This window comes from Sesamum indicum, linkage group LG1, assembly GCF_026168435.1.
Source record: "Sesamum indicum cultivar Baizhima isolate 11 linkage group LG1, ASM2616843v1, whole genome shotgun sequence".
NCBI classification, from domain to species: domain Eukaryota; kingdom Viridiplantae; phylum Streptophyta; class Magnoliopsida; order Lamiales; family Pedaliaceae; genus Sesamum; species Sesamum indicum.
Window position 1 is genome coordinate 2,197,902 of NC_142657.1, and position 141,346 is coordinate 2,339,247.

General features: G+C 35.6%; 14 protein-coding genes, 2 long non-coding RNA genes, 2 other non-coding genes and 1 pseudogene across 27 annotated transcripts in view; 11 read left to right on the forward strand and 8 right to left on the reverse strand.

Moving 5' to 3' along the window:
* Window positions 1–1,573: 1,573 nt before the first annotated feature.
* LOC105180262 (F-box/LRR-repeat protein 15) lies at window positions 1,574–9,933 on the forward strand. 2 transcript variants are annotated; one of them, XM_011103965.3, is made up of 17 exons: window positions 1,574–2,604; window positions 3,242–3,425; window positions 3,511–3,643; window positions 3,735–3,834; window positions 3,919–4,116; window positions 4,193–4,463; window positions 4,538–4,636; window positions 4,733–4,821; window positions 4,895–4,994; window positions 5,109–5,279; window positions 6,627–6,779; window positions 7,022–7,182; window positions 7,311–7,509; window positions 7,700–8,166; window positions 8,258–8,321; window positions 9,325–9,411; window positions 9,515–9,933. In XM_011103965.3, exons 1-17 carry the CDS (start codon window positions 2,099–2,101, stop codon window positions 9,593–9,595), a joined length of 3,063 nt encoding a protein of 1,020 aa, XP_011102267.2. In that variant the 5' UTR covers window positions 1,574–2,098; the 3' UTR covers window positions 9,596–9,933. The 2 variants fall into 2 exon arrangements, with proteins under 2 accessions (XP_011102267.2, XP_020549941.2); XM_020694282.2 differs by having other exon boundaries at window positions 6,732–6,779.
* Window positions 9,934–10,405: 472 nt separating this feature from the next.
* LOC105180349 (uncharacterized) lies at window positions 10,406–12,203 on the forward strand. Its single transcript, XM_011071026.3, has 2 exons — window positions 10,406–10,636; window positions 11,492–12,203. The coding sequence occupies exons 1-2, from the start codon at window positions 10,567–10,569 to the stop codon at window positions 12,097–12,099; spliced, it is 678 nt and encodes a 225-aa protein (XP_011069328.1). The 5' UTR covers window positions 10,406–10,566; the 3' UTR covers window positions 12,100–12,203.
* A 3,111-nt stretch (window positions 12,204–15,314) lies between these two features.
* On the forward strand, window positions 15,315–22,181 carry LOC105155317 (uncharacterized). Its single transcript, XM_011071217.3, has 27 exons — window positions 15,315–15,835; window positions 16,157–16,295; window positions 16,480–16,551; window positions 16,649–16,720; window positions 16,798–16,869; window positions 17,006–17,077; window positions 17,165–17,236; window positions 17,336–17,407; window positions 17,495–17,566; window positions 17,645–17,713; window positions 17,809–17,880; window positions 17,994–18,065; window positions 18,393–18,464; window positions 18,660–18,731; window positions 18,815–18,886; window positions 18,974–19,045; window positions 19,186–19,257; window positions 19,354–19,425; window positions 19,497–19,568; window positions 19,649–19,720; window positions 19,893–19,961; window positions 20,056–20,127; window positions 20,226–20,299; window positions 20,387–20,515; window positions 20,655–21,002; window positions 21,103–21,473; window positions 21,569–22,181. Exons 1-27 carry the CDS (start codon window positions 15,712–15,714, stop codon window positions 21,938–21,940), a joined length of 2,991 nt encoding a protein of 996 aa, XP_011069519.2. The 5' UTR covers window positions 15,315–15,711; the 3' UTR covers window positions 21,941–22,181.
* A 301-nt stretch (window positions 22,182–22,482) lies between these two features.
* On the reverse strand, window positions 22,483–24,569 carry LOC105155228 (protein OXIDATIVE STRESS 3 LIKE 1-like). The gene is made up of 2 exons (XM_011071128.3): window positions 23,852–24,569; window positions 22,483–23,254 (listed from the first exon to the last, which is right to left on the reverse strand). Exons 1-2 carry the CDS (start codon window positions 24,172–24,174, stop codon window positions 22,822–22,824), a joined length of 756 nt encoding a protein of 251 aa, XP_011069430.1. The 5' UTR covers window positions 24,175–24,569; the 3' UTR covers window positions 22,483–22,821.
* A 1,090-nt stretch (window positions 24,570–25,659) lies between these two features.
* Window positions 25,660–27,630, reverse strand: LOC105156163 (uncharacterized). 4 transcript variants are annotated; one of them, XM_088878592.1, is made up of 5 exons: window positions 27,206–27,630; window positions 26,816–27,086; window positions 26,161–26,259; window positions 26,022–26,098; window positions 25,660–25,942 (listed from the first exon to the last, which is right to left on the reverse strand). In XM_088878592.1, exons 1-5 carry the CDS (start codon window positions 27,553–27,555, stop codon window positions 25,816–25,818), a joined length of 924 nt encoding a protein of 307 aa, XP_088734718.1. In that variant the 5' UTR covers window positions 27,556–27,630; the 3' UTR covers window positions 25,660–25,815. The 4 variants fall into 4 exon arrangements, with proteins under 4 accessions (XP_088734718.1, XP_088734720.1, XP_088734725.1 ...); XM_088878594.1 differs by having other exon boundaries at window positions 26,022–26,089; window positions 27,206–27,626; XM_088878599.1 differs by having other exon boundaries at window positions 25,741–25,942; window positions 26,018–26,098; window positions 27,206–27,629.
* A 962-nt stretch (window positions 27,631–28,592) lies between these two features.
* On the reverse strand, window positions 28,593–28,674 carry TRNAS-GCU (transfer RNA serine (anticodon GCU)). The gene has a single exon. It is a non-coding gene; the product is annotated as a tRNA-Ser (tRNA).
* An 87-nt stretch (window positions 28,675–28,761) lies between these two features.
* GCR1 (G-protein-coupled receptor 1) lies at window positions 28,762–33,077 on the forward strand. Of its 3 annotated transcripts, none has more exons than XM_011071231.3 (9): window positions 28,762–29,067; window positions 29,864–29,895; window positions 29,996–30,165; window positions 30,289–30,392; window positions 31,117–31,218; window positions 31,350–31,406; window positions 31,985–32,128; window positions 32,213–32,283; window positions 32,606–33,077. In XM_011071231.3, the coding sequence occupies exons 1-9, from the start codon at window positions 28,885–28,887 to the stop codon at window positions 32,703–32,705; spliced, it is 963 nt and encodes a 320-aa protein (XP_011069533.1). In that variant the 5' UTR covers window positions 28,762–28,884; the 3' UTR covers window positions 32,706–33,077. The 3 variants fall into 3 exon arrangements, with proteins under 3 accessions (XP_011069533.1, XP_020553214.1, XP_088737713.1); XM_020697555.2 differs by having other exon boundaries at window positions 28,927–29,067; window positions 29,751–29,895; XM_088881587.1 differs by having other exon boundaries at window positions 28,931–29,067; window positions 29,832–29,895.
* Window positions 33,078–34,881: 1,804 nt separating this feature from the next.
* On the reverse strand, window positions 34,882–36,201 carry LOC105155373 (uncharacterized). 2 transcript variants are annotated; one of them, XM_011071252.3, is made up of 2 exons: window positions 35,739–36,201; window positions 34,882–35,578 (listed from the first exon to the last, which is right to left on the reverse strand). In XM_011071252.3, the coding sequence occupies exon 2, from the start codon at window positions 35,571–35,573 to the stop codon at window positions 35,160–35,162; it is 414 nt and encodes a 137-aa protein (XP_011069554.1). In that variant the 5' UTR covers window positions 35,574–35,578; window positions 35,739–36,201; the 3' UTR covers window positions 34,882–35,159. The 2 variants fall into 2 exon arrangements, with proteins under 2 accessions (XP_011069554.1, XP_011069546.1); XM_011071244.3 differs by having other exon boundaries at window positions 34,882–35,581.
* Window positions 36,202–40,040: 3,839 nt separating this feature from the next.
* Window positions 40,041–43,336, forward strand: LOC105155396 (polyadenylate-binding protein-interacting protein 7). Its single transcript, XM_011071273.3, has 5 exons — window positions 40,041–40,846; window positions 41,318–41,762; window positions 41,863–41,933; window positions 42,341–42,465; window positions 42,657–43,336. Exons 1-5 carry the CDS (start codon window positions 40,070–40,072, stop codon window positions 42,943–42,945), a joined length of 1,707 nt encoding a protein of 568 aa, XP_011069575.1. The 5' UTR covers window positions 40,041–40,069; the 3' UTR covers window positions 42,946–43,336.
* A 200-nt stretch (window positions 43,337–43,536) lies between these two features.
* LOC105155386 (uncharacterized) lies at window positions 43,537–45,789 on the reverse strand. Its single transcript, XM_011071263.3, has 3 exons — window positions 45,528–45,789; window positions 44,470–44,701; window positions 43,537–44,002 (listed from the first exon to the last, which is right to left on the reverse strand). The coding sequence occupies exons 1-3, from the start codon at window positions 45,644–45,646 to the stop codon at window positions 43,706–43,708; spliced, it is 648 nt and encodes a 215-aa protein (XP_011069565.1). The 5' UTR covers window positions 45,647–45,789; the 3' UTR covers window positions 43,537–43,705.
* Window positions 45,790–45,930: 141 nt separating this feature from the next.
* Window positions 45,931–49,346, forward strand: OCP3 (overexpressor of cationic peroxidase 3). Its single transcript, XM_020695467.2, has 5 exons — window positions 45,931–46,193; window positions 46,580–46,957; window positions 47,417–47,725; window positions 48,409–48,559; window positions 48,664–49,346. The coding sequence occupies exons 1-4, from the start codon at window positions 45,984–45,986 to the stop codon at window positions 48,556–48,558; spliced, it is 1,047 nt and encodes a 348-aa protein (XP_020551126.1). The 5' UTR covers window positions 45,931–45,983; the 3' UTR covers window position 48,559; window positions 48,664–49,346.
* A 1,294-nt stretch (window positions 49,347–50,640) lies between these two features.
* Window positions 50,641–53,459, forward strand: LOC105155417 (transcription factor HY5). Of its 2 annotated transcripts, none has more exons than XM_088880825.1 (4): window positions 50,641–50,892; window positions 51,533–51,704; window positions 51,920–52,076; window positions 52,601–52,929. In XM_088880825.1, exons 1-4 carry the CDS (start codon window positions 50,796–50,798, stop codon window positions 52,619–52,621), a joined length of 447 nt encoding a protein of 148 aa, XP_088736951.1. In that variant the 5' UTR covers window positions 50,641–50,795; the 3' UTR covers window positions 52,622–52,929. The 2 variants fall into 2 exon arrangements, with proteins under 2 accessions (XP_088736951.1, XP_011069597.1); XM_011071295.3 differs by lacking the exon at window positions 52,601–52,929 and adding an exon at window positions 52,940–53,459 and having other exon boundaries at window positions 50,644–50,892.
* Window positions 53,460–54,079: 620 nt separating this feature from the next.
* On the forward strand, window positions 54,080–56,238 carry LOC148789313 (uncharacterized). The gene is made up of 2 exons (XR_016067412.1): window positions 54,080–55,112; window positions 55,221–56,238. It is a non-coding gene; the product is annotated as an uncharacterized LOC148789313 (long non-coding RNA).
* Window positions 56,239–68,227: 11,989 nt separating this feature from the next.
* On the forward strand, window positions 68,228–69,160 carry LOC105155428 (auxin-responsive protein SAUR36). The gene has a single exon (XR_016064452.1). It is a non-coding gene; the product is annotated as an auxin-responsive protein SAUR36 (transcript).
* A 4,741-nt stretch (window positions 69,161–73,901) lies between these two features.
* Window positions 73,902–80,936, forward strand: LOC105155437 (uncharacterized). Of its 2 annotated transcripts, XR_847310.3 has the most exons (3): window positions 73,902–74,090; window positions 75,774–75,849; window positions 80,430–80,936. It is a non-coding gene; the product is annotated as an uncharacterized LOC105155437 (long non-coding RNA). The 2 variants fall into 2 exon arrangements; XR_016064028.1 differs by lacking the exon at window positions 80,430–80,936 and having other exon boundaries at window positions 75,774–75,899.
* Window positions 76,106–78,667, reverse strand: LOC110011731 (flavonoid 3'-monooxygenase CYP75B137 pseudogene; annotated as a pseudogene).
* A 6,480-nt stretch (window positions 80,937–87,416) lies between the features above and the next one.
* LOC105156170 (double-stranded RNA-binding protein 5-like) lies at window positions 87,417–89,300 on the forward strand. Its single transcript, XM_020692938.2, has 5 exons — window positions 87,417–87,652; window positions 87,749–87,964; window positions 88,680–88,766; window positions 88,854–88,916; window positions 89,013–89,300. The coding sequence occupies exons 1-5, from the start codon at window positions 87,428–87,430 to the stop codon at window positions 89,298–89,300; spliced, it is 879 nt and encodes a 292-aa protein (XP_020548597.2). The 5' UTR covers window positions 87,417–87,427.
* Window positions 89,301–103,095: 13,795 nt separating this feature from the next.
* Window positions 103,096–107,717, reverse strand: LOC105155445 (flavonoid 3'-monooxygenase CYP75B137). Its single transcript, XM_011071322.3, has 2 exons — window positions 106,706–107,717; window positions 103,096–103,827 (listed from the first exon to the last, which is right to left on the reverse strand). Exons 1-2 carry the CDS (start codon window positions 107,621–107,623, stop codon window positions 103,201–103,203), a joined length of 1,545 nt encoding a protein of 514 aa, XP_011069624.1. The 5' UTR covers window positions 107,624–107,717; the 3' UTR covers window positions 103,096–103,200.
* Window positions 107,718–140,250: 32,533 nt separating this feature from the next.
* The window catches only part of BETA-VPE (beta vacuolar processing enzyme), a 4,111-nt gene continuing 3,015 nt past the window's right edge, over window positions 140,251–141,346 (reverse strand). Inside the window, 4 exon segments of the mRNA NM_001304404.1 lie at window positions 140,251–140,583; window positions 140,673–140,879; window positions 141,041–141,250; window positions 141,344–141,346. The exon segment at window positions 141,344–141,346 is cut by the window's right edge and continues 46 nt beyond it. Of these exon segments, the coding sequence (NP_001291333.1) occupies window positions 140,401–140,583; window positions 140,673–140,879; window positions 141,041–141,250; window positions 141,344–141,346 (603 nt within the window). The 3' untranslated portion in view covers window positions 140,251–140,400.

Consider the following 141,346-nt stretch of genomic DNA (forward strand, 5'->3'; position numbering starts at 1 on the left):
ATTCCTCTATATTTGTCATTTATCATATTTTTAAATTTTTTTCTATTTGTAAAATTTAACTTTATAATCTTTTAGTAAGATATTTATTTGATCGTGTTCGATGATTTAAGCATATTTTTAGGATGAGCCTTGTTAAATCGGTTGATGCCTGAACCACATATTTTATCTCTCTTTTTGGCTTTATATTCTTCATATAATTTAATTCTAACATCTTTATTAAGATACGTGTGTAGTTCATACTGTGATCTGTAGAGCTCAAACTACAAAAAAATTATTTTTCATATTGTTACGAGATTTACAATGGGATCTAAAATATCATACTTAGGTTTTTTCTATCTTAAGATCATTTAGGTTTGATCCTTGTGTGCCTTCATTCACAAAATATCTGTTAAAACAATATTAGATTGATTCCAATTACGATACTCGAATACTTAGTGACTTCCATAGTCAGTTTTATGCTTATATATCATTCTAATTTTTTTCCTCTTCTTTTCAATTTATTATTCCCTTATCTTACTTGGATCATCCCAACCCCTTTTGTCAAATTCACACTACTAAGCCCAATAACATATCATTAGCCCAACCCATATAACTCGGCCCATTTCCCATGCAATAGAGTCCGGTGAGCTTTGGATCGGGCCAATTCTACCCCCAAGATCCAAATAAAAAAAACTTGTCATTTAAATTCAGATTATAAAATTGGGTGTACAAACAAAGACAAAACCCCGCTTTTAGACTCCACCTAATACTCATAATATCCTCTAAGAAAATCATATTAAAGTCGTGGGAGGCTTAGGTGGTTCTCAATAAATAAAAAATAAAAATATTATTGGCCACCTCAACCTCAAGTTCATAACGATCTTATTTCTACCATGTTTTTATAGCAGTTGATGGGCCCACATAAATGACATAAACTGGGAGCTTCTTGCAAGTTTACTAATTTAATTTCTTTAATTACCTGCTAATCATTCTTAATATTAAAATTGTTGGTTGATTAAGGAACAGATCCAGTCAGTAAAGCAGCACATCTCACTCTCACTCCCTTTTCCTCAATTGTGTGCGCGCGTGTGCAATATGCATCAAACATAGTACAATTACACTTGTGTGGCCCACCAAGCCAATTATACTTTATTTTTTTGTCAAAATTAATATTTAAATACTTAATCTAATTAAATTTGGACAAAATTGTTTTTTATGTTTACGTTAATTAGTAGAATAAGTAAGACACTAATAACCAAAATAAATATTAATTCTTTTTTAAAAATATTATATATTTTGTTTTAATTCCACTAATAAAATATGTTTGTTATTTAATTTAATTTTTTTATAATCTAGAAAAAATTAATTATAGTGTATGATTGTAAATTTGCAATTTTACTTAGTGGGTCCGGCCCAAAGCTAGTTAAACTACCATTCTTATAATTTGTTGGGCTAGAGGAGATTTTGGGCTTCCGACTAGTTCAAGCCCAATTGACTGGTCAAGGCTAGACGACGACGCCGTTGGATTTGCTCCTCAACCACAATGCACAGACAGAATAAAAAAGAAATCCGTTGTGAAAAATTCCATATAAAATTTCCAATTCTGAGGACAAACAAAAGATAAAAGCCTTTCTGCGCAGAGAGAGAGAGAGAGAGGCTTCTGAAGTAAGGAGGAGACAGAAAAAAAAAAAAAAGGATAAATAGAAAAGACGAGAAGAACAAAAATCACCATTGGCGCTGATCTTTCTGAAGAAGAAATCCTCACGTGAAGAGCTTCTCTACTGCAGTCATTCATCCGATCGATCTATTTAGCATGAGAATGCAGTTTCTATTTGTATACATTTTTGTTTTTTGTTATTCTTTTACCTTTTTCTCAATTTTTCGACAATTGTGAAATCGGACAAGGAGAAATAAACACCTAGTGTTCTTCGTAGGCTGAATCTTTTGCTTTTAAATTTCTTTTTTAGGGTTTTGTGGATTTTGTGGTAATATTTAGGGGTTTTCTGGTGAAGTATGTGAGATCATTAGTTCCGGGGGTTAGCGAAAAAAGTTGGTACTTCTTTTCTTTTTTGCTTTTTTCTTTTTTTTCTTTGTGTGTGTGTGTGTGTGTTTTGTGTGTATGAAGATTTGTTGTTTTCCTTTTCTTTGCTTTGGAGAAGGAGAAGAAGATAATAATATTAAGACTGGTAAAGACGCATATTATATATATTGTTGTATTAGGGGGGAAGAGCGTATGAAAGAGGGCATTTTTGGAAATGAGGGTGAGGAGATGGAGAATGATGATTCTAAGTTAGGGTTTTGGGAAGCTTTTGACAATGTTGGTGGTGAAGGGAAGGAGTTTGGGTCGCAAGTGAATGATGAGAGAGCAAACAGGAGGGAGAATAACAAGAGGTTTGACTTTGATGGCGAGAAAAGCCATGATCTTTTGCAGCGGATAACTGACGTGGAGTCAAGATGTCCCACTACTGGTGGTAGTGAAATTCAGGGCCTGAAAGTGGATGTTAATTTGAATTTGGGGTTGGGTGATGAGCCTTCATCTTCAACATCGACAGCCATTGCTATGGGAAGAGAGAATTGCTTGGGTGATACTCAGAATAAACGACCAAAAGTTCATTCTTTTTCTCTGTGAGATTTCTTTCTTTCTATAACTATGAGTATCTCTGTGTTGTTGCATGGATGTGCCTGTATTACCATTGCACAGTCTCGTACAAGATCTGTTGTTGTGAATTCCATTCCTTGCCTATCATTGTCTGATTGAGCTTGTGACTCTCATTGGGCTACTGGTAATAGGTGGAACTTATTCTATTGCAAAATTAGTATGAGGCATGAGAAAGATATACACGGAAGAAGCTAGTTATTTTGTCCATCACCAAGTTGAACTGAAATCTAATCTTTTTAGGTTTGTTTGGCTTTTCCAGGGGTTCTGAGCTTGTCAGTTAATTGTCTTTCTAACCTCTTCCAGTGGTTAGAAAGTCTTTTTCTGCTCCTCGCAAGCCACTTACTCTACTTTCTTCGTCTCATAAGAATCACACTGTTCGATCCACCTATGGATAGTGATCTAAATTGAGTGTTCCAAGATGGCATAATTTCTTAGCTTTGTGTAAATATTCTGGACCGCCTGGCGGTATGTCCTGGATGCCCTACCAGGTGGACAGGCCAGGAATTCTTGTGTTGCCGTCAGTTTTCTCCTCAGAGATATGGCCCTTGGCCCTTGCCTATTACAGAAAGCCACTAGCCTAGTTGTAATTCTTCTCTTGTGCAGGGATTGGAGCACTAGTTTCGAAAATGAAATTCATTACTTTGCTCCTGTGCATGAGGAGATTGGTGATGAGGTTGTGCCTGATTCTACTATTGCTGGGGATGATGCTGGAAAAAATAGTGACTCCTTAAAAATGGGAGACTCGTTAGAAGTTCGCATGGATCTTACTGATGACTTGTTGCATATGGTACATAAATGTTGCAATCAGAAGAAATTGCTAGTTCTTATTTGTTTGAAGTTCAGTTGGATCTTACTATTGTTTTGTGCTGTAGGTCTTCTCTTTCTTGGATCACGTTGATCTTTGTCATGCAGCAAGAGTTTGTAAACAGTGGAGGGATGCAAGTTCTCATGAAGATTTCTGGCGTTATTTGAATTTTGAGAATCGACCCATCTCTGTGCAACAATGTGAGTACAGTACCGATTTCCAGTGCTATAATTTAATGCACAGATATAGATTTCTGCTACATAGCATTGATCAGTTGTTTGGTTTTTTCAGTTGAGGACATGTGTCAACGATATCCAAATGCTACTGCAGTAAATGTTTATGGTACTCCTGCTATACATCAACTCGGAATGAAAGCAGTCTCTTCATTAAGGTAATTTAAATATTGATACTTTTAAATAAATTTTTTAGCTTCGCAACCTCTAGGATGTTTCTGATTTTTATTATTTTGCCCCAGAAATCTTGAGGTTTTGACTTTGGGCAAAGGCCAGTTAGGCGAAACTTTTTTCCAAGCCCTAACTGATTGCCATATGTTGAGGACTTTAACAGTGAATGACACTACATTGGGTAATGGCATTCAGGAAATACCCATTTATCATGATAGATTGCATGAGCTTCAGATAGTGAAATGCCGTGTGCTCCGTGTTTCCATCAGGTGATAATTGTTTCGAGTCATATTTTAAAATTCTATTGATGCATCCATGATATTATAAATCATGGTTCTTTCTCAGGTGCCCACAGCTTGAAACCTTGTCTCTAAAGCGGAGTAGTATGCCACACGTTGTTCTCAATTGTCCGCTTTTGCATGAACTTGATATAGCTTCTTGCCATAAGCTTTCGGATGCCGCAATTCGTTCAGCAGCAACATCATGCCCACTCTTGGAATCCTTGGATATGTCAAATTGTTCATGCGTTAGTGACGAGACACTACGAGAAATAGCTATGTCTTGTGGAAATCTCCGTTTTCTTGATGCTTCATACTGCCAAAACATCTCTCTTGAAGTAAGATCTCTTTTTAATTCATTTTCACTGATAGCATATGTATGTTTTATCTAACTTGTGTTTCTCCTCGGGAGTCCGTGAGACTGCCAATGTTGACAGTTCTGAAGCTTCACAGTTGTGAGGGTATTACATCGGCTTCTATGGCTGCTATAGCTCATAGTTATATGCTAGAGGTTTGAATTAATGCTTACATGAGCTTTTCAGCAATTTGCAAGTTAGATAAATATTTACATTGGAAGTTGCTGATATTTATTGTATATGTATTTTAGGTTCTTGAGCTTGATAATTGCAGTTTATTGACATCAGTGTCTTTGGATCTTCAGCGCCTGAAGAACATAAGGCTTGTACACTGCCGCAAGTATGTCCTAATCTTGCCTCTAAGCCTTAACATGTTTTTTTCAGGGAGTAATTCTTTACTCGCATATTTGCAGATTTGTTGATTTAAATTTAAGAAGCAGTGTGCTGTCATCAATTACTGTTTCCAATTGTCCTTCTCTCCAGAGAATCAGTATTACATCAAATGCCCTTAAAGTATGCAATCTCTTCAATATTTTGATCAATCTCCTGCTCCGATCTGTTTATATTTTCCTTCAATTTATATTGTTAAACCTGGGAATAAGTATTTTCCCAAAAATGTTCTTGCAGAAATTATTTTTGCAAAAGCAAGAAAGTTTGACCATGTTAGAGTTGCAATGCCATTGCTTGGAGGAAGTAGACCTTACTGAATGTGAATCTTTGACAAATTCCATTTGTGAAGTTTTCAGTAGCACCGGAGGCTGTCCTGTACTGAGATCATTGGTGCTTGATAATTGCGAGGTTCATCTCTGTAATTCTTGTCTCTATTACTTCTGTAATGTCCTCTCTAATATTTGCAATTTCTATCAATTTGCCAAACTTGATCATGAGGAGCAATAATTTTGTGTACTAATAATATACAACCCACCCTCTTATAACTATGAAGAAGCTGAATGAGGTCATTTAAAAAAAAAAAAATTGGCCCCTCAGTATTTTAAAGTATTTATTGTTATCCATGTGGAGCACTGGTTATCTACAGCTGATTTACATATTTTAGTCTCATGGGATAGTAATATGCATTCTTCAGTTTTACTTTCATTCTTAGTCATCAGATATCAGAAAAGGGGACGACAGGTATGCTTGGGCTATTAAAAAATTTAGACACAAAAAGTGTAAATTGACAACTGAAAGAATATTATGCTTCTGGAAAAGTCAAACCTGCAAGAGAAATGATACTGTTTCCGACCTACTCTTCAAGTGATATTGGTGCCCAGGGCATTCATAGAATCATATCTTAACCTGTTTTGTAAGTTCAAGGGAACTCTTTATTTCTAAATTGGAATGCGTTATGGGGATTCTTTCTTGAAGTGGAGGCCAATCTGACACAGAGAAGTTTATACTGAATGAACAGATCCTATTTCAGGTCTATTTGTCATCTATGGCCCCTACTGTAGTGGCAGGTTCTCTGTGGAATGATGTTAGCTGTAGCATTATCTCTTTCGGTTGCTAAAGTTATGGTACTGCTGTACTGTTATTCACAGGTTATCTGTTATGCTGGGTACTTTCATGCTCAAAGGTCTCCCTTTTTCCTGCAAAAAAGAAAAAAAGACAAATAATTCTCTTATCCTCGCGGTCTAACTTTTTTGTGGAAGAGTAGCCATCACTATAACTTTCCCACGTTAATCATTTCCACTGGAAGTATAGGATTATTGTGGTGCTCATATGCCAACATCCATTGACATTATACATAGATTTGATGCCCAATGGAGTAGCTTTACTCTCTTATGGACTGCCTTTCCAGACACTCAAACTGCCAGTTTTGTGCCAAATTACTGGCTTGCAGCCTCCCCCCTGGATTGTATTGCATAGGGTGTCATTGTTTAGCTGTTTCTCTTTCTGTTGTCCGCATATGCTAAAGTCCGATATTACTTTATTTCTGCTTCACTCTTTGTTTGCTTTTGGGTCGTCCACCTTGCAATAGTTGTGCGATTCCTTTCTGATAATACTTAGCTATCTTCTTTTGGTTGCATTTGTGATACGCACATTCGGCATTTTCTTGTAAAAAGATATATTTTCCTATTCTTGGTCTTTCCATGGGATGTTGTATATCATGGTTATTATATCTAATAGTAGCTATTGCACTTACAGAACTTGACAGCAGTGAGCTTCTGCAGTACTTCTCTTGTTAATCTTTCACTTGCTGGTTGTCGTGCAATAACTTCCGTTGATGTCACTTGCCCTTATCTTGAGCAGATATCATTAGATGGTTGTGATCATCTTGAGAGAGCAACATTTTCACCTGTAAGTGACCATCATATTATCTTCCTTATCTCGTCTATGGGGTTTGGAATCATTTATATCTTATTGCTGCCTTTAATAAAAAAAATGTTTTTTCGATTTTTTATCAGAAATTGTTTCCATATCCTGTTTGCATCTGTTCATTTATAATTTTCCTGTAAACTTAAACATCTACCATTTGAGATGAATAGTACTTGGTTACTTTTACTTATCATGCTTGTGGATCGATTATATTTCAATTGCAGGTTGGTCTTAGGTCCTTGAATTTGGGAATATGTCCCAAATTAAATGTACTCCATATTGAAGCGCCACGCATGGTTTCTCTTGAATTGAAGGGATGTGGTGTATTATCTGAGGCATTCATTGAATGCCCGCTTCTGGCATCTCTGGATGCATCTTTTTGCAGGTGATTCTCGGTTGTACTGATTCTTTAACACATGTCACTAGCAATATCTCCTGTGAGATTTTAGTCGATGCTTGATTGTCTATTCTTCATTGTGTCTAACTGGTTAATTCCAATTGGTGCTTGTGCAGCCAACTCAAGGATGATTGTTTATCAGCTACAACATCATCATGCCCGCTTATTGAATCCTTGGTATTAATGTCATGCCCCTCCATTGGCGCTGATGGACTTGCATCTTTGAACTGCCTTCGAAGCTTGACCTACCTCGATCTATCCTACACCTTTTTGGTTAATTTGCAGCCTGTTTATGACTCCTGTTTTCATTTGAAGGTGTGTTATCTGTTTCCATTAGATATTTGGGACTTGAAGTATTCACTCCAAGTGCTTTTGCTGTTTCTTTCATGCCTTTGGTTTTGTATGTATAAATCCAGGACAATCTAGGTTCACTGGTGGTAAATTGAGAGAAGTTGGTTGTTGTTGACTGCATGAAGACTACTTGTGTTTTTTTCTGATTTTGTAGGTTCTAAAATTGCAAGCATGCAAGTATCTTTGTGATACATCCTTGGAGCCTCTCTACAAAGGCAATGCTCTCCCAGTGCTCTGCGAACTGGACTTGTCCTACGGGACACTCTGCCAGTCAGCAATAGAGGAGTTGCTTGCTTGCTGTCAACATTTAACTCATGTCAGCTTGAATGGTTGTGTCAACATGCATGACTTGGATTGGGGTTCTCGAATTGAGAGGCTGTCTGCCACGAGCACTTTTCATGGGTCGCATGAATCACCTTCTCTTGGAAATGTCGTCATGCCTCAATTCCAAGCCAACCGGTTGTTGCAGAACCTGAACTGTGTTGGGTGTCCGAATATCAAGAAGGTGGTTATTCCTCCTACAGCGAGATGTTTCCATTTATCATCATTAAACCTTTCTCTGTCTTCGAACTTGAAGGAAGTTGACATATCATGTTGCAATTTGTTTATTCTGAATTTAAGGTATGTTTTATCCCACTATATAATCATGTTACGCGTGATAGTGACGCACTTATTGTCCTTCCCTCATGGTGGTTTATCTTACTTTGTCAAGCAATTGCAACTCCTTGGAAATATTGACGCTCGACTGTCCAAGGTTGACCAGTCTTTTTCTTCAGGTATCTTTTCTCCTTATTTTAGAGTATTGTAACATTTGATATGGTAAGTGTTTGTGTGCAAGGACTGCTGTTCATGTAAACCAACTGCCCAGGCACCACAAAAATTCCTTAATCTCTATGAGTGGCTGTGGTTGATCGTTCTATTTGAGATTTTTATTGAATATGCTTGCAGCTTTTTTCTGTTTGATATTTTTTTGAGTTGTAAATATTGCGATACTACAGAAGTTTGGATATGTGGTCTATTCTGCTCTGTTTCTGAAAGTCAAGGCAGTGCACAGGCTTTCTTAGACCAGGCTAAACCAGCTGTGAGAATTAAATCCTTGCATCATGATTCCTATTTTTTTGAGAATTTGCTGATTGAGTTATTAACATGCTTCAGTAAAGACTGTGGAGACTCTAGTCTCAGTACGCCCAAGTACATTTCATTTTATCCATTCTGGAGCTTCATAGTTTTTATGTGACTCCAGTCAATTTACTTGATCTTTTGGTGTGTTATTCTGTATAGGTGGGCATGTGAAACATCGGGAATGGTCATATGTCCAACTCATTTTAGAACCTTTTGATCCGAATATTGTGGTGTAATGTTCACTTCAAAATGTATGATTTATGGTTCGGAAGTCGAGCACCTACCCCTTGGGCAGCATCAAATCCGTCCTCCGCCCCCCCCCCCCCTTCAGAATAACATACACGCAATATAGGAGTAATATAGAGGAAGTCGCCCTTTATGGTTAAAAACCAATAATAGGAGTTCAGATTTGAAAGGCATTTAGAGCTGCTACAAATATCTTTAGCTAGTGGGTGAATGGACATTTTTATGAGTAATCATTAATTATATATACATCGGAGTCCACGATTTAAGTACTCTTTCCAATTCTGTGATGTTGCATAGAGCCTTTAATGTAACTATTCTTTGAACCTTGTCACTTACCAGTCGAACTTGCCGCCTGTTTTTGTAGCCCTCTAACCCTATTTATCCTTTGTTTTGCACATATGGGATTACCAGTCCTGTAATATCAATGAGGAAGCTATGGAGGCAGCCATAATGGGATGTAACATGCTTGAGACGCTTGACATTCGGTTCTGTCCAAAGGTAGGACTTCATTATTTTGTGATCATTATATTGCATCGAACCTCAATGTTCTAGGTAAAAGTGGACATGTTCTCTATTTATGATCTTTCTTTCCGCTTAACAGATATCGCCATTGAGCATGGGAATGATTCGCGCAGTATGCCCGAGTTTGAAGCGCATCTTCAGCAGCTTAGCACCAACATGATGCTCATCAAGTTGAAGCATTGGCTGAACAAGTTGTTTGGATTTATAGAGAACTAGCAGCATGTGAACCATTTGCACCATTCTCTTGTATATGGTGAATGTGTACCGACTCTTGTTTCAATTATTAGTGCTTGAAATAGGTTGTCTGATGTAAGAAATATGGAAAAATTGTTTTCACAGCATATCTCTTATGCATGTCATTTTTAGGAAGGCCTGCTCACTACTGCCTATAAGCTACCTGTAGGGGGTTCCGTGAGATGGTAGGGAACGTTGGCTCTGTTGTACCAAAGCAGAATTTATGTGAAATTGACCTATTGATAAATTTTCTTGATCTTGGTATGTAGTAAGTGTAACCTTTTGATATGCTTTGACTGCGGCTTTTAACTTGGTAGCCCAGAGCTGGAGCAAATAATGCAAGTCAAATTCGAGATACTAGCCACCCTTCATATGATGCTAATGCTTCAAAAGATTTCAAGTTTGTTACTTGCACTAGATAACATGACAAGGGTTCGTGAAGAACAGAACATGATCGCTCAAAACAGAGCCAGTCCCCTTTTTGTTATTGTCTTAGGGCGTTAAAATTCCAATGAAATATATAAAGTTGGGCAGAGGCATTTTTCATGAATTGACATCAAATGCCCAAAGTAATATCTGAATTCTGAAGTATAAGTTAGTCAAAAGATCAAACATTTTCCAGCCTGTGCTGAATACCTTACATAATTATATTGTTATTATTAAAATGAAATTATTGCGTCATACAGTTGAGGAACGCCTTGCAAATTGTCACTTTTTTCTGATGCAAACCTAAATTTTCATGAACTTGAGGGAGCAAACTGTTAAGCGGCTGCGTCTCCGCTGCCTATTTTAGTTAATAACTACGACCATGAGATTGAAGCAGACAGAAACTGCGACAACTACTGTTCCTTGCTTTTACAGCAACTTCTCTCTCTTTCTCGTCTCTTATTTCCACCTATGGCAACAAACACGACCCGCTTCTATCTTCTCTGCATTTTCTTCATCTCGGTTTCCGCGAGTGTTCAAAGTAAGATCCCTTCTTATCTACTTTTATATTCTCTTTCAAGAAACTCTTAAACCTGATTTTCATATACGAACTGCTTAATTGCAAGTGCAATGTCCTAAAAAGGGACATGAAAATTGGAGGAACATGATGGATATGATTTGTTTCAGTTAATGAACTTGGGTTTTCATTGTGCTCATTTATTGCCACTCAGTTTTTGTGAAGTTCAAGTTTAATTGTATTGTGGTGGTCCTTGTCGGTGTTTCCTTTTGTAAGTAGAGCATTATTTCGATTCTTTCCACATTTGCAAGTAGAATAGCATAAGAGATTGTGGCTTGGGTAAACTTATGTCTGAATTCTTTTATTGTTTTCTAGATAGATCTCCAGATGGGTATTGGATTTTCTATGCTTTCTGCAGATTTTTCTCATTTGGGATCTCGTTTTGTCGTTAACCATCTCAAATATCTATGCCCAGATCAGTTTTTTTTATTACCAAAATCTGGGATAAGTTCTACTTAGCAAAGGAAAATCTTTTGGGATTTTGTTGGCTCCGATTCTTGCTTTAAAACTTTTCACTAGTCTTGTGTATAGCTTCTGGGCTCCAATTATTGCAACTTCGTAATTGGTGTTCGAGATCTTAATACCACAAAACACTCCCTGTGGACTAGAAACGGTAGGTGTGATTACACATATAATGGTATAGTCTTTGTTAGGTGATGCTGTCAGAATCAATACAAACACATTATTGTGCAAGGACATGCTTTAGTCTTTATTAGTTCATGTACTAGTTCCATTTTGTTCCTTTGCGTGTTGGTGGTGGCATTTATGTAGTGAACATGGAGTTTGATAGAACCACATTAATTTGCTGTTGGAATGTAGATAAAGTTACGGACAACCCTGCTGACGAGCTTGTTGCCGCAATTAATGCTAATCGGACTGCAAGTAAATCGTCAGGCTTGTACAGCAACCCAGGCCTGGCATGTATTGCTCTCCAGTACATAAAGGCGTTCCAGGGCGATTGCAGCGTTGTGGGTGGGCCGAAAGCCAAGAGACCTGCTGATTCCGAGTTTGCTGAAACATTTGCGCCCAACTGTGGTGTAGAGGTCTCCACCCTTGCTCCAATCACGGGCCGTCTACTTGGATGCCAGTCCAAGTACGTGAAGCCATCAGAAGCATTTTCAGAGATTCTGATGAAAAACGAAAAGAGCCTAGAAATAGTCCATAGCAAGAATCATTCGGAGATGGGTGCTGCTGTGAGTGGCTCGGATGGTGGTGCTCCGTATTTCTGGTGTGTGCTGTTTAGTAGTGGGAAATCAAACAGCAGCTTCGTCCCGGAAGGAGGCGCTGCCAAGATAACCCGGCCTGGATGCTTCAGCGGTGCTAATGATGCTTGTAGTGGTGCTGTTGCTTTGTCCAGAAACCTTAGTCTTAGGCCTATTGCAGTGGCTGGTTTGATTGCATTGGCTTATTATGCATTCAGAGTTTGATTTTGGTTTGTAATGGACTGTGCATTGGCTTGTTAAGTAAGCCGCTTTTGGTATACTATACTTGTGGGAACAGCTTGCTTGATTTCAAAATCTTGGATTGGATACATGACCTTTTCTTGATTTCGTAGTAGGCTACGGTAGAAGAATTGGGCCTTCTTTTGGGCTATGTTCATGGGTACAGAAGAATTGACGCTTATTATTTTTTATATACGTAGATATTTTTAAACATATAAAAAGAAAATGTGAAATTGAGACATTAAATGGGCACGTGAGTGGGAGCATATGTTGTTGGAGCCATTTTCGTGCAAAAATGATTTGCATGTGATACTGGGCCCTAGTCTATCCCCCAACCAGCATGATTCTTTTTTCAGATATAGTAAAAAAAAAATAGAGCCAATTAATTCCCTAAAATAAATAATATTAAGAGAATTGGTTGATCTATATAGATATTATATACAACTTAAACACGTGGTGGGTCACTTGTTTTGATGGGCTCTACATATGATTAGGCCCAATGTCACACAATTTATTAACATATTTGCACCTCTATCCAAGAATTGAATCAGTAGTGCGGTGGTTGATTCTTATAGTAAGAAAAGCTTAGTCCAGGTGTTGGTAGAATGTAGATACTAAGATCACATAACAATATCATACAGCAGAATCTTTGTCGATCCAGTAATTATAAATGTAGAAGCAATGCAACCAAATTCATAATATCATTTGTGACATCTATATTCTTAGTTATTTAGAAGAACAAAAGCTTCTGAGAAATATTTGTAAACAGTGATTGAGAGTTATAACGTAATTGGGGACATTCTTTAAAGTCGTGGGACAGGCAATGGGGCACTGAAAGGAACTGCAGGGACAGGGGCACTAACGGCGTTAAGGTGTCCGTCAAAAGTGTCAGGCTTTTGGAGAAATGTAAGCCCCACACTACTGTTTCAGTATTATTAATGTCAGAGTGAATGAATGGACAAGTGGCCTTCCCGAGGTATGCAAAGTTGCTAAGGTAACTTTCGTCTGACGGTAGGATTGAAAAGTTTCGGGGTCGTATTGCAATTTCATCCTTTTTGTGGGGCCTTCTCCCTTTTTATTTCGAAAGCCACATATATCACCTCTATCTCATCCGATATTGACTGCTGTAAATGAGTCTCTCTCTCTCTCTTTCTATATATATATATATTTTTTTTTTAATTTCATATATATATCCCAAAAATTTGATTATTTTCATCCGTCTATTATAATTCTTAACATATTATTTTCTTATTTTTGGGTAGTTTTTTGCATTTGTATTGGAGAATAAAATGTGATTTTAATGAATGAAGGGTCAATGTTCAATAGTCAATAGTCCATAGCCCCAAGGTTGAAAATTGCGACATTTATTAATATCTGTCGAAATTTATTTCATTACCTAAGTAAGTATCAATTATGAAGCTACAAACATATTGGTGGAATTAGATAGCACATTAATACAATAATTGAATACTCAACATCATTTGTGATCTTTTGAATTTTGTATGAAATTTCAACAATAGTAAATTAAGTTTCTTGTAACTTAGTAGTAAAAGTATATAGATGTTAAGATGATTGACAAAATTAAATGTAAAAAATTTGCAAATTCTACAATGCCCATATGCGAATTTGGGTATATATACAATTGGAGTCCAAATATTCAATTACATCTGGCATAAAGGTATACTAAATATTCTGTGATTACTACCTTTTACTAAATTTATCATTACAAAAAGATTACATTTATATATTGTTGCCTGAATCCGGCAAGCATTGTTTGAGACCACATATCCAATGCATGTGTAAAACGAAATTAATTTTATATATATGCACGACCACAAATGATGCATGTTGTTATTTATGGATGTTTTTCTTTTCCAATGCTCTATTATTTATTTTCCCAATCCACATTCATATCCCTTTTATTCTTCCAAATTTCATTTTTCTCAATCAAATAAAAATTCCTCTTTTTCCATATAAATCATTTGTTATTACCTAGAAAGTTCAAAGTTATTTAGTACGTTTGTAATTTTCAATCTTCTTTTGTTATGATTATCAAATTTTCTTTTCCTCGTTTCTCTATCTTTTAATTAAGCCGGGCATATACAAAACAATGCACTTGATATGTCATTATTGTATACCAATATTTTTTTATAATAAAATTTATATTTTTGGTCCTACAAGTTATAAGCTTAATACATTTGATTTCATAAGTTAAAAAATTGTCGTATTTGGGACAAGAAATCTACAGAATTTATCTTATAAGATCAAATATGCTACAATTTTATCCTGTGAGACAAAAAATATTACAATTTTTTATTCTATAGGACATATGCTAAGCCCGTAAACAAACTATGGGATAAAAAATATAATACCATCTATTGTGTAGAATCAAAAGTACAATTTTCTTAAAATCTAATTTGAATCAGAATTTTGACAGCTGATTCTGTATACCAACATTTTCTTATAATATTACATAGGACTAAAACAAATTATGCAAGAATCCATTAGTACATTTCAAAGGTACTGTATATAGAGAGAGTAAAGCATCATTGAAAATTCAGTCCAAGTAAAACAGAAACTGCAGCAATATATGGGAAATGCAGAAGAATTTTAAGGAATGCAAATTGGCAGCTATATTTAATTTATAGGATATATGAAAGTAACATGATGCACCAAGAATATTGGTAATTTGGTTAAAGAGAAGAAAAAGTGTTTTGTTGTCAACTAAAGAAAGGGTTGCTTTCTTGAGCTCTCCTCTCCATGCAAAGACAGCGACTTGGTATGGGTTGCAGGATCACCAAATTAAGAGAAGATGCAATTTTTATGACATTTTGAGGCACCCTTTATGTTTAGATACAATTATGGATATGCATGTAACTATATGTATATATGTATGTATGGAGAGGAAGCAGTGTACTGTGTGATTCAGTAAAGCACAGAAAACTGGAAAAAGATTTAATTTGGATAAAATTTGGATGCGCCCTTTAGATTTATATGTGTGGAGATTCTTTTTTTCTTTTTGGTGGGGGAATTGCACATTTAGAGATACTCATCTGTATATATGTATGGAGAGAGAAAGTGTGGTAATACTAATGAGAGAGAAAGCTGTCAAGTGAGAGCTGTAATGTAATGTTGCAGCGGGCTGGTATCAGAACTTGGCAGATGGTCTTTTAACTTTTTCCCTCTTCAAATAATTCTCCATTCTCTCTCCAATTCCACATATGCGTTTCTCTCTCTACATTTACTTACATGCAGTATTTATACCATTTATTTCTTCTCTCTCTCTCTCACAGCACTGCAAGGCTCTCTGGTGAACGATGTGATTGAACATTACAAAGCCAGAGCCTGCTCTCTTCCCTGGTCACATTTTCCCACAATCTTAAGAGTATTTGTATTTATATTCCTTATCTTCTTTTTCTTTCTTTCACTTTCATCCATGTCGGTGAATCCAAGACTTCTTCATCCTCTGATGCTAGTCTAGCAGCTTTCGCCTTTTCAAACCCTTCCCATCACCATTTCCAACTTCTCTTTTTAAATGTACTTCAGTTTGTCCTTTCCAGCAGGCTGAGGCTTAATGTATTAAGTTCTCTCTCGTTTATGGTTGAGATGTACTGCAAGCTGGTATATGAGAAGTGGGCTATGGCTAATTGTTTGAAACAATATGTTCTTGTTGGATTTCTGGTAGTGTTCTTGAACTCTGCTTCTGTGGATAGTGATGATGGTGAGTGTTGTGGTTTCGTTTTGGCCTTCTAGAACATGGGTCATCATTCTTGGTTTATTTAGAGCGTAGACTTGGAGTTTCGTATTTTAATCATTTAATTACTGTTTAACTTTTTAAAGCTTTCTTTTTGTTTGTCCTTATTACATAATCACGTCATTCTCTGTGCTAAACCTTTTGTTTTGTCTTATTAGCAACCAATTTCTGTTCAAGCATTGAACTTTCAGATTTTTTTTTTAGTCAAACTACAGAAACACTAGATTCTTGGTACTGATGTATCTATCTTTTTTCCTCTTTGATTTTTGCTATTTATTTGGAGAAAAGGGGCGATTTTGCTAGAGGTGAAGAAGTCGTTTAGAGATGTGGATAATGTGTTGTATGACTGGACTGACACTCCATCTTCAGATTATTGTGTGTGGAGAGGGATCACTTGTGATAACGTCACCTTCAATGTGGTTGCACTGTAAGGTTCTAACTATCCCCCCCCTCCAAAGATTTCCATCGGTTTAGCTGTTCATAAACGGTACTTCTACCGATTATGCAACTACATAATGTAGTCTTTGCTGCTCAATTGACTTTCTTGATGTTCGGTTGTTCATTGTCTGATATTTCCCTCAATATGTGTACTTATGCACCAACTTTTACAGTAATCTTTCAGGTTTGAATCTTGATGGGGAAATTTCACCTGCATTCGGACATCTTAAAGGCCTTGTCTCTATGTAAATTCACATTTTGTTTTCAAGTTCAGTTATATATTTTATACTTAGTGTTCGGTCTCTAATATGATATGATTCTTGTGTGTATGTACCCAACCAGTGACTTGAGGGGGAATAGGCTCTCCGGACAGATTCCAGATGAGATTGGGGACTGCTCAGCTCTGGAAAGCTTGTACGTTATTATTTGTGTCAGCAATACTGAATAACGAGTATATCATCAGAGTAGTTGAGATTATCTTTATTGCACAGGGATTTATCATTCAATGAGCTCTATGGAGATATTCCCTTCTCAGTGTCAAAGTTGAAGCAACTTGAGAATTTGTAAGTTAAAAGCAAAGTGCACTTATCTTGCTATTATTTGTTGATTATTAATTTATTACACTCTTTTGGTGATAAATAATCCTTGCCATTGCCATTCTTGTTTATGTACTAGTTATGTATTTACTGCTCTTGACAGGATTTTGAAAAATAACAAGTTAATTGGTCCAATCCCCTCAACACTCTCTCAGATTCCTAACTTGAAAATTCTGTGAGTACTGTCGGTATTGCACTTAATTGGATTATATTGTGAGAATGAACAATTTGAGATAAAGTACTTCCAAATTCATTGCTCTAGGGACTTGGCTCAGAACAAGCTGAGTGGAGAAATACCAAGGCTATTATACTGGAATGAAGTTCTGCAATACCTGTGAGTTAGACTAATTTTCTTAAATTTAGCTCTGTCATTCCAACATGGAATCGGGAACTGATTGAGCGTGATCCTCATAACATTTTGCTCTTTGCTTAGGGGGTTGAGGGGGAACAACCTACAAGGTACACTCTCTCCTGATATGTGTCAACTAACTGGCTTGTGGTACTTGTAAGTTTCCAATCACCACACTTAAAACTCCTAAGGTCATGCATTCAAAGCATTTCCTGATTCCAACTTCCGGATGCCCTGTTGCAGTGACGTTAGAAATAATAGCTTGAGTGGTTCGATTCCTGATAATATTGGCAACTGCACTGCCTTCCAGGTTCTGTACGTATCTAACCAACAGCAAATATTGTATTAAGAAATAATCGGCATGGTGAAGTTAATAATATTCTGTGTTGATAGGGATTTGTCATATAACAATTTTACTGGTGAGATTCCCTTCAATATTGGATTTCTCCAAGTTGCAACATTGTAAGTGTTTCTTCTATCTTTTCCACCTAAGCGCCATGACGTACTTGAAGCTGAATTCTGTAATTGATTCCAAATATACCGTGGTGCAACTTTAGGTCCCTACAGAACAACCGCTTTTCTGGGCAAATCCCATCAGTTATTGGCTTGATGCAAGCACTTGCAGTGTTGTAAGTGCTCTTATGTGTATTTTACATTGTGGCATTGAATTCCCGAAAATTAAGTTTGAAATTTAATATTGTCTCTAACCGCCGTTGTCCTTGAAAATTTTTGTTCTTTTCAGAGATCTAAGCTATAACTTGTTGAGTGGAACAATCCCACCAATTCTTGGAAATTTAACATACACGGAGAAATTGTAAGTAGCATGATCAGACAAGTGCTCATATAAATGTTATCGAACTTCCATTACCATCTTGCACTATGTTTGGGTTATGGAACTCTGTCTAGTAAGATGATTTACGTGTTAATTCTAGAACTTGTGTTTTGGGAACTGAGGAAGGTATTGTTTTTTTTGTAGACTTGTTTTTTTTCTCTGAGATGATTTCTGAGTTATACGATGTTTGAGTTTGTTACCTGCACATTAGAATTTGATGATCTTTCTGCACAAATTTTGAGCTATGGAACACTTATCTATTAAGAATTAGCACTTGTGTTGTTTATTTACCTCTGACCATCTCTGCAGGTATCTTCATGGTAACAAGCTAACTGGGCCCATTCCTGCTGAGCTTGGAAATATGACAAAGCTCCATTATCTGTATAAATCTTTGCCCTCCCCCTCCAATTTAATCCATGATGAATTCCACAAGTTATTTTTTCGAAGAAAATACTTCTCTGCTTTATATTTTGAGTTAATTTAAGGCTGATTTTGTCCATCATTTTGACGAGTTGTGGGATAGAGTAAGTTGTTTGCCAATCATGAATTCTGATGTCCTCTTCTTTCTTTTTCTAGGGAATTGAATGATAATCAGCTCACTGGGCATATTCCGCCAGAACTCGGGAAGCTCACAGATCTGTTTGACCTGTAATTTTTTGAGTTCACAAAGTTATGTCTCTAATTAACATTTATGGATCTGCAAAGTCAAGTTGCTTTGCTCGTACTTGCAGAAATGTTGCAAACAACCACTTAGAGGGACCTATACCAGATAATCTTAGCTCTTGTACAAATCTGAATAGCCTGTGAGAATCTAATGTCCTCCTGTATTTTTTATATTAAAAAAAAATTATATTTTGGGATCTATTATTTATGTAATGTTTCCGAAGCAGCAATGTGCATGGAAACAAGTTGAATGGAACTGTTCCCCTGGCATTTCAGAAGCTGGAAAGCATGACTTATCTGTAAGTGCCTCCCTGTTTTCTAGTTAATTCAGAGTATGCTCTATGCTCCATGCCTTTGGGTTAAAACTAGTTTCTTGGCTCCAAATGCACGAATCTAAATGCAGATAATTTTATATTGTTCTTTTAATAAAAACCTGTAGGAACCTATCCTCGAACAATCTCCAGGGCCCCATTCCTATCGAGCTATCACGTATTGGTAATTTGGATACTTTGTAAGTGCTTAAGATTTGCTTGCTAATAGTTAATCCTGTTGTAATATATTCCTAGACCATAATAGTAATGCTCGTTTCCTTGTTTCGTTGGATCAGAGACCTCTCAAATAATAGGATCAGTGGTTATATCCCTTCCCCTCTTGGTGACTTGGAACATCTCCTGAAACTGTGAGTTCTTTGTATCTTGATTTCATTGATGCCACATTGGTTGTATCTCACTGTATTCAGCCATTCAACAGTAATTTAAGCAATAATGATTTGTCTGGAGTCATACCTGCTGAGTTTGGCAACTTGAGAAGCGTTATGGAGATGTAAGGAAACCAACGACATGCTTGATCTTTTCTTTACAAAGCAAGTTGCAACCATTTTGAATGGTATATTTTCTGTGCAGAGATCTTTCAAATAACCGCCTCTCGGGTCCCATTCCTCAGGAACTTGGCCAGCTTCAAAATGTCTTTTTGCTGTATGAGCTCTCTCTCTCTCTCTCTCTCTATCTCCCTGTTTATATGTGCATGTGTCTATGGTAATTTGATGGAGGCTTTCATAATTTCAAGTAACAACAATATAATTGAGAATTTTGCAGAATGAATTGGATCATCAACAATATAATTGAGAATTTTGCAAATCATTGGCAGGAAGCTGGAAAACAACAATATATCGGGTGATGTGATGTCACTTGCCAATTGCCTCAGTCTTACAGTGCTGTAGGTTCCCCGTTTCAAAACTATGTTTAAGTTGTGAAATATGAAGCCGCACTATAACTATTGTTTCTGCTAGTCTAATCTTATGTTATTATAGGAATGTATCGTACAACAATCTTGTTGGATATATTCCTACAGGAAATAACTTCTCAAGGTTTTCACCAGACAGGTTAGATTTTCTTGAATTCCCTCTGTTATTGGTTATCCTGTTTATTTATTTGCTGTATCATTTAGTCCATTTTGCTCAAGTCTTTCTTTCCATTTCAGTTTCATAGGCAATCCAGGTCTTTGTGGCTATTGGCTGGGCTCTTCATGCCATCAGCCTCGCCCAGCTGAGAGAGGTAAGTCTGTGTAAAATCTGATCAAAGTGCTTGCACAAACTGATAGATGCTAATCTTTGTGTTCACCATTTACTTGTATGCACGCAGTTTCGATTTCTAAAGCAGCAATACTCGGAATAGCTCTGGGTGCATTGGCTATTCTGCTTATGATCTTAATTGCAGCTTGCCGGCCGCACAATCCAAAATCAATTATGGATGGGGCACTTAAAAAACCGGGTCTGTTATCTCCTTAAGAGTTTTCAACTTTACTTTGTTTTAATGCTCTTATGTCTAGGTCTGTTAGACAATTTGTTAAATACATGGAACAAAAATTAAGCTAAAATATCTTCTTATGGTTTCATGTTTCATCTGACAGTTACTTATTCGTCTCCGAAGCTTGTCATCCTTCACATGAATATGGCACTTCATGTGTATGAAGACATTATGAGAATGACTGAAAATCTGAGTGAAAAATACATAATCGGTTATGGGGCATCAAGCACGGTTTATAAATGTATTCTCAAGAACTGCAGGCCTGTGGCTATCAAGAAACTGTACTCTCACTACCCACAGTGCCTGAAAGAATTCGAGACAGAACTGGAGACAGTTGGGAGTATTAAACATCGCAACCTAGTCAGTCTTCAAGGATACTCCCTTTCACAATCTGGAAATCTTCTGTTTTATGATTACATGGAAAACGGCAGCCTCTGGGATCTCCTTCATGGTAAATCCATTTTGCATGTAGTCTCTATTTGTTGATCAAAAGCTAGAACATGCTTCTTTTCCCATGACACTAATTGAACAAAATTTTGGTTGATTTCCAGGAACTACAAAAAAGAAAAAGCTCGACTGGGAAACTCGTCTGCATATAGCACTGGGTGCCGCACAGGGGCTGGCATATCTGCACCATGATTGTAGCCCACGCATAATCCATAGGGATGTGAAGTCATCCAACATTTTACTGGACAAAGATTACGAGGCGCATCTTACTGATTTTGGCATTGCCAAGAGCTTATGCACATCCAAAACTCATACTTCTACTTATTTGATGGGAACAATTGGCTACATTGATCCTGAATACGCTCGTACTTCTCGTCTGACAGAGAAGTCTGATGTCTACAGCTATGGAATTGTTCTTTTGGAGTTGCTTACTGGAAGGAAGCCTGTGGATAATGAATCTAATCTCCATCATCTGGTCAGTTTTATAATTGTGCTTTACATTAATTGTCAGTGATGTTTTCATTTTTTATACTCTGTTACCTGAGATATGTGTTTGTCTTTTCGTTGCAGATCTTAACCAAGGCGGCAAACAATTCAGTGATGGACACAGTTGATCCTGAGATCTCGGAAACATGTAAAGATCTTGGAGAAGTCAAGAAGGTGTTTCAGCTGGCTCTTCTGTGCACGAAGAAGCAGCCACTGGATAGGCCAACGATGCACGAAGTTGTCCGAGTTCTCGGAACTCTCAAGCCACCTCCAGAATCTAAAACACTCGCCCCTATACTACCCGCTCCACTTCCGTCATCCAAAATCCAGTGTTATGTCGATGAGTATGCAAATCTAAAGACTCCTCACCTGGTCAATTGCTCATCCATGAGCACCTCAGATGCTCAACTCTTCCTCAAATTTGGAGAAGTGATCTCTCAAAATAGTGTCTCATGATGTAAGAAACTAGACAAGAACCCTAAGAATGTTCAAGAAAATAAGAACAAGAGTGGTGTGCTTTGTAGGAAAGAAAGTGGCACAAATCGATGTACTAGGTAAGCTGCAAGACTGAACAGGATTTGGCCCTTTTGGGCATAGCATTGATTGCAATCCAAATTTATATGGTATTTTTGTACTGTTTGTAATTATTGGAACGGTGCTAAGGGTTAAAGGGACCACAAATGAGCTGCCTTCGAGATTTTTGGCTCGTACTCTTAGGTTAGCTGGGGGGCTACATTTTGCACATATCAATAATTCCTTGTGGACCTTAGTTTCTCAGTTTCTGTAGTCTTGTTTGAAGACTGTCTTCTTTATCTCCTTGGTATCTCCTTTTCTCAGTGTCCTTTTTACCATGGGAGATAATACTCTGAAATGTGATGGATCTTAGAATGCAATGTTCTATGTTGCAAACTTGGCTATGGTCTGTTATGTTCTGGCCCAGTGGCCCCATGTCCAATTTACATCAATCTCATCTTGCAGCCCAGAATAAAATTCAGTCATTGAGTTTTTGGCTGAATTCAATTCAATTTCAGCCTCTGGAATTCAACATTTTCATTCTGACCAGACCAAAAAACTTCAACTGCACATGTCAGTTGCATTGTAGTTCAAACATTCAGCCAATAATCCAATAATATTGACTAGTACTTATCTAGATTTGATGTCAGTGACTCTTGCTAGAAATATCCAACTAGACCTATTATTCTTGAATTTACATGTACCGTCACAACATCTAATAATATCATGATGATAATCACGATACTCTCCATTGCCATCACATATGTGGATGTCAAATAGAGATGATCTTCATAACCAAACTCAAATACCTCAATGAACATCCCTCAAGATGTCTCTGTAGTTGACTGATTTGAGTCTGTACAAGTGCTGGCAACTGAAGCACACGGCTGCAGATGAGCATAAGACAATGATCTCCAGACAGGAAAGTTCCTCCTTCGAGAAGACACCCACAATGATCCAGGAGAATTGCATTCTCCACCCTGCGTATCTATGTCAGAATTGCTCATGGCTACAGCCAAAGCCAATGTTGTCCGGGGCGAGCCAGTCATTCTTTTTGATATCCCACCACCGTTGCTTCTCAGTGGGGAACAACTGCGATTCTTGTCCCAGTTGAGGCTGCAAGCCAGCAGGTTCCTGCGTCGCCTCATGTATGCGTCTTCTGGCTTGGCAAGGTCCTTTATAGAGGATAAAGATGATGAGTCGGATAAGGTTGTAAATGACTTGGATCTCCCATTGTAGAACCTTGAGATGCCCCTCCTGCATTGGTGCTTCGGTTTGTGAGGTTTCTGAAAAAATGATGTTGAGCAAACTATAGCTAGAGTCAGCAAACAAGACTCTAGAACATTCACGTTCATTGATGTATGAGATTATGTCATACGTATTCATCTACTCTGTGGATTGTTATAATTGTTAAACCTAGCGTCCCAGGATGTGTTGAACTTCCTAAGAATGAACCCTGTTGTCCCATCAAAATCTTGTTCTGCCTTCCAGATATGGGAATCCTAAACATGGCCTCAGACATAACTACACGAGGAAGAAATAAATCCTACAACGTATTATAGCTCATCACTCGTCATAACTGTCCATTCTTTGTTTGAGCAAAAATTGAAATGATCAAGATCATGATAATTATTTCAGTGCATAATCACAAATTGAATGGACTAGAAAAGAATAATTGCAATATGATCTTTTGATCCAACAAGAGTGTGAAAGTCAAAGCAAAGAAATCCATAAAAAAATTTCATTATCCACAATACTTATAATCACAAGAAAAATAAAATCCAGCAAAATCAGGGTTAAGAAAGGTTTTTTTTTTTTTTTTTTTTAAAGAGATAGAAAACGGAAAATACAAACCTTATAGGCAAAACTTCCTCCAAGGCTTCCATGGCATCTAGTGCCCCTTTATATGAACTCTGAACCTCTTCACCATCACCTGAATTCTCCATTGAATTCTCGGAGACATCGCTGTTTTTTCCTATAGAAGATGATTCATCTGAAAAACAAACATTCTTGACCAAGCCCGTTTCTTCCTCCTTCTCAACATCCTTAAAAACAACCTTTTTCCTCATCAAAAACCTTCCATCTCCTACGCAAATCTCATCCACATACGCCGTACCATCCAAACATCCACCACCTTCAATCCCACCCTTTTCCATAGTTCTTGTGGAGATTTTCATTTGAACTAAAGGGAAAAAAAAAAGGGAAGAATATAGTGGTATATACGTATAACACTCTGTATAATGTTTTCAAGAAAGTAAGGAGAAGGGATGGAAGATGATGAAGAAATAACAATTTCAAGAAAAGGGTTCTTGCGAATAAAACCGCAATTTCAGCATAGAAATGAGATGAGATGTAATTGCAGAAATAAGAAATGGGGTTAATAATGAAGCATATTTATATATTTGGGGAGATGGATCATTGGTGGAATTAGTGTTATAAACTATGCAACTGCAAGAAGAATTGTTTGGTTTTGATGTTGGATCTTAAACGACAAAAGAAGGGAAAGTTAATGGGAGAAGGATTGAATTGAATACTCTACTGTGTGTGGAATTGGATGGACATTTATATATATATATATATATATATATATGGGGATAGATAAAGGAGTTGTTAGGTCTTATCCTGAGTGAAAGGCCTCATCCACTGGTTGCAAATTTATTGGTTTTGAGGAGAAGTTTTAAGGTAAAAGTTAAACAGAAATGAATATATTTAAGGATGGGTGTTTGTATTAATTTGTTAAAACATATTTCTGTTGTGTAATATAATTTATGATGATAATGTAAGAAAAAAGGTTAGGAGGGTGAGAAGGTGTCTGAACCGACACGACCCCTTGCTTGATATTACCACCTATCATCCAATCCAATCCCCCCTCCTAATTATCATCCCAATATTAATTGCTGCTTACCCGCTCAACACAAACACACACACACACTACAGAAATCATTTCTTCGTCTTCTCCAACAAAAACAAAACCCATGCTTCCTTCACTCACTCTTTCACACACACATAATATACTGCATGCTCACTCCTCCTATCCTATCTATATTTCTATATATTATATATATATATACACACACACACAAAGAGTGAGTGAGAGAAAAAAGAAGATAGTTAATACAGTCTGATTTGAAGTTGATATGTTGATTGCAGGGAGACATGTAAACAAATGGACCACAAAACAAGAAAGATTGATGTTGATTAGGATGATGATAACAATTAATTGAGATGTGGGGTGGGGTTGGGGTATTCATTAATTCCTCAGGTTAGTGCTTATCCAACTTCATCAACAACCCATGATTATCAATCACATAAACTACTGTGTTTATATATGGTTGGGAATTAGGTGTTGTGTCTGGGGTTTGAACCCTCCAAAGGTACAAACATCTAATGCAACAGCAACAATGATGTTGGAAGTTAGATAAAAGACTTGAGTTCCATTTTGTGTTATGGATCCCTACACCACGCTTAAATATATATCGGTATGATCATAAGATCTTTGCCCCTCTCTCTCTCTCTCTCTCAAATAAGATTTGAAAAGTCATTATCCAGCGGCTCATACTTTTGGTTGGGCTAGAATCCAGTTAAGAGGCCCACTTATGATCCAAAACAGGCCTGTCACCCATCTCCTACGTTGTATCCACATTTTCAGCCTCGTCCGTGTGTACTGTATAAAATAAAAAACTTCATTTTTATTTTAAATTATAAAAGATGTTCTTATGTATTTTCAACCATCCTTACTCAAATTCTACAAGGACTTAAAGATGATTACATTACAATAAATATGGATGATGAGCATTTTAGTTCCTTAAGAAATGAAATCATGAGGGAGGTGAATGCCCATGTAAGAAGTTGTGGAGAATGTTGTTGAAGTGGGGTGCATCTTCAAGTTGGGGCACATGAGATGCATTTTTCATCACTTCCAATCTGCTCCTCTCACCAATTAATCTGCAAACCATCATACATATGCAATCAAACATAATATTATTTCTTCACATACCTAACATTATACATACACCGTACCTACTTGTTCAGTTCTATAGCTTTCTCTAACAAAAATATCTCATCATGCTCTCCCCACACAATCAACACTTCCTGCACAATCTTATTTCATCATCAATAAACAATTATAAATTCAAATGAGTTTATAAAACATATATACATACCTGAGAAAGGGGAGATATGTTGCCTGCGCTCTCATCCTCTCCCAGTTTCAATCCTTTCAGTAGTTCTAATTTCTCCTTCCTATTTTCACAATACAATTTCTGCATTTCGTAACCATTAATCTTTGTTATTTTCATTCATAGTTATTTATATAAGGAACAATTCATATCAGAAAACTAAATAGGTTGTAATTGCTTTCAACTGCTGTCTTAATTAATTATATATTTTGGCTCGAAAATCAAAGCTGCCCAACCTAATTTGACTTTTTTAAGAAAAATGTACATTAATTGTTTATGCAAAGAAGATGAACAGTACAGCTGCTAGCTGAGCTGCGGCTGTACGATATATTCACTTCATTCTCCAATAATTTGTTTTACGTTCTCTTCTTCCCACCAACCAACCAACTCTTACTCAACTCACTAACACAAACCAATCTGTTTTGGTAAGAAAAACAACTACTGATACATATAGAGCAAATTACTTGGTATTAGTATCGAATGATGTTCGAAACAATTAGCGAATTTCCATGAATAGAAAAGATAATTATTATTATCTTCATATTTTTATTATTGTATAATGTGAAAAATTATTATAGTATATATATGTCAACGATTTTGTAGTATAATCTGAAAAAGTGTTTAGAAAGTTGTAACTTACATCAATGAAATCATTAAGGACGAAATCAGGCATATAATAAGGACGCCGGAAAATGGACAGACCAATCAACCGCCGCAGCTGCGCGGCGGTGCTGGGAAGCATCAGTTCCTCAATCTGCTCCATTTTCGCTCGTTTCAGCAGCTCCTGGTTGTCCCTCCGCGTCATGTTCACTCCGGAGCTAGCGATCACCACCTTCTCCACCCTCTCCGGCCACATCGCTGCCATGCGGTACGCCACAAATCCGCCGTAGCTCGTCCCAACCACGGAGTACCTGCACAGATGCAACCTCGATTATTAATTCTAAGTCGAAATGTTATGATAAAAAACTATATGTATACACTAGTACATTGATCATCTGCACGTATTTTCTAGGGATTAATTATTTCAAACCTGCGAATCCCGAGCTTTTCAAGGAGTTTCGCGACGGAAGCCGCCTGGAAAACCTCCGACCTATCGGCGGACTTGGTGAAGGAGTCGCCGAAGAATACGAGGTCCGGCACATAGACGTCGAATTCTCGGGCAAAGAAGGAGATTTGCGGCCGCCATTGCCAGACGCCGTGAGGGCCGAAGCCGTGAATCAGGACCAGCGGAGGTCTCGAAGTGGCGGTGGGGGGCCCCCAAAAGTGGATGGTGGTGTCGCCGTCGATGTCCACGGTTTGAGAGGAGAGTCCCGCGGCGGTGAGACAGCGGCGGAGGAAGCTGCCATAGAGGGCAACGAAACTCAGACAGGAGGCGACCATCCTGTTTTACTACAGACGAGAAAGTGATGCCACGAAATTTCCACTAAACATTTATCATTTCAGCAACCAAACAAATATATAGGTGTACATATCCATCACAGTTGGTGAATCAAGTAAACAAGTCATTAAATTTATTTAGACAAACTTTTTAATTTAAATCGAGTTTGTTCATATTTGAACCAATTATATAATAAAATTAATTGTGTTTTTTGTTCTACAGTTAAAAAAATAACCAATCACATAGTAACCGATCCATAAAAGAGTAAATGAGTATTTCAAATAATTCTCAACCACTTTGGCAGCCTTCACCTAATCTCTAATAAGTTACAAGATTAGAGTGATAATTAAATAAAGGGTAATTACACTCTCTCTCCTAAAATTTGGTATAATAACGTAAATTTTTTATAATTTAAAAAATTACAGATAATAATCCTGAGGTATGCTTCAATCTAATAAATAGGTGTCTCCGTTAATCAAACTTCATTGCTTTTGCTAATATCAATAAAAATAAATAAATAAAAATTTATATTTATCATCGATTGATTTATTACTAACTTATTGCAAGGTCAAATATTTTTTTTTCCAACTAAACTACTATTATAACAATTAAAATATATATCCCCACATGTATTAACGTGTGAAGACGTATAACGGTGTAATCACACTCTAAATAAATTGTTGCTTTAGTTTCTCTTATAAGAGCCTTAAAATTGGCCATATTCTAGTAATGAAGTAGGACTTGTGTTTAAATACATTCAATCATAAATAAAGAAATTATTACTAATCTCATAATTTCCGCTAGGTGTGGGGATCGGGTTGGGAATCCGAACTTTCGAGTAGCTATTTTAATTATTCGATTCTAATCCAAATATTGTCGAGTATACGACGGTCAGGTATCCAAATTTTTTTAAAAATAACTCTTAATTATTTTTTTTAAAATTAGCTTCTAAATTTCAACTTCTATAATAGATCAAAGCTTCCATGAGCAAAATGGAGCTCTACTCCTTGAGCATATTATACTTTCAGAAAAATATATTCGTCGCCTGAGAGATTCGAACTCTCGCGGGGAAACCCCATGTACTTAGCAGGCACACGCCTTAACCACTCGGCCAAAGCGACTTTGTTGAATTATTAATATTTGCGAAGTTTTTAATATTCAAAACTTTCAGAACGCGTAATCTATCTAGCAAGTAATGGCCCCACCGGAACTTTTTCAGTACGCCCTTCATTTCACTTTGGTCGCAGGAAATTGAATGTTGAAGATGCCAATAGTGGAATTCTTGATTAAGATCGTTGATTTTCTGTGAGGAAAGGGGGAAAGTTGATGCAATGGCGACGTTGCAGGCGGTTTTGGGCAACTTAACGGCAACTGAACGGGGAATCTTGACTACCATTAACACCGGTGCCTCCAGCCTCTCCCTCGTCGGCTCCGGCTTCATAGTCCTCTGCTACTTACTCTTCAAAGAGCTCCGCAAGTTTTCATTCAAACTTGTCTTCTTCCTAGCACTCTCCGTAAGTATTCGGTCACATTCTTTTTTGTTTCTCTTTTCTTGGGTATCTTTCGATCTTATTTTGTCCCAAATTTTAAGTCATGTTGCGCCAATTGATTTCTGCTTAGTCACTTGCTAATATAATCAAATCCTTATCACCTGATCATTTGCTTAAGAAAAAAATTTATCTTGGTGTAATGATTTTTTTTTGGCTTGGAGATGGTGTCAACTTAATTCATCATGCAGTTGCAGAAGCGCTGAGTTGTTAGTTTGCTAGTGGATTGAAATTTAATTCAGGAATTGGGTGGAATATGATTACTGCGTGCATTTGTGCTGCTGGAAGGCTAGTAACTATATGAATCCTTTTCCAAGTACTTAGTTCATTAAATGAATTCGTGCTCAGTCTGGCAATTATTCAACTTTTTTGACCGGTTTGTTTAACTAAATAGAGAAGCTTTACCAGTGTTTATGACTAAAATATTTTTATAATTTCTTTGGTTCCACTTTCTCTTACAGCTGAAAAATGGAGTTTCCTAATAATCTTGCACGGACGAAATGTGTATTAGCTATAATGGATATCTTTGTAGTTTATGACATGGCTTTGTCCATCCCTGTGTTGCAGTGTCTGCATTTAATTGTTCTGGTCAAAGTATTTGACTTTTGAATTACTAAATCCATTTTGCACTTTGATGTTTTTTCCCTCAGCATTTTTGCTTATCTTGCTGCTGGAATTCTGCTAAGAACAACCTCTTTGGATTTTCTGACTGGCTTGTCTGCGAAATGCAGAATGTGAAAGTAATGTTTTGTTTCTGGTGCAGGACATGTTCTGTAGTTTCTTCGGCATCATTGGGTATGTGCTTGTGACTTTGTGTCACCTGCTTTCTGCCACTTTGACAATGGAAAATTGAAATTCTGACATTTTTCTTCTAAAATGAATATGTTATGTGCAGGGATCCTTCTAAAGGGTACTTTTGTTATGCTCAGGGCTACACAACACATTTTTTCTGTGTTGCTTCTTTTCTATGGACAACAACAATTGCTTTCACTCTACACCGAACAGTTGTTAGACATAAAACTGATGTAGAGGATCTAGAGCCAATGTTTCATTTGTATGTCTGGGGTATGCGTCTTACATTATTCAGTTTTGTCTTTTAAATTGTTTCCTCTCAAACTATCTCTTTGGAGGTACACTATACTTTTCATTCTTTTCTCTCCCTTACTGGAGTTTAAACAACTTTTGCAGGAACTTCAGTTGTTATGACAGTAATTCGCTCGATTGGTAATGACCACAGTCACATGTCCCGTATAGGTCCATGGTGTTTGTCACGAACAGGACGTACAGGAAAGGCATGTGTATAAGATTTATCACAGCTGACATTGCTATTAGAAAGTTCTTCTAGTTGATATGCTGTCTTACTGTTGCCTACAGGCCCCTTTGTTGTTATTCCTTTTATATAATCTATAGCATGTATCTCTACCCTATGTACTGAAACCATTAATGGAAGAAATATAGTAGATGAATTGGCGTATAAGTTCTTTTGTGTTACTGAAACAATGTTTTGGCTGAAAAATGAGCAAATTTAGTTTGATTGATTCTAGCTTATCCTCCAATCCTAATGTGTGCACTATCAAAGATTGCTTGCATGGTTAAGAGGAAACTATTTTTAACTTGTTTTTTCTAAGCGGGACTGAACTGGGTTCAAGATTTTGCCCTGGAAACAATCTGTTTTATGTAATGGTGTTTAGCTTGAGATAACTACGATTTGATAGGTCTTGGTGTTTCTTTGTTGGTTCCTATCTAATTCCACATTCAACTACTTAATAAATTAGGTAATTTGAAAACAATATGCCTGTGATGTAATATATATCAATCATCTTTAGTATGTGTTTGGGAAAGTTGTTGCATTAGGGTACAGAATTGTCTCATACATACCAATCTATTGTTTGATTGCATAGTAAATGTTGGGTATAAGAATTTGATACCTTATATGTTATTGCAACTGGGTTTAAAGATGATACTTTTGCTGCACTTTTATTCCTCATAACTTTTTACTTTTATTGCTTCCTGCAGGTGGTTCACTTTATAACATTTTATGCACCTCTGTGGGGTGCAATTCTCTTTAATGCTATCACCTATTTTCAAGTGATACGCATGTTAAAAAATGCCACTCGGGTATGTAATCATCTGGATCTCTCTTTTTGTGATGCCTTATTTACGAGCTTTTGGGATGAGGGAGGTATATGAAAGAATGCATCTTTGTTTGGCTGACTGAATCCACAATGATGAAAGACCTGTTTTTCCAGATGGCAGCTGGAATGTCAGATCGAGCATACCAATCAGATGTACGACCAGATATGAAGGTAAGTTTTCTTCTCTGTTTATATTGAGTGTCCAAAATATATGAATAACTAGAAAAGGGCTAGTGAATGAGCAATATCTTTTGCCTAATAAGTCAATTAATTTTCTGAAATTTGCACAGCTACTTGCGATTATGCTCGTCTAATAAGAATCAGGACTCAGTATCACATGGGAGTACTTGATATGGCATGTAGAAAGAGGCACTAATTTTCATTTGGGAGTTATGTATAGTTGTTAAAGGCACATGTACCATCATGGTGCAAATCAGTTATGAACGTCATTTCTGTTCAGATGTTTACGCGGCTCATACTTTTCCTGTGTAGTGAAAAATGTTGTCTTCTAATCATCTGTCTTCATCAGACACAACCAAAATGGTTTTTCCAAGATTATTTGTTTGATGAAGTTGTAGTTATTCTGATACCATTGCTATTTCTAATTCTTGAAAACCAAGTGTCCTTGCTTATTTTTTCTGAACAGTTGCATTAGGAAGATGAAACTTAAATCAATTTTGAGTGCACAGTGCCAAGATATTGAATCTTTTTCCTTAATTTTCTTCATTTCCCTTGTGCTTCCTCGATAGGCCTTGAATCGATGGGGTTACTATCCACTTATTCTGATTGGATCCTGGTTTTTTGGCACAATCAACCGTATACATGACTTCATTGAACCAGGTCATAAAATCTTCTGGCTTTCAGTTCTTGATGTTGGCATGGCTGCGCTTATGGTAAATCTCTTTTAACAGCTCTTTGTCTTCAAGTCTGCATGTCTTCTTCCCAAAATTGAACTTTCTATCTTATGCTTGTTTAAGGGCCTTTTCAACTCGATTGCATATGGTCTCAACTCTTCAGTGCGGAGGGCCATCTATGAACGATTGGATCTGTAAGTCATAAATTACTTCCAGTTGTCTTTTGCTGTTGCTTTTATCCTTTTACCAATTTTGTTTGTTTTTTTTTTCATATAATGATTGTTGCAACACCACTACCAATTCCCCAACAGAAAGTGAAAAGAACTACCATCTCATCTTCCCCTAATCAAATGCCTGATTCACTTACAGGATATATAATTATTACATTATCAGTTGATTCTTTCTTTGTCATCAGATCATTACACCCTGTTCCGTATGTGGTCATGAATTTTGCTCATATCTAGGTTCACTGTCACTGTAATTTTGTTCAGACTTCTAGTTCTTTGTTTGTTTCAGGTTACCAGAAAGTTTTAGAAGATTTCCCAAGGGTTTGAGGTTAAGAGACCAGCAGCAAGAGAGTGAACTCGTATCGTTGAAAACCGAGGAACCGCGATAGCAGTTGAATTATTGACCTGTATGTGCACTTATTTGAAGTAAGATTTCTATTCTTTTTTGACTACAGCTGACCACGCTTTAGAGAAGAACCCTGTCGGCATTCTTTCATCAGCAACAATCATTGACTAGTGAATGCGAAGCTGCTTTTGCACATTTGATGAACTAATGCTATGTGCTGTACCCTGACACCCTGAACTAACGAGAGCATGATGCGATGTGCTGTACCCTAACACCCTGAACAATCTTGTGAATTGTTTTGTGTATTGCTCCGAGTCAATTAATTGCCTGTAAAATTATTGATATTATATTGGTATTTGCATGTATTTCTGGAAATGGTTTCTGATTTCTAATGTGATATTCTTTTCTCATTAAATGAGATTGCTCGTTGATCCGTACGGATATATAGAATAAGCGACGTTGCTGCAAGAACTTAAACCATTCATTCCTCACAAGTTCTACTTGACAGACAAGTTGATACTAAAAGATTAGACTACAAATAATTCAACAGTTGAAGCGAGAAAAGGAGAAACAGAGAGGCCAAGATTCAAGCATAGGCAGAGGAACCACCACCACTGCATCCTCATCACCACCACCCCTGAACAACAAATACCTGACACCAAACCCAGCACCACCACGAGGAACATGCTGGTGTTGAAAGGCATAACTGGCAGCATCAAAAGGAACATGCTGGTGTTGAAAGGCATAACTGGCAGCATCAAAAGGTATCCGATTGCTGTGTTTTCACCAAACAAAGTGCTCCAGCAAATGGGAAGGTGGTGTTTACTGAGGAGGCCGCAGCGGTTCCTTGGAAAGGGGGAGGAGCTGCACCTTCCAGCTTTGGGATGATTAAAGGGGTGGGCAGCTGGGTGGTGCCTTACCGAGTGGGCTGAGGCCGTTTAGCTAAGCCATGAATCTGTTGTCCAAGAATTGAGGAGGATAGTAACATTTTTGCCCCAGTACAATGTCATGTGCATTATCTCAGCAGGAAGATGGTGATTCTTCTCTGTTGCAGTGAGGGATCCTAGGACCTAGGTAGAGGAAGGAGGACGTTAGGTAAAAGGTATTTTTCGGTTATTGGTTGGTTGGTTTTGTTTTATTTGGCAATTTGTTAGAAGAGGACCCGTTTTTATTTGGTGGGCCTGGATTCGGACATTTGGATATGGTTTCGAGATTCCAAGTTCAGATTTCACGTTTCAGTTACAAGACAATCATAATATTTCATGTGATGAAATTTAGGTGAAATTCATTATTACGACTATGATTGTAACTGGAAATTAAATTCTCAATTTACATCTACTTGTTTTGCAATATTCTTCACCCCAATTTCAAGAAATCCCGTCATCTGTTAGTGAGATTTGCTCCTATTATTCATATAAACTCCACGAAATCAACAGATTGAGGAAAATTCTTGACCTGACTGCTCCACTCATCCAAGAAAGCTAGCAAACATGCTAATAGTCCTTGTGAGGTTTGATATCAGTAAACAATCAGCTCCAACTTCGATTTGGTCTGAACTGAAGACTAAGGAACTTACATGACAAATTGCCATAAAATAGAATACTAATTCTTGCCCCTGTGGAGTGCAGAATTTTGAAAGAGTGTAGCAGTGGAAAATCAAGATATTTTTGTTTTCTGCTGTTCATATTCCACTTAGACCACCATGATACATGGTAGAATAGTGCTTAAGAAAGCAACCCTTGAGAGCATTTGAGTTTGTTTGATGAAAAAGAAGCTGGAGGGGACTTAGGCTGTCTCAGTCTCAACCCCACAAACCAGACCAGATATTTTTATGACATCTTTTTCCTCAGCTTTTTGCATGCTAAAAACAGTGGATTTCATATCACAGATTCAATGATCCTTGTCTTCCCATGTATCCATCTGGTTTTTGCTAACACATGTATACAAACTTGCGCCTGAAATTTCTGAATTCAAAAGGATCCAAATGTGAACATAATATCGAACTCATGTCTCTGTGTTTAGATCCAGTTCTTCAAGACCATTGTGTTCATGAGTTGATCGCGAGCCTAAAGATCGATCATCACCATTGTTGGTTTCTCCAAGAACAGAAAAGATAGATCATGACCATTGGGGTTTCTCCAAGAACAGAACAGCGCGATTGTTTTCATCCTTGATGGGTGAGCTACTACTGATGTTGAGCATAATAAAGAAGAAGAAAGTGGAAATGCCAATTACCGAAGTGGCAATGTTCCATACAATATGTGCATATTACAGATTTAAGATAAACAGAGTCGGTTCAAAGACACTAAGTTGCTTGAAACCAATGGAACAGGACATGATTCTTCGGTTACTACATAAACTAAAGCTGAACTGATATGATCTTTCTAACATTGTTTTCATGCTACCCTGAAAAAGCAGCAATTATTCAACCAACAATGATCAGTTCAATAACAATCTAATTCTACCCTCAAATTACACGAATCAATTCACATCCTCTTCAGGCATCCAGAGCAGAGAAACAGCTTTCAGATCGAACCAAACAGGGCTTCCTCACTGGGCTGGACCGTGGAGAATCCAGGCTCCTCAGAAGCAACTGTTTCACAGCAGAAATCAATTCTTCAGTAGGATTTTCAGGTGGGCTTAAGCTCCTGAACTTCTTGCAAAAACTCATGTGCTGATTCAAAGCCTCCTCATTCCCAATTCTCTTCTCTGACCTCAGCAGCTCATCCTTCACTGCCTCCGCGCAAAGCCCGCATATCCAACGCCCCGAATAACGATCACGAACACGCTTTATGTATTCCTCCGTGCACTCCTCCGTCAGCCCGCAGCACTCGCATTTAACAAAAGCGAGATCAGTTGCCTTCAACATGGCAGTTGCCGCTGCTGCTTGTTTCTGCTCCGCAACCTCCATGGAGACTACTGGCAAACAAAACCCTTGTTGAATCACAAACTTTTGTACGCAGAAATAGTAACGGAAACTGAAAATTTTTGAAATTCAAATGCGGAAAAATAAATAATGGATTCAATGATAAGAATATACTACTAATAATAGGATCTGTAGAGATCAAATCTTTACCAAAATTATCTACGGTAACTGATGAAGCTGGTTGAATCTTGAAAATCTAGTGGATTTTCAGAGCTCCTCTTGGTTTGAACCTGGATTTGCTGCTCTTTTCTTGATGGGTTGTTCTCTCTCTCTCTCTTGTTCTATCTTTCTTTCTCCCACTCACCTTCTTCTTCAACAATCTCTCCGCCGATGATCAAACGCTTGAATATCATATACATTTCAGAGAGCCCTTTTTGGCTCTTTTCTACTCTTGATTCCACTGCTGCTTTTCACTACTTAAAAACAGTTGGAATTCAGACTGAGAACTGAAGAGAAAATTAGCAGAAAAGAAGGTTCAAGAAAATCCCTTGAGCGTTTCTTTTTCATTCCCAACTCTCTGCATCTGACTCGTGTTTATCTATATCTATATTAGTCTCCCTGAAGATGTATATATATATACATACACTGGAAGTTTGTATGTCTGTATTAATGAAAGTTGGAAAGAATTTCTGAACTCTTTTTAGCAAATGTGCATTTTATCTGGAGCAATACCGACAAAATTTGCCATCGACAATCATTGGCGCTTCTGCCACTGTAATTCTTCCTGATCGTTGCATATTTTACTGCTGTCCGGACGAGTTATGATCTGCTGCTTCCTTGGGTGGAGGATTCGGTGCTCTCCAGTGTTCCTGACCCTTTATTTCATCTCATCATTTTTTGGTGGAACAATATCTTTGAATTTTTTGTTCCTCCTATATAGATATTATTTCTATACAAAACATTTAAAAAATTTATGAATTTTTTTAGATAATTGAAGAAAAATATTTATATGATTGCAAAATTCTTATCCTAATAAGTATATGATCTAACTAAATTAATTATAAAATAAATATAATACGTTAACTATATAATTATGAATTATAGATCAATCACCCTATAAATATATTATACAATTAAATTCAACGTGAACTAAAATTTTCGACAATATGTCTAAATTATTAGTATTTTCCTTTTCATGATAAATATAAACTTTTTACTAGTATTTGACGTAGGACGGCGGTACAGAGGATTAAAACAAGTCACTGCCAGTGACAGAGTGCCAGCTGTGATGTGGGGCGCAGGGAAAAATACGCCATAACCAAAAAGGAGTCCCACGTGTTTTTGAACGCGTGGGGTCACCGCTGTTCCAAATAATGCCAGAACGTGTCACTCTCTGCCTATTCTTACTTCCTCTTAAATGCTAATTTACCATAACATATTTTAGTAAAAAGTGTGTTACTATTTTGTAAAGTAAAATGGGAGTCTTCATTTTAACTATTTTCTACTCTATGAATTGTCATTGTCATAATATTTCATTTGTCCTTACATGCCCATCCCCTATATGTTTGAAAATTTATCTATTTGTGTTTTATCTTACATAAAAATATTTGATTTTCATCTAAAAGTTATCTAATTACTCGTCTTGGGGAGTTACCGCAGCGAATTCTGAATATAGGGTTGTTCAATATATATATATATATTAATTACATGTATTCCCTATTTAAAAATATAAAATTATATTTACGCTCCTTCAGAAAATCTCTATTTACTCTCGACCCCTTCCGTTAGGATTTGAATGAAAAGTGCTGGAGTTAGCAAACAAAATTATATAAATTTTTATTTTTTTTCCCTATATTTAATATTTATATATATTTTTGTATATTTATAAAAAAGATAAATGTCATATCTACATATGAAGTGAGATTAACATCATTATATTTTTTTGTTTATAAAAATAATTATTGCCCTAGAATATTAAATAAGGGATAAAATTAAAAATTTACGTGATTATTTTTTTAACTTCAGTAATTTTTTTGTCCAAACCTTAATGAAAAAACATCATGTTATATCACATTTTTTTAATAAAATTTAAGTGTAATTAATCCTTAAAAAAAAAAAAAAAGTGTGACTATCCCATGATTCACCATAAATTTGAAAACCTCATAAGTATATGTCTGGAAATATATATTGAGGCTAAACCCATCAAACACAGCCTCTCAAAGCTTGTACCAATCTTGATGTATCAATTATCATTCCCTGTTTTATTCTTTCACATGCTTGGACTATAATAGAAATTGATAGCCTTCATCACAAACAGGCCCTTAGCCCACTTAACTATTTCTTCCATTTTTCAAAAAATAAAAATAAATAATTTCAATTTCGATCAGCATCATAAAATCAAAATATACCCTCGTCATCATAATTCACTTACAACGATCCTCACAGATTATCGAATTAAATTATCAACATATTGACAAATAAAAATGAATTCATGCTCGAAAGCTACCCGTTTTATTCTCTTATCCCATTTTTTTCTTTTTTTTATAAAGAAATGTTTTGCAATTACAATGGATTATGGTATAATTAACTTAAGTTGAATCAAACATGAATTGATCTATATTTTATTTCAGGGACCCAATGATTTATTTCTTGATAATTCATAAATAGGGTTGTGATAGTTATCCTTATCATTGTGCACAATTTATTGCAACCAGTGATATTCTTCACTTATATTAATGATGATGATGTCCTAATACTACTATTAAGCCATTGTTTCAATACTTGACACATGTTATCATAGTTTAGAAAAAGGGTACAAAATTTAAATAATTATAACTAAATAACCTGAGTCAATTAATACACACAAACACATGAAAATCAATAATATATTATTAAAAGAGAAAAATTAATGGTATTTTAATTTAATGGTTAAGATTAAAATTAAAATCCTATGAATAAGTTTTAGGTTATGTGTTTGACTCTCATCGGATATATAAATATTTTTACTTTATTCTATTTGAATATTTTTATTATTTTATATGAATTATTATAATTTATTATTTGATGTCTTGACGTGAATTATTGTAATTAATTTATAAATATTATAAAAAAAATAAAGAAGGAAAAGGGGCAAAAGAGGAAAAGAGAAAAGATGAGAAGAGAAGAGGTGGTAGGAAGAGAGAGAAATGAAAAGCCTGAAATAGAGATAGAAAGATTAGACAGAGAAGAAAAAGATACCCCCACCCCCCATCCCCCCCTCTCTCCTCCACCCTCACTTCTTCACAACCCGAAGACCAAAAATTACAAGAAAAATAGAATATACAGAAATTTTTCTATCTGGGTTTAAGATATACTGATATATACAGACGCTCACTCTCTTTTTTCTGTTATTTTATCTTTTTAGAATTCTCTCTCTCTGTGGTTTTTGTAGTTTATGGATGCCGTTGACATGGTTTCTTTCATCACAGAGCTTCGTGAAGGTATATTCGGAGAACCCAGATCTTGTTTTAGTTAAACTGTTTTATGTTTCTATGGTAATTTCTGGTTCAGATTTTAAGAGATCTATAAAGATAAGTTTCGTGGTTGAAGTTCAAAGCTTTTACTTTTTTGTTTTTCTTTACTTGATCTTTGTTTTGTATTGGGTTGGTGAATTTTTTTGATTATAGAATAAATTCGTTTTCTACCCTCTTTTTTTTTTGGTTAAAAGTTGTAATCTTTTGTAGTGAGTTTAGCATGGTTGGTTGCTGCTGGTGATGAATGTGTTGGTTGTTTATAGATAACAAGAACTTGAAAGTTTTCTTTTTTCTTGATTTCTTCCCGATATCTTATTGTTGCAATTAAGAATTCGGTTTTGGTTGCTCTAATTGTGCATGGTTTTTGTATGGTCTTTTGGTTTGTATTTGATATGTTGTTGTTCAGTTTTCTAAATATTGCAGTTCCAGTAACTGAATCCGCCATCTGCAGAAGAAAAGAGATTCTAACTGTTCTTGTCTCACTTAAACTAGTTGTTGTGTTGAATTATGTTTCTGTTGCTTTTTATGGCAATGTGATTGCATAATCTTTAGACTTCTTTGCCAGAATCTGAAAATGATTCGATCATTAATTGGGCGTATACTGATTACATTTCCCGTAGCTACTAATTTGATAATTGATTACATGTCCCCTAGCTACTACGTTGATAATTGATTACATGTCCTGTAGCTACTAATTTGATAATTGATTACATGTCCTGTAGCTTCCTGAATGTGTATAAGCGTGTAATACCTCTCTAACCTATTATTTAATATCACTGGGTTTATGAGTTATTGATTTTTGCGCAATTTTGTTCAGCGAGTTGTTGTATGTCTTCTCCGTGTACTAATGACCTTTGAAAATGTTAATCCTGTACAACAGTTGGAACTCTAACAAGGAATTTCATCTACAGGGTTTGGCTGACACATACCCAATATTACGATTTCAGTTAGTCCAAATCGGAAGATTTTTGTCTTTTTATGTGGAAAGCCATTTCATTTCTTATTTAGAAACCTAAAAGGAGAAGAAGAATGTACTTATCAGGAAAGGGAGCTTCTTCTGGTGACAAAAAGCTTAGTGTTGCAAAGGCAACTTTGAATCCCAATGCCACAGAATTTGTTCCTTTCGCTCTCAGGTCACCTACAACAAGCATTAGCAGTTCAGATGCATCCTCAAAATATGCTACCATCGCTGCTTCCGCTCCAGGAAAAGGTATATTAGATAGGTCTGAGTCATCAGTTTCAAATAACTCTGATGACGAAGCCCAACAGTACTGGCGCCTTCAGCTCCCAGATGATATTACTCCCGACTTTAAGGTTATGGGCATAGATGATACACAAGGGATCAATAGCCTATCATTTTCAAGCTTGTCCTTGACTGATATTGATGAAGGTTCAAGATATTCTCCTTCAACAGGCAGTGGGTTTATGTTGAAGGAGCAGCAAGTGTTATCACCTCGCCCTGCTAATGACAATAGTTTTGCTGAGAAGCTTAGATATCCTATCTCATCCTATGGAGAATATCAATCGCCTACAGGGTTTCATCCTTCACTTGCTAAACCTTGGGACCAACAGATTGTTGGCAGTGATCAGCTTGTTGCAAGAGAAGGACTTGATAGTGGAAATCCAAGACAAGCTTTCTTAGGCGACTTGTCAAATGAGCAATTATTGGTCGACAATGCACATGTGAACCCTCTTGAGATTTTGGCTTCACAATTTCCTGGTTTTGCTGCTGAAAGTCTTGCGGAGGTGTATTTTGCCAATGGAGGTGATTTAAACTTAACAATTGAGATGCTTACTCAGCTTGAGGTAGGCTATTTGTTCAGTATTGATATTTGTGTATTGTGGATGTCAAGTATGGTAGCATATCTGTAATTCTTACATGATATAAATATTAAGATGGTGTAAATCTTTAACTTAATGAGCTGATATAAATTGCAGCACCCAACAAATCTAAGTGTGAGTGTTAATCCCTGAAGAAAAAGATGTGTATTTGTGTAACTGTTGGTTTTGTACGATTTGCATTGGTTTACGTTATTGTAGAAACTTTGGCCTGCCAATATTTAGTCCAAAACATTAGGTTGGCGAGATTTTTTGTTCTCATCAAAACACAATTGAATATTGAGAATAGAACCAAGGAATGGCTTCCTAAAGGGCAAGCTTTTCCTGTCGGTCGCTCTTCGAGAAATTGTTTTGTGATTTCTAGGTGATGGATGGATGTATTATTTGCTCCGTAGCTTGCTATTTGGATTTCAGGACATATTGAACTTGTGCTTGCAGCTTCAGGTTGATGGAGGGTTAAATCAGAATTCAAAAGCCTTGTCTTCTCCAAACCTTAGTGCGATGGATTTTCCTGCCCTTTCTGTGAGAGATAGTCAAAATGACTTGGCAAAATTTGCTGGTGATGGTCTTCATCAAAATGGTAGTCCTTATCGGTCTTCAGAAAAGCAAGGGGCATTATTCTTCAGATCCAATTCTTTCATTCCATCAAGTGGGGCTACGGATTTTGCTTCAGCTGTAAGAAAAATGGCATCTCAAGATTCCAGCATGTGGAAGTATGAGAGAAATGGTTCCTCAGGCGCAAGCACTGGATCAAGTAGGACTTCACAGGTCCTGGCAAGTTCATATAGCAGTGGCCAGAGTAGGGGTATCTATGCTGATAAGTTGCAAAGTCGAGGATCAACTCATGCATCTCCGATGTGGCTTGAGACTGGAGAAGCAGTCGGTAATGATTTTGGCAATAGATTTTAACTTGCTCTCTAAAACTTTAATTGTGGGAAAATGCTCTATGCTAGTATACGTCTCTAACTTTGTTGAGCGGGCAGCAAATATGTACTCTGAAATGCGGGAGGAAGCTCGTGATCATGCACGCGTACGTAATGCATACTTTGAGCAGGTATATTCTATGTGAGTGTCTGAAAGACCTGAAAATGAATAGGAAGAGAATAAATTTGGAAAACAAAATAGTTTTTTATTTTTGGGGCATAGCACTTGATTAAATTTTACCAATGACCTTTTATTCTGCGTGTGTTGATTAATGGAGAGGCCAGCAAGCAGGAATGATTCAATTCGATCTTGATCAAGATATTTTGTTTTGTTTTCTACTAGAAATTTGTTACATGACATTTGAAGATTGTGCTTTACATATCATGACACATTTTATGTGGAGTAAGAATGGACCTTAAGTAGCTATCCATACACTCTCTCTGTGCATGTGTTATAGAACCCCAGAATTGTATGTACTGGTGAACTGCATTGTGCTCCCTTGTTTGATCATGTCTGAAATATTCCATGTGAGATTAGGCACGGCAGGCATACCTCATTGGTAACAAAGCCTTAGCCAAGGAGTTGAGCCTTAAAGGACAGTTGCACAACATGCAGATGAAAGCAGCTCATGGGAAGGCACAAGAAACTATTTATCGTCAGAGGTTTGTTGCTTCTGGACCACGCTACCACTCAAAGTTTTTATTGTGTAAAACTATAATTTTTGGCCATCTTGCATTGGCAATACTAAATATAAGAATACAAACGACGGAACGACAGAGCAGACCCCTCAGAAAATAAATCCTCACATTGAGATGATCTCATTCCTTTGTGTTCCATTTGACTAATTTTGTAGGAATTCTGACATTCAGACAAATGGGAGAGAGAGAATGATTGACCTGCACGGTCTACATGTGAGTGAAGCTATTCATGTGCTCAAGCGTGAGCTGGCAGTGATGAAGAATGCAGCCAGGTCAATGGACCAATGTTTGCTGGCTTACATATGTGTTGGGACTGGTCACCACACCAAGGGTTCTCGAACTCCTGCTCGACTCCCAACTGCCGTCCAGCGCTACCTGCTAGAGGAGGAGGGTCTTGACTACTCTGAGCCACAGCCGGGGCTCCTTCGAGTTCTCATATACTGAACCAGAAAGGTATAGGAGATTTTTGACAGTGCATTATCACTCAACCCATGTGGAGGGGAGAAGAAAAGCGAAAATGAAAAAAAAGAAAAAGGAAAATAAAAAAAAAGGAATGTTGTATCTGTAAATGGGGAAAAATGGAGTAGGATAACTCTGCAGAAGGGAAAAGGTAAAAGAAGAAAAATAAAATTAAAGGATGTTGAAAGGTAAGAGGAAGGCAGCTGTCTGTACCATTACTGTGTAGTTGGCCGAAGTCATTTTGTAGCTGACAGCAATTTGCATCGGCCTCTTTTTGTAACTTTTGTACCGTTTTCTTTTGTTTATTCTCTTTTAGAAAATATTATGCAGATGTAACTGATAGAATTCTTTCAGATGATAGCTCAAGTTTCTCCAATTATTTCGAGTATAGTTAATAGTCTTTATTTCAGGTTGGCGGCTGAGAACATAAGCATTCAGGCTTTTCATTTTCGGTTTGCTCAGTAAATTTTTTGGATAGATTGGGTGTGACTCCCTCTGTCCATCCAAGGCCATGAGATTGTTGGTTTGGGGTGATAAAATCATTCGCCTTGTGTAATGTAATGTAGCATGACCTGATTTCAGACATGACAAGATGGGTGGATTAAGATGTGCTTTCCAAATATTTGGAAGGTACAAAGGAAGTCTGTAAGATGAATTAAGACACTGAACGAAAGATCCCACAGCTGATGCATCATAGGTAAGAATCTTGAGAATAAAATAAAATGCCATATGTGCATCATCTTAATCATTTGAGCTTGGATTTTGTAGTGCCCTTGAGAGGCCTGGCAACAGGTTGAGCCGTAACACTTTTCACTACCTTCTTCATATCATATTTTACTGATAAGAAAGCACAGATCAATGCTATCAACATTGTCGGGTAGACAAATACTGCAGTTGTTGGATCTGTGTTTGCGGGCTTTGCAAGAATGCCCTCCTTGACAAGACCCCAGATGACTAGAAGAGTTCCGAACATGCTCATCCTCCCAGGTTTTATAATACCAATCAGGGAACCGGCCACACAGAAGTAACTTCCAGCAAGAACCTGGTAAAAAACAATTATCAGCACGAAGGAAAAAGAAAGAGATAATAACTGTGAACTACTCGATGAAAACTTCAGGCAGTATAACTAGACATGAATGTTTGCTTATTTTAATCAACATAGCACTCAAAACATACCATTTTGAATAATTCCTAAGGCTTTAAAGGCACCTTACGAAGAAATGAAATGAGGACAGTGTGAATGAGTTGTAAAATTAATCATGGGAAATCCACGGCACATGGTCTACATGTGAAAAATGGAAATCCATGTGCTACTGTTGCATTAGAGCAATTGTGGGATTGTCAGTGTTGCTGACAGGAACAAACATAGAATCAGATAGAAGAAGATGCATGAGAAATTTATCATATACCTCACAGTATGCTCAATGGATGAACTATATACGTAATATAATGAAATTTATGAGAGTAGGGAGGGACAGAATAAGCAGAAACCGAAAGTATAAGCTCAACCTCCAGGCGTTGTAGGTCAACTACGGCAGAGGCCTCCTTTATCTCAGTCAAGTTGTAAATGCTCAGCAGATTATTCCAGCTTGGCACAGTTGTATTATTTAGGAGGCCATTTAGAATGGCCCCAGGGTACAAAAGACCCTTCACCACTGGAAGAGGAAAGACCTCGCTAGCAATCAACTGCGAAGATGTCACTTGAACAGGGGTTGTACACATGCCAGATCTACACTGAATCCTGAGAAATACGGAAAATGTGGAAGCAAAAACCAATGCAAAAATCGAAAAAAACATGCTTGTTATGACAAAAATGACATTTCCTAGCTTTTCCTTGCTTCAAAATTACACAAAATACAAGATGATGTTTATAAATTTATGCTCATGAAGGTCCAGTCACATAACACACTTTGACTACTTTTCCTTTTTTTTCCTCTAAAAGATGCTCGTTTAAGAAATGAAATACAATATTATTAGGACAAGTCATTTGTTTGAACAGACAGGAAATTGCAGTTCAGGAATCAGAAATATATTCACTAGCTGCAGCAACTAACTCCAATTCATCTACCAGCAGGCATTGAAAAATTCATAGTAGATATAATCCTAGTATCATGAATTGGCTGATAGAACACTAGGTAGCAGGATTTCCTGGATGATTTCAACTTCATTAGCAAATTTTATCATTACAAATTTTTTTTTTCGCCTCCAAACATTAACATGCTCTTCTATTTCATTAACAACACTCCATCCCAATATGATGTCCGAAGTGAGTTCAAATACAAATCCAGATCTTAGATACTACAACACAGATAAGTAGAAAAACAGAGGATTTCACAGCTAAACAATTTACCATACATGAGCATACATCACTCTCCCATGAACATGAAAAGACAAAAAAGTAGACAATTCCGATATATTACGATCAGATCCCAAAACGAATAAAGAGCACCCGGATGGTTCAACCAGAACTCACAGAATCAAGAACTGAGAAGCAATAGTCCATTCTATAATGGTAAAAGCTAAAAAGCTAGCGAAAGATTGAAACTTTTTTTTCTCTAAATGGTTACCTGAAAAGTGGGACCTGAAAAACGATGAGGAGAAAATATATGCGACATGCATATTTTGATAGGTTGCTCCACTTCCCATTTGACGAAGTTATGGTTGTAGAAGTAGTAGTAGTCGCCATTGCAGTTGCGGATAGATTTTTTGACAGACAGTGTGGGGGTTGTGTGTGTGTGTGACACAGAGAGAGAGAGAGAGAGAGAGAGAGAGAGAGAGATGCAGATTGCTTGGAGTTGGGACCGTCCGAAATTAGAAAGTCAACCTTTGATCCTTGAATAAGAATGTCGGGGAGCTGTTTTTACGCGCGTCTTACTCATCTTAGCTTAAAGTCGTGTCACAACTATGACACGTGCCTTCTTGTCGCCAATTCGAAAATAAGAATGTCATTTGATAAGTAAAAGCGTGTGTTTACACAGCAGATAGATATTTAGAGTGAGGAGAAAGAAAGAAACAGGGAAAAGATGGCGTCGACAACTCTTCGGATATCCATTTCGCTCCACTCTACTGCTTCCAAGAAAGAACCCTTCTTTCTGAAGGCCAATCACACAAGTACTCTACCCCAATTTTCCCTGCTACGCCAGCCGTCGTTACGCTCCACCGGTCTCAGCTTCTCCACCCGCCGACGGCGGAGCGCCACCACCCCTTCTACCACTTCCAAGAAAATTAACAAGGTGTCAAATATAGTAATGTATTCCTCACTTTGTTGTTTGAGGGAAAAAGGATTAGGGAATTAAAGGAATTGATTTTCTTAGAAGTTAACTACTTTTTTCTTTTTTTATTTGTTAATTTTGAGATGGAAGTATTTACAAGTACAAAATGTTCATTTGTGCTCAGTAATTTACTAGTTCTATATTGAGTTGTGAGAGTTCGTGCCTGCGTGTGTCTATCTGTGTACAAGCTTGTGCGATTTTCTGTGTTCTGTGTTTATGGGAGCTTGTACTTCTGTGTTAAACGAATGTAAAACAGTGTTTGGTGTATAGGTATATGAAAGTGTTAAAAGTGAAGAAAATATCATTCAGTGTAATATCAACCTCTTGTGCTTTTGTGTTAATTGTAGAAAAAGATAACTCAGAAAAATGTTGAAAAAGATGAAGAGATAGACGAAGATGCTTTCGAGGCGCTTTTCCGTCAGCTTGAGGAAGATTTGAAAAACGATGAATTATATGGTAATGAGGTTGGTGATGATGATATAAGCGAGGAAGAGCTTGCTAAACTTGAACAAGAACTAGCAGAGGCTCTGGAGGATGATGAATTATTTGGGGCATTGAGCACTGCTGCCAATGAAGATGAAGAAGAAGATGATGATGTTGCTGATGAAGAGGATGAGAATGAAGTTGATGATGACAATGAAGAAGATGAAATGCCGATTAAGCTTAGGAATTGGCAACTCAGGAGGTTGGCCTATGCTTTGAAAAATGGTCGCCGCAAGACTAGTGTGAGTTTTACTCTGCTAATTCTCTGAATTGTACATGGTTGCTTCTTGTGATACATTATTTATTCATTAGTACTAAGTCATAATGCGGGAGAATGTTTTGAAATCAGGGTTCTTATTAGTTGCTTTCTATCTTATATGACTATGAAAACAATCTTCTTGATGATTTGCTCTTTCATTTTCATTGTGTTAAGATTGTAGGAACCCCTTTTTCTTTCCTAATTGCTGGCTACATAATTGTAAGATGTCATGTGAATAGTTTTTCCACTTGGACCTAAAATTTCATTTTAAAACAAATGTATATTTTGTTGTATAACCTGCTACATTAAGCTTGTATGTTCCTCTTTCATAAGCTATCCATGATGAACTCTGGAAGTTAGGAACATTTGTTCTTCCAGATACACTTCCTAAAATTCTCTTGCCTTTATTGATCTTGATAATTGCTCTGCTCTTTTCTTGCAGATCAAGAATCTTGCTGCGGAGCTATGTCTAGATAGAGCTGTTGTTCTGAAATTACTTCGTGACCCTCCTCCAAATCTTGTCATGATGAGTGCTACTTTACCTGATAAACCTGTTTCAACAATCTTGGACCCTGTGGAGAAGCCCGTCGAAACCGTTCCATTGGAGACAAAGACACATTCGACGAAGCCTGAAGTTGAGGTGAAAGTACCAGTTCATGTCATGCAAAGCAACTGGTCTGCTCGAAAGAGGCTGAAGAAAGTACAAGTTGAAACTCTTGAACAAGTCTACAAAAGGACGAAGCGTCCAACTGTGAGTAAAACTACTTTTAAAACATATATCATGCAATTCTTGCACTGAAAGAAGTATCACAAATGATAATCTATGCATAATGACATCTGAGCAAATAATATGTGGAATGAGTTCACTTCAGTAGCTTAGGGGTTGGTCAAATCTATATTGCATCTATTTCTACCAAATTTGGTATAGAAGTGCTTGGTGTCCGGAAGATTTATACTCATGTTCTGAGGAAATCAGTACTAGAGGTCGAGATACTTACATTCCCAAAGATTTCTAGCTACCTACATAACATGCCTCATCAGTTGTAATAAACATTATAAGGTATAGAACAAGACATGGATTCATTAAAAGCTGACGTGGACAGAGTCCTGTTGACCACTGGACCAGAGGACAGGAGAGGATAACATGTGTCTAAACATTATTCTGTGCCCAAAATTGTTCTTGCAACAAACCAAACTTGGTCTAAGGAGGGTTGGATTCTGATGCACTCGCTAATGGTTAAGCCACTTATTTTATAGCAACTATGTCTTATTCTTTTATTTGTTTCTTCATGCACTGCAGAAGACAAATATCTTTTGAAGTTAAGAGTCGCAAAATAGTCCCTGGTCACCTTAGGTCATTTTTGTAACCATTCTTTCGATTCCAGACTGAAAGGTTTTATTCATATGTTATTCTATGTCTTAAAAACATTGCAGAATGCCATGATTAGCAGCATCGTCCATGTGACAAACCTGCCCCGGAAAAGAGTTCTGAAATGGTTTGAAGATAAACGAGCTGAAGAGGGAGTACCTGAACTTCGCCTTCCATATCAACGCTCTGGTCCTGAATCTGTCTTCACCAGCTAAGGCATTCCCTGTTTTTTACATGCAATTTACACCTCAGAGCTGTGTATAGAAGACCTATTTCCCTGAGCACCCCCACGATTTTATGAGATCACTAAACCTCTGTAGGTGCGTGGAGCTGCTGACCAAGTAACATGGCTTTAATCGCAGAAAATGCAAATCATAGCCAATTAGCTGGCAAATGTACGCAGGCGGACATGTACCTAATTGTTCTATTGCTTTTAGTTGATTTTAATAATTAACTTATTTACTTGTTACAGCGTAGGGTCCTTATGTTTATCAACTTTGATGCTGTACCCAAAACATAGTACATAAGCATGTTATTGTAAGATTTAAGGAGAATTGTATACGACTCTATGATTGAAATATCATAAGAGATAGGAGATGCCAAAGATGAAAGGAAGGAGAGGGCATCCAAGCCTATCCCATCTAGTCTGTAATCCGTAGCACGTACCCTGATGCCACCCCTATGCCGGTCCTGTAGAGCGAGTTCCTTTTGTTTGAGTCTATGAAACTCCGTGAAGCAAGGACGCTTTTATCTTTTAGCGAGTGTTAAGTTCTTGGCCTTGTTGTGTCACGAAGGCACGAAAACATTTGATTCTTGCTTTATTTCTTTTTTTTGCGGATTATTTGCTATTTTCATTTCACACAGTTGGATGAGCGTAGATTACAACGACCTTTCTGAGGTTTGGTACTTTCCTGTTGTATGAAAAATTTCAAATACCCTCTGTGATGTTTGATAAAATTATGTAATTCTTGGATGAAGATATAAAATTGTCAATTTGTCTTTATTGTAATTTTTTCATTTTTTCTAAAAAATATTAGAAATTTGTAAAAAATCGAATGGGGTGGATGAAAAATTATAAAAAAATTATTCTCTCAGTCTATAAAAAATTAGAAATAAAATTATAATTTTTAATCTACACAGATATTTTGATTAGTTCATCACAAAAAAGTAAATAAAAACTTAATGAATTGGGTTAGTTAGTAGATGGGTATTAAAATTAGAGAGTATTAATAAGTTTACAAACAACAAGAAAATATTTATAATTATACCAAAAGTGATTGAAGATGGTTGTAATTAAACTTAATTTCTGGTGAGTAATGAGTATGAGCCAACTTCAGTTTCACGTATTGGGGAGACTAGTCTGAAAAAGTTGCAGGGATGGGGAGAATAAATGTGGATGGCATGCGGATCACTACAAAATCACATTGATGATGTCTCCTTCCCCTTTCTTTTACAAAACAAAAGAGTAGTTCAAGACATACCATATTCCTAGCTTGGAATATCCATCAAACCCCACATCATCTTCTATCATACAAATATCAACTTCCCCTCAATAAACTACACGCTTAATTACATATATATCTTTTAAATAAAGCAATTATATTTTTTCCTCAATAAATCTTAAACTAAAAAAAATCATTGTTACATGACACTCTCTCGTTGTGGTCTGGATGGAAAATACCGACGTTAACAACTATATAAGTTTTTAATTTAATAATTTTGAACTTGTAAGAAAAAATATAATAATGTTAACCTTATTCCTCGCACACAAACACACACGTCCATACACATTACATTTATCCTATCGTAAATATATAAATATATATTAAATGAGGGAAACAGTATAAATTTATGTAATTTTTTTTATTGAGATTAATATTTTCTATCCAAGTCTTAAGGGAATAATGTCAATTATAAATAGAGAATTTTTGAGAGCGTGTAAGCATAAATTTAAAAGTTTTTGAGTGAGTGTATGATTCTATATTTTAAGGGGTCAAAGTGTAATTAATCTGAAAGTAGTAGTAAGACTTTCCTTAACCAGCACTGCAGGCCCAGGCCCAAACACGTTAACTGATGTGGTCCCAATTCCCTGCACTCTACTCTAAGCCGTTCCTTTGTACTTCGATCCAAGGGTTCGCAGTCCTCCACGGTCCGAACTCATACACCTTTGATTAATCTAACACGTTGTGGCTCACAACACTGCCACGCTCATCAATTTAGCGCGTTCGATCAAACTCAATCCAACGGATACTGTAGCATCCGAGTTTCGGTTCTTTTTGTCTCTCAGCAAGTCTGCAACATTTCCGTCCCGCTCTTTTTTTCTTTCTTCTCTCTCTCTGACAGCTAAAAATATCTTAGCTGAAATTCTCTCTCCGTAACAAATTTATTAAATTCTTTCTCTCCCTTTTGTAAGTTATCTTTTTCTTGGCTGGTTTTCTATTTTTGAAGGGAGATGCAAGAGCAAGCTACAAGTTCTATTGCAGCCAGCTCGTTGCCTTCTAGTAGTGAGAGATCTTCTAGCTCTGCCCTTCATCTCGAAGTCAAAGAAGGTCTCTATCTCATCTTTGTTGAGTTCTTTTCGTTATACTCTGTAATGGGATCTCTTAGAAATTGATTTTTACAATGTAATGATGCTGGAAAGCTTTAGTCTTTTTTTCAAGAACTGTTTTTTCTGCATTTTTCTGGTGGGTTCAAATCAAGCCCTGTGATTTTCTTGGAAAATGTTGCTTCATAAATCTCTGTGTGTGTGTGTGTGTGTGTTAATGGCTGTTTTTTCATTTAAAAATTGAATCTTTTGCTCTGTATGACTGGCACAAGTTTTGCCCCCCCGAAGAGCTTTTTGATTGGTCAATTCTTGAGCTGGCTGTAAATCATGGTTCCTGCCCGTCTGCTAACAAGATCACAGCCCTTTGGCTTTTGATGTATCAGCGGGGAAAGTTGAACTAACCCAATTTCAGTCTGGAGGCTGATGCATTTATGAGTGTGTTTAATTTCATAAGTGTAGGTCGCTGGGTTTTGGTAAAGTTTAAATGATATCTCCTCTGGATTTTGAAGAATATGAAATTTCTTTATTTGGATTGAACGTGCATTTTCCTTAAATCCGAAAAACTGGCGTTACAGAGAGATCTTGTTATGGATCATAGCTACGGGTTGATGTATTTTAAGATTTTTCTCTTGAACTTGTTGAAGGCATGGAGAGTGATGACGAGATAAGAAGAGTGCCGGAGATTGGAAGTGAAGCCGCCGGTACAACAACTTCTGGTCGTGACGGTTCAGTGGCCGGTCCAACCCAGCCATCGGCGGTGGGTTCAAAGAGGAGAGGGAGAAGCCCTGCTGACAAAGAAAACAAGAGGTTAAAGAGGTAAGTTAAGATAAGCGTATCGTTATCCAATCATATCCAGCCACATCATCACTGCTCTGCTAATAATCTTTGGTCCCCCTTTAAAGTCAGCATTAATGCATGGTGATGGGTATAGGAAATGGACACCTGGGCTGTTTAGGACATCTCTGTCTTGGTCTGAGGCCTTTTTTTTTTTTTTTTTAATTATGTGTATTTGTTATTTTTTTGTGGGAAAGGTTATTGAGGAACAGAGTTTCAGCACAGCAAGCAAGGGAGAGGAAGAAGGCTTATTTGATTGATTTGGAGGCAAGAGTCAAAGAGTTGGAAACTAAGAACGCGGAGCTTGAAGAAAGGCTCTCCACTTTGCAAAATGAGAACCAAATGCTTAGACAGGTAGTTTTTCCACATTCCTATCATCCATTTTTCTCTTTATCCAAGTCACCATCGATCATCATTTCAAGAATGTCATAGTTCATGCGTGGTTAATGAAGCACCTTGTGCTTGATATTGGATTTTCTTACTCTGCCCTTCCAGATTAATTCATATGTATCAACATTGTTCTCAGATACCATATCATTAATCCATTGGTCAATAGTAATCTTGGTCGTGTGAAGTTTGAAATTTGGCAACGATAAAAGGACTTGTAGTTCATGTTAATGGGGATGAAAGTTTCTCTAGTGTATTTTTAAATAGAAAGGAATGAGCCAAACAAAATTCATCCCATAATTTTTTTCCTCCTGGTAATTTGGTCCATATTTTATGTTTTTGTCTTCATCTTATTCTCATTGTCAATGTCATAATTCTTGTACCGATGGATCATGGTTATCTTTTACTATGAAAAGAAGATTTTGAAGTACAGTTGTTCCTGTTCGCAAGACCTCAGGTAGTTTTATTGATACCCCACGATTTCCTTTCAGAATATTATTGGGAGCATGTAGAAATCAATGCCAATGAAACAGGCACTGCCTTTGACCACATGTCTCTATATATGATCATAAAACGATCATACTTCCAAGTTCCAACTATCTGAATCTCGTACCCCAGCTCAAAGATATGGAAATCAGAACCTGATAGTATCACGAGAAAAAACGAACCATTTCTTTCACACTTCTAGTTACTGTACTGGACTTGATATAGGTGGATCATTATCGGCGGGTATACATTGTCTTCCGAAGAATAGCCCGCCCACAATTCATACATTTGCTTATCGAACGGGATGAAGATGTTGCCATAACCTGTTTATTCATGATTTACAGATACTGAAGAACACAACTGCAGGCTCACAACCGGGATCTTGCAAAGGAACCGGAGATAATTAAGGAGACAAGGGAGAGTCGATTGTTATAGTTAATGTCTTCATGAGTAGGCCTACTACTGAAGTTGATTATGGATTTAGGATGATGATGTTGCTGCTGATATTGTATGGAAGAAGGGGTTAAAGATTGTGACAGTGAAGGTGAAGATGAAGTCAGTTCCCATGTTTTAAGGAGAAGAGATAGTTGTCGATGCTGGAGGCAGTTCTTACTAGAAAACCATCTCATTTTGATAAATATATTTATTTTAAAACCTGATTGACCAAAGGTCCAAACCTCATTAACATACAATCAGCAGCTGGTAGGCTATGATGCATGATGTATTGGATGAAGCCTATAGGTTATCACGGAATGTTAATTTACCAAAATGCCCACACAAGAAGATATATATGTATTGGATGTCAAATTTGTAGTTTGTATAAATATTGTAAAAATGCCAAAGTGGGATCCATATTAGACAAGATATCATTGTCATCATATTAATTCCTCTTCTAACACACTATTTAACTCTTCTCTCTTCAAATGCCAAAGCCTATGAGTCTATGACATATAAAGCTATGGCATGATGATATGAAAGTATCCATCTTGCCCCTTAGCCTTAGCCGGAACCGCCCGTTTAAAAAAAAATGACGACAAGACGATATGAAAGCTGTCATCTTCTCAGTCTATGACATATTAGGTGGCACATACATATTTTAATTGTATAGCTATAGCCTTGAAAAATGGGTAATTTCACTGCTGATATATAATATTGTCTATAAACTGAGAAACGATTAAGCACCCAAAAGCAAAGCCCAATCTCATCTCGTTAGAAATGGGCTTCCCAAACCAATTTCAAACACTGTAAATAAATGAAAATGGCCCTACTCAAAGCAAAACACATCCAAGTCTCACTTGTGCAGCTAGGTACTATCTGTGATTGATAGGACGTTATATCTGTCTATAATCACAATTAATTGATATATATATATATATATAATATTAGGAAAGTAGGTACTTTCACATATCAATATTTGTTTAAAATTTCATATAATAATTTGTTCGATAGAAGGGAAGTGGATTTTTTCCCGTCTAATGAGAAAGTGCTTGATGATTTGGGTGATCTTCCTCCATATCTAAAAGGTTATTCGCCCAATCATATTGCCGTGATTATAAGTTTGCTTAAGTGACCTTCTTTTGACTCGGGTGAGAATTTAGAGGGGTATGTCTGATTTTGAGGTGAACTCAACGGGGTCTAAATGTAGCGAACAATTTGATGAAATCGCATATAGAGGTGAGGATGGCAATGCCTACGCGGAGCCCTATGAGAGTGATGATGAGGTTATGAGTGGGGAAGAGGAAACAGAAAGTTGGGGGGAAGAGGTTGAAAGTGACAGTGAGGAGGCCCAAGTTACCGAGGCGTTGGGCCAAGTGTAGTTATTGCGTTGGGAGTTGAGGATGGGAGGCATCAAAGCGTTCCTCACTGTCGCATTCCACGTTGTGATATAGTAGATATCAGGACATGTGACAGTGTTTTGACTCGAGAGTAGCTTGCAATCATTCGCGAAACTTTTAGGGTACCTTCCGCCCACAAGTTTATTCTTCCCTCTCAGGATCGGAAGATTAGAGATCCCCTAACCGGGTGCTTTACTATTTATGCTAGTGATTTTGATAGCGAATTTTCTATTCCTCCCCATCCGTTACTTGTCAAGGTAATTCGAAATTCTGGTATTTGTGTCAGCCAACCTACGCCAAATTCATTTATGTGTTTTGAGGGTTGGCGACGTCGTCTTATAGAGTTGGGGCTTCTGTTAACTCTAGAGAGCTTTCATGCCTTATGAACTGTCCGCCGCGTGGCGGAGTTATTTGCTTCTTCTGATGATGGGCGGTATTTTTACTTCATTCCGCAGAAAGCTTGTAGGTTCTTAGACGGGTTTGTTTCCTCTAAGGGTCCTTAGAAGAAAAAAAATTTTTACGTCAGAAATGATGGTTGGGGGTTGGTCTCGGAGCGGACTAGCTTGCATATCAAGATCACTCATCATAAGGAGTTTGGAAAACTGCGCCAGGGGTTTATGGCGGCGGGGCTGTGTAGTCAAATGATGGACATCGCTCATTATTCCCCCTCTAGTATTCACTTGTAAGTGTCATGTGGTGTTTAAATTGTTCCGCTATATCTTTTGTATGTTCTTTACGTGCAAGAACTTGGTTTGGATTTCCTTTCTTTAAACTGATTCTGTGGTTTTAGGTAAGAAGCTTGAAATCGATGCGGTATGCGCCCGGAAGGTGATGGTTAAGGAGCAGAAAAAATGCGATCAAGAGTTAGCACCACCACAAGTAGGGAGCTCCATATCTATCGCGCCCCATGGGGTCTCCACTGGAAGCGGCCACTCCGATTCTCTTCCTACTCCATCAATTGATCTTTCTCCTCCCTCAAAAAGGCAAAGAAGCGTCGTCCGGGGCAGAGGGTGATGCTTGTGCTACAGGGCCGAGCCACGCGGGTGGTGCCTTGTCCTGATTGGAGCCGCACCTAGGGCCTCGTGAGTGAAGATGATTTAAGTCGGGTTGTGGACCTTTCGGAAAAGCAAAGGGATGAGTTGTTGGCTGAGAACATGGCTCGGGTTTTTGCTTTGTGTTTTTAGTTATCCACTCCGTTTGATTTTGTTGGTTTTGACTAGTTGTTTTATTCTTGTAGGTTCTTGTCATGATAACGACGGCCAAAAATCAATGAGCCGCACAACTGGAGGAGATGAAGCGCTTGGAGGTTGCTTTGGAGCATACGAGAGAGTGATTTTTCCCGACTTAAGGGGGAGAGGGATGAGGCTTTTGAAAACGTTGCCTCTTGGGAGCGTCGATTTTGAGCGAGCGATATCTACTGAGAGGAAATTTCTGGCCTCTGCTTTGCTAAGACTCGAGAGGAGGGAGTCTCGAGGTTCTAGGAGTCTGAAGTGTTCGATACAATCTTAAATAATAAGGCAACTCCTATTTATGATGACATGATTCGAAGATGTCGTCGAATCCTTCTTCGGACCCTTCGCGAGAAGGGCCGAACTGTTGAAGTGGATATTGGACTCCTTGATCCTGAGGGTGAAGAGGAGGTGGCGGAAGTCGCCGGCGGTTGAGCCCCCAAAGCTTAAAAGTTCCATGACTTTCCATTTATTACTTTGGTTATAATCTCGGCATGTAATCGGATTATTTTATTTAGCACAAATTCGAATCTCGGCGTATAATCAACTTATGTTATATAGGATGACCGCCTCCCCTCACATGTTAGAGCGTTTTTGTAAGTAGGCGGTTCAAATTCATAGTTGTAGTATTTTCTTTAATCGGCTTTTATGTTACTCACTTGTGATATATCTTCCTGGGATGAGTTTGCTTTTATTACGCAAGTACTTTGATTGGGTGTCCTCAAGGGATGATTTTGCTCGAGTCCAGGAGTTGGATCTATACCAACTTCTCTTAAGGAGGGCAAAACTCAATGCCGCTGGGGGTTGATCTTAGTGGAATTTCAGTTAGGGTTCCTGGGGCAGTTGGTACCTCGGGGGGGCCTCTTGAAAATCCATAGATCCCCCTTATCAAAGAAATTTTCAACTACAATGGAAAAATTAACTTTATTGCTCGAGCGTAAATTACAAGAGTTCCATAAGGAGTCGGTGGGGAGGGAATGAAACGTTACACTTCTACTTTACCCTGTATTACAAAACAAAGCCAAAAAGTAAACTTTACCTACCCGAAAAATTTAACAATAATACTTCTTGAGGTTTGCGATGTTCCACGTGTGAGAAATGTTCTTTCCATCGAGCTGTTGCAGCTTGTAAGCCTCCGCATTCATAACCTCTATCACCTTGTAAGAGCCTTCCCACTTCAAATCCAACTTCCCAAATGGGACTAGAAGCATTGGCTTTCCACATCACCAGATCTTCCACTTGAAAATTTCTCGGCCTAACTTTTGCGTTGTACACTTTAGCCATTCTAGTTCTGTACATAGCGGCCCAAACTGCGACTTTTTCTCTGGCCTCTTCAACAAAGTATAGGTTCATCTTCAATCCTTGCTCATTGGAGTCCGGGTTGTAGTGTTTCACTCGCCAACTAAGTTATTCTATTTCTGCCGGCGCCACGGCCGCTGTCCCATAAGATAGGTTCAACAAACACCTCCTAGTAACATTGCACTAAAACCCCTTTAGAGGGTGTACTTATAATTTTACAAAGGACAAAGATGTTTATATAATTAGGCCTAGTTTTAGAGGGTGTCCATGTAACTCAACCGAAATAAATTATTGAAAAAGAACAAAAATAAAATTAGTACTGTTTTGAATAAATTCATGTTGCAAAAGATTTCAAATTCTTAAATTTTCATTTTAAACTATATTTTGTGGCATTGTGATAGATTTTAAATCTATTTAATACAGAGTCATTTAAAATTCTTATTTCAAATCCTCTTTTCAAGTCTAAATCCTTCTGTCCACTGATTTTATATAATTGTCGATACTAATATATAAGAGAAGGCATTTTTTCTTCATAAACGGCAACTACAAAAAGATTGAGTTTTTACTACACTATAAATGACCACGGCTTAAAAATCATGGTACATCACTACTGTTAATTTAACCACAATTAAATAAAATCAAAGTAAAATTTTAAACTTTTACTATGTTTAATCAATATTCACCATGATTTTTGCCATAGCCAAAACATTAGGCATGATTTCGGACATGACTAATGTTTTGGTCACATTTGCTGATATAATAGCTAACAACCGTTGCAAACCCGTGGTTAATTAGTATTTATTATGTTTTCTTCTTTTCCCCATAGTAGTTAAACATAGTGAAAAATTATATTTTTTCTATTGGGTGATTCACCATGACACCAATTTATTTTTTCCCCATAGTTAATTTTCTTTTTCTTTTTGTTGCTTTCATTCTTTTTTTTTTTGAAAAAAAATATAATGTACTCATTTATATATATTTTTTATTTATAATATATTATAAAATATAAAATATTATTTATTATATATATAAACACGGCATGGCACGAGATTAGTTCTTAAAAGATTTATACACTTTGATGAGTTAACATTGTTTTGCTCAGATGTCCATGTCACTTTCCATTGACTTCCTAGTTAGTTATGAGTCGGTCAGTGCTGCTAACGTCCACATCATAACTACTCGTAAGAAGAATGACAAATGAATTTGTTTTTATAAAAGAAAAAGAAAATTTTGGTCTTATAAATTTGATTTAAATTCTTTTTAGTTTTTTAATTTTGATAATATTAGATTTAGTCATTTATCTATCAATTTTATGTAGATTCGATTATTTTAATCTAATTTAGATTTTTTTTTCATTTTGATTATAAAGCTTAATAATGCATCCTAATACTCTTAAAGGCCCAATATGTTTTCCATATAAATCTAAATCTCCATAAATTCATACTTTTGATGTGAGCAGTAATTATTGTCGGGTGTAAAACTTATTTAACTATTACAGATCAATGGTGGGTTTTAAAGTCTTAAATTACAGGCCAATAATATAGAACAGAAATTATACAAAATATACTTATTAGCCGGGTCGAAGGCGGGTCGGGTCATGGGCAAAGAGGAGAGGGTTGGAGCTAGCCGAGTGGGCCGAAGGTTGTGGTCTGGGCTTGAGCCATCCAAGTGAGTGTGAGAGCTTGGGCCTACCATGGGTCATGGGCCAACCATAGATCATGGGTCATTCTTCTAATAGTTATAAAATACAAAATGAGTGGAGATGGACTAAATGTACTCTTTAAAAAACTGTGTAGGGATAAAATTGTGTGAAATTGAATCAAAAGACTGAAATTACACATTTCTGAAAGTTAGAGGACTAAAACTAAAATGCAAAAATTAAATACTAAAATTAATAGGTTACAAATTTGAAGGACTAAGCAAATATTTGTTTCTTTTTATAATTTGCCTTTTTAAATTGAACTTGTCCAGTTTTGCTTAGGTCAGAAAACCTAATTAACGGAGCTGTCTGCCGATTGTCCATGCTTATTGAAGCAAAGGGACATCAAACAGAAACAACACCCATGTCCCGGATTTGTATATATATAGATGAGAGCACAAATAGTACGGACAAACTCTGAACACATGAGTAGTAAAAAAGAAAAGTAGAGGAAGAGAAATAAAGAAATGAATCTCGTTTGATTTGGTATGGATCAAGTTTCGTGTAATTTAGCTAAAAGAAAAATTTTGTCTGTGTTTCAAACTTTAAGCAAAAAAAAAAAAAAAAATACTGCTTTGGATGAATGAAAATTTAACAATTTAAGGAATTAAAAGAAAATACTTGAAAAATAAATAACAAGTCTAATTAATTTTGGGATGATCTGAAAAAGAATTAGGCCAAGATTATTGAATAATAATTGTTAGGATTAAAGGCATTTTTTGTTCTATAACTTTAGTCATTTACCATTTTAATCTTTTAACTTATTAGGGTTTGTAAATGGTTCTTTAATTTTTTTAATTTGCTTGATTTCAAGACACTTGTCGCTGGATTTTATCAAAAGTTGCCGGGAAATATGATCAAAATGGACGTGGCATTTCAAATTAGGAAAAGTGATTTTATTTGCTAATTTTATATGATGTGGCAATTACATGACTTAATCAAAAATAAATAGAAAGTGACATAGCATTATGACATGAATTTTTGGAGAAGAAATTGAATAAACACTACAAAAAAAAGTGGAATTTGGCAAGGATAGACGGATCGTTCCAAAGCCCGTGCCATTTAGGAATGGATATTGGCACTCAAGGGAATGGTAGGTGGTTGATGGCGTCATGATCCTCATTTTTTATGTATTACTTTCTTGGCATGGCAAAACCGTTACTATAGGTGTTCCAAAAAAAACTATTACAATTTTCATTCAAAAAATCGGTCTAAATTTAGAATGGTGAAATATTGGAACTCTGTTTGCAACACTTTATTACAATTAGTGGCGGTCTTGATATGACCTTACCTGATTCTGATAAAAAGAATGCCAAAAAAATGACAGTTAGTAAATATATTCCAAAATGAGGTGCAATTTGAAACAGTTTTGTACTAGTATTACAACACCCATTTCTATGTATGATTTATACTAAAAAAAACTGTTCTGTTACAAAGACCGTGACTAAATTAGTTCCAAGTTGGAACAGTTTTGTGTAATTTTATTATTGTAGTTCTAAGGCCGTTCCAAAATAGAAGAAACGGATATATTTCAACGTATAGAAAATCGCTCCAATATGAGGTCCTAAGACCCTTCCAAATACAATACAAATTGTAAATTAACGGCTAGTGTTAGGCCATTTTTGTGTTTGAAAAATCGTTCTAAATTTTTCTATATATATATATATGTTCCTATCTTTCCATTTAATTTCAGTATCTTTTTTTCTTCTTCTTATATTCTCTTTATTTCCTTAATCTCTCTTGATTTTTCTTGACCCCTCACTATCACATTAATATTTTTATATCAATCTGCTTCGAATTTTCATTGATATTTGAAGTTATTTTGGTCAGGTAACAACTTTAACCTTTAATTATTAGTGGATTATATTTGTTATACTTTCATCAATTAAATTTAATGTTATAATAATGTGTGTGTGTGTGTGTTTGTCGGGCTCATCATATTAAGACAGTTGAGGAGATGGATGTATGAGAAGAACCTGCTGAGAAGGACAGGTCTTACTTCAGAATTTGAGGATGGTGTTATTGCATCTACAAAATGAGTCAAATCTCAACATGCATATATGGAAGGTGAGAAAATTAAGTGTTCTTGTTGGAAGTGCAAAAATGAAGCTTTTAAAATCCTAGACGAGATAAATTTTGACTTGTATATGAAAGATTTTATGCTGGAATATTATAATTGGACTTCACACAACAAGGAGAGGGTGCAAGAGTACTTTGAGGCCATCGCGCACCCTCTTTGCAGGAGGAACAAACTCCTGCTACTTTTGAGGGGGAGGGTACTAGTACGTACTAGGGTGATGCGGCGCAGATGCATTGGATGCAGAGAATGGTTTTCAATGCCGCCCCGCCGACTTTCAATATCATATAGAAAAAATAAGGAAAATTCAAAATATAGGAACAATCAATTTATTTTGACCGTTCCTAAATCAGTTCGCAACAAATTTCATTTGGTGCCAAATGAAAAGTGGAGGAAAAATCACATACGGGAACGATTTTTAAATATTTGACCGTTCCTAAGTTGAATTTAAAGATTATCGTGCCTAAATGTATAAAATATCCATTCCTAAAGTGAATATAAATAAAACCATTCCTAAAGGAGTATAAAAATGGTTCCTAAATATAACAAAAGATTACTAGTTCACTTCCCGGTTAAAATATCTCAACATTCGCGATCCTGATTATTTCCAAACTTAAACGTATAACAATACTTTACATATATGAACATATATAGTGGTTTGATGTAAAATCACATGGTCTGATTGACAGTTCAATTGTTCCTAACCTCGTTGATTATGTATGAAATATGATATCTCAGTACTCGTATAACAAAAATGATCAAAACTTCATCGAATATAGATTTTTGTCGATTTAATCATATCCACCGGTCTGATTAAACTGTTAACAGTCTGATTAGACGATCCAGTATAACATGATATGATACTACTTACATCTATGTAAGACTAACAATCTTATATATACATATATACAATTGTTTCATGATTATTTTATTTCCAATTTGTAAGAATTAGTATATTCTTTTTAATAATTATTGAATTAGGGTAATTTTTTCAACAATTACAAAAACTAATACTTCTCAATAATTTGTGTAGATTATATACACCTCCTGTACCACGTGGTCATGGTCATGGCCCACCATTTTCAGGTCTAACCGTTGCTTCCACGAGCACATCAATGCTTGTGTGAGGACACTATCCCCACCGGTGGGCATGTTTGTGATAGGTGTCGTTGCAACATTTCTGGTTCGAATCTATGAAAGTAATGTACCTTAATCTCAATTTTGTATTATATGTTAATCCTAATTGTTCAATGAATTTTACTAATATTTTCTTTAATTTTCTTACTGTAGATTACCATCTGGTGGGATTGTGACGATCAGTACATGTTTTGGGTCTTCCACATGTTTCCCTTCAAGCCACTTTAGCTGCCAATAACACCTGACTCCAGCTCCAAGCGTACTGGGCTAGCACAAACTTCCAGAAGGAGTCCGCGAAAAATAAGGCGAACAGGGCATAGGGCTAAGGTGGTGGTAAGTTAAACTTGGCATTTTATTTTTATTTTTTAAATATTTTGGGGTAAATTAAGTTCTAATAATTTTATTTGTTTTGTAGGGAACGTTCCAAAAGCTGATGAAAGATCATCAGATTTAGCCCACGGTCAAGGACCAGGATACCTGGGCTGCTGAATCGGAGGCTTTGATGGTGATAACCGAGCATTAGATGTGGTTGGCTACAGTCGGGGGCAAGAACAAGAACTGAGTATTCGACCTTGATTCTAAGGCCCACATCTCCAGTCGGACCTTCATATCATTATCGCCACCCCCACCGACACTGCCACAACCAAACCCTGTCATGGAGGCGCACATGAATAGGTTGGAGATGATGAAGGAAATGCGCGCCAGCTCCTTCACTGCACCGCTGTCACAGCCGACCACCCCGACTATCTCTCCAGCATAGCCTTCGACTGACACCGTGACCCCAAAAGATGACGATATAGACGAAGCTGACAAGGAGGGTTTAGATTAGGTGTTAATTTTTTTTTCAATTTTGTAATTGTATAATATTTTATACTATAATAATATTTCTATTTAATTATTCATGTTTCATAATGTTTATACATTCCATTATTTCATATTTATTCGATCAATTAAATTGAAAGATATAATCAATTACAATTTTATTAATTAATTTAATTATTTATTATAATTTTTTAAAATATATAAATTAAATTATTTATTAAACTTTGTTAAATATATAAATTAAATAATTTATAAGAAAATTATTATAAATAAAAAAATTAAGAACGATTTTAGTAATTGTAAAGAAAATATTACAAATCTAAATAAATAATTGTTCCTAATACCATTGCTAAATAAGTTTTGAATATGTATTCCTAAATAAGATTAATTGTTCCTAATACCGTTAATGAAACAGTTTAAAATGCGTATTACTAAATAAGATTGATAATTTTTAAAATGGTTACAGGAGACTCAAACAAAAATTTGACCGTGCCAGTACTATTGCAAAGATTGACAAGCAAGCCATTCCAAGTACCGTTTCTAAATACATCGTCAATACAATAAATACAGATTCAAAATTCAGGCATGAGTATTACAAAGATCGTTCCAAAAGTAACCCAAAATAAATAATATAACTATTTCAAATGTCATCCAACCCATTACAATTAATTTTTTTTTTACACAATCAATATTTGGAACGGTCAACAACAATGTGTTACAATGACTGTTTGAACCTTCATCAACCATTCCTAAATATTTGTAATGCTGTCTATACGGACGGTAGGTGAACCATTCCAAATTCAAATTAATTCAATCAATTCAAAATCCTTCTAAAACAAAGAAAAAAAAAACGGTTCTTAAACCCTTCCCAAAATTCCACTTTTTTATAGTGAAATATATTCAATAATTTAGAAAAATAGTATTTATGTGTTATATACACACAATTATGTATATTTATAAAAAGACATATATATATATATATATATATACATGGACTATACTTTGCGGCAACGGCCAACCGTAGTTGACCCCAATCTGGGCGACTCGTCGGCCCGTATAATGGGTGTTGGCGATGCCCCTCCCAGGGGTTGGCGGCGATGGTCGCTGCCACCATTGAGGCTGCGGTTGGCCGTCGTCACCACAATATATATATATATGTATATATATATTAAGTCTAATACATTATGATTATATATATAATGTATATATATTTATATATATTATTTATACATACATTCAAAAAATGAGAAGAGAGAAAAAATATGTATTATTTTTTATTTTTTTAAAAATCAAGTAAACATGTTTTATTTTTTTTAAATCTGAAATAACAAAAAATTTATTTTTTATTGAAATACATATAATGATAAATGTTATTTGTATGTATTAAACGATGAAGTAAAAATAATTTAATATTTAAAATTATAAAATAATAAAAAGTATGAAAATTTATTTTAAATACAAATAATAATAATAATTTTAGTAAATAATATAATTTAATGCCATGTGGTCACTAATGCCACATCACAATTTATTTTTTTAAATTAAAGCCACGTAATTGCCACGCATGCATAATTAGCCAATAAAATCACCTTCCCCAAATTAAAATGCCACGTCTGATACATATGGCATTTTCCGGCAATGTTGGACAAATTCCGACGCTTGATGTCCTAAAATCGACCAAATTAAAAGTTATAAGCCTTTTTCAAATCCTACAAAGATAAAGGACTAGAATGAAAATTGGCTATAGTTAAGTGGACTAAAATGCCTTTAATCCTAATTGTTATATCATCATTATATATTGATATATACATATATAAAATAAAATTTAGGTTTAAATATATATATTTGGTCCTGTAATTTTTACACTTTGGCGTTTTAATTCTTTATCTTTCTAGATTGCAAAAAAATCCTGTAACTTTTTGACATTTTTACAATTTTGATTCTTTGGATACTGAATTTTACAAAAATTGTCGAAATAAATTAATCATGTGCCACTTCATTTTTTTAAAAAACAAATTTAGTCCATATTGACAAAAGTGAACTAATAAGAACAAAAGTTTCGATTTAAATAAACCACATGAGACACACATGATTTATTTCGACTTTTTCAAAATCCGACAACCAAAGAATCAAAATTACGAAATATCAATACTATAAAAACTGCCAAAATTACATAACCAAAAACTATATTTAAGTCTAAATATTTAGAATGTATTTAACCAATATATATATATATATATATATAGAGAGAGAGAGAGAGAGAGAGAGGGGACAAGTGAAGGATTCCTTCTTATCAAGAATTGGAGAAATCAGTTTCGAGGAAGCAGCTCTTCGGCAAATGTCGACGTTCGAACAACTATGCTGGATTCATGTGCCCGTGCGTGCGTCCAAATATATCTTATACTGCTCTTTTATGAAGTGGACGAATAATTCAGTATTTTATTCAAGTTTGAAGATCTCCGCATGCGTGGTGAAGGGAAGACAAAATTGGTCTATGCGAACCCAACTGTCCGCTTGTTTCTTACACTTCTAACAGCCTACACATTTACCCTGAAAACTGTCGTCTTGATTCATCTCTTAAGATTGCTTTTCTATTTGATTTGTACGTGGTTGTCAATATTTCTCGCCACATCTGATTTCATCATAGTCAAAAACTGACACAAAGAGAGAAGGGCCAGTGTTGAATGATTTACATTTGAATCTGATTAGGTACGTACATTTTGTCTTTCTAGGGAACAGGCCGGAATATACATATCAACTGTTACATTGTATGTTTTACGCTCATAATATGAAAGAAATGTTAATAGAATATGTTATTATTGTTGGGAGTTTATTTACGCAGTGAGCCCATAAAGAAATATGATTATTACAGCGAAATACAAATCAATATAACAACGATTACAAATTAATAGGAACAGTGAGAAAAAACAACAATGAAAAATAATTTTGGCTGAGGGAGCCGGATCCGGTGAGGAAGCTCACAGCCACAAAGGCTGGCAACCCAACCACCGGTTGCTTAAACCCACCAAGGGACAACCGCCACTAAGACACCATTGAACTACTCAGGTTTACCTATCTCTTTTATTTTTTCCTCACTTATTTCTTCTTTTCTTTTTACTTTCCAAAAGTGGTGAATAAATAAGGAGAAACCATTGATGATGGTGTAAAAAATCGAGAAAGAGGGAAGAATACGAGGAGAGTGAATAAATGCGGCCAAGGGAAAAGAATCAGAAGGCAATTCATCTAAAAATGAAAACCAGGTCGGGTAATGGGTGGATCGGGTCGGTGGGTGGGGGTCAAGCCTTCCAGGTGGTGGGTTGGGCTATGGACTTGGGCCTACCAAGTTTGGTCTTGGGCCAATTTTCCAACAATCATGTATGCTCTGTTTATTTTTATTATTAAGTTAAATAAGTTATCTAAACACTTCTATAAGGTGTTTATTTTGTATTATCGGGGTTCAATTTTTAAACCAAGATCGATACAAATAACTATTCCTCTTGAACAGCTCAACTCATCTTAGGGAGTTCAATTATTCAACCGAAATGGTTCAGGTAAACATACTTTTATATCTCGAAAGGTATCCAATTGAAATATTTTCCAGTCTTGTAATTTTAATGGACACAAAGTACTTGCATTACAAATCTATATGCTTTTCATCGTTTCAATACTTTAAATATAATACAAAGATGTATATAAAATAAAATTATTTAATAGGAAGTAACTACATAATTAGACTTTATAATATATTTTGTATTATTCTTGAGAAAGAATCAAGTGCACTTGAAAACAAAATCAATCAAGTCTAAATTTGTCTCTCACATGAGACTGATAGTCTGCCGAATAGGTGTCCTCCTCACCAACGTCTCAGACAGTGACATGTGTTGCCTTTCTGGCAAGTATTTAATTCGTCATACATCGATTCAAACCAAGAAAAATAACATTTTTTTTTTTTTTGTATATATATGCATATAAAAGTAAAAGGAAAAAGTATTATTTTAGTCCGCTAAGTATGCTTAATTTTAGTTCGATAACTATGTCCATTTTTATTTAGGTCCAGTAACTTACGAGATTGCTTACTTTTAGTCATCTGACAGATTTTCGGACAATTTTACCCATATGCAATTTTTGAAAAACAGTCTTAGTCCATATGCACTCATAGGGGTAAAATTGTCCGAAAATCTGCCAGAGGACTAAAAATAAGCAATTTCGTAAGTTACTGGACCTAAAAAATATGGATATAATTATCTGACTAAAATTAAAATTAAATATATTTAGCGGACTAAAATAATATTTTTCCCCAAAGCAAAAAGAAGTTCCAAGGAACGTACTCCATTGAAATATAAAAACCTTAGATTCATTGAGATCCACCACACTTAGTAAAATATTATTTTGTTTTGTCTTAAGTTTCTAAGGTTTTTATTATGAGGTTTCTCAGTTCTTGACCATTGAAACGTGATACGTCCACGAAACTCACCTCCCACATTCTTTTCATTAATGCTCCTTAGTTTTTTTTTTCTTTTTGTCTTTTCATTGTTCAATTATCCATATGTTAAAAAATATTACGTCCCGACAGTCTGTATCCCCCAAATGCGGATTTTAATAGTATTTATACCTTAATATATAAGGGAGATGATAAAATATCTAAATTAAATATATATTTAGATGATAAAATAATATAAATATTTTGATTTATAATAAAATTGACAAATAAAAACAATAAATAATGTAGGAAAACCAAAAAATTGCATAAAAGAAAATAACCAAGAGATATAGTTATGATTTTCTTGGCTATATTACCCATGTTGCATATTATTTTTTTCATCTGATGAAATTTACCTTCCATCCCTCTCTCCCCAAAAAAAATAATTATAAAAAATCATGATAAATGGAGAAATTGAAAAAAATTAATCAATTAATTTAAAATTTTAAAAATAAATAACATACTAAAATTAATATTGTCTATCACAATTATATAAAATTGATAGAAAAATTTAAATTTTACTATAGTTAATTAATATTTATCATCATTTTACTACAGTAAAAATATTTGTTATAATTTTTAGCTGTATAGTCAATATTTTAGCATCGTTTGAAGAAATAATGACGAATAGCCATTGCGCAGTTATGATTAATTAATATTCACCATGATTTTTTACTTTCAACTCTGATAATTAGCTGTTGCCTAAATGCTATACGTCTTGCAGTGCGACAAAATAAAATCAATTTTAATTTTCTTATCTACTTATATATATTTAGTTTGAAAAAAATTATTTTTAATAACAATAAATTTTTTAATTTGGTAGTAATTATTATTTTGTTAAAATTATCATTAGCAAAAATTAATGAGAAAAAAATTCGCAATTATTTTGTGAAAATTACTCGTGTTTATCCAACATGTTTGGATTGCTAACCACACGTGACTACGTCGTGTGCCGACCACCCCTACGCTTTCCACCCCACCGCCCCCACACGGCCGCACCCTCAATATTATTATTCCTTCATTTCTCCAGCCCTATAAAGGCATCCAGCTAGCCCACACTATTGAAGGAATTCTGACTTCTTCCACTCCAAGAAAATCTCACTCCCTCCACTACGTACAACACATCTGCACGGAAAACCAAGCAAGAAACAGCTCAGAGTTTTATGACATCCATAAAATCTGACTCAGAACCTTTCTTGCTTGTCTTTAATCCATCCATTTAAGCTGAAAACGCTTCTTCAGAAACTTCTATCAACTCTATACAATGGGAAGAACCAGGGTCTTCAGGCTCGGACACAGGCTGGTCAAGGTCTTCAAGTGGTGCATCCACCGCCGAACGCGGCGGAGACCCGTCTACCAGCGGCTTCAGACCCCGAGCTCCACGGCGGGACCCTTTTCGAAGCTCTCCAGATGGGTTCATTCGTTGAGATGCGGAGCTAGGAGCCTGTGCTCTGGGAAAAGAGATACGGGTTACATTCGGGCCGGGCAAGAAGTTGAGCAGCCGAAGTTACCGCCAAATGTACCGAAAGGGCACCTGGCGGTGTACGTAGGGGACAAGGAGGACGACGCGTCCCGAGTTCTGGTGCCTGTTATATATTTCAATCACCCTCTATTTGCTGAGTTGCTGAGAGAGGCTGAGAAGGTTTACGGGTTCAATCAACCTGGTGGGATCCAGATTCCTTGCCGGATATCCGAGTTGGAGAATGTTCAGATGAAGATCGCCGCCGCGAGCGGTGGCGGAAGCTGGCGGAGGAAACGGAGCTAGCTAGTTGGACTGTGTGGTATTTAATGTGTGGGTGGGCTCCCGCGTGCTAGCTGCTCACCATTAATATGTGGTCCAGCTCCGATCCGCTTCTTAATTTCCTCTTTGAGTTTCTCTTTTAACTTTTTCAAATATCGGCCATTGAAGGACGATATTTTAGTTTTTAGAAAATTTACTTGTACATATTGTTTTTAGTAATGGTCAACTCTAGTTTTGAGTTTTGAAGTTATAAGTTTTTAGGTTTAATGCAATTTATTTTTGTGATATTGTAAATAAATAAATTAATTTTATATTAAAAAATAGTAATTTATAGAAAAAATAAATGAATAACGTCTTTTAATTTAAAAAAAATAGAGCGGTAAAAGTATATTTTTCAAACATCAGAAATAAACATGGCCCCAGCAAGGGGTTTGGTGAAGGTAATGCTGATTAAGCATGCTATAAAAATATTATTTTTTTATTAAAAATTAATTCAGCTATTTTACTCCCTAGAGAAAATAAATTAATGAAATTCATAACTCGAAAAACTAAAGCCCTAAAAGTATATTTTTCAATCACCATAAATCAACATGCCCCCAATATAGGGTGTGTGCTGAGTATAGTATTGAACAAATGGACTGAAAACTAGAAAAAAAAAAAATGCAATCTTCATTCTTGATGCATGAAAAATGTGAGTACGGGTGTGATACATGGGAAAAATGCACGGATTTAATGGTGTATGGATTGAAATTTGTTGATGGGCTAAATTCTTTGCAGGCCTAAAGAATCTGCAAAAAGGAAATTAGCATTCCGACGTCGGATCCAATACGAGATAATGAAACAAGTTTACAAAAGGAAAAGAGTAAAAATGAGAAAAATGCAGTGAATATTTCGGGATTATATGCCTCGAAAGTGGATTCTTGCTAATGACTGCTTTAAAGTAGGTAAAGGTAATCATGCCCCTCTATGAGGGGGTCCAACTTGATTTTACAGCAGTAGTCCCCCAGTGGTGAGGGAGAATGATGTCCGCGAAGGTTGAGGAAAGGTGTTTCAAGAATAATTTCGTTAGTTAAATCTTTTATTAATAGAAAATCTTGTTGGAATATATTTGTTATTGTTACATATATAAGCTTTTGGAATTTTAAAACTTATATTCAATTTTTGTCTATTAACAGAGGATAAAGAGTGGGTCGTTTTTACTAAATATATAGTTGATATGAGACCTTCTTTAATACAATTAATATCTGCTCCATTGTCTATAAGAGCAGTAAATATTTTTCTAAAATTGTTATTTATTAATAAATCGATTTTGACATTCCATTTTTAACTAGTGATTGTTTCCAAAGTGGATAGAAAATCATCCTCATATTTTGTTTTTCCTAATTCAGTATTTTTACTAATTTCTATTATTTCAACTCTACTAGTAAGACACTAATTATATTTTTTATTTCTTCTTTTAATTTTTCTACTTCTATTCTTAGATCTTCTAGAGTAGAGGGATTATCTTTAATAGTATGCTTTCAATTAAGCAACTTTTTGACTTCAGTAATTGTATACGGTTCAAAGGGTTTATTAATAATTCTATCATAAACTGAGCTGGATTTAGATGTTGAGTCTTTACCATTATTGTCAGTTTTACTAAGAATGATATCCTTTACTTCAGGATCTTTTGTTTCTCTAAGTAATTCAATAATATGATTATCAATGAGAAAATTTATCTTTTACATTTCTTTAAATTTTGTCATTAATTCATAAATTTTTTTATGTGAAATTTTCCTCCATTTTTTGTCTATACGAACAAGAGGGTTCTTCTTCTTCAGATTCAGAAGAGATCGATGAATATTAAAAATTTTCTTCAATATTTTTAAGTTTACTTTGTTCTTCAGATTGTTCTTCTGATTCAGAGGATTCTTTTTCTCCAAAAAAATATTATATTGGTATATTTTATTTTTCCTCTTTTTCTAAATTAAGACTATTGATCTTTCCATTTCAATTTCCTAGCTTTTTTTATTTCTGCATCTATTTGCAAGATGGTCTGTTTCTCCACAAATATAGCATCTCCTTATTTTCTTTGTGGTACTATTTTTAGCCTTCCATTCATTTTTTCTAGCTAAGTCTTTACTCTTTATTTATTTCTTTTCTTAATTTTTTCTTCTTATACCTCTTTTCTTTATTTTCTAAAGTTCTATTCTTAGGGATTTTTTGTCTATTGGATGGTTTCATTTCCATCCCAAACTGAGCACAAAATTATTCTAATTGAGTTTTCTCTATTAAATTTTATCTTTTATTTTGTCGGTTCAATCTAATTTCATTGCATAAATTTAACCCTTTTTGGATACAAGTTCCAGTTAACTTCTCATAAGTATATTGATTATAATTAATTTGCATGTCTCCTTTTCTCAGGGCATTCTTAACTCTTTTTGCGAAAAGATAAGGGAGACCACCTATGAATTTAGACTTTCAATTAGCATCATTTGACTCTGGGAGTTCTATAACTCTACTGAGGAAGACGTCTTTATACCATTTAAACGAAGTTAAAGTTTTACATTTTAAATTCTGTAATAATGTTCAGATATTTTCACAATTATCATACCATCCACCTATAAAATGTTCAACAATATTGATCATAGCTAATGTATAAACTGCTTTTTCTTCTGAGATATTACTTTCAAATTTTACTTTATTTAATTTTTCATCTTTATCAGTTTGACTGAAATAATTATCCCACCATACCTTTAATTGACTAGTGAATCCTGCTATAATCATTTTAGCAATAGCTTTATCGAAATTAATATTTTCTTTACAGATAGTGCTATACATCATCATCCTATATATAGTATTATAAATTTGTCTTTCTGTAAATCCATCAATATTCTATTCATAAATTTATTTTCATTATAACTATTTCAGTCAATTATCTCTTGTTCCTCATAAAGAACATTGTGGGGGTGTTGGTCTAGGATAATAAAATTTTATTTGCATTGGTTTCCTAGCAAATTTATTTAATCTGTTAATTTCCCCCGTGAATTTGTATCTATAATTATGAGAATTTATGGTTATTTAAAGCATTTAATTTTAAACTTTTGGTCAAGTAATTTTTCTAGTTCTCCTATGGGTCTTGAATTAAAACCTACAATATCTGGTGGCGGTTGAATTAAGGGTCTAGCAATAATTTCTCCTTTTGTTTCCTCAGCTATTGTTCTATTTGAGTTGATTTCTTGTTGCCAATTTCGTTCCCAATCAATCTTATTATTTAATTCAATAATCTGTTCTCCTATAATATTTAAGTATAAATTGGCATAATTTTATTTTTTAATAATTCATTTATTTGTGTTATTGTAACTGTTAGAGTGTCATCTTCAATTAATTTAGAAAATATTTTAAAATTTATTTTTATTTCATTTGAATTCATTTTGAAAGGTTGTTCAGGGGGAAAAACATTATTTAGGAGTTTTTTATTTTCTAAAAAGTATTTTCTTTATAACACATTTAAATATTGTTTTGAATATTTGGTTATAAATCAATGAACAAAAGTAACTTTCTTATTCCATATGGCTAATTTCTTATAGAATTGATTTGAAATCTTATTCTGTTTTTCAGGTAGGAAATTTTTAAAAAACTATTTTCTAAACGATTTCCATCTTTTTTAAAAAATTCTTCCTTAATTTCTTTCCTAGCTAGGGATCCAAGACTAAAATCTATTATGTTTGTATAATTTACAACTGGAATTTCTATTTCAAAATCAGTTAAATCTGGTATATTCATTTATAAACAAAAATATGTTTATGAAATTAATTCTTCATTTAATTTGGGATCTTTATAGATACCTTTGACAATATTGTTTGATTGTATTCTTGTTTCTTTGACCTTATCATAACTTGAATCATTTAAATTACTTTCTTTTCTGATTCAGGATGTGAATGCTCTAGAAAGGATTATTGTCAATATTGGTGATATGTCAGACATTATAGAATATCTTCAAGAATTGCGTTTTAAATATTTTGATTGATTAACAAAGTCTATGACATTTCCTTCGTAATTATTACTCCTAATAGGGACTTCCTTTTCAATTATCCACTGTTCCAAAAACTCTACGTCACTCTATTTTATTTGTCTCTTAGTATTAATTCTTGAATTTTATAAATTTGTTTCAAAGAATACTGTTTGTTTAAGAGTTGTATTATCTTGCGTTTTACAACTAGGGTTAAGTGTTTGAAGAAGTTTATAGTATATTCTATAACATATACATATTAATTCTGACCCAAGTGCATAATTATATCCATGGGTTTTAACATTCAGTGTTAATGCATCAAGAATACTTACATCAGACATTGATAATTGTAAATATGAAAAAGTATTGGTCCATGAGCCAGGTTAAATATTAGTATTCCTATTAGGGATTTCTTCCAGTCTAAATTCCTATCATCTCTTAAAGTAGCTAAAAAACTCTCTAGTAAACCTTCTGATGTTAGAGGCTTAACGATATTTGTACAAAACATATATGTCGAAACATATATTCTTTTTGGTAATGCCTTATATCCATGGCATCCAAAGATTTATTACTTTTTCCTCATTATAAAGAGTAATAGATTCTTCAGTAATTTTTTTACTTCCTGCTTAATTTTTCAAAAATCAAATCTTCCAAATTATAAATTACTCTAGGATTAACTTTAGAAATTGCCCAATTATTTAGTTGATCTAAATTTTTGAGAGTCATGTTCCTTTTTTTAGCATTCTTTACTTGATTACTATTATTATCAAATAAATGCTGCATATTATGCAAAGAAATAAAGTACTGCTGAATTATCCACTGCAACTTCAATAACATGGCTATGATATATTATATTATATATTATATGTTATATATTATATATTATATATATTTAAATTATATAAATAACTAATATATTTAATATTATTTAGTTATATAAAATAAATTTTATAAATAAGTATACATTTAATTAAATTGAATCATTGACTAATTTGATTTCATAACTTGAAAGTAAAATATTTGATTCATTTCTCTCTCCTCTAACTCTCTCTCTTGCCAGCAGACGCGAAGAAGCACAAGCAGAAAAGAAAAAATTGTGCAGAATTCTCTCCTCTAACTCTCTCTCTCTCGCTCGCGGAAGGCTCCGACTCCGTCGGCACAGCTTCACTCCGAAGCCATTAACATGTAATTGTTCTTCTTTGTAATTTTTTTTACAGTTTGTAGAAGAAATTTGAATGCTTTCAAGTGTTTGTTGAAATGCCTGATTGAACACCTCTACGTTCTTCTCGTCGGAAAATTCATTTTTTTTGCTGAAATTTGTTGAAAAACGAACGAAGGGCTGCATTGCTTCAGAATGATGCTTAGACTTTGAACCCCTTAAATATATATGAATGAATGAACCCTTGCAATTTTGAATTCTTGTTTAGCTTGATTGTGTAAATTGTGAATGTGTTGGAATATATGATGATGTATTTGAGTTTTGAAAAGAAATTAACTGTGGGAGGACAGAAGCAGTAGCAGCAGGTGATGAATTAGAAGAAGAAGAAGGGTTCGTGTTCATAATAATTTGATTAATGGAGGGCTGAAAGCTTCGCTTGTTAATTTCTTCATTCACTACTTGAAGCTAATTTATTGAAAAAGAATTAGGAAAATGGATGATAAGAATGTATTGATCAATGTAATTAATTTTGTAGTAATTTTGAGTAGCTAGTTACTAACTTGAATTATACAGTACTAGAGAAGCTGTGGAAGGTCAATTCATTACCTTTGGAAGTGGATGAAAATTAAGTCATTGTATGTTAGGGTGGTCGCAATGAATTATTGATGAATTATAAGGATATAAGGATTGGTAAGTGAATGGATATAGGTATACTCTAGTCAATTTTCTGTTGTATAAGGGATATGAGTGTTGAAGAATAATGGATTGAAAATCTGTTTCATAGTAGCTGAATCAGTAAGAGAGTGTCTGCTTATCTTTCTAAGATTATCCATACTCTAAGCACATGCATATAGGATTAGGCAACATGTGCATAGAATCTGCTATGTAAGTGTATCTGCTTCAACTCAGATACCACTTCTATCTCCTTGCTTGCCCCCCAAGTTACATTGAAAGTGATATTATGTCCACTTTTGATGTTCATGGTGCTACTGCCACAATTTCTTATGTCATAGTTATTCAATGTATTGACATATCCATTTACTGTATAATCCATCCCATTTACATTACATGCAACTTGCTGCAGATAATAATCCTAAAGAAATTTTAAATGAATGAACAGGGAACTCATTCTCTAGTTCATACTTTACAACCTGTGTATCTTATAATCTTTAGAATGAATCTAAAAGAGGAACATAAAAGGACAATAATTAAGGGCAGAAACAAGCAGATCAGTTTCACCTTATGCAAGTCGAAGCTCTTTCTTCACTTTATATCAAACATAGAGAACTTAAGCCTGGATAAAGCCTACATTTGAGTTTTATGCATATGACATGAATACATAACATATAATATATAAAATGAAACACTAAATTAAAGTATACTTTGATTATGATTAAAATCTTCCACTAAACTCTAACTGGTTTCTTCTCATCCTAAAATTGAACTATCATTTAGCTAAATACTTCTTTATTTGATTGGATGTTAGTTCCTATTTTCTTATATCAGTAGATCAAAAACTTTGGTCCTATAATGGCTAATTAAGATATCAGACAACAAGCTACATAAATCCCATTCTCCTTTAACTATATTTTTTATCTAGCCTACTTTCTCTATCTCTCATTTATTCGTTCTTTTCTATTTTCTTTATTTGATCCTCTTTTCTATTAATTATGTTAATAAGTAAGTAAAATCTTTTTCACATGTTGCAGATTCTAGTTATTCTTAGATATAGGATTATAGACATTCTCAAGGAAAGAGTTGCTAAAGAACAAATGGTTCTTATCTGTAAGTATCTCTTAACATTTTTCTATTTGATAACTTATCCTATTCTTTTCCTTAAAGCTGAAATCGAATAAATGGTATTATTTAGGGATCAAAAGTATTATCCCGACAAATTTCTGGGCAAAACAAAGATACAAATGCAAACTTACCATATGGAACCAAAGAAGCATCATATTTATTTATAACATGTTCAACTTGTGCTGGGTAATAAATATTATGCATATGCTAATTACTAGACCGACATAATTAGAATGTGAAATTACACATACAGATTCTTATCAGACAACCTAGGACTAGGAATAGCAACCAACGGAGTCCTTCTCTTTGTCACAATCCCAAATATATCCTGTCTGTCCACTATTTCACCCTTTGGCAGTTTCCAATCAAATGAATGCAGAAGTGAAGCCAACACATACCTCAACATTCTATCTGCTAGTGGTATTACAGCACAAATCCTTCTTCCTGAACCGAACGGAATATAAGTAAAATTATTCCCACTAAAATTCCATTTTTCAGAGTTGCCTAAAAACCTCTCTGGCATGAATTCTGACGGGTTATCCCAAGCAAGAGGGTCCCTTTGAGTAGACCAGATGTTTACAATTACTGTCGAATCCTTAGGAATAGAATATCCTCCCACAGTGCAGGATTGGCTGGAAATTCTTAGTAATAAGGGTCCTATTGGGTGTACGCGTAGCGTTTCTTTTATGATAGCGTCCAAATAGACTAATTTTGGGATGTGAAACTCTTCCACTACATTGTTCAGTCCTACGACTTCATTTAGTTCCTTATATGCCCTTTCCATCACTTCTGGATTGTGCAAAAACTCATCCATTGCCCACTTGATCGTGGTTGCTGAAGTGTCCGTCCCACCTAGGATGATATTCTATTAAGAGAGATTTGGTCACTAAACATAGCACATGTAGCCGAAAATAAAACTAGTCGTTAATTAAACTATTATATGTTGTTTGATACTAAACCAAGGTTTAAATATTAAGAAATATAATAGAAAAGAATGGATGATATATATATATATATATATATATATATGGAAATGGATTAGGATAATGCTTTCCATTCGCAAAACAGTTTTATATATATATATATATGGAAATGGATTAGGATAATGCTTTCCTTTCGCAATTCAGTTTTGTTTGCTTTAATATATTTAGAGTTGTAGCTCACAATTTTTTATTTTCACTTATTAATCAAACTAAATTAAAAATAAATTTATATACGCATATATATATATTTATATATCTACTCAAAAAATATCCAATTAAGATTTTAATACTTTAGGGAACAATTAACGTGGGATGAATAATTAGAGGGTGGTAATTGTACCCATATTTTATTGATTAGGTAAATTTACTAAATGTTAATTCTTTCCTTTTCTATGTCTTTATTATCTCCTTCCATATATATATTCAAATTAACCGTGTAAAATCAAACTATTAGTTATTTCATTAAGTGTTCAAGAAGAAGAAGACCAGCTTTGGGAGAATAACATTAATTAATATTATGGCTCCTCCAAGATTGAAACGTCAAAGTGGAAGTTCCAGGATACAGAATTTTTATTATAATATATTGTTATAACATGTATATATTTGTGAATTTAAACTGTCACCTCTAATAGTAACTGAACCAAAATTATATTTTTTCCTTATTAAAAATATCACGATAAATATTAAGGTGAAAATTTTGAGTTACATAATAATAATCAAATGTAATCAACAGGACATATTAGTTGAAAGATTAGAAATCCTGAGCAATTACTTTTGGATAGGCATGGAGTACTAGTTAACTTTTTCAAGCATAAAATATATTTTATATATATTCCATTACCATTATATATATAAAATATGTTTCTAATGGTATATATAAATGAATAAACTTTATACACCTAACATGCATAGACAAAATTGGAGCTATATGAAATAGTACTATTTTGCAATAAAAATTGGAATTGATAATAAGCAAATCTCAATAATAGAGAAGTTACTGTGATCAAGCCTTTGATCTGTGTCTTGCCAATTTCCGTCTTAAAATCTTGTTTCTTGCTCAACTCCATAAGCGTTCGCAGAAAATCCAATCTCCCACCGTTCTTGTTGCCTCCTCCGTCCTTCGTGCGCTCGTTAATGATATCTTCGAAAATCTCGTCGATCCTTTGCATAATATTGCTAAATTCTTTCTTCACTCCTTGAATATCAAACCTGGCAAGAACCGGCAAATAATCAGACATATTTGGCTTTCTCAACAAATCACCAGCTCTTGCCACCAGCGGCGACAATGCTGCCCCAATCTTGTCCTTCTCCTCCCCTTGAATGGTGTTTCCCCACACCATGCTCATTGCAGCACTCAGAATAATACTAGAAGCTAGTTCCCAGATTTTAAAAGGGGTATTGATCTTGGTATAGATGTTTCTAATCGCTTTCCTGATCTCATCTTTACGAAGATTAGAAGTAGAATCAAGGCTGCTATTGCTTTGAAAATTGCCTACAAAGAGTTTTCTCCTCGTGCGCCAGCTAGAGTTGTAAGGACAGAAGATTATGTCATTTCCGTTGGAGCTGACAATGCGCGCAGCAACAGTGCTGTCATGGTTGGCGAACATGGTATCATGATCGCGAAGAATTTCTTTTATGAGGGACGGCGAGCTGATCACAAAGCAGAGTTTGGTCCCCAGCCAGAGCTTGTAGATTGGACCGTATTGGCGGGCTAGTTCAGTGAACTGAATATGCGTATCCGCGCGAAGGAAAGGCAAGAAGCCCACAATTGGCAAGCCCCCTGGTCCTGGTGGCGTGGGGGCTGTTTTGTTGCCGGACATGGTAAACAGCATGAGCATGCACCAGAAGATGGGCAGCGAAATTATAATGAGAAGTGGTGCTGAAAGAGGTGAAAAATCACTTAGAGAAATCATGTTTCTAGAGTAGACACCAATTCAGTTGATGTGTGTATTAGTTTTGCACCAAGTTGGTCATATATATGTATAGCACACACAGCCAAAAAATAAAAATATATAGTCAAGGTTTACATATTAAAAAATATAATAGAAAATAATGGATGCTATGTATATTTGGAAATGGATTAGGCTAATGCTTTCCGTTCTCAAACTTTTCTGAATAAATCAGCATAAAATAATCTATTAGTAACTTAATGGCTATAATTATAAATAGGATTAAATGCAATTTTGGTCCTCTAACTATAGCCAAATCCCGCTTTAGTCCTTTAACTTGTTAGGGTTTGGATCTGATCCTCTATATATTTCAATTGCTCAATTTTGAGATTTTTTCCGCCGAAAAATTACCTAATTAGCTGAAAATTTCCACGTGGGCCCATGTGGACATTTGAACTAGGGCTGAGACATAATTTGTTAGTAATAGCTGACTTGGCAATTTTTCGAATGTAAAAAAAAAAAAAAGAATGACATGGCATATTAATCCACGTCACTAGAGGGAAAACACTCAGCACAGCAACACATCCTACGCTTTTCGGCGCGTTCAAGGCCATGCGCCCCCTTGTTTGAATCGTCGTCCGATGAACGTCATTCCCATGCTGCGCGTGTTCTGATCGGAGCAAGGACGTGCCGCCAATTGCGGGTCAAACCTGCTGGAATCGCCACTTTTTCGCCGCACCTCTCTAAATTTTCGATCAATTTTCGATGAATCACCGGCACCACCGATATCAGTCGACTCCCCATCACCAGGCGAACATTTCCCCTCCATCAATTTGAAGTTTCATCGCGATTTGACGTTGGGCTCAAGAGGTGACAGACGCGACTTTCCGCCGTCTATACGCCGTCGTCCGAACGAATCAGCACTGCGCACCACCGCTGTTGGATTCCTCTCATCAAGGTGAGTCGAACGACAGCTCTCCCAGCCATTTTCATCAACTCCTCGATGAGATCACTTCTTTTAAAGTTTCGTGACGCCGCCACCTTTGAACTGCCGGATCTTCGCCGTCCGGACAAATCACCGTTGCGGACCACCACCGTTGGACTACTCTTGCCAAGGCGTTTTGAGCGAGACCTCACCCATCAATTTTCATCAGATTTTTTACGAGATCACAAGAGTCGGAGTCTTCGACCGCCGCCGTCCTTTGCGCCGCCAGCTTTCTCGAGTCACAAGCACAGCAAGAGGCCTCCCTTTTCCCTCTTTTTCCACGTCACACAAGATTAATATGCCATGTCATTCTTTTTTTTTTAATTCAAAAAAATGCCAAGTCAGCTAAAACTAACCAATTATGTCTCAGCCTTAATTTAAATGTCCACATGGGTTCCACGTGGAAATTTCCGGCGAGTTGGGTAATTTTTCGTCGAAAAAAGTCCCAAAATTGAGTAATTGAAAGACATAGAGGACCAGATCTAAACCCTAACAAGTTAAAGGACTAAAACGGAATTTGGCTATAGTCAGAGGATCAAAATTGAATTTAATCCTTATAAACATGAGTGCTTATAGCAGTATTTCAAAAGGTGAATGATTATTTAAAGTTATATTGATTATCTTTATATATATATATATACATATAGGAATGATCAAGATTATTTCATATAGTACTCTCTCTTTATATATATATATATACACATCCAGATGGACTCCTCCAATTGGGGTGATCAAGATTAATTTTGACGGGACTGTTTTTGCGACCGACGGTGAAACGGGGACTGGTGTGGTAGCTCGAGATGGAAATGGAACAGTGGTCGCTGGCTCTCCCATCGACAGAAAAGTTATGCCGATCCTGAATTAGGGGAAGTACTAACAGCTACGGAAGCGGCAGACTTGGTAAGGTAGGAATTGGTCACAAATTATTTTGGAGGGTGACTGTCTCCAAATGACCTCCAAACTGAGATCTCATGCTCATGATTTATCTTCTGTTGATTTCTGACATCCTTACTTTACTTAGTTTTTGCTCTTCTATTTCATTTAGTCATGTTAACCGTGATTGTAATGGCTTAACTTACAAAATCGCTCGCCATGAACACACCCAGCTTGAGGGGTCTGTTTTTCAGTTGGTGATGCTCAGTGTTTTTCTCTGAGTGACTCGGACTTGGCTTAATTCAATATATTGATTTCCCTTCAAAACAAAAGTATATATATATATAGGAATAATTACATTTTACATCCCTTTGCCTATTGTTCTTTTACACAAATCACATCTACCTTTTTAACAATTACATAAAGCACCCCTGGTAGCCTTTAAAATTCATATATGCCCCTATTGATATAGAAATGGGCTCAACAATGTTTTGTAATTAGCAAAAGATAGAAGATATATCAAAGTAATGTTTATGAAAATGAATAATATATTGAACATAACATACTTATAAAATATATGAACATGTCATACATATAAATAGGGAAAAATGCAATCAACTCCCTAATGATATCATAAATGAGTATAACCCCCTTATGAAAATAAATAGCGATTTACCTCTTTATATTTCTTAAAATACAAAAATTTATCCTCCTATGTTTTTTAAAATGAAGCAATTTACCTTCCTGTCTAGGAGGTAAATTGCTTCATTTTAAAAAATTTAGGGGGGTAAATTGCTATATTTTTTTCATAGGGGGGTAATGTGCTCGTTTTCAATATCATATGGGTAAATTGCTATTCATCCCATATAAATATTTGAAATGAAATATAAAAAATTCCTTTAAACTTTATACACCTAACATGTATGGACAAAATTGGAGTTATATCAAATAGTACTATTTTGCACCAAGTTGGTCATATATATAATGGGAATCCTAAAACTTTTAATTTTTGGTTTTTGGTTAGGAAATTGAAAAATCGATCGGAGAATTGTGGTTTTCCAAGCAAAATTACAAAGTTAATTGGTCGTATAAGATATGGCTATTTCAAATTTAACCCCTCGTTTTATGGATTTTTAATTGAACCCTTTTGTTATGCTAAAATATGTTGAATTAATTAACTCAAAAAAATGTTGCAATGTTGCCCATATTCTTATTCTGCCGTTAACGACAAAATACATGTGCCCCATTAAAGCTGGAAATGCATTCTCTTTAATTTTTAGTTCCGTTATGACTTTTATCTTAATTTTAATCTTCTAAATCAATATTTCTATTTGTGCAAATGAATACACATAATGAACAAAAGGAGGAGATTCTGAGGGGGCATTATCCCTATTTATGCAAAACACTAAAAAAACCCCTCTCATAAGGGTAAAATAGCCTAAAAGTTAGCAGGATTTGCACACCAATACGCGGGTCAGGTCCTCGGAGCCAACCCGCGCCAGAACCCAACAGGCACGATTGACAGGATTAATTCTCCATCGCACGATAAAAAGCTAGGAACACCTAGATGGTGACACATGGCCCAACCAGCACTGTACACTTCGACCCTATAAATACTTCAAATACGAATCATTTGAGGTAACACACGCATTTATTGCTTTTCACCTTTAAACCTACAGATCACATATTCTACCTCGAACCCCGAATTAACTTGAGCGTTGGAGGGTATTAGTTAGGGACGAACCTAACTAGCCTAATATATGTGTTTTAATCCTCAGAATCCATTAACGATTTGGGACGAATACGTGGTTAGCTTGGATCTGCTGAGGGAGGTCGCATATTTCGATCCGTATCAGTCGGCGCGGTTTATGGGAATTTGAGGATCACCAATCGAATAAGAATAGGAACGTTGAGGGGAGATATGCATGTAGTGGAAAATATATGTCCTGACAAGGAGAACAAATTGTGCAATTGACAAAAGGAGAATTGCAAAGATTGATGGAAGAAGTAGGAAGGAACACGCTTGTAGCTTATGAAAGGAGGACTGCCACACCATTTGTTACAGAAATGACCAAGCGTCAATTGTTTAAAGAGAAGGAATTGAAAGAACATATGAAGGAGCTAGCAAAAGAGAGCCTGTGAAAGGCCGTGAACTGGAATCCTCGAAAGTATGATCTAGCAATAGAGAGAGAGCCAAAAGAAGAGAACCAGCAATCTCTAGAGCCGAAGTAGATAGTGTGGGAGAACAGATAGAGCTATTAGGCAAGCAAATTGATGAGTTGAAAAGAAGAGGAGAGTTAGTATCTCAAAGTAGAAGCTCGCCCTGTTGTGATAAGATATTGACAAAAGGTGGTGAACCCAAAATTTAGAATATCGGATCTACCCAAATATGATGGAACTAAGGATTTTGCAGAGCATGTGGCAACCTTTGAGTTGGTAATGAAGTTATATGAACAATGAGGTCCAATTACAGCTAAATTGTTTGTTACTACACTTGCAGGAAAGGTGCATGAATGGTTCACTAACCTACCTAGTTGTATCATTGAGTCATACGAGCAGCTGTTGCAGAAGTTCACCTTCCATTTTGCAAGCAAAAGGAATCAAAAACGTTTTTCCACATATCTATTTCAAATAAGGGAAAGGAAGGATGAGACACTTAAGAGTTTTATGAGAAGGTTCAACAACGAGACTTTGGAAGTTCAAGATCTCAAGATTGACATGTGGTAAGTATTTTGATACATGGATTAAAGAAAGGGCCTTTCGCTTCAGCGTTAGCACGAGATCCACCTGAGATGTGGAACAATTGATGAGGTTGGCACAAAAGTATATTGATGAAGAGGAAATGAATGCCATAAAAGATGGAGAATAACAGAATAATAGACGTCGAGATCGAGATTGAGTAAGAGATTGCACTGACAAGAGAGCTAGATTTGATAAAGAAAGAGAACAGCCTTATCAGCCTAAGTATCATAGGTATACTCCTCACCATGACAGGGGCTAAAGCACTAATGATGGTTAAAAAGTCTAATCTACTCGAATGGCCCAAACATAGCAGATTCACATCGACCAAGAAATACTCCAGTAAGTATTACAAGTTTCACAGAGAAAGAGGACACCACATAGAAGATTGTTACCAGTTAAAAGATGAAATTTAAAGATTGGTAAGGCAAGAATATTTTAAGGATCAGATACTCAGAAATCAAAAAAGAGGAAGAGATGAGACAGGGAGGAGAATGAAGAGTAGGTCAAGGAGTAGAGAAAGAGGAGTGCTTAGGGAAAGAGAAGAGAGAAGAGAGAAGAGATTCAGGAAATTCAGAAAATCCCACTGTGAAAGGTGTATTTCATACCATAGCGGGGGGACTGACAAGGGGAGATTCCACGAGAATGATAAAAAAGTACGAAAGGCAATCGAGATAGAGCGGAGAGAAGGAGCTCGTGACGAATGTGGAACTTGAATAGGATATAGTCTTCAGGAACAAGGACATGAGGCTGAGATGGGATTGCAAAACGACCACATGGTGATAAAAATGGACATCGCCAATTTCACTATTCATAAAGTGTTAATAGATAATGGCAGTTCAACTGATATCATATTTAAAGAGGTGCTGAATAAAATGGGATAAAACACAACAAGGTTAGAACCTGTACAAACTCTCTTACTAGGATTTGGAGACAGTGAGGTGACATCACGAGGAACTATTGAGCTTCTAGTATAAAATTGGAGGAGCCAAGAAGGAAGACTATGATGGTAAAATTTTTAGTGGTAGATACTCCTTTTGCCTATAATGTGATACTAGGAAACCATGTTTAAACCTGTTTAGGGCATTAGTGTCAACCTATCACTTGAAGATGAAGTTTTCGACAAGGAATGGAGTGGGGGAGGTATCCTACGACCAAAAGAAAGCTCGAAGATACTACAATTTGTCCCTGAAAAAGGGCAGTCGGGATGAAAAGAAAAGATCAGGAGGGAGGAAGAGATCGAGGCAGAAAATCGAAGGATAAGTAAAACAGATTAATAGAACCAACAGAGGAACAAAAGGTAGTAGAGTTAGTAACCAGAGAGCCTGATAAAACGACCGAGATTGGGTCACTCATGAATGAAAGGTCGGAAACAATGATGATTGAGTTCTTGAGAAACACTCTAGATATGTTTGCGTGGAGTCTGTTAGGTTTTAAAAAGGGATAGACCCTGAGGTGATCGTACATAGATTGAATGTGGACCTGATGGCGCGACCTATTTAACAGAAAAACAGATCGTTTGCTGCCAATTGAAATCGGATCATTGGAGAAGAGGTGAAAATTTTTTTGAAGGCAGGATATTTTTCAGAAGTGTAGTACATAGAGTGCTTGTCAAATGTAGTGGTCATCCCAAAGGCATCTGGAAAATGGCGAAAGTGCATAGACTTTACAGATCTTAATAAGGCTTGCTCGAATGACCCGTATCCACTGCCTCGCATCGATCTGCTCGTGGATGCTATCGCGGGATGCGAAGTCTTTATGATGATGGACGTGTACCAGGGTCACCATCAAATTTTCATGGCGAAAGAGGATCGAGATAAGACGTCTTTTATAATTGAAAATGGAATTTATTGTTATAATGTGATACTTTTAGATTTAAAAAATGCAGGAGCTACTTAGCAAAGGTTGGTGAACAAAATGTTCAAAGAGTTGATTGGAATATCCATGGAGGTGTATGTGGATGACATGCTCGTGAAGAGCAAGAGGTCAGAGGACACCTACTACACTTAAAGCAAGCATTTGACATAATGAGAGCATATGGCATGAAGTTAAACCCGACAAAATGCACTTTCAGGATTAGTAGTGGAAAGTTCTTGGGCTACATCGCTAGCGAAAGAAGAATAGAGAAAAATTCTAGAAAAATAGAGGCAATAATAAAGCTAAAGTCGCCAACAACGATCAAAGAAGTGCAAAAACTCACGGGTAAGATCGCATCTCTTAATCGCTTTATTTCTCTATCTGCTGATCAAAATTTACTGTTTTTTAAAACATTGAGAAAAACTAAAAAGTTTGAGTGGAATGAAGAGTGTGAACGAGCTCTACAAGATTTGAAGAAATACTTGACTTCCCCACCATTATTGGCAAATCCAAAAGAAAATGAACCGTTATTCTTGTATATAGCTGTTTTTGAAGATACAATAAGCTCAGTCCTGGTACGCGAAGCTTCAAGGGTTCAAAGTCTTATATATGACGTTAACAAGATGCTGCAAAGGGTGGATAAGAGATATGCAAAGATAGTAAAATTAACCTTAGCATTGGTTGTAACTGCTCGCAAGCTACGACCTTACTTCCAATCGCATACGATAGTGTGCTGACAAACCACTAGCTAAAACACATTATGGCTCGATAGGTAGCATCTGGAAGATTAATGAAGTAGGTCGTGGAGCTAGGGGTGCACGATACCGAATATAAAGCTAGAACAACAGAGAAAGTCCAAGTACTTGCAGACTTCATGATCGAACTCGTAGAAGAACAAGCCCCGAAAGAACAAGAGAGTTGGATGCTGCATGTAGATGGTTCGTTTACCAATTCGAAACCTGCCATAGAGGAGGTACTGCAGCAGAATTCTGAAGATACTACAGACACTTCTATGGTTCATACGAGAGCGATAGGTTCCCATAGTAAGAATTACTCGGTTTTATTTTGATTATATTGTTATTTAAAATCTTCAAATAAGCTATCTGGCGCTCCATAATTCAGTTTTGAGATTCTTGTGCCTTTCCTCACTAAAGTTTTGGAGTTGATGGTTTCGTAGCAATTTTTTGTGAGTTCCACTGAAAAAGCTTGTGCATCTTGTTCTGTGTCAATGATTGACTTCTATTGAGCATATAACCCTGAGTGGTTTCTCTCTGTTTAACAGAGAAAAAAATGGTTTATAATTGGATATGATGAGTTATGATGGTGCACCATTTGACAGTTTCTCATTTTAGGCTTTGCAAAATGAAGGCATATGAAACTGACAGCTCTTTGACAAATTGCTGTTTGTCATGTATTTTTTGGGAATATAATAAACGTGTATCTAGAGATCAACACTTCCAGTTATTGATAGTTACATTGAAAGGAAAGAAAATGGATATAGTGCGTGTCTCTTGAAAAGATGGGGTTTGATAAGTTTTCCTCTAATTTGAAAAGATATAACCCTGGTTTTATGTCTCTTGATTCTGAATATGACATATGATGCTGAATTAGGCTCCACTATAAAATGGATTCATTTGTTTTTCCCAGTCTTCTGCAATTTATCTGGAATGAGAAGCCATTGGAAAATAAGCAGTAAAGATGTACGTGCAGCTGCTGAATTCATTTCCTCTCTAAATTAGATATTGCTTCTTTTGTTTTCCCATTAAAAAGCATTCTAAATTAGTATCAACTACACTGTTGGTTGGACCTTGATTCCTTTTCAAACTTGGAGAGTTTCGCATGTTTCCAACTTTGAAGCTGGAAAAGTTTACTGACTTAATCCTCATGCACGTCGAAGAATAAACTAATATTGATAAAGATTGGAAGCACTTATCTGGCAACCTTGTTGGAGAACACATGACAGAGATAAACTTGCTGGAACTCTGCAATTCAACTTGGCGAAAGTGTCTTTTTAAGTTTCTTGCTAAAATTTATATTATTTGTTGACCGACTTTGATTGAGTCAAAAGTTGATTTTTGATGTTATTTACAATGCTTCCTCAAGTTAAAGATTCATAAGATATGCTACAGTAGATTCTCTTTAAGTTTAATGCCAACCGAAATGGTAGCCTTCTTAAAACAAGTGGATAGTTGTTCTATGATAATATGTTGCCTTTTTCTTTCACAGATACGTTGCACATGTATAAGAACCTATTGCAGCAGTATGCTCAAAAGCAAAATCTTGATTTTCCTGTATATACTTCTGAAGCTGAAGGTCCTCCCCATGCTCGCCGCTTCAAGTCAAGAGTTTGTTTAGACGGAAAATCATATGAGACATTTGAATTTTTTCCCACACTAAAGGAAGCTGAACAAGCAGCTGCTAAAGTTGCTTGTCAGGTGTTGTCTGTGGATGTGGTCCAAGAGGTCAGTATCTTTAATAACATAATTCGAGTATTATTGTGATTATTTTTGCTCTTTCTCTGATTGATAATGATTTGTATAAATTTATAATGACCTCAGAATGCAGGATTATACACAAATCTTCTACAAGAATTTGCTCATAAAAACGGTCTTTTATGCCCATTATATGAGACAGTCAGCTCTGGTTTGTCACACAGGCTTGTATTTGTGTCTAAAGTGGAGATAGGAAGTGATACTTTTTTAGGGGCTGAAGCCAAAACCAAGAAGTTGGCAGAGATAAATGCTGCTAAAGTTGCTTACTGTGCTCTTACGAGGGTTAAAAAACTAATAATTCATCTAATGTTGATATTGGCTGAGTCTCTTGAAGTTCTCTTTATTTATTCTCGATTTGTGTATGTCTTGAAGTAGGACTAACTGTGTTGTGTACTGGATTAATGACAAACCACACTAGATAACTATTGGTTTGAAGCATACTTGTATTGAATTTGCATATGTCTAACATTTGTTTATTCATTTTCTTAACAAATTAATACACACGCATGTAATTAAATATAGAAACATATTTCAACTGTGAAACATGTGGAAACCTCAAAAAGGAAAGGAATAGTGTCTTGTCAGCTGCATTAGCTGGCTTGTTATCTCTAACCAAGCATTACTTTTAAAGTCACAATAGTACTGTATAGGTCACTAATTAAATTCATGGATCAAAGGTTGAGATTGATCTCTGTACTTCTTATCTGGCAACCTTGTTGGAGAACACATGACAGAGATAAACTTGCTGGAACTCTGCAATTCAACTTGGCGAAAGTGTCTTTTTAAGTTTCTTGCTAAAATTTATATTATTTGTTGACCGACTTTGATTGAGTCAAAAGTTGATTTTTGATTTTATTTACAATGCTTCCTCAAGTTAAAGATTCATAACATATGCTACAGTAGATTCTCTTTAAGTTTAATGCCAACCGAAATGGTAGCCTTCTTAAAACAAGTGGATAGTTGTTCTATGATAATATGTTGCCTTTTTCTTTCACAGATACGTTGCACATGTATAAGAACCTATTGCAGCAGTATGCTCAAAAGCAAAATCTTGGTTTTCCTGTATATACTTCTGAAGCTGAAGGTCCTCCCCATGCTCGCCGCTTCAAGTCAAGAGTTTGTTTAGACGGAAAATCATATGAGACATTTGAATTTTTTTCCCACACTAAAGGAAGCTGAACAAGCAGCTGCTAAAGTTGCTTGTCAGGTGTTGTCTGTGGATGTGGTCCAAGAGGTTAGTATCTTTAATAACATAATTCGAGTATTATTGTGATTATTTTTGCTTTTTCTCTAATTGATAATGATTTGTATAAATTTATAATGACCTCAGGATGCAGGGTTATACAAAAATCTTCTACAAGAATTTGCTAAGAAAAGCAGTCTTTTATGCCCATTATATGAGACAGTCAGCTCTGGTTTGTCACACAGGCCTGTATTTGTGTCTAAAGTGGAGATAGGAAGTGATACTTTTTTAGGGGCTGAAGCGAAAACCAAGAAGCTGGCAGAGATAAATGCTACTAAAGTTGCTTACTGTGCTCTTACGAGGGGTAAAAAACTAATGATTCATCTAATGTTGATATTTGCTGAGTCTCTTGAAGTTCTCTTTATTTATTCTTGATTTGTGTATGTCTTGAAGTAGGACTAACTGTGTTGTGTACTGGATTAATGACAAACCACACTAGATAACTATTGGTTTGAAGCATACTTGTATTGAATTTGCATATGTCTAATATTTATTTATTTATTTTCTTAATAAATTAATACACACGCATTTAATTAAATATAGAAACATATTTCAGCTGTGAAACATGTGGAAACCTCAAAAAGGAAAGGAATAGTGTCTTGTCAGCTGCATTAGCTGGCTTGTTATCTGTAACCAAGAATTACTTTTAAAGTCACAATAGTACTGTATAGGTCACTAATTAAATTGTGGATCAAAGGTTGAGATTGATCTTAGTACTTCTTATCTGGCCACCTTGTTGGAGAACACATGACAGAGATAAACTTGCTGGAACTCTGCAATTCAACTTGGCGAAAGTGTCTTTTTAAGTTTCTTGCTAAAATTTATATTATTTGTTGACCGACTTTGATTGAGTCAAAAGTTGATTTTTTATGTTATTTACAATGCTTGAAGCTGAGTATGAAGCTTTATTATTAGGGTTAGAACTGGCTTACGAGGCAGGAGTAATGAATTTAGAAGTTTAAACTGATTCTCAATTGGTGGTGATGCAAATTGAAGGAGAATAAGAAACTAGAGCAGTCCATGATTTTATAAGAACAGAAAGCTAAATCTATGATGGAAAAATTCGATAAATGTGCAATTCAACAGATTCCAAGATGTGAAAATGATACAACAGATCTATTGTCAAAGTTCGGGGCTATAATGTCGGGTATAAAGGATAGAAGGGTTACAATGATGATTAAGAAAAGGGTAGCGATCAAGGAAACTTCAAAGGTACGGATAGTAGAAGCGTTGAGGTTATGGAAAGATGAGACCGTGAGGTACTTAAATGATGGAATCCTACCTTAAGATCCCATAATGGCTAAGTGGATGAAGTTTAAAGCTACTTGCTTCATCTTGGTCAGAATAATTATACAAAAGAACAGTTGGTGGCCCATTGTTAAAGTGTTTGGATGATGAAAGGGCCAAGTATCTAATGAGAGAAATTTATAAAGGAAGTTGTGAAAATCACTTTGGAGGGAGGTTGCTGGAGCAAAAGATTACGAGGCAAGGTTATTTCTTTCCAACTATGGCGAAAGATACAATGGAGTTCGTGAAAAGATGTGAACAGTTGTCAGAAATATGCATCTTTAGTGCATCTACCAATGACCCCAATGGAACCAATCAAGGTCGCGTGCCCATTTGTTAAGTGGGGTATTGACATTGTAGGACCTTTTCCTCCAACATCGGCACAAAAGAAATTCATAATTGTGGTCGTTAATTTTATATGGAGAAATATTATAGGCAGGTTCGAGATCCTTAGGGTGTTGATCTTGAACAATAGTACCCAATTCCAAAAAAAGGAGATTGTGGCCTGGTGTAAAGAATTGAAAATACAACATAATTTCACAGCTATAGTAAATCAGTAGGTGAATGGTCAAACTGAAGTCACAAATAGAACTATATTGCAACCTTTGAAGACAAAGCTGGGAGCCAAGGGGTCGTGCGTCAAAGAATTACTTGGAGTGTTATGGGTATATCGATGAAAAGAGAGATGCAACCTATGCGAGGATATTACACCACAAAGGAATGATGATAAAAAGATACAATTAAAAGGTGAAACCAAAGCAATTCCAAGTTGGCGATCTGGTGCTGAAAAAAGTGTCCAGGCATGTCGGTAAGTTAGACCCGGATGGAAAGGGCCATTCAAGGTGGTCGAAATCAAGAAGAAAGGAAATTATAAGCTCCAAGACATGCGAGGACAGGACCTACGTCGACCTTGGAACATCCATAACTTCAAAAACTTTTACGCCCAGGCAGGAGTGAGGTAGAGATGCAAGTGAGCTTGGAAAAGACTATTGAATGTAATCTGAAGATTATCAAATTCTTTTAGCCTGGAAAAGGCGATCGGACGCAAATGGATCTAAAAATGATGTATTTCTTTTTAGCCTGGAAAAGGCGATCGAATGTAAATAGATTTGAAAAAGATCAGTACTTTTTGAGCTTGGAGAAGGCGATCAAATATGAATGAATCTAAAAAAGATCAGTTTTTTTTAAGCATGAAAAAGGCGATCAAATTAATTACCAGTTTTTTCTGTAAGTTCTATAGTTTTGACATCGTATACATTAACTTATTCTTTGATGGGATCGCAAATTTACTCAATATCATTTCGAAATAATGATCTGAGAAAGATCGCGCAATCGGAAAAATGATTGTAATCAATCTGGAAAAGACCAATAGTCTAAAAAAGAATAACGTGACCTGGAAAAGGTCACTTATTAGAAGAAAAGACTAATGGCCTGAAAAAGGTCGACTATTAGAAGAATTGATAAATCCAAACGTTGCGGTAAAAGGTTATATTGAGAAGTTGTTCGATAAAAATATTCTTTTGTTCTCCCATACAATGTCAAAATCACAAGTAAAAGATCGAAAAACCATCTATCTAGCAAATAATTCAATCCTAATGCAGAAGGCTGATCGATCTGACAAAATGGATGTTATCGACCCATAAAGAAATTAGCTCGTGTTTTCTATCTCATCTACCAAGGCAACAAATTCATCCTCTTGGGATCCTGGGCCATCCTTTGCTTCGGGGTAGGGATCGAGGTTACCATCTAATGAGGGATCGAGAAGGTTCTGATCGAAGCCATCAGGGAACCTTTTTAACTTGGTCAATTGAGCCCTAAACTTCTCAAAGCCACCGTTGATGAAGTTTGCAGCTTTAATTTCCGTGGCCATTTGGAAGGCAGGGGCCTTAATGAGTTGTAGGCTCCTTGCAGTCTTGTCTCACAAACCCTGGCCACGAACTCATTAGATTAGAGGTATTCCTCATAGCCATCGATCATTCCATCGATCTTGCTGGCGACCTGGCCTATCGAACACTTTGTGTCCCTTCCCTCAGCAAAGGCTGCTTCTCACGCTTGGGCAACCTCAAAGGCTGATCATGCAAGTTGATCCTCCAAATCTCTAACTTTGGCTTCAAACGTTACTTGCTGGTTTTCCAGGTCCTTTCATAAGTGACACCATTAGAAAACCTTTTTCTAAGATCGTGAATCTTGCGATCTGCCAAAATTTATCTTCATCGAAAGCCTGTGTATTTGAGGGAAAGGCTTCGGTTAAAAGCAACAGCCTGTGATAGAGATAAGGAGTTAAACTAAGAATAATGTAATTAAGGTCGAAGGAGTAATGAATTACCTGCATGAGAATATGAGCATGATGTTCTTCAAGTCGAGTATGAGGAGTATTGAGGAGGGTGGCCTGACATACATTTTGCAACTCCCACGAGTCCTGACCCAGATGATTGAGCAACATTGAACTGGGATCGGAGATGTTCCAATCAGGGATAAGTCTATCCCCTTCCATCTTAGTTGAATGGTGGGTATCGCCTCAACTCTTTCCTAGCCTCCTTCCCCCATGCAGTAATTTTCTTTGTGGAAATCAAGGTTCACTTCCTCCTCAACTTGTGCTGCCGCATCCCTCTCCTACCGTCTCTCCAATTGAGACTTGCTTTGCTTGCTAGACTTGGTGGAACGCGACCCCTTGTTGTGACTCTTGTGCTTCCACTTACGTTTCTTGGATCATTTAGGTCCCGCATTCTCCTCTTCAATGATCAGGGAGTTGTCCTTGTTAGAACCCCAAATATCCACGCTGATCGATAGGTTGTTACTGGAAGGGTTAGGAACATGACTGTGTTGGGGTATCTCTACTTACGACCTCGATTGAAATTGGATCAGCTGGGGGAAGTTCAGTATCGGGGGTGGTATATATATCCACCCCCCTATGCAGCAGTGGAACCACCAAGCAAGGCATGAAACTGATTAGCAATATGGGAATTCATTACTATATTATCTACAAACAAAAGTTTCTAAGTCAGAAAGTAACAAAATATGATATTAAAAGCGATAAGAATACGAGTACATTAATCACCGAACGAACCCCTAATTCGGAGGGGTGCTGGAGTGAGATGAGCGAGCCACAAAACTTTCCCTGTTAGAAGCTTTTTCGGATTATACTAATAAGCGGTAAAGTTGTTAATTTAATCTCCTTCCAGGCCCCCTCCTTCTATTATACGGTCAGGTTTGTCAACACTCCAGTCACAATGGCAAGGCCATTCCTAATCAGGAGAAGGTCGAAAAAAATCGACAATCCTTACAAACACATAAATAGAATAAACCCCTATCGCCCAACCTCTTGGAGATAGTAAAAGAATACAATGACCAGAAATTACAAGACTAGGCTCAAAGCGATGAACCCGAATTATTATGATAAAAAGAATGATATAGCTGATCAAGTTGGGAGACAATTTCATGGAGCAAAGGTTTAAGTCATGAAGTATATTAGCGACTGGCATCGCTAGAGAAAGACGTAACGACAACAAAATGAAGAAGAGAAAAAGAATAAAGACCCTGAGGAGGACAATGCATGCAATTGAACAACATAGGGATGTTGACTTCATAACTATTGGGGATAAAATATTTCTCCTTAATGCGATGAGTGGGAAGTTTTACAGTATTCATAACACTAGCCCAGAACTCCTAGTTAACATTTCCTTGTATTTTACACGTGGGGGCACTTCTTCTTGTGCAGAATCCGCTAAATGGGTGTTAGATCTAACAATCCTAGAAGGACTTACATATTTTGGAATGTGAACTGGGATCGCTTCCCCAGATCAAGGAGAAATCGCAGAGGATCCCGAGTTAGAGTTGGAACTAGAAGTAGAGTTAGAAGAAGACATGCGTATTTTAGAATACTGGTCGAGATTAAAGTGGTGTAGGCAACAAGCTCTACCTGGTAAAGGAGACGGTAAGTGAAAATTTGAAAATGGTATAGTTATAGAGAATTGCATGAAGAAATGTGCTAAGAGCCGCACAAATGAGGACATGTGGAGGAGAGAGAATTGAGGCGACGGTTCGTATGAAAGTTGTGAGTGATCACCTTTTTCCACTGCAATTACTTGTACTAGAAGAAGTTGGGGAGTAATGATGGGGGCATTACCCCTATATTATGCAAAAGATGAGAAAGCCCCTCTCATAGGGGTAAAATAGCTTAAAAGTTAGAAGGATCTGTGCACCAATGCGCGGTCGGGTCTTCAGAGCCCCAACCCGTGCCAATACCAGTAAACCACTCAATTGGAAGGATGAATTCTCCACTGCACGATAAAAAGCTAGGAACACCTAGATGGTTCCACGTGGCCCAACCGGTACTGTACACTTGGCCCTATAAATACTCTAGATATGAATCATTTGAGGTAACACACGCATTTATTACTTTTTATCTTTAAACCTATAAATCGCATATTTCTACCTGGGCCTAAACTAACTTGAGCGTTGGAGGTTCTTAGTCGTGGACGAACTTGACTAGTATAAAGTATGTGTTTCAATCATCAAGACCCATTAACAATCTTGGGTGAACACGTGGCTAGCTTGGATCTGCCGAGGGAGGTCGCATATTTCTATCCGGATCAGATTCATTTAAAAGCACTTAATCAATTGACTTACACTGGCATCGAATATCTAGCTAGCATACATAAATATTATACACTATAAAACAAAAAGCATTTAATCATAACAAATTATCATGATTAATAATAAATAGCAGTCCCAATTAATTATTTACCACCGTGAAACAACACTTGTTGGCCGTGATTTTTTGCGAGGTGGCTAAAACAAAATTTGTCATGGTCAAAAATCATGGTAAATATTTTTGTCATGGCTCTCAGTTACAGCAAATAATTTTTTCATAATAGAAAAGTTAATTTTTCTTTTGCATTAGCTATATTTAACTATGATTAATAATAATTACCTACCATAATTTTTAATTATAACCATTAATATTGTAGTGAATGGTAATTTTTTTGGGTAAATTACATTTTGCCATTTGAATTATGCCCGTTTTTACATTTTGCCATCAAAATATTTTTTGTATCAACTTATCATCTCGACTTTGTGAAATTTGCACTTTGCCATATATGACCATTTTTTATTGATTCTTTGGATGAAGAACATTATTGTTGTGCATATGTGAAAAATATCACATATGCACTGTATGTGATGTTTTTTGACAAAAAATTAGATTAAAAAATATTTATAAATGACAAAGGGCAAAATTTTTTAAAGTTGAGATGGTAAGTTGACATAAGAAATGTTTAGTTGCCAAAGTGCAAAAAGGATCATAGTTCGTAGTGACTGTCCCTCCAATACCTATGGAGCAAACCCCAACTGCCCATGTCAAGGGTAATTATTCATATTGGGGTAATGAACAACATATGGATGGGTGTAGTGGCTGGTTTTTTATGCAGCCAGGCCAAGTTATTTTTTTCTTCTCACGATAATGTGTCGGATGATAGTACGAGGTCCTACCTCATTGATACTAGTCATTCTTCATATTGTTACGGTGTTGGTCCTAATGATTATGAGTCAGGATTGGCAGGCCGTTTTTATAATGTAATGCATGCTGCCGACCAGCCATTGTGGAATGGTTGCACTTAATCTCAAATGAAAATTGTTGCTGAGTTAGTGGATATCAAGGTAGACGATCACATTTATGAGACCCACACTGCAAAATGTCCCCGTATTCCGTATTTAAGTTCCTGCCATTACTTCCCATATGCAAAGGTTGTATTCTTTGAGGGAAACTGCAGGGCACATGACGTGGCATGCTACACATCAGACGAGGGGCAATGTGTCAACTATCCAATGCCGAGGCTTGAAATCATTATGACAGGACGTATCTCGATTTTGTAGAAGAGCCATGTAATGTTCCGTTAGGCCTTTACATAGACGGTTTTGCGCCTCATGGTCAGTACGGTAGTACTTATTCATGTTGGCCCGTTATCATTACACCATACAATCTCCCCCTAGTATGTGCATAATATCTAAGTACATGTTCCTGACGATGGTGATCCTTGGCCCTTCTAATTCGACGAGTCTGATCGATGTGTACTTGGAATCGTTTCATCGAAGAGCTGCTGCAGTTGTGGCATGTGGTCGACCATATGACATTGCCATGGACAACACATTCGTCAAGTGGGCGACGTTGATGTGGACTGTGAACAACCTACCTACTTATGGGATGGTGTCTGGGTGGAGTACAATCCGAGGATGACAGGAAACCAGATCCTGGAATAGGTTGTAGACATTAGTCCTGTAGTTAAAATGCCATTGGCACTCCCTTTCTGGCTATAGTAGCGACCACAACTGGACAAAGAAAAACATCTTCTAGGATCTTCCATATTGGGCTACACATCTGATCCGAAAGAACCTTGATGTCATGCACATTGAGAAAAATGTATTTGACAATATATTCAACACAGTCATGGACATCTGGGGAAAGATGAAGGATAATTTGAATTCGCATATAGATTTAAAGATTATTTATAATTCCCCGAAGCTTGAGTTGGACGAATGCTACGTTATGCCTAAAGCAGTATATACCCTGACGTTATAGCAGAAAAGGAGGATATGTGAATGGATTCATGGCCTTAAGTTTCTTGATGGTTACATGTCTAACCTTGCTCGCTGCATTGACATGATGGAATTGCTGATGCAGGGAATGAAGAACCACGACTATCACGTATTCATGCAGAAATTATTCTTTTTGTCCGTTAAATATGCTCAATATTAATTTTAATCCGATAATTATGTCTAACATCTATGCATGAAGTTTTAAAATTAATGAAATTTAGTCCTCCAAAAATGACATGACATGTCAATTAAATACTTTTTTGGAGATTTTTAGTCCTACGTGGCTTTAAAAAATGAGTTACACAATACATTAGATACCATTTTATTATATATATTATTATAATAACTTATAAAAGTAAAAATATTATTTTAAAAAATAATAATCACCCACCTACATGGGCGACGACATTGCCCTCAATGGATGGGCGAGGGTGGTTGCCCTCACTGCGTTTGGCGACCGCTGTCGCAGAAGAGGGCGGGCAAAGCCGTCGCCGTCATTTAATTTTAATTAATTTAATTATTTAATTAAAAGTATTATATTAAAATTAATAATATAATTATATATTTACATATAAAGTAAATTTTATTATTAATAAAGTATTTATATATCATTTTATGATTTATTAAATTATATATATATATTATATTCTGGAGAGATAAGAATAAAATTATTAATAAAATATAATTTCAGTCGGACACTTGCAGTCCACGCAATTGTACTACACTATCTGACTTCACGGTATTTTTTGCATTTTTTTTATAACACAGGGATGTAATGAATATAATATCACAGAAGTTCTTGAAATTTTTCCCACGAAAAAGTCTTTGTCTTCTTCCCTAAATATATTAAATTAATCATGTCAAATCAAACTACTAATTATTTTTATTAAATATCCATCCTTAAATATATTAAATTAATTGTGTCAAATCAAACTATTAATTATTTTTGTTAAATATCCATCCTTAAATATATTAAATTAACTTTGTCGAATCAAACTATTAATTATTTTCATTAAATATCCATCCGTAAATATATTAAATTAATTGTGTCAAATCAAACTATTAATTATTTTCGTTAAATATCCATCCTTAAATATATTAAATTAACTTTGTCGAATCAAACTATTAATTATTTTCATTAAATATCCATCCGTAAATATATTAAATTAATTGTGTCAAATCAAACTATTAATTATTTTCGTTAAATATCCATCCTTAATTATGTTAAATTAACGTTGTCAAATCAAACTATTAATTATTTTTACTAAATATCCAAGAAGACGAATATACTCCGTTACGAGATCGCATATATGCACGGACAAAATTGGAGTTATATGAGATAGTACTATTTTGCACCAACTTGGTCATATATACAATAGGAATCCTAATTACATGAAATATAAAAATATAACAATATAAAAATTAATTTAATCTTTATTCACCTAATTACTTGAAACAGTACTATTTTGCACCAAGTTGGTCATATGTATAATAGGAAGACTAACCATTTTAATTACATAGAATAGTACTATTTTGCACCAAGTTGGTCATATATATAATGGAAATACTAATATTTTTAATTTTTATTTTTTGGTAAATTAAAAAATGGACCAGAGAATTGTGTTTTTCCAAGAAAAATTACAAAGTTGGTCCTATAGGATACGGGTATTTCATATTTAACCCCTCGTTTATGGATTTTTAATTTAATCCTGTATTATGTTATAACATAGGCTGAATTAATTAGCCCAAAAATGTTGCAATGTTGGCCATATTCATATTCTTCCATTAATAGTTGGAAATGCATTCTCTCTAATTTTTAGTAGTAGATAATAGCACTTTTAGGATTTAGCTCTGTCGAATGAACTACAGAATTATTGTAGTTTTGAAAATGAAACGGAAGCAACAATGATTTATATGAAATTTTCATCACCATAACAACTGGAATTGTTACAAAATTTTATGTAATCCTTGGATGGAGGTATGAAATTGTCAATTTTACTCTTTATGTATTTTTTTTAGTATTTGGATGATACAATGACATTAATTATATTATTGTTGGTTGTATTTTGAGTATCTTTTTTGTTATTATTTATTGTTGTTGATTTGAAAATTTCAGATTTTTTTGGTATTGATTGGATGTATTTGATAAGATAATGAGCAGAATATTAATTTCGGTACAGAGGTTAAAAAACTTGCCAAAAAAATAAATAACAATTAGAGATAGATTAGAGACGGAATTAGAGACAGAATTAACGAATAAAAACTTTCCCTTTAGAGACGGATTAGAGATGAAAAAGTATTTCTCTATGAAAATCAGACACGGATTATTCTAAAACTTTGTTGTTGTTTGTGAACAGAATCAGTAACGTCAAGATTCGGTCTCGAAATTAGAGATGAAATATTTTCGTCTCTAATATTTAGTGCTGCGATGAATTTTTCGGTCGCTATTTATTTCACGGATGAAGATTATAGTTTCAGAATTTCAAACTCACTTGTAGTCATATATTCCATTACCAAATCACACACATATATATATATATATGCACATTGAAACGGAGGCTTCAATTTCAAGAGAGAATATATTCCATTACCAAATCCCATATAAGCACATGTCATACATATAAAATATATTTCTAATTAAATATAAGAATTGATTTAAAATTTAGTACACCTTACATGCATGACAAAATTGGAGTTATATGAAATAGTACTATTTTTCACCAAGTGGTCATATATATAATGAGAATCCTAAACTTTTCAATTTTTATTTTTTGATTAAGAAATTGAACAATCGTACAATTTCTGCAATAAAAAATTGGGGGCAAAATTCGTTTTTGTCCCGTTAGAAATTATCATTTTGTTTTTGATACCACAATTATTGCGAGTATCGCTTTTAGTATCATAAAACACCAAAATACACTCTTTTGATCCTAAGTTAATGACAGAAGCCATGTATCTCACACGTGACTGGTAACTTTTATTGGCTCACGTGACTTTGACTGATTTTGACTTCAAAGTCCTATTTATTTATTTATTTATTGGTACCATTAAGAGATAAAAAATATATTTTGACCAACTTTTGCCACAAATTATAAGAAATTTTTTTTTACAAAAATAAAAATGTTAGGAAAATTTTATTTTAAAAGTATATAAAAAATATTTCTAAAATTATAATTATTTTTATTTCAAATAATTTCTAGGATCTATTTTAAAATTTTTTAGTTTTAGTCCACAATGGCATTTTGATCAGTTCACCACAAGAATTAGATGAACACCTAACGAATTAAATTAATTGTTAGACGACCATTAAAATAAGGGGGGATATTGATAATTTTTCAAACAACAAAGGGGTATACGTAATTTTGCCAAACCTTAAGGGAGATAATTGTAATTACGCTTTTTTATATTTGTAAACAGAGAACATTTATGTTAATATAATACTTTTCATAATTATCAATGTTTTAATGTTAATTGCATTCTATTATTAAATATTGATTTAATTAATCAAATTAAAAAATAAAATAATTAATTTATGGATTAACTATAATTATAAAATTATTATTTCAAAATTTTAAAAAAATAATTTTTAAAGATATTTAATTTAGGAACGGGCTTTTGAATGGTTTGTGAATGTGTTTAAACAAAATAAATTCCATTCTTAATGTAATGACTAAATATTGAAGGAGCCATTCCAAAAGTAATCTCACAACCGTTCCAAACATGTATTCAAGATAAAGGAGACAATCGTTCCAAAGTGTTCTCCAATGAAAGGTTCAAATCGTGTTCCAACGACTTCAACATATTTAAAGAAAACAAAATATTGTTCCAAATTTAGTGACAAAATATCGTAGTAACTGTTTCAAATAAATTCTACAACCATTCCAAACATGTAGTCCAAACAAAGGAAATAGTTGTTTCAAAGTATATTCCAAATGAGGGTTAAAAAATGCCTGTCCTAAAGTATATCACCGTGCCAAAATATATTTCTAAAAGAGTGGGAACATGTCGGGGCCATTATCCTTTTGTTAGTTTATATTGTATAATAATTTTAAAATTATATATAATTTTATTTTTATATATAATTTTTTCTGTCAAGTCAACTCTTACTTGGTGTGGATTTTTTAAGTTATGCCCAGTCAACAATTTTTTTAATTTAAAAAGCTTTAAAATTTTACATGTCAGTAAAATCCGACCACTTTTTAAAATTTGGTGATATGAATGTTGTAATTGCTGAAAAAAAAAAAAAAATTTTAAGGTATTAATTGCCAGGACTATATATACGGGCTTTATTTTGCCACTATTCTATATATACGGGAAAAAAGGAAAAATTGATAAATTTTGAAGTAGTTATTTAAAATATCAGTCAAAGGGCAGTTTTAGAATTTGATACTTAACACAATATTATTATGTAAATGACTGAAAATATTAGGAGTAACGTTGGTATTTTTATGATGCCAATGCGAGTGAAGATGGCAATTTGTGGTATTTTTATTGTTATCGGTTCAACAATCGGTATAAAAATTCATGTGGTTCGTAATGAATGAAATTGATGTGAAAGTCTTATTAACTATAACCTTAAAAAGTGTAGCTGTAATTTTACAGAAAGTAGGGGGTGTTTGTATATTTTGACCTAAACACTAGAAAAATATATGATTTTCCGGTATGATTAATTACCATACCTTAAACAATGGGTATTAATAGTTGTTTTTGCAAATGTGGCTAAAATGTTAGCATGACCAAAATCATGACAAATATTTTGGTTATGGCTAAAACTATGGAGAATATTATTTAATCGTGGTAAAAGTTTAAATTTTTTGATTTAATTTTGTTTAATTATAATTAATAATATTGATTTATCATAGTTTTTAAATTGTGGTCATCTATAATGTAGCAAAGATTCAATTTTTTTTTTTTTTTTTATCATATAACCTTAGCTAGTGTAGCCCTTTGCTTCATCAGTACCAATTGGTCTCTGAGAACTCTTCCCCTTTTTGACCCTAAACCCAAATTGAAAAGCCATTAATTGAACCAATTGGACCAATTAATGTCTATTCTTCTTATTCTTCAAATTCTTACCATATATATTTTGTATTTTTAAAATAAAAAAAATTGCAAGTAATTCCCTTGTGATATCGCAAATGAGTAAATTACCCCCTTATGAAAAAATAAATAGCGATTTACCTCCCTATATTTTTCAAAATACAACAATTTACCCCCCCTATGATTTTTAAAATGAAGCAATTTACCTTCCTACATAAGGAGGTAAATTGCTTCATTTTAAAAGTATAGGGGGATAAATTGCTATATTTTTTTCATAGGGAGGCAATGTACTCATTTTCAGTATCACATGGGGTAATTGTTATTCACCCTTTCTAAAATCCTAAAGCTCTAATAACTTAGAATTTTTTGCTTGGATATTTCAAAACTCGTTGAATCGCAATGTACATGTTCATTTTACCGAGCCTTAAATTTGATTTGTATTTTTTTTAAAAAATAAAATTATATTCATGGGTTAACGATGTCCTACAACATGAACTAGAAAAATCACATTCCAATTTGGAAAGCACTAAATTACTTGCCTAAATTTGTTTTGATATTATGTATTCATGTATGGATCCAATTTTTAATTGAAACATAGAGTTGTATTAAGTGTGAATTATTTGATATTATGTATTTCACACCTCAATTCAATTTTTTTATTAAAAGATAACGTTTGTACTAAATATGAATTATTTTCTTTTTTTTTTAATTGTTTGATAATTGATTATTTATGAGGTTATTGAATATATAAAACTAATTAAATATTGTTATATGATCAATTTTTTATTATTCATTTGAAGTAATTTAGATTGAAGTGGGATTGCCTGCTATTTTTCATGATGATAATACAATGATTTTTTGGATGAGATTTTACCATGAAATGTTTAATTTTATCAGAAAAACAACACTTTGAGACCCTAAACAATCACTATTTGCACTAATAGACCCTATATATATATATATTGTTTTGATCATTTATGTCAATACACCATTAAATCTAACGGCAAAAATCACAGGTCACGTGAGGCTGGGAAAGGAGGCACGATAAAAGAAATAATTTCATTTGAGTTAACATTCAATTAATAGAACTGGTAAAATTGTAAAAAAGAATATCAGTTTAGGGATCAAAAGTGTAAATGGTGATTACTTAAAAGCTGAAATTGAATAAATGGTATTACTTAGGGACCAAAATTATAATTATTCAGACAGATTTTTGAGAAAACCAAGACACAAATGCAGACTTACCCTGTGGAACCAAAGAAGCGTCGTATTTATTTATAACATGTTGAACAGTGATAGGTAATAACGGTTATACATATGCTAATTACTATACCAACATAATTAGAATATGAAATTACACATAGAGATTCTTACTAGACAACCTAGGACTGGGAATAGCAGCCAACGGATTCCTTTTCCTCAATACCAACCCAAATTTGTCCTCTACGTCCACTATTTCACCCTTTGGCGCCTGCCAATTAAATGAATGCAGAAGTGAAGCCAATACATACCTCAACATTCTCTCTGCCAGTGGTAGTCCAGCACAAATTCTTCTCCCTGATCCGAACGGAATATAATTAATATTTTGCCCATTAAAATCCCATTTCTCAGAATCGCCTAAAAATCTCTCTGGCATAAATTCTGACGGATTATCCCAAGCAAGAGGGTCATGTTGAATAGACCAGACGTTTATAAAGACCGACGAATTCTTTGGGATAGAGTACCCTCCCACAGTGCAGGATTGGCTAGGAGTTCTTGGGGTTAAGAAGGGTCCTATTGGGTGTATGCGTAGCGTTTCTTTTATGACAGCGTCCAAATAGACTAACTTTGGGATATGGAACTCTTCCACTATATTGTTCAATCCAACAACTTCATTTAGTTCCTTGTGTGCCTTTTCCATCACTTTTGGATTGCGCATAAACTCGACCATTACCCACTCAATCGTTGTTGATAAAGTGTCTGTCCCGCCTATTAAGATATCCTGTTAAGAGAAATTTGATCATCGAACATAGCACGTATAGTTGAAAATAAAAATAATCATCAATTATATTATTATATGTTGTTTCATGCTATTAAGAAATATAATAAAAAAACAACGAATGCTATATATATATTTGCAAATGGATTAGGGTAATGCTTTCCATTCGCAACAAAGTCTTTTTTGTTTTAATATATTTATTTGATTAGGTAAACTTATTAACATTAATTATTTCCTTCCCTTTACGTATATATTAAATTAATCGTGTCAAATTAAACTTTTAATTATTTACAGTAAGGATAACATTAATTAATAGAATGGCTCCTCATATAGTCCAAATGTCTGCTGGAAAAACTAAACTGATCGAAAATGATATATCGTATGTCTTATTTCATCTTGGGCATTTTTGCTAGCGGCCATGATCACAAATTTTGACCATATAACTTCAGGGGTGGCACGTTTCATCCAAATTAATATCACTAGAACACAAATATCACATCAGCAAAATTGATAAGAATTCTCAAGCATGTGTTACTTTCCAATAAATTTAGCATTTCTCGATGACATCTGGCTAAATATGCTAACATTTTTTAATTATAGTCTTTTAATTAAAAATTCTATACAGGAATAATCAAATGTAACAAATATGACGTGTTATTAGTTAAAAGATTAAAAAAGTTGTTACATGCCATATAGGAGATTCTGAGCAATTATTTTTGGATAGGCATAGGATTCTTGTCAACTCTTTCACACATAAAATATATATTAGATATATATATAATACATAATCATATCCCATATACGCACGTCATACATATAAAATATATTTCTACTGAAATATATAAATGAATAAACTTTAGTATACACCTAACATGCATGGAGAAAACTGGAGTTATGTGAAATAGTACTATTTTGCACCAAGTTGGTCATAGATATAATCATTATGATGGGAATCCTAAAATTTTTAATTTTTATTTTTTAGTTAGGACTTTGAAAAATTGTAATGTTTTTGCAATAAAAAATTGGGGGTAATTTTTTTTTTAATCCCATTAAAAAATATTATTTTTATTTTTGATACTATAATTGTTGCCAGTATCGCCTTTAGTACCATAAAACACAAAAGTACGCATTTTTTGTCCCAAGTTAACAACAGAAGCCATGTGCCTCGCACATGGCCATTAACGGCTGTTAACTCCTATTGGCTCACGTGAATTTCACTGATTTTGACTTCAAAGGTCCTGTTTAATGGTATCAAAAAATAAAAAAAAATATTTTTTTGGTACCATTAAAAAAATATTTTGACCAACTTTAGCCACAAACTATAAGAATTTTTTATATAAAAATAAAAATATTAAAAAAATTATTATAAAATATATAATAAATAGTTCTAAAATTATAATTATTTTTATTTCATATAATTTCTAGGATCTATTTTACTATTTTTGAAATTAAATTATTATTTAGTCTAAAAATTTATTAATATTTGAGCACAAACTATAAAAGATAAAATTTATTTTTTGAATAAAAGTATCAGATGATTTTTTTATTAAATAATAAATTAACTTTTAAATTAAAATTATTTCATTCGAGATAAATTATAGGAACTATTATTTTTCTTAAATTGAATTTTTATTTTATTTGAAAATATTTTAAGAAACTCTTACCACAAACTATAAAAAATAAAATTTTATTTCTTAAAAATAATAAAATAAATAAATTTTATTTTAATATAAATAATAAAGTTATTTATAACTTATAATTATATTTATTTTAGATAAATTCTAGCATATTTAATTATTTTTAAAAATTAAATTATTATTTATCTAAATATATTTTAATAAACTTTACCAAAAAAGGTAAGAAATAGTTTTTATTTTATTTCTACAATTTATCTAGAATGTAAATAATTATAATTTAAAATTTAATTTATTATTTAATAAAAAATTTATTTAATTCTTTTATTCAAAAAATAAATTTTACTTTTTATAGTTTGTGCTAAAATATTAATATATTTTTAGACCAAATAATAATTTAAATTCAAAAATAGTAAGATAGATCCTAGAAATTATCTGAAATAAAAATTATTATAATTTTAGAACTATTTATTATATATATTAAAATAATTTTTTTCTAATATTTTCATTTTTGTAAAAATTAAAAACAATTCTATAAGTTTGTGGCCAAAGTTGGTCAAAATAATTTTTGTGGTAAATTATATTTTGCCGTTTAAACTATGCTCATTTTTACACTTTGCCACTAAAACTTTTTTTGTATCAACTTACTATGTAATCGGCGAAATTTGCATTTTCCCAAATATGACCGTCTTTTTGTTAATTTTTCTATCAGAACAATATCACATGCTATGTATATTTGAAAAATATCACATCACATAACTATTTATATCACATGTGACTGCATGTGATTTTTTTGAGAAAAAATTCAGTTGAAAAATAGTTATAAACAGCAAGTGCAAAATTTTATAAAGTTGAGATGGTAAATTCACACTAAAATAATTTTAGATGTCAAAGTGTAAAAATGGTCATAGTTCGAATTGCAAAATGTAATTAACCTTACTTTTTGTTTCTTGTAATGGTACAAAAAAATACGTTTTTTTAAATTTTTGGTACCATTCAACAGGGCCTTTGAAATCAAAATCAGTCAAAGTCACGTGAGTCAATATGAGTTAGCGGCCACGTGCGAGGCACATGGCCTTGTTGTTAACTTGGGATAAAAAAAAATACGTATTTTTGAGTTTTATGGTATCAAAAGCGGCATGCCACAGTTGTGGTATAAAAAATAAAAATAACCTTTTTTTAACTAGACTAAAAAAAAAATTATCCAAAAATTGGAATATAGCGAATCTCAATAATAGAGAACTTACTGTGATCATGGCTTTGATCTGTGTCTTGCCAATTTCCGTCTTAACATCTTGTTTCTCACTCAACTCCATAAGCATTTGAAGAAAATCCAATTTCCCACCGTTCTTGTTGCCTCCTCCTCCGACCTTCGTGCGCTCGTTAATGATATCTTCGATAATCTCGTCGACCCTTTGCATAATGTTGCTTATTTCTTTCTCCACTCCTTGAATATCAAACCTGGCAAGAATCGGAAAATAATCCGACACGTTTGACTTTCCCAACAAATCAAAAGAACTTGCCACCAGCGACGAGAATGCTGCCCCAATCTTGTCCTTCTTCTCCCCTTCAATGGTGTTTCCCCACACCATGCTCATTATAGTATTCATACTAATCCCAAAAGCTAGTTCGCAGATTTTAACAGGGGTATTGATCTTGTTATAGATGTTTCTAATCGCTTTCCTTACCTCTTCTTTCCGAAGATGAAAAGTAGCATCAAGGCTGCTATTGCTCAGCATATCGTGTACAAAGAGTTTTCTCCTCGTGCGCCAGCTAGAGTTGTAAGGACAGAAGCCTATGTCATTTCCGTTGTAGCTGCAAATGGGTCCAGCAACAGTGCTCTCGCGGTTGGCGAAAATGGTGTCATGATCGCGAACAATCTCTTTTATGAGGGACGGTGAGCTGATCACGATGCAGAGTTTGGTCCCCAGCCAGATCTTGTAGATTGGACCATATTGGCGGGCCAGTTCAGTGAACTGAATATGCAAATCGGGGCGAAGGAAAGGGAAGTAGCCCAGAATTGGCAAGCCTCGCGGTCCCGGGGGCAAGGGGGGTGTTTTCTTGCCGGACTTGATAAACAGCATGAACAGGCACCAGAAGATAGGCAATGAAATTAGTATCAGAAGTGGTGCTGAAAGAAGTGAAGAATCACTTAGGGAAATCATGTTTTCTTCAGTAGACACCAATTTAGTTGATGTATATGATGTGTGCGCTAGTTTTGCATCAAGTTGGTCATATATATAGGGGGAATAGCAAAATTCACCAACTTGCAAATGAATACACCTCAATCGTTACGAACAAAAGGAAGAAAATTCATTTAAAAGCACTAAATCAGTTGACTTGCACTAGCATCTAATATCTAGCTAACATATATAAACATTATACACCACATAAAATATAAAATTTAATCATAATTAATTGTTATGGTTAATAATAAATAACAGTAAACAATTACTAATCACGGTCAAACAACACTTGTTGGCCGTTGTGGTTAAAACATATCTTGTCATGACTAAAAATTATGGCAATAATTTTTGCCATGACTCTTAGCTGTAACAAATAATTCTTAGTGGAAAAATTATTTTTTTTGTAATAATTTTATTTAACAATGATTAATAATAATTATCTATCATAATTTTTTGCCATAGCCATTAATATTCTAGTCAAAAATAATATTTTTTCTAATCTACCTTTAAAAACCCAAAACTTTATTTTCTTCCTCCAACTTGTTCAATTGTAGAATTATTAATTTAGATATGATGACTGTAGCCTTTGTTATATAGGTTGGGTGGTCCTCCCTAAAAAACAAAAAAATAAAGTAAAATAAGATTCTGCAACCACCATCTAATAGCTTAGGCTTAACATTTTAGGATAGGGTTTCCGTTTTATTTCTTTTTAATTTTCACAATTTCAATTATTCTTCATTGGAATTTACCTTTATTACTGAAAAACTGCGTGTGTATCTCATGTGACCTTTAAAAATTGGGATTGTTGTTCCTATTGGGTCATTTTTACTAATATTTTTGTCCTTTAACTTTCTTGATGAGTATATTAGTTCTGCATCTTTTTAATTTTACGATTCTAGTCCCCTTTTTCAACAGACTTCAGCCTTCATGCTGCTGGAGGCAAACTCCAGCGAGAAAAAAAAAGAATTGAAATTGAAAAATTTTAAAAATATACGACCAAAATACTACCATAAAAATTGAATGACGCTAAAGCCAAATAACCTAAATTACAAAATCAAAAATACATTAACCCAATAGCATAATGGTGGAACCTTCTTTTGGAATTTTCATTTGTCCAAAAATTTTCATAATGGTGCCAGAAAACAGTGGAACCTTCTTTTGGAATTTTCATAATTTTCATAATGGTGCCAGAAAACAAGTTGCACTCGTGATTTCAGACATATATATGTAATTGATTTTATTACGTATTGATATTGGAAAAAATTATCAAAGTTTTTCATCTTTATTTTAATAGTAACGACTCCTAATTAAGTTTCTGATAAGATTAGTTTGAACGTAATGTACTAGTTAAATTGAAAAATACATAAGAAATTTAATTAGTAAAACTCGATTAATTTATTGAACTGACAATTTTTTAGAAAAAAGTTTGTGTAAAAGCTCATCAAATGAAAGTTGAACGCAATTTTAAATGAATTAAAATATTTATTCCAATGTTTAGAATATAATTTTCATACATTTTTTTCTCTATTGGTTCTTCATGTTTAGTTTCTATATCAGATCTATGCTATTGTATAATTGATTAATAATAATTTATCATTTGAACAAAGTCAAAATTATCATGTTCAATTTTCACATATTAAAAGTTCGAATACCTTTCAATTTATTTTATTGATAGCAAGTTCATAAAGTATTCTTCATAAACTAATTTGGTGATATGTTTTGATAACATTATTATAAAAAAATATGTATAATTGCTTTACTTATTCACTAAAGAAAAAAAATCCATTTCTTGGTCGGAATTTGAGACGGATGTTGGTTGCTAATAAGATTTTCAATTGTATTTCCGATGATTTTGGAATGAAAAAAAAGATCGTCTGAAGAAGGAACTTTGAAAATATTTCTGATGGAATTTTTGACGATCTAGCATTTTGATTGGAATGTTCGTAACAGTTTTTTTATGGGACATTATACCACCGTAAAAAAGTTCTTCCGTATGACAAAACAATAATGTTTTATTTGGAACATAATTAGGTACAGAGTCCTTCAATAGAAGGCTCTGATACCATGTAGAAATTTCAAGTTCGAGGGAGAAGATAACATCTTCATTCTTAAAATAGTATGGTGAAAGATTAATAATCATTCATCATCAAGAAAATACAACAAGAAAGAATCTAACTAAACGATTGCTAACTAACCGAATCTATGAAATAACCCAAAATCCTAACAAATTATAGAAAAGGACAAAATAGCTAAACTGTACAGAAAAGGACAAAAATAGATCATAAGATCGCAAGTGATGATCTGGTGAGATGGCGATGACCTGGTGAGATAGCAACGCGACCTCGAGTTAGAACTAGCGACCTCGAGGTCTTGCATATGCTTCACAGGTCACAATTTTTGTCCTAAAATATTCTGATGTAATTTATAATGGCTATTGTCCCAAAATTAGTATAACACATCATGTATGTTTAGGACAATATTTTCGACCGTTATTGTGCCAAAGCCCATCCCAAATATTTATTATGTTAAAAATAATTATCTAATATTTTTATTTAATATTTGATGAAAAATAAATTTTTGGAGATCATAAATTCTACAACAAAATTATAATTAACTATCATAAAATATATACAATCATTTTACATAACACACAAATTAAAAATAAAATAAATCCTAATTTAATGGCTTTGGTTGCAGCTTGTCAGCCAGCTCAGGGTTTGCAACATCCTTGGTTGCCGCCTATGCTACTCCCTTAGGTGGGGTGTCAGTGGTCGACTTCACATTGAGGAATATCTACGGCATCCCCATCTTCTTGCATACGCACTCAAGATTAACATTATTTTATCGAGATTTAAATTGATGGCAGTGTTAGTTTGTGACGGGGCAATAATGGATGAAGACGGTTGAACATTTGTGGTCCAGGATCGAGTAACGTTTGACATCAACGCATCAGACCCCATGTCAAAAACTCATTCTCATTTCCTCACCTTATCTCACAGGTCGGCTATTACCTGTGGGCGACGTGCGGGCAACCGGGTTGATGTAGGCCAGCACGGGACGACATGCGGGCAACTTGGGTTGATGTAGGCCAGCATGGAGCGACGATGGAGCGAAACCTTAGGCGCGAGTAGAAGCCAATGTGCGGAATAGAGTGCTTTGATGCGGGAACAGAGTGCTCTATCCATGGAGATGTTGAAAAAGTGCACTCCTCGGCCCTTTCAGTGTTCTACTCTTGGGACAAGAGATTAATTTTTTAAGCCTATTATAAGAGAGACATGATACGGTGAGCATCAGCCGATCCTCCCCGTGCACGATGGCAGTAGCATGAGACGACGTCTGCAAAAAGTGAGCATATCTTGGGGGCATGATGGGGGCCTTCAAGAGCCGGCTCTAGGCAGCTCATGAGCGGAGCGCTAGAGTCCCCGAAGGGCTTGGAGACCTGACGAGCAGCGTAGGGCCAGGATGGCTTACGTTGGGCGCCAATTGTGCCGAGAGGCTCAGTGTGGTGTGCTAGGTTGCCTCGCGGGCTGCAAGTTATCTGAGGCAACGCCTCTCGAGCGATTGGGTGATCGAGGCAAGCATTTAAAGACCTCGTGATCCAACTCGTGGAATGCGCTATTGAGTTTTAGCCGCCCATGGGGGTCCATTGGCTAAGGATAGGCGGTCGTGGGACGACACCGTACTGTGGACTTATTGTGGAGCCAAAGCTGAAAAGTAAGAAGGCATGTCGGGCGTAGCCGTGCGAGAGAGCGGCAAGGTGTCGGCATATCGATTAGGCCTCGGACTTATGATGCTGTCCTACTCGGGCGAGACATGGAAGGCGGCCATGATGAGGGCGAGCGCTTAGGATGTACCGAGTGATGTGGGACGAGAGATGGGCGTTGCGGGCGCAAGCGTAGTGCCGTAATGCCGAGGCGGAGCGAGGATGCTCTTGCCATTGAGCAATGTGTCGACAGGTTCTGAAATTATGTGCGAGAAGCAAAGGCACGGATGCCGAGAGCCTCAGCACGCACATGGACTGTCGCGAAACTCTGATATGTGCGAAGGCCGGACGAAGGTGGGACGACACCTTTGGGGCCGCACAAGCAAAAAATATATGAGATTTACATTCCGCTGCATTGAAGACGAGCAGGCCTGTGACAAGTGGTATTAGAGCCTCGTTGCCTTCACGGGACGAGGTGCATTGCGAACTTGGAAGACGAGACCTTCCATTCGACCTTACATCTGAGGTAGAGGCAAGTTGGAATCAGTTGAGACGGTTAGTCGAGACAAGATTAGACCGGAGTGTGACGGGATGATTTTGGAGGACGTCTACCTCTGGGAGGGTGTTGGATAGAGTCCTATGTGAGCTTTTTGTGCTACTTTAGAGAGCAAGCGGCTAGGGTCCAACATCACTGTTGTTGGTTGGCAGGTGAGTGAGCGCCGCAGATGTATGGGCGAGCTGTCAACCGTGGTGCAGAATTTCTTTTCGGCAAATTGATATTCGGACTTCAGAATTCACTTGGCTTCCCTAAGTGAGAGGGGGACATGCCGATGAGTCAGATGGACTGCGAGAGCCATGTTTGTGAAGTAGAGGTAGCAACTATGTGTGCGGAAGGCCGCAAGTCAAGAGGCGGTCAGAGCGACAAGGCCGTTTTGGTGGGCGAGATACCACCTTGAGCTGAGAGGGGTAGACAAAGGGTCATCTTCTCAGGAGTATGAAGATCCTTCTTGCGAGGAGGATGTGCTGAATATTCATGAGCCGAAGCACAGTTGCACATGAGGTGCGTAGAATGAGCCACCCTTAGGGTTGCAATAAGTGGACGTTGAGACCCTTTACCATTGTGGACAGTTGTCAGTGCGAGCCGTGTGTGGTAGAGCAGAGTTAAGGGATGAAATGCTATTGTGGTAGATGAGGGTGCGTTACTGGAGACGACATGCTTCAAGAACCAAGGAGCATAAATATCCGTTATGTGAGAAAGACAACTTGTCCGGCGTTTGAGTGGGAGTAGCCCACTAAGCTGTGTGTTAAGTGCTCATCAGGAGCACGAGTTTGAGCACGATGGAGAACATTCCTCGACAGGATTTCTGACACCATAATATGGGCTCTTTGGTCAAAGACTTCCGAGAGGGGCTATCGTGTGGATATTCGATGGAAGCAGCAGGCTTCATCGATGCTGGGAGCAGCAGGCTCCATTGGCACCATGAGCGGTATGGTGTTGCCAGGCGGAATCTGAGTTTAACTTTCGCGCTGGGGAGTGGGAGACCCCAACCTTCTTAGTGCAGTCGAGACGGGATTTGAATATCACATTCTTGTTCGTGATCGGACCGATGCGAGACTGGCGTTTGGAGATGCTGCCGGACGGGGATTCAAAGATCCTATCCTTGCAGTTGCGGTCAAGCGCTCGGGACGAGGCAATGAGATTATGTTTTGCGGTCAAGCTAGGAAAGCTTGGTCGTCAGCCAGATTTGGGACAGGAGGTCTTATTTCTGTGGTGGGTTGAGCGGCAACCCTTTTCGAAAGCTGTTCGGTTCACGAGTGGTGTTGTTCCGATAGTTGGGCAGGTGGCCCATGTTTTGCGGTCAAGTTAGGAAAACTTGGTCGTCTACCGGATTGAGGACAGTGACTCCTTTCGGTGCAGGTTTGAGTGATAACCCTTTTTGGTCCACGAGCGGCGTGATTCCGACAGTTGGGCAGGTGGCCCATTGTGTGTTTGCAAGTGTTTGAGTGTAGTTTACCGCAGAGGTGGATCCGTGTGTTGCCTAGGGCTGCAATACATCGAGTGGGGGAGAGAGTGTGAAGTGTGACACTGCCGAGACTCTACACTTCCGTAACACAGACTCCACACTTCCTTCATTCCAGATCAATTTGGGTGTATTGTGGCACTGTCTTGAGGAGCATTGGAGATTTGAAAGGCACACTTGACAAGACTTGGAGCACAGTTGAGAGAGTCTGGAAAAGAGTGTAGAGCCAGGCAAATACTTCCGACTACATTTGAAGCGAGTGTAGACGTAGTACACAGACTTCCATCTTGAGGTGATCAAGCGAGTGTATAAAGGCACTGTTTGTTTGCGAGCTATCCGACACCATAGGAAGAGAGTGCAGTGTAAGGCGCAGACTTCCGTTCATGTTTAGTGTTGATTGAGTGCATCAGAGACACTATGTTTTGTGGAGGAGCAGCTTAGCGTCGCTTTGAGAAAATTTCGTGTTGTGCTGGAGAGGCACTTCACGTTTGGAGCGCTCGAAAGAGCAGGAGGTCGGTCTGGTGTTGCGAGATACTTGGAGAGTATTGGGCACCGCATACACCTCAATCCTTTGTGTATGTGTTGACGAGGATATCAACAGATCGAGTGGGTGAGTTTCTCACAGGTCGGCTGTGACTTGTGGACGATGTGCGGGCGACTAGGGGATGTCGGCCAGCACGCAGTGGACGATGACTCGTGTTGTGCAGAAGAGGCACTTCACGACTGGTGCGCTCGAAAGAGCAGGTGGTCGGTCTGGTGTCGCGAAATACTTGGGGAGTATTGGGCACTGCATACACTTCAATCCTTCTGTATGTGTTGACGAGGACTTCAACAGATCGAGTGGGTGAGGATCTCACCGGTCGGCTATTACCTGTGGGCGACATGCGGGCAACCGGGTTGATGTAGGCTAGCACGGGACGATATGCGAGCAACTTGGGTTGCTGTAGGCCAGCATGGAGCAACGATGGAGCGCAACCTTAGGCACGAGTAGAAGCTAATGTGCGGAACAGAGTGCTTTGATGCGGGAACAGAGTGCTCTATCCTTGGAGATGCTGAAAAAGTGCACTTCTCGGCCCTTTCAGTGTTCTACTCATGGGACAAGAGATTATTTTCTTAAGCCTATTATAAGGGGGACATGATACGGTGAGCATCAGCCGGTCCTCCCCGTGCACGACAGCAGTAGCATGAGACGACGTCTGCATAAAGTGAGCATCTCTTGGGGGTATGATGGGAGCCTTCAAGAGCCGGCTCTAGGCAGCTCGTGAGCGGAGCGCTAGAGTCCCCGAAGGGCTTGGAGACCTGACGGGCAGCGTAGGGCCAGGATGGCCTACGTTTGGCGCTGATTGTGCTGAGAGGCTCCGTGTGGTGTGCTAGGTTGCCCCGCGGGCTACAAGTTATCTGAGGCAACGCCTGTCGAGCGATTGGGTGATCGAGGTAAGCATTCAAAGAACTCGTGATCCAACTCATGGAATGCGCTATTGAGTTCCAGCCGCCCATGGGGGTCCTTTGGCTAAGGATAGGAGGTCGTGGGACGACGCCGTACTGTGGGCTTATTGTGGAGCCAAAGCTGAAAGGCAAGAAGGCATGTCGGGCGTAGCCGTGCGGGAGAGCGGCAAATTGTCGATATATCGATTGGGCCTTGGACTTATGATGCTGTCCTACTCGGGCGAGACATGGAAGGCGGCCATGATGAGGGCGAGCGCCTAGGATGTACCGAGTGATGTGGGACGAGAGATGGGTGTTGCGGGCGCAAGCGTAGTGCCGTAATGCCGAGGCAGAGTGATGATGCTCCTTGCCATTGAACAATGTGTCGACAGGTTCTGAGATTATGTGCGAGAAGCAAAGGCACAGATGCCGAGAGCCTCAGTGAGCACATGGACTGTCGCGAAACTCTGATGTGTGCGAAGGCCGGACGAAGGTGGGACGACACCTTTGGGGCCACACAGGCCAAAAATATATGAGATTTATATTCCGCTGCATTGAAGACGAGCAGGCCTGTGACACCCTGGCAGCCTTAGCACAAAGCTGGTCCTCTTGGACAGTTGAAGCATTGTTAACTAATGAGGCCACCTCCCCTGGCACGAGCTAAAAGGCACTCTCCTCGAGCAGTTTATGATAAGTCTCGTAAAGTTAATTAAATATAATTTAATAGGGTATAAATCATATAATTTATTAGCAAATAACTAATAATTTTTTTTATTAAATAAGTAAAATTTAATTTAAAAAAAAATGCTGATGAACTCACCACGACCTCATGGCCCCACTTTTTGCTTTAGGTGTCGTCCGCTTTATTTTTGTAGTAGTTAGCAACTACCTCCATTCATTAAGGTGGACGGCCAAATTGAGTCTCTTGCATAGATATTTGAATAAGTACGACATTTGTGGATTTATAATATTAATAAAAATAATTAAAGTTGTAAAAATTAAAATTTACTTATGAGCTTCCTTTAATGCATACCAATCAAAGATGACCCTCGGTTGACGGTGCTGGCTGCTACAGGGTTTGCCACCCGATTGGCCTTATTCATAGCTAACTTTGTCTTGAACTCGTCAGTGTATTACACCTAGAGGGCATGCCAAATGTCGTCTCCTAACCATTTTGGCTGTGTACCCATATGTCTGCTTTCCGCGAGGTGCTAGGTGCTTGCTTAGCTGTTGAAGATATTCTGCAATGATTTGTTCGGGCAGTCTCCCCCAATATATGCATTGCAAGACAAGGGAGCATATAATTTATTAGTATGACAGAAAGAAATGTAATATCAAATTCTATTATTAAGAAATATAAAACCTACGTACCTTCAGCTCTTCGAACCAGAGATTTTTCTGGGATTTGGAGATCATTTGTCATAGTCCCATGATTCATTAAGTGGCCCGAAATCACGAAGCGGAGGCAGGAGTGGAAGTTTTGATCATAGATGTCGTTGGGAATATTTTTACTAGTATCAATTGATGGTATTTATTTATTTTAATAAAAAAGGAAGAAGAAGATTTAAGAACTTATTCGTCATTAACAAAGGTGATGAACCTACGGCGCCGCTTGAGGTGGTGTAGGTGGTTGTGATATGAATGATGAACTGCGGGAAGGTGCAAAGGATCCCCTAGCCTGCAAGGACCGAGCGTCACACTAGACATAGTGGGCAGATGGATCAGGAGGGCTTAGTCTCAATGCTTCTGAAGCATCGAAAGCATTAGGGCTAGGCGGTCGAACCACCTGTTTAGTAAACATGCAGCCATTATTACGCGCTTTAATCTTCTCGACTGGTAAAACTAAATTCCTTATCATCATTTTTGTGTTTTAGTAATTGGAGGGAAGAGTGTGATCCCAAGGTAATAGATCATTAGCCCACCAGGACACCTGATCGTAGCAGCTTACGGACATGTTGTGCTCTACTTTGATGTTCACCAGCCTCTCCATAGCTGCTAACTGGGATTGATTACACCTACTATACAAGGGCTAATCGACCGTGTGCACTATATAAAAAAATCGATCCATTTAGCCGAATACATCATAGTCGTACGAAATGGGGCCAACATCACCACAATAGATAGGAAAGGAGTTGTTGGCACCCTCTGCTTTAGGCTTAGGATGTACCGAGAAAAACTATGGTCCAACAGCATCATAATCATCCTCTAGTCCAAATTCATCTACACATAATCATCCTATTGGCATTGTCATGTCAAGTGCAACAGACGTCTCCACATGAATTGGTTCAGGCTGATCATCATAGTACTCCAACACTTGTGCCTCACCAGAGGCAGTCCAATTATAATATCCCTCCACAAAACCCTTCATACATATATCGTACATAACCTCATCCGTCTTCTTGAACTTACAATTCTTGCTCTTGCGACACGAACATCTAATTTAATCGTGGCTCATGTGCACATGTTGTTAGCTCAATTTATGAAATCATGAATACCATCCTCAAACTCTTTCAAGACTGCATATTCCCCCACAATTCATCTCTTACTTTCAATTCCTTAGTTGTCTCAATACTTTTACCTAATTATATAAAAATATATAATTAGACATATTAATTATAAGAACTTCAAAAATTACATATAAAATGTTCCAAATAAATTAAACATAATTAATTATATAAGACATTAAAAACAAGAACAACATGAGATATCTAAATTAAATGGTTACATTATTTATTACCTAATGATAATGATGCACCTCCTCTATCTTGATTTTTTTTCATAACAATATGATCAACGAAAATTTCTAGAATGTGCGAATTATATATATATATATATGATGTAATTAATATAAAAAAATTGAAGGTAGGTATATACATATATATATATATATATTCAGATTTAAGAGTTTAATTTTTAAGGTAGGATGCAAGAGAATGAGAACACAAATGAGAGGTGCACTCAAATTTATACTTTTATTTGTAACGGATTGTCCAATAGATTTAGGGACAAAATATAGCCATTATAATATCACAATTGATATATAGTTGTTAGATCATTTTTGGCCGTTTTGGATGATGTTGAGACGAATTCGTTAGTGTAGTTGACCAGAAACCTAATTAGTTGGTTGTTTTGTAAATCTATTGTTAATGATTTTGTTTGATGTGATGTTAAATATAATGAATATAATTTATTATTTAACCATATTTGTTATTTTATATTATATGTTATTACTGCATTTACGAACAAAACTTAAGACCCATTAAACTAATGAAGTTGGGTTGCACATTTTATGACAACTATCAGACTGGCTTTTGAGGATTGGTTTGAAATATTTCAAGTTGAGAATCCTCAAGAGTGGGTCATTGAGTAGTTTTATAGAGGCTTGTACTAAGTGATGAATTCGTGTGGTGAGTGTCGAGTTTCACCAACGACATACGTATGACATCTATGCATTGTAGAAGGTGCTTGATAAGTGGGTTGTCATGTTCACTAAATTGACTCACGGGTTAGCTGTGATAGTACCAAAGTTAATCCTCCGACCTGAGAACCATAGTAGCCTTGTGTATAGGGTGGTTGTATCTTGGTCCTGGTTGATGTAACCACATTACTTTGTTGTTGCTGAAAGTCCTGTATCAGTAAAGTTAACTATACATTGCATTTGGTGTGTTCCTAGAAGAAACCCATCACCCAACATAAGAAGATAGTGATCTCCTATGTTCTCTAGACTATGCTCATCTCTAGAAGTCTGTGCCCACAATTGTTAGTTAAATAGGAAAATAAGTTTTTCCATGTTGATTAACGAGAAATATAATTAAGAGTGGATACATAGTTATTAAAGTCAAGTATGAGAGCTGATATAAAATTCCATGCCCCTAGACATTAATTGGGAGATAGATTAATGGAAGGATCGTATCTTTAGATATCAATTTTACTTATTCTCTAGTGCCATCAACTGCTGCTAGATGGCCACCCTTGGTAACGGGTACTCTTGGGATTAATGAGTTAATCAAGAGTGATAAATTGAATATGATGCAATTAATTTAGAGCAAATTAGTTGTCAGATTAAATTATGTATATGATAAAAGTCCAAGTCTAGCAGAATATGGACCTATAAGGTCACAAAAAAACCACTATTGATATTGTGGGAATTAAATTGGAGAATTGATTTTGGATGAAAATTAATTATTAAATTAATTTCCAAAGAGAGAGGATTAATTTAACTGAGTTTAAATTAATTATTTGAATAATTAGATTATTATATTGAGGTCCTATGTAATACCAAACTCAAAGTGTTAATTAATTAGGTTAATTAAATATTTGTTTTTGGAGATTAATTAATCTTAGATCCAAGAAGTAAATAAAGATTTGATGAGGAGTTGAAATTAATTGATTAGATCAACTAATTACTAATCTAAAATCAAATTGTAGTCAAACCTCAAGGAACCATAAGGTCTATCATGCTTTAAAGGTCCTTGATTAGGGCTTTGCATCCTCATAAGTGTATCTCACCTACTAAACAAGTCACTCCTTCTATGTATATAAGAAGTGGTTGGCCATTCGCAAAGTTAAAAAAGGTGTTTGTATCTATATTTTCTCTCCTTCACTCTCTTTTATCTCTCTTCTTCCTTAAAGAGTTGTATCTCTTTCATCATTTTTTTATGAACTTGAAATTCATTCAAGGCTTTAGTAAGAAACCTAGAACAGTTTTTACTTTATTGAAGTATTGTTCTAGTATCACTCTCTTAAGTTTCTAGTAATTTTCAAACAGACACAAGTTTGTGCTTTGTGTGAACTTACTAAAGAGAGTATATCTTTTATCTTGTGTGGACAAAGTAAGAAATCATTATTGGAGGAGAGCTTTTGAAGTTAGGTAATTCTACTACTCTCAAAGAGGTATTTACCCTTTGACTTCCATCAACCAATTGGTGTTCAGGTGCACAAATAGCCCGATTGATATGGAATACGATCCCATTTTAATATTTAATCTTTCACTTGCATTTCTTATTTTACGTTTCAGGCTTATACCAATTTCTTTAGGATAATGTGACGACATATAGCCAGTATAATAGAATCGTTGACAGATAGCAGTGAGACCATTTTTGGACGAATTTTGCGATGGACTTGTGACAACATAATCTAATCGTTGGAGTTTGTGACCTTCATTTGACGTCTGAAATCCATCCCAGATATTATATTTTGGGATAGATTTTCCGAAGACAAGGTGTCAAAAATTCTTTTTGGTGCCTTACCGTGGCAAAAACATTATCAAGTGGTCACAAATTCCATCAGAAGACATACTGTTGAAAATTCCGTCCCAAGATTTAAAAAAAAAAATGACTAACTCTTCGATGATTAGCGACAGACATATTTTGATATCCTATACATAAAAAATAATGGGTATTTATCAGGTACGGCTACAAGTAAGATAATAACTGCCAATGTTTCGAAAATAAGACTGAAGCAAACATGACAAGTTATAGGATCGTTGATTCACTAGTTCCACCAGTTGGACTGGATTGAAAATATCGGCTAAACCAAACCATACTATATACATATTATATATATAGCATATTAATACATATTATATATTAATTAACTAAGTTAAAATAAAAAATATATTTAAATAAGAAAGTTTAAAAGATTTCAAAATAAATTTCATTCATTTAACAACAATAATTCTCAACAATGTTTAACAAAAAATACACAAAGTTAATTCAACAATTTATAAAATAAATACAATTTATCACAAAAATATATAAATGTTATAATTTATTTTCCATGATTTATATAAATAATTAATTAAAATTTTACTCTGCTAAAATTACCAATCAATTTTATCAAAAAACATAAATTATAATTTATATTAAAATTAAAAACGGCACAATTAATAATAGAAAACCAAATACTGGGCCTCATAAATAATCTTTTCATCTTCACCTTATGGGCCCAATCCCATCAAAAACCTTTTCATTTGCCCCATCCCCATCACACGTTTTTCCCTTTCTCCTCCCAATAGCTCCCCTCACAGTTACTCTGCCCTTTCAGTTCCTTAACCCATCAACTCGCTCAAAAACCTATCGTCAAGCACCACGTGTCCATCATCGAACATAGGTAGCCCCATCTCATTTCTTCTTATTTTTTATTTTTTATTTAAATGAGTTGACTGGTTCTAAACCTGGCCTGTTTTCGTCAGTTTTGACGAGTTTTTATCTTTTCATATCGGACCACTCCGATTTTTATACTCATATCCGGATAGGTCATAGGTCCAATTTTCGATCGAACGGGTCGGTCGGATTTGAGTTTGAAAACATTGATAACCTCTCATTGACAAGCCTATTTGACATCAATAATAATTTTTTATTTTCTTTACATTTTAGTAAAATTTGCCTTTATTTCTTTTGCCTAGAAAGAGATGGAAAATGAGCGAGCAAATGGGACGATATTTGGAGGCAATGAGGATCCCTTTCCCTTCTAAACTATTTATTTTTCCTCCTTTTCTCAAGCACGTGAACAATATATGTTTTTTTTTCTGTCCATTTTCATCTGTCAATGGAGATTATGTTTTTTGCCTATAGGTAAAAACAACAAGATGTGAACATGACTGACATTCTAAAAGCAGCAAGATGGAAACATGACTAACATTGCAGCTTTTTGGGATAATTTTACCTATTTTTACAAGATATTGGACTAAAACTAAAAATTCATAAAATGAGGGGTTAAGTTTGAAACGATCATATCTTGTGGGACCAAGTTTACAATTTTGCCAGTTTTCACACTGTACAACGGTTGGCCCCCCTAATAATAAATTTGAGCACACTCCATGTCCCAAAGGATTCAAACCAATATTTTCAGAGTCGGACCAGAGACCGAACCGATCAAATTACTGGGTCACTGGTACGATCGGTTGAATCGAATTAAAAAAAAAATTGACCTGGGGCCTATATATTTATATATATACAAAATATAGCAATATATTGTATATCAATTAGTTAAGCAAAAACATGAGGAAAATAAAGCCAAACTTAAACTGAAAAACATTCAATTCAACATAATAAGTGCATAAGCTCAAGTATTCAACATAAATCCTAATTAAATTGACAAATAATTAAATAAAAGTAGTCAAATCTACTACAATTTTGTAAAATCCAAACTAATTCGATTCCAATCATCTTTATTTTCATTATCACTATAATAAGTCCTTGTACTTTGACGACCAAATTGATTAAGACCACCCTCTGGAATTGGCTCAGCATCATTTATCTCATCTGAAAAAAATAATTATCAAAAGACATGAAGTTAAGACTTGAGATTTGAGGTTTTAGATGGAGATAGGAGAAAGCCCTAACTTTTCCCTTCTCTTTGAGACCGATTCCTTTATATATATTTTCTTTTGGCTTTTTCAGTTTTTATTTTTCTTCTTTTTTTTTAATTAGCAATTCGATCGGATCGGTCATCAAATCGGACCAGGTTTTGATCGATTTTGATCGGTTCACACTGGTTCGATGTGTTGCGATTTTGTATGTCCAACTCGGGCTGAAAGTATGGCAGGTTCCCGATTGAATTGGCTAATTCGGTCCGATTTTGAAATCATTGATTCAAACCTAACCACTTCAATACAACTGTGCATGCTGAAAATATATCTTTAATCCCACCAAATATCTTGACCAAAAATCAAATTCATAATATTGCATGGTTGATTTGTTCTTATTACAGTGGAAGAAATATGATATAATGATTAATTATTATAATTAAAAGTAAGAAAAAAAGACAACTACCAATTAACCATGACTGCAAGATGATTATTAATTAGCAATTCGGTCGGACCGATCACCGATCTGATCGGGTTTTGTTCAGTTTTGACCTGTTCGCACTGGTTCGATGTGTAGCGGTTTTGTAGATCCAACCCAGACCGGATGCATGGCCAGTTCCCGGCCGATTCGGTCCAATTTTCAAATCATTAATTCAAACCTAACCACTTCAATACAACTATGCATGTTGAAATGTATCTTTAATCCCACCAAATATCTTGATCAAAAATCAAATTCATAATACTGCATGGTTTATTTGTTCTTATTACAGTAGAAGAAATATGATATAATAATTAATTGTTAAAGTTAAAAGTAAAAAAAAAAAAAAGTGACAACTATCAATTGACCATGATTGCACAATGATTATTAATTATTATTTTTGCAAATAAGAACAAAAATATGAGACATAGCTAAAAATCAAGCCAAATCCTTTAGGTATAGCCAAAACTATGCAAATGTCAATGAACTATAGTCAAAATTAAGTTCTCACAGTGGCTTGGTTAGATTATGCTAAATAGTATTGATTTGTCATAATCTTTCACTACAAGAAAAGGTGGCATTTGGCATGGATCAGCTGACCATTCCAAAGACCGTTCCGTATTGAAATGAGTATTGGAACACAATAGGAATTGAACTTGGTAGATGACTTCATGATTCCCATTTTTTATCAGTTACTTTTCTGGAACGGCCAAATCGTGCCAACATGTGTTCCAAAATAACAATTACAATATCCGCTCCCACAACTATTCCAATATAGTATCAGTAAATAGTTGGAACTCTGTTTGGAATACATTACGAGAATTAGGGATGATCTTGTATTGATCGTTCCTATATGTGAGACAATTGATGTCCAAAAAATGACAGTTAGTAAATGTATTCTAAACTGAGGTACAATTTAAAACAATTTTGAGTACGTACGGGAGAAATCATTCGTAATTATGAGTTTTATTTAAGATGGAATGTGTTACAATGACCGTCCCAATAATCGATACAAGTTGGAACAGTTTTGTTGTTTTACTAGTATTGTATTACTAAGACCGTTTCAAATAAAGTAAAACCGCTATAAATCAACGGTCAAAAAAATCGTTCTTAATTCCAGTCAAATGATCATTTCAAATTGTAAGATAACAATTACTTTTTAACGGTTAAATATGTGTTTCAGTATCCGTTCCAAAGCCCGTTCTAATTTTTTTTCTATATATGTATATGTTCCTCTCTTTTCATTTAATCTACTATCTTCTTCCATGCTTCTTATTTTCTCTCTATTTGTTCAATGTCTCTCGAATCTTTTTTATCTATCACATCCTACTAATTTTTTATATTCTTGTTCGTCAATCTCACTCAAATTTTCGTTGATATCTGAAGTTATTTTGATCAGGTAATAACTTTAACCCTTTATTTGTCAATTGATTATATTTGTTGTAACTTTATCAATTAAATTTAATGTTATACTAATATATATTCATACGTGTGTAGGACTCATCATCATGTTAAAACGGTTAAGGAGATGGATGTATGAGAAGAATGTGCCGAGTAGGGTGGGTCTAACTCCAGAGTTTGACGATGGTGATGCTACATTTACAGAATGGGCGAAGTTTTAACATGCATATATGGACGACGAGAAAATTAAGTTTCTTTGTCAGAAGTGCAAAACTAAAGTTCTCAAACCACAGATAAGTTAAATTTTGACTTGTATATGAAAGGTTTTATGCGGAAGTAATATAATTAGACTTCTCATGGCAAGGAGGGGGTGCAAGAGTATTTTGAGGTCGTCACTGCAGCCCCTTTGCAGGAGGAGCAAACTCCCATTTCTCATGAGGTGGAGGGTACCAGTACAAACTGGGGTGATGCAGCGCAGATAGATTGGGCATGGTTTTCTATGCCGCCGGGCCGATTTTTTGGTCTCCTAATTATAACTAGGATGGTGTGCCTCATGATGGTATAAGGTCGTGTCCTACTAATGTAGTGCCTACTGGGGCCCCCTATGATTATGTGTTTGGGCTGGAAGATCGGTTTCACAATGTAGTGCATGCTACTGAACAGCCATTTTGGAACAGTTACACCCAATCTCAATTGGCGACTATTGTTGAGTCAGTGCATATCAAGGTCGAGGGTCATATCTCTCAGCTTATATATGATCAAATATCCCAGTGGGTTGATCATATATTTCCCCGCGATCACACCCTCCATATGAAGTTGATAAGAGACTTGGGTTTAACTATTGAGAAGATTGATGCGTGTAAGAATGATTGCATGTTGTGCTGGAAGGACTACATTGATCTAGACTACTGCAAGTTTTGTGGAGAAGCTAGCTACGAACCAACCAGGGAGCGAAATCCTAACCAAAAGAAGACCCCGTATGCCATTCTTAGATACTTGCCAAGCAAATGACGTGGCATGCCAACCATCAGATGGAGGAGGGATCCATATGTCATCCGTCCGATGCAGAGGCATGGAGGCATTTTGACTGGACATATTTTGCAGCAGGGCCTCGTAATGTTAGATTGGATTTGTGTACAGATGGGTTCGCATTGCACGGGCAATACGGTCGTTCGTACTCATCTTAACCTGTTATACTTACACCATGCAACCTTTCACGAGAAATGTGCATGAGTTTAGAGTATATGTTCTTGAAGATGGTCCTTCCAATCTGAAACGTCTCATCGATGTTTATTTGGAGCTGTTGATCGAAGAATTGCAGAATTTGTGGCATGTGAGTGTACTGACGGACGACAGTGTGAAGAACGAGAAATTCCTAATGTACACTGCGTTGATGTGGACTATGAACAACCTACCCACTTATGAAATGGCGTCTGGATTGAGTTTCGCTGGTGTTATGGAGTGTCCAATTTGTATAGAAGACACACGTGCATTTTGCAGAACAGTAGAAAGGTGTGCTATAATGATTGGCACAGACAGTTCCTCCCCGCAGACCATCCATATCATAGGAACAAAAAGCATTCACTAAGAACCAAGTAGAAAGGAAGGTTGCATGGTCAAGATTGACAAGAGAACAGATCCACGATTGGGCTGAAGAGTTTAGTCCTGCGGTTGAAGTGTCATTGTCAATCCCAAATGGGTACAGTAGCGAGCATAAGTGGAGAAAAAAAAGTATATTTCTAGGAGCTCGAGTATTGGTCAGCGCATCTGATACCTTACAATCTTGATATCATGCATATTGAGAAGAATGTGTTTGACAATATATTTAATACTGTGATGGATATGAAGAAAAAAAACAAAAAGTAATCTGAATGCACAGATACCTGAAGATCATATGCACTCGACCGAAGCTTGAGGTGGACGAAAGGAGGCCGAACATGATGCCCAAAGCCGTATATACCTCGACCAAGGAGCAGAAGAGGAGGATATGTGAGTGGATTAGTCATCTGAATTTTCTGATGATTACGCATCTAATTTGGTCCGTTGTGTCGACATGAAGGAGTTGAGGCTACACGGTATGAAGAGTCATGATTGTCATGTATTCATGTAGACGTTGATCCCAATTGCCTTCTGCGGAATGCTCCCTAAGCTTATGTGGAGTGCATTGATAGAGGTCAGCCTTCTATTATAGATTCTATGTTCGACGATGCTCAATGTAACTAAGGTACAAGAATTGGAAGCTAGTGTCACCACCATCTTATGTAAACTCGAAAAAATATTTCCACCAGCTTTGTTCGACTCAATAGAGCACCTAATTGTTCACTTGAAATATGAAGCGCGTGTGTGAGAGCCTGTGCAATGCAGGTGGATGTATCCATTTGAAAGGTAAGTACACGAATTATTCTAGTTTCTTGAAATAGTTCTAGTGTCATTTGGTTTCTAATAAATATTCAGTTATTAGATTTCTTCGAGACTTGAAAATGAAGCTGAAAAATAAAGCACACGTCGAGGTGTCAATTGAGAGGCTTACCTTGTAGAAAAAATCGGTCTATTCACTTCTTACTACATTGAGCTGCAGATTTTTTGCAAAAGGAACAGGCCATGCAGAAATGACGACCTCTGTATGAACAACATTCTTATCCAACGGTCTACCTTCAACTATCCTGACCAAAGTACTGTTGCATCAAAGAAGAAATGGCTTAGTAGATCAGAACGCCACAATAAATTGACCGTTCCTAGAGGAGTTTCAAACAATTTTCAATTGGCGCCATATGGAAAGTGGAGGAAAATTCTATTTTAGGAACAACCATTGAATATTAGACCGTTCCTAAATTATATTTAAAGTAAATCGTTGCCTAAAAGTATAAAGAAATCATTCCCTACATGAATATTAATAAAATTATTCCTCAAATTGAAACAAAACCGTTCCTAGAAGGCACCAATTATTCCCAATTCAATTTCAGCTTAAGATATCTCTACATCAGCGAACCCACTTAATTTCAAACTTAAACGTATATAAATACTATACATTTGTGAATATATATAGCGGCCTGATGTAAAATCACATGGTTTTATTGACAGTTGCACATTTTCGGCCTTGTTGATTGTGAATCATATGTGATAACTCAGTATCCATAAAACAAAAAGTTCCAAAATTTCATCGAATATAATATTTTGTCCATTTAATTATATCCAATATTCTGATTAGGCGATGCAATATAACAATAGAAGATGCTATTGGCATTTACGTAAAACTAACAATCATGTAATTTTTGTGTTTTTTTTTCATTAACATTATTATTTACACAATAGCTAATTTTTTCAATGACATTATTATTAATGTCAATAATCACACAATTAGATCAATATTCTCAATAATAATATTATTCACATAATAATGTCAATAATCACAAAATTAGACCCGTATTCCCAATAATAATATTATTTACATAATAATGTCAACAATAACAAAATTAGGCTAATATTCTCTTTGGACTTTTGGAAAAATAATTTAGGGAGGTATTACATAGAAAAATAAAAATTAAATTGCTATGAGTAATTAATAGAAAAACATATTTTTCTTACAATCAAGCAAGTTTAGTTTATTGTGTATGATGAACAATTACATGACTCAGTGTACACATTATTGAAATAAACATTCAAATTTTCAATTAATAGTCCATATTCTAATAATATAGATGACAAATAATTGTATCTTTTTAATATTTGGTAACAAAAATTATCTTCAATCGATTAAACTTGTTTTAGAAGTATTTTTTTTTCCAAACACCACTCAATTAACTTTTTAATATATTTTTTACTATTTTTAACAAACACTATCCATTTTTTATTCTGCTATAACTTTTAATTTCTGTTTTTTTTTTAACAAAAATCACTTTTCTTAATATAAAAATTTTCATAAACACTCTCACAAAACCTCGTCAACTCAAGATTTTGATAGGTCATGATATTATATAAAAGAACTGCAATACTGACCAATTTTCACAAAAAATTGTTGCTATCATATGAATGACCAAACCTTTTTGTTTTTTTTTTTTTTTGTTTTGTTTTTTACAAATTTTGCTGTTATCAATGACTCCAAGACTGCTGAGATCAAAGGTTGTTAAAGATGTCTCTACTATATTATTAGAATTAGGATCAAATATATTTTTTTCAATAACTATTCATTTAGCGTTTTTATTTTTTAACTTTTTAGAATAGTATTTGCGTCTTGCATTTGTTCAATTTTCATAATTTCCATCACTTTTTTGCCAGTATTTACCTTCACTATTAAAATATTAAGATTAAATTATTTTTTGTGCGTAACAATTTAAATTTTTAGATAAGATAATCTTTTATTAATATCTTTGTTGTTACAAGTCTTTTGTTTACATAACCCAGTGCGAGTCAGACAAAAACATCTCTATAGTAAAAATAATATAAGCATGATGTAGTGATCGTGAACATTAATTATGTCAATTTTTAACAAATAAATGATGTTTGTCACTTGCGGACAAAAGCAATGCGGACTGCTGCTAACGTAAACAAATATCAATAAATCTTAATAGAATTATCTTGGCTATTATTTTTCTGATGATGATTAGATCACAATTAGATAACAACAATTATAATTTTTGAAAAAAATGCAAACAACCCCCTTGTGATATCGCAAATGAGCAAATTACTCCCTTATGAAAAAATTAATAGCGATTTACCCCCCTGTATTTTATAAAATACATCAATTTACCCCCCTATGATTTTTAAAATGAAGCAATTTACCTCCCTATATAAAGAGGTAAATTGCTTCATTTTAAAAAGTACAATGAAATAAATTGTTATATTTTTTCATATCCTCATGTATTTATTTTTAATATCACAGGGATAAATTGCTATTCAACCCTATAATTTTTTATACAAGAAGTATATCGTTATCTGAATCATGAGAGAGTTTTGAGGTGAAGTTGCAACAGAGGATGATTTGAGTGAGAATGAATTCGATTTCCGGGTGGAGTAGTGCAGATAGGTAGGTATGTGAAAAGGAGGGGAAAATGTCAAAGTTAAACCAATTTCGGTGCTAAATTGATTTGAAATATTGGAATAGTTGTTGATGAATGATTAGGGGTAGGGAGGGAGGGGGTGCGGGCATTTCTTGTTTGGTCAATTGGAATTAGCAAAACTCAAATCACTGGGATTCATTATTGGGGGGGGGGGGGGGGGGCCCTCAAATGTGCTTCACGATACATTCATCTAACGTTATTCACATGAATGTAAATTCACGTGCAAGGATCAATCTCTTCCAATCAATTAATGATCATCCTCGGACCAAAACTCTATGGTGAAATCAAGACAAGACCACACCATAATGTATGTATGAATTCATTATTTTTCTTCAAAATCAAATCGAATTTTGGTTGTAAAACTATTGAAAAGATATATGTAATGATGAGTGAGGCATGTGATGTTAGTGTTGTTGGTGAACTTGGCCACAAAATTCCACTCTTCCCCAAATTTCATCAAACTTGGCCACAATTTGTTGTTATTTTTTGCATTGTTATTTCAATTATTTCTATGGATTTAATATCTCAATTTCCGCAGTAAAAATTAAAATAAAAAATATTATAATTATTTTTTGAAAAATAATCATATTTTTTAAATAAACATACATATGAGATGTTATGCATATTTAAAAGTTAAAAAGTTGTTAGTCAATATCTTTTTTTATAACTTAATCTTTCAATTGATCACTATACTCTGTAGCGAACTGTAGGTTCTACTGGATGCCAGCGACCCAATGACCTATTTATCCTTGGTGTTTTTTTTTTTACGTTCTTGCTTTTGTAGTTAGGCAGTCTGTTACATTCTTGTTATAGTTAGTTAGTTAGTTTGTTTTACAGTTATCCACGTAGGCAGGTTGTTAGAGTAGTTAGTTTCTCCCTTTTTCCTTGTTCTATATATATTGATCATTCACTGTATATTACAATCGATTTTTGAGAGAAATACGACTATTTCTTCCTCTAGAATACCCTTCCATGACTGCACTATTGTGGCCTTACTTTACATTTCTACATAGTATCAAAGCCTTCGTTAGGATCGCCGATTTTCAGCATCCAAGTACGCTGTCGATAATGGCGGACATGTCGGCATTGGCATAAATGCAAGGAAACACTCTACCGGAGCGACTGCAGCTTCATGGGTCTGACCATCCTGGGATGGTGTTGGTAAGTGCCCCACTTACTGAAAAGAACTATCTGAATTGGAGTTTTGGAATTAAGCTAGCTTTCCGTGCAAAGATGAAGTTGTGGTTCATTGATGGAACCTCTGTCAAACCGGATACCAGTGATCCACATTTCGAGCAGTGGATTAGGGCGGACAGCATGGTGACCACTTGAATACTCAATTCCATCTCCAAGGATATCGTGGAGGAGTTTATGTACACAAAATCCTCTAGAATTCTTTGGTTGGATCTGGAGCAACGATACGGAGAATGTAACGGGCCACAATTTTATCAACTACAGAGACATATATGTTCTATGACACAAGGGAATTAATCACTGTCAACATACTTTACGAGTATGAAGCGATTGCAGGATGAAATGGGAGAGTTAAAACCGTTACCACAGTGCACTTGCAATAGGTGCACCTATAGTGCCTGGGGAGCAGTAGCGGAGACAGCAACTTTTACACAGTTCATGCAGTTCCTTATGGGACTCAACGAAGTATATGATGGCGTGAAACACCAGTTGCTAGTCATAGATCCAATGCCGTCTATCAACAAAGCTTATTCCATGATATAGAGTGTGCAAAAACATAAACGAGCCCAGATGGAATTGGCAGACAGCGTGGAGAATGGGGCACTATCTGTAAAAGGAGGCTTGCGATATGAAAAGGAAAGATTTATCCCAGATAAACGCATCCAACAGTGTAAGCATTATGATAAAATAGGGCACAACAAAGATACCTGCTTCAAACATCATGGCACTCTTAAGTGGTATAAAGAGCTGGTGGATAAAAGGAAACGGGACTCAAGTGTAGCACGTGGGTTCGCTGTGGAGGTAGCAACCCCGAAGGAGACTCAATCGCGACCTGACATGAAGGAGGAGCTACTGTAGGAGCTGCTTAAACTTATGCGAGCTCGAATTCAACCTGGTGAGCAGGGAGGCTCAGCTCACATCGATGACTTTATAGGTATAGACACTGCCCTTACGAGCTCTGGAGCTAACCTTTTATCTTCTTGGATCGTAGATACGGGGGCAACGAATCATATGTGTGGTAATTCCTATCATCTTAAAAACCTGACCCCTCTATCTTGTCCAACCCAAATACACCTCCCTGATGGATCCACCAAACCGAGACCATCACTTTAAACAAAAACTTCACCCGCACTGATGTATTGCTAGTGCCTTTCTTCAAGTTCAATCTACTCAGTCCCTAAAATCTGTTCCTCATTACCCATTGAGGTCGTGTTTCATGCTTTTTGTTGTGTATTTCAGGACCAGAGGACTAAGGAGACCATTGTGGTGGAAAATCGAATTGGGAGCTTTATACTATGTAGATGATTCATCCTTTCATTCCCTTGTCATTAATTCATGTCTTTCATCGCAACCTTGTAACACATCACTATGGCACAGGAGACTAGGTCATCCGTCCTCTAATGTACTCAAGTGTATCCCGTTTATCAAAAATAATCAAAAATAACATTTTTTCAGAAGATGAATATTGTGATGTATGTCCCATAGCAAAGCAGCATCGTCTGCCTTTCGCTCCTAGCACTACTCTCTCCACTAGTATTTTTTAACTTTTACATACAGATTTGTGGGGACCTTATTCCCTTAGTTCGCTGACTGGGCGCTACTATTTCCTTACAATCGTAGATGATTTTAGTCGTGCGACATGGACCTTTCTATTCAATATAAAACCCAGGTTCCTCAAATATTAACCAATTTTCTGAATATGATCAAAGTTCACTTTCAAGCCACAGTTAAATACATTCATTCAGATAATTGATCTGAATTTACTAACGAGCAATATAGCTCGCTTTTCCACTCCTTTGGGATAATCCACCAGACCTCATGTTCTTATACCCCTCAGCAAAACGGGGTCGCAGAACGAAAACACAAACACATCTTAGAAATGGCCAGGGGTTTATTTTTCAATCACATTTACCCACTCAATTTTTGGGAAAAATCATTCTTACAGCCACATTTCTCATAAATAGATTACCCACTTCTCTCCTTGACTGGAAAAGCCCATATGAAGTTCTCTACCACATACCACCTGACCTCATGCAGCTAAGCACATTTGGCTGATGTGCTTTGCTGCTAATCCCTTGCCTCATAAAAGAAAATTCAACAAAAGAGCCTCCAAGTGCATCTTTCTTGGTTGCTGCTAGAAAAAGAAGGTTTATAAGGTTTATGATCTTGCCTCTCATGTCCTATTTACCTTTAGGGACGTTGTCTTCTATGAGTACTCTTTTCCTTATCACGATCTCACCTCGCCTTTGGTACCTTTTGCCTTGCCGCTTTCTATTGATGATCTGGATCCTCTTGCCCCTATCAACGACCCTGTCTGTCCTCCTGCTACGATCACTCCTTCCTCTGATCCTCCTATGTCACCCCTGTCCCACTTCGTCATTCACAACGACCTCACATTAGGCCTTCCTGATTGTCAGATCATGACTGCCATTGCATCCCATCATCCTCTTCTTGCATCTCTGCATCTTACACTACTGCACATTCTAGTTTTATTGCCCACTTATCTACTTTGCAGGAGCCTAAAATCTATCTGTAGGCTTACAAGGATAGGAATTAGATAGAGGCTATCTCTAAAGAACTAGATGCACTTGTAGAGAATAAAACTTGGATTCTCACCTCTCTGCCACCAAAGAAACGTACAATTGGCTCTCATTGGGTCTACAAGTTGAAACTCTATCCTAAAGGGTCCATTGATCGCTATAAAGCTCGTTTGGTGGCAAAGGGCTATAATCAGATCGAGGGTGTCGATTACTTTGACTCCTTTCCTCCAGTTGCTAAGGCTACTATTGTCCGTATCTTTCTCGCGTTGGCAGCCTCCAACTCTTGGCCCCTATTAAAACTTGACATTTACAATGTCTTCCTCCACGGTTTTCTAGAGGAAGATGTTTATATGGATCCCCCTGAAGGCCTTCTTGGCGTTCCCGCTGGGCAAGTCTGCAAACTTCAGAGATCGCTATGGGCTCAAACAGGCCTCTAGATAGTGGAATTTGGAGCTCACTACCCAACTGCTTGCTTTTGGGTTCCATCAGTCCAGCCATGAACACTGTCCCTTTATTAAGCGCACTTCCAGGGACTTTACTGCCTTGTTGGTTTATGTCGACGACATCCTCCTCACTAGGTCGTCTTTCTCTGCTCTGGACTTTGTCAAGTCCTATATTGATCATTTGTCCACCATCAAAGATCTTGGCACAGTTAAGTACTTTCTTGGGCTCGAACTCGCCCGTTCCTATCATGGTTTACAAGTCACCCAACGAAAATACTTGCAGGATATTCTGGCTGACACCTCGATGCTTGATGCCAAACCTGCCTCTACCCCGTTGCCACCAGGTCTCAAGTTAGTGCCGGATGATGGTTCTCTACTCCCTGATCCAGATCGCTTTCGGTGTCTCGTTGGTCCCCTTTTTTATTTCGGTTTTACTCGTCCAGACATTTCCTTTGTTGTCCAACAACCCAGTCAATTCATCCAAGCACCTCGCTCTTCTCACTGGGATGATGCCCTTCACGTCCTTCGTTATTTGAAGGGATCGTCATCCACTGGTATGTTCTTTTCCTCTACTAGTTCCTCAACTCTCAGTGCCTACTCTGATGCATCTTGGGCCTTTTGCCCTGACTCTCGCCGTTCCATTACTGGGTTCTGTGTTTTCCTTGGGTTATCCCTTATCTCCTAGAAGATCAAAAAGCAAGCCACTGTCTCCAGATCATTTGCTGAGACCAAGTATCGGAGCATTGCCTCTATTGTTTGCGAGCTCCTCTGGATCTCCTATGTGCTACACGACCTCCATGTTTTCGTTCCACTACCTATCTCTTTCTAGTGCGACAACAACGCTGCCCTCCACATCACCTCCAATCCCGTCTTTCACGAACGCACCAAGCACCTCGACATTGATTGCCATATTGTTCGCTATCAGTTTAAGCTCGAATTCATCTCCCTCTCTCACATTCGTGGTTCTAATCAGGTCACTGACCTCTTCACCAAATCTCTTCCTGCAGCTAATTTCGGCCATTTTCTTTGCAAGATGGGCCTTGTTTCCTCGGCTCCATCTTGAGGGGGCCCTGTAGCGAGTTGTAGGTTCTACTGGATGCAAGCGACCTCCACACAATGACGACCTCCACACACAGCGACCTCCACACCAGCGACCCAACGACCCATTTATCCTTAGTGTTTTTTTTTTTACATTCTTGTTTCTGTAGTTATTCAGTCTGTTACATTCTTTTTATAGCTAGTCAATTAGTTTGTTTCGCAGTTATCCACGTAGGCAGGTTGTTAGAGTATTTAGTTTCTCCCTTTTTGCTTGTTGTATATCTACCGATCATTCACTGTATATTACAACCTATTTTTGAGAGAAACTACGACTATTTCTTCTCCAGAATACCCTTCCATGGCTGCACTATTGTGGTTCTTACTTTACATTTCTCCATACTCACAAGTAGACATGAATTCAGTGTTTTACTACTCCCAATTTCATAAATCTTTATTTAAATTATATTTTGATAATTCAAATAAAACTATAACATATAAAAGATTCTTATCATAAAGAAAATAATTAATCTAATTTCTTATACTATTCGTTTAAAAAAAATTCATTGGTCTGAAGAAAAAGGAATAACATAGCATAGAATGAGCACTAAAAGTGTTGACAATGGGCCTGATTGCTTTATTGCAGCATATATTGTGGTCTTCACCCCAAACAAATAAACAAAGTTGAGAGGTGCGCCGCTGTCTAATTGATGATTCGTTTCGTAGTCGTCTCGTTGTGGCCCGTCGGGTTTTCTGCTGTCGGAATTCTCTAATAAATGTTTAGGTCACGAGCGGGCAATGCACGGCATCATCTAAGAATATAAAAGATAGTTAAGATTCTACAATGTATAATTAATTGAGTACAACAATAATTATATGTTGAATATAATTTCATACTCAATTAATAATTTAGATGTTATTTCCATAATGAACTTATAATATATAATGGAAAATCAGATTTATAAATTCAAAATTTTGAATAGTTTATTAATATTTCGTACACATATATAAAGTATATGTTCATATGCTATATACTATTTAATCTTTTGAAATTAAAATTTAAAACAGTGTAATTAAAAGAACTGGGCATATAGAATTATTAGTTCAAAACACACAATAAACTACTAAAAGATTAAATGATTGAAATTTAAAAATAATATATATATATATAAACTATTAAAATTCTCTAAAAAAACATAGTCTATAAAAATCCTCAAAAGAGGATTACTGATTAATATGGGTGTATATATACACTTACCACTTCGAAAAACTGGAATTGGAAAAAGAATAAAGCATGAGCAGAAAATTAAATAAAATTGTAAATTTTACTTGCATTAAATAAAATTATAAAAAACATAACATAAGTACAATTTAATGGAGGAACAAACAATTGTTTTATGATTCCCACTAATTGGGTATTATTTTAATAATTCTTTTAAAATACTTATATATAAACTTATAAGTTATGCTATATAAATTGTGAAAATAAAAATGAGATCAAGAAGAATGAAAAATTAAAAAATGCAAACTCTATTTAAAATTATATCTTTCTACGTAATATTTCAATAGTTGGGAACAAGCAATATTTAATTTGGCAAAAAATTCATCTGTATTTATCTTTCTAAAATTTTTATTGGGGTTTGATGTACATAAATTAACAATTTATGATTTATTATTTTAGAGAAGAGTTACTTCATGCACGAATTCAATTCAAAACGAGATTGAAATGGATTATTGAATGCAAGTTAAAAGAGCATAGTTTTCATGTTTTATAATATAGTATTTATACTTTTCTACATGAGATGCATGTACATGGTTATGAGAAAGATTTTGAATTTTTTCAAATTAATTCTATAATTTAAACTTTAAAATAACTTAAATAACTTATTACATCATTATTGAAGACACCTCGAAGTGCGAGTGGATCGGCATGTGAATGCGCAAGCGGAAGCGGTAATAATAAAATACGTAAATTAAAAACGAAACGTAATAAAACCATAACCCCAGGAGGTGTACCCTTGGAGTTCCTATGCATTCGATGTAGTTAACAATAAATGATAATAAAATTAACGGGATTAATGGTTGAATGAAATACGAGAGGTACATAAATCATAAATCAGAAATTACCTTTTGATTTGATTTACGTCAAACCTCTTTCATTTGATCCGTTCTCGCAAGGTTTCAACGTAGAAACCCTCTAAAGTTGCGTCCACACCACACCAGAGTTTAGGATCCATCAATCCTCTTTGTTAGAAGAAAATTAGGGAGAAAATACACAACAAGTGTATATACAAGAGAGGGGCGGTCGAATGGAGTAAGGTGTATAGAAAATTATTTTCTTGCTTTTATGTATCCATTCATTAGTTATTCCAAATAACTAATATACATATGTATAGTTTGAATGGATGCATTAAAATATGTCTAGGTTCATTTTAACCATCCATAAGGTAATAAAATCATTTATTCCAAATAAAGAAGGATTACCATGGTACTTTTCAAAAGTGGATTTGTTAGTCAATAATTTTTTTTTAATTATTTTTACCAATTTAATTAATGGGCTTGGGCCGATTTTAATTAATTAAAATTCAAGGCCCAGTCAATCTTAATTAAATTTAATTTAAGTAAAACTCACTTAATTAAGTCCAACATATATTTAATCCAATTAAATATATGAGCCCAATAAGTCTTTATTACTTAATAAGTCCAACTTATTAAATAACATGGGCAAGCCCAATATAAATTGATCCTATTAATTTATCATTGGGTTTATCCATCCAATAAATCCCTCTCATTATTAAGTAATCCAATTACTTATGAAATTAATTCCAATTAATTTCCCGTCCCTTCTCGATGATTTGTATGTGACTCTTTAGATTTACCTTTCAGGTAGACTTGGGTTAGTGTCAAGCACTATTATTAATCAAATTTAATTTAGTTAATAATTCTTGATCAATTGACCAAGAAAATCCATCACCATGGGTGCTTGTCTAGCAACGGTCCATGGCACTAGAGACAAGGCGAATTTTCATGTGAACTTTTAGGCTCCCGAGTCCTTACGAGTATGGTCCTTCCGTCTACCGTCTCCCGACTTTAGTCTAGGGCATGGAATTGGGTGTTGGTGCCCATTCTGGACTAGGCGTCTATGCTTAATACTTGAGACCGTGCTACGTCAAATTACTCGACATAAGAACCTCTTTTTCCTATTCGACCAATTACTTTAGCCACAATTTTATAAAGTGTTAACACATCTCCAAGTGCATAGGAGATACCTCTGTCACATTTTGACAAGGGACAGATCCTCTTCTTGGAACCCACTGTCCTCGCTACATACTTTGACTGCACTAGACAAGGCTTATGATGACCATGTCTGAGATACGATCACCTCTCGTATAAATCTAAGATACAGTTATTGCATGCACGTGACTACCGTGATTCCTCAAATATGAGGACTACTCCCGTATTATCGAAACCGGGGACTAAAGTCATACTGACCAAGCCTTCAAGACTTCTATATGACAATCCCCGCGAGTCAGTTCAGTCGATTCGATACTTAGCCAATCGACCCATTAAAATTGCATAGACATCCCACGCTTGTCACCGATGAAACATGGCATTCATCAAATGAATGCGACTTTTAATACAAGTCTCATTAGGACTCTCGATGCCAAACTTGAGGTCCTTGACTTGGAACATTTCAAACCCAACCCTAAACAGTTGATTTCATGACCGCCACCAATGCGCAGTCCAACTGTTGCACGATTATGAAAATGGTCTGTGGGCATCTGTTGTGACGTCCAAGCAGTGCTTGACGTAATTTGGTGAGCATAATAGATGCGTGTGCCGAAAACGAATACTTACCATATTGGTTGGGACATCGCTTAAATTAAGATTGTTTGAATAGTTCTTTAATTGTCAATCTAATTAGTTTTTGATCACCTATTTCAACAATTATACCGTGTTGTTTCCTCGGACAAACAGAAAACATCTTTTTGTCTGTCATAATCCTTAATATTAATCTCTTTTTTATGATAACTGTCAGACATCAATGTAATTCTTGTACAGCAAAATGAGTTTAATGAAAGATAAAATAGATAAATATAAATTTAAATAAGAATTGATCTCATAACTTCGTTATCATAAATACTTAATTTTGTGTCCAATTTAACTGAATGTAAATGTAATCTCCCTCTATTACACCATGTACATTAGTATTTTTTAAATTTTAAACTTCTTAAAATAATAAACTATTTAAAATCTTTTTTATACTTTTCTAGAAAAAATCAAGAAAAATACGCATATATAAACAACGTCTAAAATAACCTATTTAAAAAAAAAAAAGAGAGAGAGAGAGATAATTACACTCTCCTCCTTTAAGATTTGGTGTAATTATACGTAAACCCTCTGTCATTTTGAAATGAACTTTGCTTTCGTCTAACAAATAAGTCTCCCCATTAGTCAAAATTCATCGAAATTGATGTTATTAACAAAAAAAATAGAAAAAAGTTTTCTATTTACCCTAATCGACTTATTACGGACTTATTACAGGTTGAATAAATCTCTTTATGACCAAATAAACCGCATACGTCTTCACATTTTAATGCATGTGAGAAGGTATATCTTAACCGTTATAAAGGCAGTTTAGTTCGAAAAATATTATTTGATCTGCAATAAATCAGTAATAAGTCAATCGAGTTTGTTAATATCAGCAAATTTAATAATTTTCACTAATAAAATGACTTATTTGTTAGCTTTCATCTCAAAAGTGCTAAGATGTAATTTTTCAAATCCAAAAAAATTACGTATAATTACACCAAATCTCAAGAAAAGAAAGTGTAATTTTCCTTAAAAAATCTATATAAGTAAAGATTAATATTAAACACACAAGACGCATCATAAAACTAAAGGTAAGATACACTTTGCGCCCCTGCATTATTTGTCATGTAACAATTACCCCCCTAAACTAACAAATATAACACCTACCCCTAAAACTTTTAGATATATTGGCCATATTATATATATATATATATATATTTCGTTCCAAAAAAAAAATTTCTAATAATTTTGCATTTTAAGTTTAATTAAAAAAATTTTAATTGGAAAAAATGTCTTTTATTTATAATAAAGTGAGTGAGTTAAATAATTTAATTTTTTCTACAGGCTCAAAATTAACTAATAAATGAGCACAATAAATACACAAAAATATTTTATGAAAAAATTTTATTGATTTGGTGATAAATTAAGTTATTAACTATCTATTCTATTAGCTAAAAATAAATAATTACATATCGATTTTTTTAACATATTTTCTCTAAAAAATATGATAAAATATATTTATTCATTGGTTCTAAAAATATTTACTTTTAAGTAAAGCATATATATTTGTTACTTTCTTTTAAGAAGCATGTATGAGTTATTGATTATATTATATTTATTATGTATCTACTATATATTTATATGTTATACTTCACTTTTAACGGAAGTCATTCACTTACTAGAAAATTAATTAAAAAATAATTTGATACTGATTCAATGTACAAAATACTAAAATATATCAAAATAAGAAGCATTTTTATCCAATCAAATAGTAAATATTATATTTATTAATTTAAAAAAATAAATATTGTATAACGAATAAAATCAGGAGAGTTAAAGTGTATTTTACTCTAAAACTAAGAATATTAAAAAAATAAAGTATATTACGAAAATACGAAATTTTGTAGACAAATGAAGCTCGAAAAGAAATTTATATACAGGTCTAGAAGCTTTAATAATATTTAAAATTGTTTTTAAAATGATTTTGAGAACTTGTCACAATAATTAACCTTCACCCTCCATTTCAAAGCCAACATATAATATTGGGATAAAATTTATTTTTAATAATTAAGAATCGTTATCAATATTTTCATCAAATTCTTTTTCATTAAAACCTTTACTTATTTAACACTTATAGAAAATAAATCGATATTAAAAATAAAAAAATAAAAACTATGCACCAAAACATACCTTTTACCAGTCTATATCCAAAATTATCAAGGAGGAGGAATTCAATACCAAGTAAAGCTGGCTGGGGGAAGCACATGTTTCTACTTATATATGACTTTTAAATGCAAACAAGTTGCATACTTCTATATCTACACATTACCAACATTTCTAGGCACTGTAGCCTCTATTCAAAGGACTCCACCCAGCAAAGTCATGCCCACGGCAGGCCGCCATACACGCATCCTCCATATCGGCCGATGAGACGCGGCTGTTGCATATATTTGCGAATGCCCTCGTGTGTTTCATGCCATATTGAGTCAATGAACCACAATGTGCCTCAAATAACCGAACCTGAGGATTTTTACCCCGAATTAGAGATACTAGTGAAAATTTGCAAGAACAAATTCAATAAGCGAATTCTTATATCGACGGGAGCTTACCATAGATTTCAAGCAATCCCAGTCGTCGGCCAAGGGCAAGCCCCTGTCTCTAACAGATTTGAGTATAGAAGGACCATTTTCAGGGCCGAATAAGAATGCACCGATAATGTCTATGCTATCATCCATATGTTTTCTATGCAGCATCGTATCAGTTATCAGCTTGAAGAGTTCTGATTTCTTTTTTGCCCCACCATCCAGTCTCTTGTACTAGAACATGGAATCAAACAATCAAACGATGAAAGTTTAGAACAAGGATTCAAACAATCAAATGAAGTTAGTTTACACGTAACTGGAAACACGGTCTATGTGACCAACTCAAAATGATGTTTTATGTACGGTAATAGAAAAATGTAAAGAGATTAACTAACCCTTTCCCATAGGAAGAGAAGATCTGCATCCCTCTGGTTGACTACATCCATGTGAGGTTTCAAGTGGTTCTCGCTCGGAGGCATGTTTTCAGTTGCCGGGTCGAAACCTTGGTACAAATAGAGCTTTTCAGATTTGATGCTCTTGTTCCCATATTCCATTACATGAGATCCTGCATTGTAAGTATTGAAGTTGGAAGTACGTTCCTTGACCTGCGTAAAGATACCATTCACCACAAATTTACTAAGAGCTAGCTTCATTCATCATGTGCGTTTTTCATACGAGCATTTGCTTAGGATTAGCACCTG

Bases quoted from the DNA above. Each gene is read 5' to 3' on its own strand.
- LOC105155386 (XM_011071263.3), bottom strand. From the start codon at position 45,646: ATGGCGACTACTACTACTTCTACAACCATAACTTCGTCAAATGGGAAG. The intron at 44,702-45,527 runs GTAACCATTTAG...CGTATTTCTCAG, and splicing joins TTTCAGGTCCCACTTTTCAG to GATTCAGTGTAGATCTGGCA. The intron at 44,003-44,469 runs GTTGAGCTTATA...GTTTTTTACCAG, and splicing joins TTGACCTACAACGCCTGGAG to GTTCTTGCTGGAAGTTACTT.
- LOC105156163 (XM_088878592.1), bottom strand. From the start codon at position 27,555: ATGGTCGCCTCCTGTCTGAGTTTCGTTGCCCTCTATGGCAGCTTCCTC. The intron at 27,087-27,205 runs GTTTGAAATAAT...GCATCTGTGCAG, and splicing joins GAAAAGCTCGGGATTCGCAG to GTACTCCGTGGTTGGGACGA. The intron at 26,099-26,160 runs GTATGTATATAT...TGATGAAATAAG, and splicing joins ACATATCTCCCCTTTCTCAG to ATTGTGCAGGAAGTGTTGAT.
- LOC105180349 (XM_011071026.3), top strand. From the start codon at position 10,567: ATGGCAACAAACACGACCCGCTTCTATCTTCTCTGCATTTTCTTCATC. The intron at 10,637-11,491 runs GTAAGATCCCTT...GTTGGAATGTAG, and splicing joins GGTTTCCGCGAGTGTTCAAA to ATAAAGTTACGGACAACCCT.
- LOC105155396 (XM_011071273.3), top strand. From the start codon at position 40,070: ATGTACTTATCAGGAAAGGGAGCTTCTTCTGGTGACAAAAAGCTTAGT. The intron at 41,763-41,862 runs GTAATGATTTTG...TTGAGCGGGCAG, and splicing joins TGAGACTGGAGAAGCAGTCG to CAAATATGTACTCTGAAATG. The intron at 41,934-42,340 runs GTATATTCTATG...ATGTGAGATTAG, and splicing joins GTAATGCATACTTTGAGCAG to GCACGGCAGGCATACCTCAT.
- LOC105155445 (XM_011071322.3), bottom strand. From the start codon at position 107,623: ATGATTTCCCTAAGTGATTCTTCACTTCTTTCAGCACCACTTCTGATA. The intron at 103,828-106,705 runs GTAAGTTCTCTA...TTCTCTTAACAG, and splicing joins AGATCAAAGCCATGATCACA to GATATCTTAATAGGCGGGAC.
- GCR1 (XM_011071231.3), top strand. From the start codon at position 28,885: ATGGCGACGTTGCAGGCGGTTTTGGGCAACTTAACGGCAACTGAACGG. The intron at 30,166-30,288 runs GTATGCGTCTTA...CAACTTTTGCAG, and splicing joins GTTTCATTTGTATGTCTGGG to GAACTTCAGTTGTTATGACA. The intron at 32,129-32,212 runs GTAAATCTCTTT...TGCTTGTTTAAG, and splicing joins TTGGCATGGCTGCGCTTATG to GGCCTTTTCAACTCGATTGC.
- LOC105180262 (XM_011103965.3), top strand. From the start codon at position 2,099: ATGAAGATTTGTTGTTTTCCTTTTCTTTGCTTTGGAGAAGGAGAAGAA. The intron at 2,605-3,241 runs GTGAGATTTCTT...TCTCTTGTGCAG, and splicing joins AAAGTTCATTCTTTTTCTCT to GGATTGGAGCACTAGTTTCG. The intron at 8,167-8,257 runs GTATGTTTTATC...TACTTTGTCAAG, and splicing joins TTGTTTATTCTGAATTTAAG to CAATTGCAACTCCTTGGAAA.
- LOC105156170 (XM_020692938.2), top strand. From the start codon at position 87,428: ATGTATAAGAACCTATTGCAGCAGTATGCTCAAAAGCAAAATCTTGAT. The intron at 87,965-88,679 runs GTTAAAAAACTA...TTTCTTTCACAG, and splicing joins CTTACTGTGCTCTTACGAGG to ATACGTTGCACATGTATAAG. The intron at 88,917-89,012 runs GTTAGTATCTTT...TAATGACCTCAG, and splicing joins CTGTGGATGTGGTCCAAGAG to GATGCAGGGTTATACAAAAA.
- LOC105155417 (XM_011071295.3), top strand. From the start codon at position 50,796: ATGCAAGAGCAAGCTACAAGTTCTATTGCAGCCAGCTCGTTGCCTTCT. The intron at 51,705-51,919 runs GTAAGTTAAGAT...TTTGTGGGAAAG, and splicing joins GAAAACAAGAGGTTAAAGAG to GTTATTGAGGAACAGAGTTT. The intron at 52,077-52,939 runs GTAGTTTTTCCA...CATGATTTACAG, and splicing joins AGAACCAAATGCTTAGACAG to ATACTGAAGAACACAACTGC.
- OCP3 (XM_020695467.2), top strand. From the start codon at position 45,984: ATGGCGTCGACAACTCTTCGGATATCCATTTCGCTCCACTCTACTGCT. The intron at 46,194-46,579 runs GTGTCAAATATA...TGTTAATTGTAG, and splicing joins CTTCCAAGAAAATTAACAAG to AAAAAGATAACTCAGAAAAA. The intron at 46,958-47,416 runs GTGAGTTTTACT...CTTTTCTTGCAG, and splicing joins ATGGTCGCCGCAAGACTAGT to ATCAAGAATCTTGCTGCGGA.
- LOC105155317 (XM_011071217.3), top strand. From the start codon at position 15,712: ATGGTTGAGATGTACTGCAAGCTGGTATATGAGAAGTGGGCTATGGCT. The intron at 17,237-17,335 runs GTGAGTTAGACT...CTCTTTGCTTAG, and splicing joins AATGAAGTTCTGCAATACCT to GGGGTTGAGGGGGAACAACC. The intron at 17,567-17,644 runs GTACGTATCTAA...CTGTGTTGATAG, and splicing joins TGCACTGCCTTCCAGGTTCT to GGATTTGTCATATAACAATT.
- LOC105155373 (XM_011071252.3), bottom strand. From the start codon at position 35,573: ATGGAGGTTGCGGAGCAGAAACAAGCAGCAGCGGCAACTGCCATGTTG.
- LOC105155228 (XM_011071128.3), bottom strand. From the start codon at position 24,174: ATGAAAATCTCCACAAGAACTATGGAAAAGGGTGGGATTGAAGGTGGT. The intron at 23,255-23,851 runs GTTTGTATTTTC...GCACCAATGCAG, and splicing joins GAGGAAGTTTTGCCTATAAG to GAGGGGCATCTCAAGGTTCT.